This window comes from Alligator mississippiensis, chromosome 1 (genome assembly GCF_030867095.1).
Source record: "Alligator mississippiensis isolate rAllMis1 chromosome 1, rAllMis1, whole genome shotgun sequence".
Taxonomy (NCBI): domain Eukaryota; kingdom Metazoa; phylum Chordata; order Crocodylia; family Alligatoridae; genus Alligator; species Alligator mississippiensis.
Window position 1 is genome coordinate 271,632,749 of NC_081824.1, and position 144,179 is coordinate 271,776,927.

The window sequence follows — 144,179 nt, forward strand, 5'->3', positions numbered from 1 at the left end:
TGGTGCCCAGTTGCAGGTCCAGCAACTCTGGCATGAAGCACCCACTCTTTACCAAGCCTGGCAGTCTGGAGTTCCAAAACATGGGCTTAGTGGGCACTGCCTGGTCAGCTGGTGTTCACATGCATGAATGTGCCATAGTAGTCCATGATGACCTGCAGAACCATAGAATGAAATCCCCTGTGGCTGTAATAGGGCTGGTCTTTGTGGGGTGGGCAGGTGATGGGGATGTGGGTCCCGTCCAGGGGCCTGATGAACTAGGGGATTCCCAGTCATGGAACCTTGCCACCACCACCAGAGGGTCACTGACACAGAACACAGTGTCCCCCAGCACATCCTGCAGGGTGATCCACACCACCCAGATGGCCTTCCCATGGTGGCCTTGCCCACACTGAACAGGTGTCTGATATACCACGAGCTGGTGGGCATAACCAGCTTTACTACCATTCTTGGCTGGTTTGGCAAGCCCAGAGGCTGTGGTGCTGGAGGCTCAGGAGGGCTATTGGGGCTCCAGAAATTATATTCTGGATCCTCTCATCAGTGTCCCTTGCCAGTGACAGCTGCATGGTGGCAGCAGCAGCCCTGGGTTAGTATGCTGTGGCCAGGCAGGTGGTTGCCATGTATGGGGGAGCCAGACAAAGTAAGATGGTATACACCAGGCAGTGGTCAGCATGGTGGGCCTGCAACACCAGCACAGCAGCTAGCAGGAGTGTGGGGTGCTGCTTGTCACTGCCAGGAGCAGGGCCTTAGCAGCCAGAGTGCATGGAGGCAGGGTAGCCAAAGAGGGAGCTGCTCTATGCTGCCTCTGCACTGGGCATGCTGCTTCTGGGCAAGGAAGGGGCTGGCCAGAGAGTGAGTCTGGCTTTTAAAGATGACTGCCAACTGCTGGCAGCTCCAGATGGAGCCTAGAGCTTCCTCCTGGTGGTGGAGGGGGCCCATTTCAGGGCTGCAGGAAACTTGGTGCAAACAGTAACTAATCTTTTCCCTGATCCTCACATGTGTAGATGCCGGCCCAAAGGGGTTTATACCAGAGTAGTTTATACCAGAGTTAATTTAGGATACATTAAATGCATGTGTAGACATGCCCGGTAAATTACAGTTGCCCTGGGAATGCACCATTTAATCCAGGCAACCTCTTTTAAAAAAAATACGTGTGTCATTTCTACTGAAGGTATTTCTATCCCTTATTTGTTCACATATCACACTAACATTCAAAGTTAAAATCTGGGGTGTATGTCTTGAATGAGGAAACTGATTCTGAAAAGTTTGGTTAAAAGGAAAAAAATCTTTTATTTCTTTGGTCTGCCTTCCTAAAAGAAAGTGCATATTTTATCTGGGGGCACATGATATGCAAATAAATAAAGTATTCTATGTTATAGGTTCTTTGGATTACAAATCTAGTCTGGAGGTATCTCAAGATGAGCACCCAGTGATTGGTGAAATTCAAATGAAAAGCTTCTTTTAAAATTTGCCCATTAATATCTATAGTAGGAGTTCCCAACCCCTGGGCTGTGGCCTGGTACTGGGCTGTGAAAGGCTGGCTGCAGGTCCACAGGTGGACTGGCTGCCAGACCAGAAGTGAACACAGACTGGCAAACTGTGGACTTGCAAATGGCGGACTGGAAGTGACTAGCATACTGCGGACTGACAGCCAACACTTTTTTATGCTGAAGATAAAAAAGGGTTGGCTACTTACCCACAGTATGTTGGTTACTGATGGTCTGAAGTTTGCCAGTCTATGGTCACTTACAGTCCACGGCTTTCCAGTCCGCGGTCACTTCTGGTCCGTGGTTTGCCAGTCCTCAGCCTAAAAAGTTTGGGAACCCCTGATTTATAGGACACTATAAACTCTTGCCATCCATTAATGAGCTATACTGACTTTTGCTTGTTGGTTTTCACCGAAGATTAAAATTTCATAAAAATGATTACCCAAGTTGATTAAACATTGCACGTTCTTTACTATCAAAATGAACTTTCTTATGTGGAGTTACGAAACTGGGCCAAGACTGATTGAAAGCTGTAGAAAAGGAGACGCACGAGTGAGAAATCATTTAATTAAAAACAGGCTAGTTTTCTATAAGAAACCATTCTCCAGGTTATACGTCACTTGCAAATTCTATTACACTTCAGCAAAACTGAAATAAATCTATTGTTAGTAGTGTCATAGTATAGAAATTACAGCTTCGGTATTCTTTTGTTTAAAGGCGCCTTTTAATAAAAGTCACCGCATTGTCTTCTGTTAAAATCAGAGTTCTGATTCTATTCTGTGGTACCTTTTAGCAAGTGTTTACACATGCTAATTAATGATGTACCACAGCCCCATTATTAGATGGATTTTATTTTTCACTGTTTCTGGAAGCACCAATGCTATTTAAATTATATCTTGATGTATTTTTACTTTGGAGGCAGGAAATGTAGAGAAGGGTGATAGAAACTCAGGTTTTCTTACATGGCTGCAGCTGTAACTGAGATGCTGAATAAAGTAAGTATCAGTCAAGCATCTTGTATCAAAATGATACAGAGAACCACGTGGTTGCAGGAGTAAAAAGAAATCAGGGGGAAAAAGTGCTAAGTGGAAGAATGGAGCAGTTAAAAGCTCCAGCAGTGCTGACTCTTTGGAAATGTGGAAGACAACTGGAGGAAGTTCAAACAGTACTTCACTCTATATCTGCAAGCACTAGGTACCAGCAAAAAGGAATGACAGTCAGAAGATAACTTTATTTTTGACAGTAGCTGGTTCTGATGCACTTGATATGATTAATAGTTTTCAGTTAAGTCAGGCAGGGGAGGCTAACTATGAAATTTTAGTATAGGTACTTGCAGAGTACTGCACTTCTGTGTAAAAATGAAACACATGGCAGGTATTATTTTAATCAGGTGGTGCAACAGAAAGGTGACATTATAGAACATTTTGTAATTGCTCTCATGATGAAGATCCTATTTAGCCATTGTGGAAGGCTACCTGAGTATATGATAGGAGACTAGATTATGACTGGATCTTTAAACAATTTATCAATTTAAGAGAGAATTTTCAATAATAGTTATGTTTAAAAAGGTACATGAAGGTTGGTGAAAGAGAGGAAAATCTTTTAGAAAGGCCAGAAACATTTTATAGTGGTCTCAAATCACCCCTGACAAAGCAAAGTTTGTCAAAGCAGTGTTATAGTTAACCAAAGGAGACCACAAGTTTAACTGACAAGTGTAAAGCTGAGAGACTAATTGCACTTTTAAAATTACTAAGTTGGTTAAAAGTGCTTAAAAACATGTTTAATTTGTTATTTGTTAATTGTTATTATTTGGTTTGGCTGGAAGAGGCAGATGCAGTCCTTTGAGTCCTTAGCTTCAGAAATGGTTTCTGAGGAAGGATGGCTCTTTTGTTAAGCAACCAACAGTTGGAATTATAAACAAAAGTTGTGTTTCTCCTGGGAGAAGGCCTTTTGTTCTGGGATCTTGTAGACATACGAGTCCATTGTCTCACTTCAAGTCCCTCTGAATTATGTGGGATAAAATGTACTACTATTTTTTCTCCCGGGACATAGTGGTGTTCATCCATACAATTATTGAGATCACTCAAGTGACAAACTGGCTAAACCATGTGCTCTTATTTAGCACCTGCTGGCAGAGGAGCAACCATGCAAGTTGGAAAGGCAAGTTTTGAAGGGCTATGTACAAGCAGTCTTTTTTTCGCAGAGGAAATTTCCAACAGTAGAAATTGTTCTGGGAGAGGGAGCAATACAGACAATCAGCCTTGGCACCTGCTCTCTCTGCCTTCTCCAGGGATCAGTCTGGGGAATGTGTGGGGAGTAGAGGCTGCTCTACTCTTCTCAGTCCTAGGGGACTAGAGGAAAAAGAGGAATATATATATAATTTCTGGGTGTATTTTGATTTAACAAGTGAGATTTAAATGACTCTCTATTTGGCACCTTGGTATATCTTAAACTAAAGCAAGTTTTAAAGAGGTATCTAGACTAAACTATTCATGCTAAAAACCGCATGTCAAATCCCTATTCTCAAGTGAATGACTTAAGAAATTAGCATAACATCATATCCAAGAAGATAAGTTTTATAGTATGACTGTTCCATTTGGTTTTATAATATCTGAGAGAATATTGTCTCTTTGAGGAACCAGAATAAATATTTTGAAACATTTTTATTCAAAAGATGAAAGCCAAAATAATAGTAATCACCAAAAACTTTCCATTTTAAGGAGTGACTTGCTAATTTACAATGTAAACAAGCTCCTAACTCACAACTTAATACATAACCTATCTTTCTGTCTGTTCCCTTGTTAAGTCTACTAGGGCCTAAATTCTTCTATAAATTCTTCTCTCTTGGCTATTCCATTTAATCCTCTTTAGAAGAGGAGATTATCTGCAATTGTCCACCAAAAAGAATTAAGATTCCATTCCATTAATAAAACTTCTTCCTCTACAATTAATTCACATTTGATGCAGACAGACCAGGCAAATCATTGGCATTTGATAGAAAAATCCCCTTATTAAACCACATTCTTTAATTCAGTGATTTTTCAGCAATTATTTTAGCCAAGCTTCCAATATATTTTCCCCATAGGCAATGATAATCCTCTACAAGGGCTATATGTAGACAGGAGATATGTTTAGACTTATGGAATGTATTCATTAACTACACTGAAAAAGAAAGAGAAATATTAACAGAAATACAAGGCCAGATCCTCCACTCTTATAAACCTAAATGTACCTATGCCAGTCAATACTGGGTGAGAATATAGACCATAGATTTAAAAACAGAAAAGAAAAAAAAGAAACTTTTTAGCACCTCTAGTGGCTTTCAGTGGCATAATTGACTTTGGGTGGCTTCAAAAGGCCATGAACACAGCTAATAGTTTTCAGCAGCTCCAGAGGCATTAATCACAATCAATGTGCAATATTAAATAAGGCTCCTTCAAAATGAATATAAATTAAGGCTGTAATTCCACCTCAGACTTCTGGTGACATGAGGAAACTGCTCAAGTATCACTCTTATGGTTTACGATGTCCCCAGAAGCACTTGATGGAATTATAACCTTATTAAGTACAGTTGGGGTACATTATTCCTTAAATTATTGCAGGTTTCTACAGCTACAAGTCATTATTCCCATTGGAAATTAGAATTTGCCATATTTTCATCAACCATGTAGTCTTATAGGAAGTTGTGAGGGAGTTCATAGTGGGATAGTGTTTAGTTCTTAATTTCTGTCACTAGTTTAATATAGCTTAGTGATGCTGTTAATGTCAAATAAAAAGGTCTATATGCTTGGTTTGCAGGGAAATTTTATTCATAAAAAAGAAACTGAAACACTGCCTGACCTTTATGTAATATTTTTCATATTAAGATTCCAAACTCAGTTTTCTTTTTAAAATGTATTTTATTTTCTGTAGGAAGAGGTTATTCAGCCACCAATGAAATGCAATGAGTCTTCATCCATATAAGGAATACCAGGAAGGCAAAACATAACTGCCTAACCGGTAGGGCTGTTTGAAGCTTCAGGTGCTGATTCAATTCAGAGGAGATTTGGCCCAATTCAGTGGCTAAATCTTTGAATCAAATCAGGAGACCAATAAAAAGTTCTGAATTAACTCAAAGCTGTCCAAATCGATTTGGAAAAGATTTGGAGAGCTTTGGAGATACGGGCAGTCCCTGCTTGCCGCAGGGAGTTGGACCCAGGCTCCATGCTGCTAAGTAGGGGGTGGGAGAGCGGGGCCTGGAAGAGGAGGGAGGGGACCATGTGGGGACCCCCACCAGGCCCCATCTCCTGCCTGCTCCCCCAGGCTCCCTGACCCCCACCCACTCTCTCAGGCCCACCTCCATGGCTGCCCCACCCAGCCCCAGCTCCTGGCTCTTAAAAAAAAAAAATCCCCCACTCATGGGTGCTGCCAGGTGCGGGGGGGATCCCTGCTTCTCCCTGCTGCATGGGGGGCTCTGCCATGAGCCCTCATCCTCCGCCTACTCTCCCAGTCCACCCCCATGACTGCCCCGCTTGGCCCCAGCTCCCAGTTCTTAAAAAAAAAAAAAAAATGCCCCCATTCAATGGCTGCTGCAGTGGCCATTGGGACTTCTGGGGACTCATGGCAGAGCCCCCCCATGCAGCAGGGGGTAGCAGGGGGCAGTGAGGATTGCTCCTCTGCCTGGCAGGAGCTGGTGAGCCTGGGGCTTTTTTTTCCCCCAAAAGCCGAGAGCTGGGCCAGATAGGGTAGACATTGATGGGGCTGGGAAAGCAGGCAGGATCAGGAAGCTCATGGCACAGCCTCCTCATGCAGTGTGGGGCAGTGGGGATTGCCCTCACCCCACGCCTGGCAGAAGCCAGTGAGTTGGGGCTTTAAAAAAAGAAAATTAAGAGCTGGGAGCTGGGGCTGGGACAGTGAGCGGAGGATGGGGGCTAATGGCAGAGCCCCCAATATTGTCCCCACCCCACCTGGCAGGAGCCAGTGAGATAGGACTTTTTCTTTTTTTCTTTTTTCTTTTTTTTAAAGAGCTGAGAGCTGGGGCTGGGTGGGGCAGACATTGATGGGGCTGGGACAGCGGGCGGGGGATGGATTCATGTCTGATTCAGAGATTTGGCCGATTCAGCAGTGGCCAAATCTCCAAATCAGATTCATATCACTGTCCTCCGAATCGGCTGAATACTAATCCAAATCCAAATCCAACTAAGTGGCATTTGGTTGGGGCACCATGTATTAATATATTGCGTGGTATAGGATCTGAACTTCAAAATAGTAGGCTTGTGCTTCCTGCCCAACTTAATTGTGATCCCTGCCCCACTTAATTCTGTAGACCATGTTTACAGGCCTTCTGAGTAAGTATTTCTACTAAAGCAGGACATATCTCTATATTAGCACAGGCAGAATAATTTTAGTGTGTGTAGGCAGGAAGGAAGAAGGGAAAGTTGTCAGTCTACAGATAAGATATGCATTTTCTTGTAATAGTTCTAAGCTAATAAGAATATAAGCATTTCAGATATATTTTTAAAAAGCAGAGAAGTTTGAGAGAAGCATCATCTTGCTGTATGATGAAATTCTTCCTGATTTGTTTAGTTGGCTTTGCACGAGTACTTTTTAAGCTTGGAAATAATTTAAAAGTGTATAAAAATAGTGTAAAGTATTATTCAGTGCCACACAGCAAAATATCTGCAATAAACAGCAAACCTAAATATATCAGATGTTTGATGAAGACAGAAGGAGTTCTGTTTCTTTCTGTATTTTTATATAATCTATTCTAAGATTGCACTAACCAAAAATGTATTTTTAATAAGTTTTGTGTTCCCCAAAATATTTGCAGAATTAAGAAGAGTGTAAAACTTGCTGCTAATTAGCTTAATTCATGTGACGCTTGATCTACTTCTGGAAAGGTAGACTCTTTTTAATAAAAAAAAAATAATAATAAAAAAAACAAATAAAGGTTGTTTAAAGGATAAAAAATATGGCCTTTCAAGAGAATTCCATAAACTAACAACTGTATGCATGTATGCGGGTGTGCGCATGCACGTGCACACACACACACAAACACAGAGGACATGTCTACATCTGAATTTATGACAGCTGAAATTTACCGTGCAGTAAGTTACTGCACAATAAGCGGGAATGGGCTAGCATCTACATGCTGCCAGCACTTGAGACTAATTTCAGTCCCAAATTGAAGCCAGAGACAGCTGTCAGCACTTGGGACTAACTTCAGTCCCAAGTTGAATCCAGGAGGGGTGGCTAGCCAGGAGCCCTGGGGCTGGCAGACCCAGCAGGGAGGCCCCCTGAGTTACTGTACAGTAAGGCATCTACACATGTGTTACTGCACAGTAACGAATTGGGTGTAAATTTGGTACCTGCATGATGCAGGTATCAAATTTATGCTCAAGTCTGTGTAAGTCACCATATTTACTGCACAGTATAGGTGTGCACATATAGATGCACACCTATACTGTGCAGTGATTTTGGTTGCTCCACAGTAAATGCACACATGTAGATGTGCCCACAGAGTATTTTTTTCATAGGTTTATCTTCTTATGTTCTGTTTTGGTATTTTGTGATCTTACTATTTCTGTGTGCTAATCAAGGCCCTGATCTTGCAAGATGTATGCAGGTGCTTTATATTTGCTTATGTGAATACCTCTATTAATTCTAATGAAACTGTTTATATATACAAAGTTAAGCATGGGCGTAAATCTGTTTAGGGTCGCAGACCAAATATGCAACTCAAATACAGTGTTAATATTTACCAGATATAATATCAAAGAGATAGAGAAGATTAGTTTAAAATAATCTATTTAGAATGCAAAAATTCATTAATAATGTCCTGTTGTGTAAGTTTGCTTTTTCCCCCCTAATGAATATGGGCTATTACAGAAAGAGGGAAATTTCCTATCTGAAATGATACAACATAAGGACATTATTTAACAGATTACAAAGATAGCTGGCTGTCCTACTATAAGGAGGTAGTTTGCTTTGTGAATACTTTTAGAAAATATTAATTCCTCTTAATTTCATTTGGCTGGCTTTTTAGCTTGTATTTATGAAAAATAATAACTTTTATGTGCATGTGCAGGAGTGGGTTTAAACAAATTGGGGTGTGAAATCTTATACATTTTTTAATGTAACACACACAAATGCCCTGCTTTTTCACATGCATAATTTGCAGATGTTTACAGATTAGGGTTGCTTAGTTTTTAATAAAAATGTGCAATTACAGAGAGTGTTGGCAACATATTGCAAGACAAAAAAGTATAACACTAATTCACACAACATTTTGGTTTTTTAGGATATTGTGTTTTCCATTAAGATAAATAAAATATATTGTGGAGAACTTAATTTGCCTACTATGTACAAGTTGAAAATACCTTACATCTAAACAAGACATAATAGGAAGGTATTGGGATAATGTAATGACTGTAGCTAATGTGTAAAAGTTTGGGAAAGTAATGATCCATATTAAATTCCATGCTCCAGTTATAAATATCAACAATGACAGATAAAGTAGCCATGTTATATTGGATGCATTATTTTTATCTAATTATGTACTGCTTAGTATTATGAATGCACATAAATTTGCCTTTCAAGGCTCATACATTTTAGATGTAATGCCCACTGTAAAAATATATAGAAAAATCACTGGAAAAGATAATGAGTACCAAAAAGAAAAGTTGAATTAACTATTTTTTTTCTTTTACAGAATTACTCATTTCCAAATGTAATATGTATGTTAAATAATTAAACATATAAACAAAGCCAAAAGATGAAAAGGTTCAGCAAATACCATTTAACAACTAAGGTATAACTGCACAGGCAAGGAAAGAATTGTCTAAAGCTATTACTCACATGAGTAACCTGCTGATTTTCAGTAGCATGACTTTTATGGACTGATTCATAGGGCCCTGGTTCTGCATATTCTTTCTTGCATTCTTAGCTTAAACCCTTGTGTAAATCCATCAAATTCATTGACATTGTTAAGTGGGAAATGATTTTCTGGTCTTGTGAAGTATTCTAGATTTTAGAATCATTTCCTGTTTCTCACTGGAATGAAATAAAGAACTTACAAAGAATTTTTGTGAAAACAAAAGTGAAAATGTGACAGAGAGAAAAAAGGCTTTTAAAAAATCTTTATTATAAAAAAGTTCTTAAAAAGTTTTAAAAAAGAACAGTTAAAAGCCACCCAACATAGGGATAGATATGAAAACAAACAACCAAAGAAGAACAATTTAATAAAATGACAAATCACTTTTGTCCTGCCATGTTCTCACACACCCATGATTACACTTCAAAGACCAACCAGCCCTCTTCAACAGTGTATAGAGCTCCCTCAATGGCCCAATGGGATTCAGTCTGGTCCATGTGTTGCTTTAGGGAAAAGTGCTCAAACTGAAAGGACTGATTCATCTGAAACAGGAGCTGATAGGGTTGGAAAGTGTCATTAGGACTCAACTCAGTGAGATGGTTCTTGGGGTCTTCAGTATCACTATCCTAGCCTGGGCCAGAAAATAGTTGGCCAGACAGATTACATCTCCCTCAGCTTTCTGGTACAGGAAAAAAAAAAGATGTGTGCCATCTCAATGACGTCTAAGTCCAGTGCGTCAAAAAGCGTACTTGATGGTATGTGACTGGATGAAGGAGGTGACACTGATTTGGAGGCAAGGCTTGGCAATCTTCACTGCAAGGCCATGCAGCACCTCAGGGAAACTCAGGCACATGGCTTGGTGTCTTAGGCAGAAAGAGGCCTGGGCAAGACTGCAGTAGAAGGGCTGGATAGCATCCTGGCTGAGGTTCTCAGGATCTAAGAGGAACAGCTTTTGGTTGTAGCTGAGGCTACCCCACCCAGCACAGAAACGTGAAGGCCACCTGGCACCAGGCAAATGGTTTGCCAGAAAAGAGTAGTTGCTGAAAGGCCTATAGGCAGAAAGCAGCCACCCTGCTTGCCAGGTCAGTTAGGGCCTGACCTGCCTTGTCAGTGGGTAGGTAGAGGACAGCCCACTGTAGGCAATGGGGCCTGTCTGAGAAAAAGTTTGAGTTGCTTCTCGAGGTTCTCCATCAGGGATCAGGGTGGGTTCAGGACCTGTGCCACAGTGCAGCAGACATCAAATTAGTAATCAGGACTCACCCATGGTTAGAGTCTTCACATGATTATAGCTGTACTTTGACCTGTTCAACAAGGCTTTCCCAGTTCTGGGATGAGTATAGTGGTGAGCTCAGGAAGACCTTCAGCACCTTGAAACCACCACAGCTCCAGGATAGCACCCCTCCCCATTCCAGCAGGTGTAGGGACTGTGCATCAACCCAGGTGCACAGTAGATGGGTGTTACTTTTGGACCAATTAACATGCATGAAAGAGGTGTGTCCAGACCCAGATGTCCTTGCTGCTCACAAAGACAATCACATTATTGGCATAGACTTTCACCTTGACTGGGGAGCTGGGGGTTGACGCTGAGGCTGATGTCTGTAAGGTGATGGCATAGTGTTGTTGTTCATCTTTCAAATTTAAAAATGACCATGACATCACTGGTTGGTTTGGTTTCTGCAAGCATGTGAGTGGCTGATAAAACCAATTTGTGCTTTAAATTGTCTGTGGCACACTGAGCAAAAGATGCCACTTTGCCACCTTGTTGCTTGATCAACAGTGAACATGCTGCTGTTGCGAGATTTACTCTTTGCACTTCTGCTCTGCCTCAGCAATTCTCTTCCACATGTAGATTGGAGCTCCAGAATAGATGAGGCTTCATCAGGCGGAATGATCATGAGCGATGGTCAATGTTGAAATGTTTCAAGGATCACTTGAGCAAATCTTTGAAACATTTCTTCTGGTTTCCCTGCAACACTTTTCCTCCTTTAGCTCACCAGAGAAGATCTTCTTTGGCAGTTGCTCATCTGACATCCTGGTGACATAACCTGCCCATCTCACCTGTGATTTCATCAACAGTGTGGATACTTGGAATGCCTGCCTGTGTGAGAACCTCAGTGTCTGGGACCTTGTCTTACTATTTTATCCTCATCATGTTTCTTAGACAGCCTATGTGAAAGTGGTTCAGCTTCATAGCATGGTGTCTGTACACCATCCATAATCCTAAAACTTCATCTTCACCTATAGTCTCCTCAAACCGAAGAGCTTGCCATCAGTCTGGTATGTGATGTCAATCCCAGGATCACAGTCATGAAAGGCATCTGTAAGGATGACAGGGCACATCATACTGAAGAAGGTTGGGGCAAACACACAGCCCTGTTTGAGTCCATTGGTGACTGGGAATGGTTCAGATGTCTCACTGCATCCACAATGTGAGCAAGTATGCCATCATGAAATTGATGAACCACTGCAATGAATTGTGCCATGATCTTTCAAAGACCCTCCCAACTGATTGACATAGTACAAGGAACAGTGACTCTATGGTAAGATCTAAAGCATTATGGAAAGAAAACAGCCCTGCCAGATGCCTCTACACACCAGGAATAGGGAATATAGTATCCTCACTTTTAGGAGGCTTAAGCTGTCCTGGAAAATGAGTTGGATGGAAGAGGTGAGGATGGACTCAAGGACAAAGGCCTCTAGAGTCCAGAACAGGAAGTCATGATAAACCTAATCAAAGGTTTTTTTTCTGTTCTAGTAAGACAAAGCTGATATACAGGCCACAGTTCTCTGTGGCTGCCACCAGGTCATGTAACAGGAGAAGTGGATGCTTGTATCTTTTGTTGCAGTTAAATTTACAAATAGAGGACCAGCTATGGCTGTTAGGGGTGGTTAGGAGGCCATTCCGGGGTGCCAGAGGGACATGATAGATTTGGATCCTGCCAAGGGCAGGGGCTCAATATAGGGAGACAGAGACAAGTAGAAGCTAAAAGTGGGGTTCACGGCTTAACCTGGGGAGTGGGTACAGGCCACCTCACGCCAAAGAAAGCTAGGGCATAAGACCTGATGGGCAACAAAGACCAGGTGGTAGCTAAGGATAAGACTGGGACTGAGAAGCCAGGCCAGTGCAAGTAGGCCCAGGTTTTGGAGTCTTTAGTTAGAGTAATTGGGCAGCCAAGGCCAAAAAGGCCGAAGTATGTTCAAGCTGATGTGAAAATATCTGAAGTGCCATCTGCAAGGCATGGACATGGCTATAGGGGTGGACAGACAAACGTAGTGTCCTAGGACACCAATAGGACCAGAAGGGTCACAACTGACTGCCTGAGTGGCAAGTCTGCAATGGACTGGACCCACTTTGGGTCTTTGGAGTAGCTTCCCCAAATCCGTTGACCAACATCAAGGTGAGGCAGGAGAAATAAGAGTTCCCAAGGGTCACCTTGAGGGGTTGGAGTGAGCAGGAGCTGCATGTCTGCCAGGGGGCATCGTGGCACCTCTGAGGCATGAATCCTATCACAGTGTATAGGAGTGATAGTTGTCACCAGTTTTTAATGTCATTGAGCACCTCGTTTTTGAGCAGCAGATGAGCTGCTCATCAGCAGCTGACTGGCAAGATTTCATCCTTGAGGCTCTTTTGAAAGGAAGATGGGTCAGAAAGTTTTATAGAATTTGATGGGCAGCCTGTTGAGGCCCAACCAGAGCATTCCCAATAGCAAGGCCCTCATAGCAGTGGTCATCTCTTCTGAGGACCATTTCTGCTCAAGCCCTTCTGCTGCCAATGTTAAGATTTAGAGGAAGCTCATGTACAACTATTGGGTGGCTTTGGCAAAGGCAGGCATAATTTATATGTGCAGTTCTGGATATAAACTGACAACGTACTGCACTGATAAAGGCATCCCAAACCATGATGTCCTGCTCCATCACCCTAATCACAAGGCTCAGGGCACTGAGGAAAACAATGGGCACCCCATTGACTTGGGAGGCATATTTGAGTTCTTGTGGTCAATCTGTCTCCTGACTGTTAGGGCATGCTCCTCCATCCCAGTGGAGTCAGGCGGGAGGAGATACATGCTATGTGCCCTGGAGAGGCTTGCAGATCTCTATGGAGATGGGGTCTGGGACCCAGGGCTGGCAATGCTGGTTAACAGGAGTGGCAGTTGCAGCTACTGCTTCTTCTGTTTCTGTACAGAAGGTGGGAGGAGGGGTCGGCTGGGTCAGGCTGAGTGGGAAAGAACCCCCCCCCCCCCCAAAAAAAAAAAAATAGTTTAAACAGATGCTTTGGTAACAGAAAAGTCAGAAGAAGGAAGGGGGCAAGAGCCATACATAATCCTAACTTAAGAAGCATAGGGGTAAATGAGGGCAGGGAGGAGAGGCTGACAGAGATGCAGCCCTGGTCCAGAAGAGCGAAGGAAGGGTGGGGTAGAATGGGGGGAAGCCTTTAGTCCAAAAGGGCAGGGGGAACCCAGGAAATAGAGGGGAAAAAAACAAAAAAAACCAAGGACTGTGTTTCACACAGGATGAGGTCAGACAGGCAGAAAGGGAGAAGTGTAGAAGGAGTGAAAGTAAAATATGTCAGACCTGCAAAAGCCAGGAGAGAAGCACAGAAGTTGCTGCCACCTGAGAGAGAGGAGAGAGAGAGGAGAAAGAGTTGTCTTACTCAGAATAGCTGATAAGCTATTCATTAAGACACTCCTGTACAATATGGGAGACAGGTTTAAGTCTCTGTCACAATTAGACTGCCCTAATCATTGGGCTCTTGGTCACTCTCTCTGTCATTTTGACAAATTAGAATTTTCCATTGAAGATATTTAATCAGAAAATCCTTACTGGCTATGTTTAGTGATCTGTGCAGTTGCCTAATTCTTAGCTCACAAGCTTTTTTTAGAATCCAAAGTGTTAGAGCGATAGTTACTTTTTAAAAATTCCAGTACAGTTATATTAGGCCATCAAGTCACTTCTATTGCATTAAGGTAGAATTTATTTAATTATTCTTTAAATAATCCCTATGGGGGAGCAGTACTGAATTATTTCTATGAATGCAATTTCACAGGGCTACCTTGACAACTATCTATTTGTTAATCTTTCCATAACACCTAATCTATCTCTAAAGATGCATATTCTGTTTTACCTATCTAGACTTAGTAACAGCCAAGTAGAACTTTATCTACTTCAACAAGTTAAAGTTAGCAAAGAAAAAGTTCTAAGTGATAATTTACTCACCGCCTCCTTAGTCCTGGTGTGCCTATATTTGATTTTATACTATTGTTTTTAACTGTAGACAGAACCGTGTATTTTGATGAAATGTGGGAAGATGTCATAGAGTACTAGAGCTGGAAGGGACCTCAAAAGGTCATTTAATCCAACACACTGTTCAAATCAGGTTCAGCCCCTATCTAAACCCCAGCCAACTGTTTGTCTAGCCTGGGCATACACTCTTTCTTGATATCAGGATTCCTAAACATTTTTTAAATTTCTCAGAATAATATATCTAAGTAATATATCTAAGGTTATTATTTTTATATTTATGAAAAAGTAAGGCTATCAAAATAATTATTACCAAGTAGTTTTTTGCATTATTAAGACTTCATATTAACCTTGTGTTCCTACACTATCTCTTTGCAACTCTCACATTCATGATGCAGTTGTTTAGTCTCTTTCAAAATCATGAAGGTATAATAGGGCTTTAGGTGAATTATATCATTATTCCTTAATTCTATCTATCTATCTATCTATCTATCTATCTATCTATCTATCTATCTAACACACATACACACCCCTTCACCTTCATATATATATTTCAATAGCTGAACTATATGTTTCGTTATGGAGAAGGGGTTAATGAGCAGATTTCAGGGACAGCCATACACTTTCTCTCTCCCCCCCGCCCCACTTTGAAATAGAGAGGTATGGCTTAGCAGGAATTGTTAGACGGTGTGGGACAGGATGAGAAGCAATATGTGGGGGTGAATTTTTTTATTTGTATGGAAGTATTGAATGTGGATTGGGAAGTGAGGTTGGGGAGCAGTGGGGAGAAGTCCCTTAGTCAGAGATAAGGGAGCAGAAAGGAGAAGGTATGGTTTTGAATTTTGGAGAATTTTAGTGGGGGCAGTTTGTTTTATGGTACCTTGTTATTTTAATATTTTATTCCATTTCCATAATTTTTCTCTTTTTTTTCTGTTTTTCACTTTTTCTCTTTTTCTTTGAGGTTTTATCTTTTACTTTAAGCCACTCAGCTTTTTGGGGGCATCCTACAAGTCCAATAAATAAATAAAACTACCATCACTGCTCTGTTATTAGCATCCATGCATTGCCTACTATTGGAGGTAAAGTACTTTGAGTAACTCTTTAACAAATCTTAATGAGGTGCAAACAGCTGAGCAGATACTAAACACAAACTCTGCCTCATAAATATAATAAGCATTAATTGATGTGAAAAGCCAAAAACTGGCTTCTACCAAGAAAAATGAGCAAGCATACTTAAATTGGTTTAAATGATACCTTTAATATTGAAATCAGTAGGATGACTATTGCCATTTAGTCAGTTTAAATATCTGTCTGCCTTACCCACAGGCATCTTAAGTGTCTTATAGAAGACCATATATATTTATATGGAGTGAAATTGTCATACTCAAATTAACATTTTACGTAAATGCTCTTTGTAGGGTTTTTTTTTTGCCTCTGATCTAAAGGCTGAATACAAATAAGCTATTTAGTATGACCACATCCAAATTTGTGCATCCTCTTCCTTTTAGAAATGTGCAAATGATACCTGGAAATAACAATCATAACAATCATTAACAACAGCTTGTTATATATTCAAAAAGCAAAATGTAGTTGTGCATCTATGTTTACAATATATGACTATTTAGTATATTCACATTTTTCTCATCAGTAGAAATGCAAAACCAAAATTAAGATAAAGAACAGAGAGGGGAGAAGGTTAGCAGTTTGTTGGAAGCCAGGCAGAAATCTCTGTATAATAGCTATCTACATAACTCCTGAGAATTTGTTCTTTTACAATACCTGCCTCACATGTAACTAATATCAGAGCAGTGGACTAAAACATTTGGAAGGTAAACAAGGGCAAAAGTGGAAAATACATTTATTGCTCTCTAAAACTGTCCATTGATGCTGAAAAGAAAGAATAGAAGTGGTAAATCCAAGCTAGCAAGGGAAATTCAATAACTGCCATTGTTGCCACCTTTTTCCATGAAGCAAGGAAACCTACGCACAAAATGCCTGAGTTAATGAATTAATAATATAGCCTCAGTTTAAGAGATCTAACATGGCTGAAAACTAAAGTAGAAGCTATTTCTCCCAAAATAGCACCCCTTGGGAAACTAGATGAAACATGGCAGTTGAAATAGTATAATATATGTATATTCTATATATCTATGTATCCTGATGAAGCATTGCATTGAAAAGCTTGTCTAACTTCATTCCAACCATGTAATTGGTCCCAGAAAAATATCATCCCCCCAAAAAATACTTGCCTCTCATATATCTGTATAGCAAGTTCTATCCAAACACCTGAAGGAAAACTGATGGTGAGATGCAAGAGATTTAAACAATCAAATAACATCAATGAACCACATTGATCACATTGAGCTGTTTTCTTATCTGAACATAATGGGCACATTTGCACATGCTCTGGGGGTAGGAGGAATAATGCTTTAATGAGAATGGCCTGCTCTAATTAAAGTGCTACAGGATCTCATGTATCAGCATCCCTGCACTTCAAAATGGCAGTGGGGACACTTGAACTAAAGCTTGTTTAATAAACTTTTGTTAAAGCACACCCACTACCATTTTGAAACATCGGGACATTGATACACAAGACTCAGGAGGCTTCTGGTGTGTGGTAATTACCACACTGCAGCAGACTCAATTAATTGAGTCTGCTTCAATGTGCTAATAATTACAGCACTTCGGAACAGCCTCTGCACTCGTGTACAGGTACCCAAGGATGCCTATAACCTTGCCATTAAATTCTCTGCTAACTTAGGTTTGTCAACTTCAGTGGACTTAATCCAACAGAAAATGTAGCCCATGGAATATATGTTTACAAGATTTGAAAAGGAATTAGGGACCCATATCTGGAAGAGTCACTCAAAAGATAGAGCTGGAGGGCCTATAACCCTTTAAATACTATGACACTAGTGCTATTTAATAATTTATATGTCATCATGTAGAATAGCTAGACACTTGCACAAATATTTAAAAAAATAACAATGAAGGGCACAAAACTAAAATTTTTCCAGATGGGTTTCTATTTGCAAAACTAGTGATGGCTTCCATTTATTCTATTGTTAAACCGAGGAGTCCACATGAGACAGAAAAAAATTCTTATAGGCCTGAACCAAAGCTAACCAAAGTCTCCAATTACAAAAAAGTCCAGTTGACTTAGGTTGTGAAAGGATCCAGTTGACTCCAAAGATTCCTTACATTTAAGAACAGGCTCTAGGTGATCAGGGACAACATTTAGCAAAGTCATCATATAAGAACTGGGCCAGTTAGGGATCTGAATCTGAACATTGTGAATGACATTGTATATGTTTTTGGGATATCTCTAAATATAGCCACATCATTATGTAGTCAGTACCAGAATATGTTTAGGTCATAACTCAACAAAGCACTAAAGCATGACTGCAATGACACTTAAGTGCATACTTAAGATTCAACACAAGCCTTAATGCATTGATACATTGGAATTAAATTTTATATCTATATTATCTCCTTATGTAGTATGGTAGAGAACAGGTTAAATGCCAACTGTCTGGACCCTTTAAATGAAGAGAATGAGCGGACATCTAGAAGCACTAGAGTGATCTTTTATACCTATGATGTATAGAATGGAATTGCTAGGCAACACCATTTTTTTTCTTTAGGAAAATTACTCAGTGAGCATAATCTTCTCACATTCTTAACCCTGTAGTAGTAGGAGGAGAAATAAAAAAAATAAATACTTGTGAGTATGAACACATCCACCCATGCACCCACACTAAGTGACCCATAATCCAATAATTGTGCAACCAGTAATTGCAGACTCTCCTGACAATATGCATTAAAAAGATCTTGTATACTATTAGAGCAATTTAAATGTGCAAAAGTGAATTTTATCTGAATAGAATTATATGATTTTAACAGTTATAGAAAAGCCTGGATTGAATTGCTTAATCTGAATATGTCATATATATTTGATACTTTACTTTGAAAATGTAAACTTTTATTTTATGAAATCCTACCAGCAGGAGTTCTAATATTCAGCAATGCATTTAAATAGGGTTACTGTTTTTCTGCATTAACATGAAAATTATAAAATTACAAGTACTATGAGCACACCTCAGTTAAAATAAAAAAAAGCTTCCATTTTCTTCAGTGGGAGCAGTATCAGGTTCAGAGTAATAAGAAGCTAGAAAAAAAAGTTGATATTTACATTTTCCTACTAACTAGTGTGGGCCTAAATTAATGAAAAAGATTATTTGGCATGGGTTAATAGAGGCATTCTAACATGATGTCCTCATGCATCAAGGTTAAAAACAGAATGCAATGAAGGAGTGTGGCTGTATCATTTTTTCTCAGACTCTGCAGCATCTTCTTGGCATCTTCCTGGTATATTTTTCAAAAAATATACTTTATCTTGCCAGAGTCAGCAAAATATTTCTGAAAAATATAATAAATTAGGTTTGATGCTTCTGAATAATAATCAAAAGAGGGTAAGAGACATTATTGATTATTACAGCAGTGCTGCTGACCCTCCCTCTGAAGTTAATATTTTATTCAGAAACCTCTATTTTGGGGAGGTTAAAAGTGATGTCAGAGCTTGGTATGGAAGACAGGATCCCTGGGGCTCACCCTAGTGAGTCCTGAGGCAGAAGGACCCCTCTCCCAAGACCCCAAGACAGGCACTGATGCCACTGGTGCCTGATGGGTGTCCTCCCAGAAAAAAAATCTCACTACCAGCCTGTCCCATGGTTCCAAAGCAGAGGGGGTCAAGGTGGGTCCCCTGATCAACAAGCTGATCTTGTCAGGGGCCCCATGCAGACCCCCTGCAGCTCCAGCTCTACCCTGCCATCTCGTGAGGGAGCCCTACCCCTATCCTTACCCCCACCCCTGTCCTGAGGTGCTACAGAGCTCTCCCACTTCCAACCAGAGTCTGGGGTCTTAGCGGACTGGGGGATTCAGACAGTGCCTAAGGAGCCTGCTCAGCCCTAGGACCAGGAGGAGGACACCCAAGAACTGGCAAACTCCGTAGAGCCTGTGGACCTCTTGGTCCCGGTGGTTTCCAGGGGCAAACTACTTGTATTTCTTGACCGCAAGTACACCTGGCGGTCTGCCATAAGGTGTATCTCACCTTGGACTGCTGGAGAGATTTTGACAGCATGCTCACCACTGCAAGGAAGGCAAGGGGCCCCAGAGATGCAATGTCCAGATTTATAAGCAGGCCTGCAGTTTTGTAGACACCCTCTGTGCTTATAGGAGTGTCCTGCATGAGCCAGTGGACCCCACACTGGCTGGTGAGGCATGCAAGGCCTATGCTGAACCGTCTAGTTCACCCCCCAGCCATACGATTATTTAAAATTACAACCCTCAATGTCCACAGCTGCAGGAAGGGTCTACAGAGAAGCCGGGTACTCTCCTTCCTTCTGCATGCTGGGTACCCTGTGGTATTTTTGCAGCAGACCCTGACAACCCCTGTTAATGAGCCTACTTGGCATCTGGAGTGGGGAGGCAGGGTCTTTTTTAGTCACCTCTCAGCCACCACTTGTGGTGTGGCCACGCTGTTCTCCCCAGGCCCAGAGCCAGAGATTCTCCAGGACACTGAGGTGGTCCCAGGCCACCTGCTGCACCTCCAAGTCCAAGCACAGGGTCTGGTCCTGAACCTTCTGAATGTGCACACCCCTGCAAAGTCCCCAGAGTTGAAAGACTTTTCTGCCAGGCAGCCACTTACATTGGCACTCTCAGCTGGCAGCTCCTCCATGGAGCCATCACCATGGGTGTATATGTGGCAGGCTTTACCAACACCCCAGTCTCCTGCCCCTTCTGCAGGCAGAGTGAGACCCTGGTGCACATGACACTCAAGTGTGCCAGGCTGTAGCCCCTCCACTTCCAGAACCTCCTTCCAATGTTGTGGTTGATCTTTACCCCCCTACCTTTTATTTTTGGACACCCCATCCACAGCCCCACCAAGTCCTGGGACATCCTAGTTAACCTACTTCTAGCCCTGGCCAAGTGGGCCCTGTATGAGAGCAGGAAGGAGGGTCTGGCTGGGAAGGTGTCCGGGAACTGCAGGGCTGCTTTCCTCTCACAGGTCCACACATGCCCCCAAGTGAAGCACCACTGGGTGGCATCCATCAGTTCTGTGGATGCCTTTGAGGAATGGTGGGGGTGGCCCTGGGGGTTCTGCATGGTGTCCTCCTCAGGAGCACTCATTTTGTATTTTGACCCCTTGGCCCACACAACACTCCAGTCCTGTTTTTTGCCTGCATTGTCCCAAGAATTATGTTGTTTCATTCATTCATGATCCCCTGTACAGTAGGGGCTACTAGTTAGCCCATGGTAATTGAATGAGAAAAATAGACAGGAGCTTCTGGGACCTGGCCAATTGGCATATGGGGACACTAGCCCCTTGTGCCAGCTGAGCTACTGAAGCATCCCTAACCTAGAGTTCCCTGCACCCTTTATCCACTCCAGCAGTCTGGCAGTGGGGGCTGCTGCCTGGCTATGACCTGCTGCCACCTGCAACAGCATGCGGCCCCCAAGGCTGCACCTTGGCTTGACCTGGACAAGGACTGCATGGCCACCTCAGCTCTGGCATGAACACTGCAGTAGAGGCATCTGCACCTGGGTCCTGCCACCTGCCTTACTAGCAGGAATTCTGGTGGTCCCTATTTAAAACCTGCAAAATATCTGATAAAAAAATCCCAAATTCACTCTTTAAAATACCCCCAAATCTAGGTTCTTCCACCATTAAATAAAAGACCAGTAGAGAGAGAGAGAGAGAGAGAGAGAGAGAGAGAGAGAGAGATCAGTTGGACAATGTTTTATTTATATATTTACAATTTTAAAGCAATTTTGCAACCTACCAGTGTCTCTATCATCATAATAAAATAAATTCTAAATAACTATATGCTTTGATGTTTGCTTTTGGTTTTCTTATCATACAAAAGTTAGGGCTTCCCATGATCCCTTCACTAACCTGGATATGGGGACAGCTTCCCATGCAGCCACAGCTCCTGACAGCAGGTCTCATTCTGCCTGGCAGCTAGGCATGCTGGGTGTGTGATAGGGGGATGTGGGAGGTGTGGAGGATGTGGGGGTGCTGTGGGGTGTGTGGGCAGGCATTTGATGCAGGGTGTGTGTGGGGGGTTTGAGGAGGGGCTGTCACATGACCCCCCCACACATCCCCTGTGGCACACAGCCCCTGGCACTGGCAGCAGCAGCCAGCCAGGCCATCAGGGCCATAGCCCACTTGTAGGCATAGCCCTATGGCTGCTTATTGCCACCTGACCCCATGGAGAACGGGTCCAGCCCGCCCTAGCTCACCCCACCCAACAAATGCATGCCTTTGGAGAGGAACCATGGGTGGTGGCAGGAGCCATCTCAGTCCTGTCCAAAGGTGTGCTAGTGGGGTGGGCCAGTGCTGCAGCAGGCACAGCATGGCTGGATGCTGCCCAGATCTGGGTGTGGGGGGGATATGGGGTGTGTGGGGAGTGGTGGGGGGTGTCGGGGATGTGGGGTTTGTTAGTGGGTTTGTGGGGGGGCTTGAGCAGGGGCCACCACATGCCTGCCTCTCCCACCCGCCCCCTGCGGTGCTGGCAACAGCAGCCAGCTGAGCCATCATGCTGCCTGAATGGACCCAACCCAGCCAGGCCTGGCCTACCCTGCTAGTGCATGGATTTGGACAGGACCAGAAAAGCTGTGCACTTGTGGGGCAGGCCAGGCTTGGGAACATTTTTCAGTTCCTAGCATGCCTCTTGCGGCATCTCAAGCTGCTTTGAGAAGCCACAAGAGGCATGTGTGAGCTCATCTGGATGTGCCCTATGAGTCCAAACTACGACAAAATTTCAATGTCTTTCATCTACTTCTGGTTCCATAGTCCAAGACAGTGTTTTGCAAAGACTATTTAGTTGACAACTAAGCTGGAGATGCCTTAAACCTCCAGGCTATTCACTATTTGTCATCAAAATTCCCTGGGTCTACTTTTGGGCATGCTAAAATTTGCTTCTATCTTGATAGTGGCAAGCAACTAATTGCCAAGTTCATGCCTAGGTGCTGTCACAATTCACAACTGGTGTGTTCCTTCAGCTATTTTGTTTTCAGCGTTGGCATACTCAGAACACACCTAATAGATTTGGATCCACACAAAAAGAGGCTTCCCCCTTAACATACTTTTAATGCCATGTGTCAGTGGCTAAAGCAGTTGCTAGCATGTGGGATGAGTGGTTTCCATTCGCTACTTTCCCTGATATTCTAACCCACATGTCTATCAGTTGCTAAGCATTAAATTGTGCCTGCACCTTTAAGGGCAGAAACAGGCTAGCAAAGGAGCCTAGCAGGCTATGCAGAACTCCACAGCTGCAGTTTGCCCAAGCAACAGGCAAACAAGGTAATTAGCTGGTACCTGCATGTGGTCAGCTGACTGAAATGAGTCAGAACCCAGGGAGCACATATGCCCAGGCTGGGGGCTAGCTGGGCTCATTCTGTCTGTTAGCTGCCAGGAAAAAGAGTTCTTGCACCAGAGCATTGCCCAGTGCATCTGGCTACATGCTGTCTTCAGGTACAGTAAGACTTTAGGAGCTTCTAAGGTGCTCAGGGGTAAGGGGCATGATATCCTAAGGGTGGTAGTTTGCCCTTTTAAAGGGACTGAGTGCTGCCTTTATTGTTAGTATTATGTTACAGCTCAGGGGATTAGGTTTCTGTTATGGTTTGATCCCGTGGACCAGGATGAGGCTAATAGGGGAGGAGGTGGCCTCCTTGGGGCACACTATTGTGTAGTGCCGCAGTGCTAGAGGGGCACAGTGCCAGAGATGCACAAGCTGCAAGGCACCAGAGAGCCCAGTGTCAGAGGGGCACAGTGACAGGGGCCAAAGAGCCTAGCACCAAAGGGTTGCAGTAGACAAGGGCCAGGGGTCCAGTAATAAGAGGAGATTGTGGCCTAGTGCCTCAAAGCCAGGCCCAACACAGTGGGTCTAGTCTAGAAGGCCTAGCTATATCAAAGGGGCAGAGGATGAGTAGGCTAAGGCCCCAACAGAGAGCATAACAACAATGCAACACCTGTGAGGCATGGGGCAGGGTAAAGGGTAGGTTGGAGCCACGCAATTGGCCCATAAGGTCTGAGGTGCCTCATGTGGCACTGTACTGAAGAGAGGCTCGGCAAAGGGCCCACAGGTCAGGGAGTTCAAGCAAGGTTCAGTGGACCAGAACTAAGTGAAGGCCCATGGGCAAGATCCTGAGTTATTTCTCCAACAAAGATTTGGCAGGCAAGATAAGAGGGTGCCCCTTGGCAGAGCTTGCATGGTCACAAAGCCACTAGAGGCATCACGGCCACCCCTGGAGAGCCGCTCCATAACAGTACCTCTAAAGAGAGTTCCTTAAACACCAGGCTATACACTTTCCTGGGGAGAAGGAGCACTCAATCAATCCTGTTTAATTATCCCATGTTAGTGGAAGAGCTTCAAGGTATGTTGGCTAAAAGAATGGGAACAACCAAGACTGAGCATGACTCTAATTAGTAGTTAGAATTCCTGTCTTGGAGAGGATGTATCTGAGCTTTAGTCCTTTCTCCAATGAATATTTATATTTATATGTTAAGATAGATTAATCTAAAATATATGCACATTCACTGCACCTGGGTCTCCCCAATTCTAGGTATGTATTTTAATTTCTAGGATAGAAAGTACACCTACTGTCTCTTTAACTTATTAGAATTATGGAACAACTTCAATAGGAAGCAATGTGAGAGTCCTTACATGGGAGACAATCATAAAAATCCTCTATTTTCACATATTTTTAATTTTCTCAGAAAAAAAGTCTTATATTGATGAAATAGCCCATGCTTTTCTCAACCCAGAGGGGAGGGTTGATTTTTTGTTTGGTTTTTTTTTTCAGTAGAAACATACAGTCTCTGTTTCTGAGTTAAGAAAGGGTGGAAAACCCTTCCAATGGAAAACAAGATTAGGACTTTATTTTTGCATATATAAATGAAGTGTATGTATTGAAACCTCCCATGGGGTCTGGCTCAATGAAGATGAGTTTCTAGGCAAATTTTCAAGACAGGATGAAAAATTGACACCCCCCTCCCTCTGCCCCCCTGCACCAATGGTTTAAAAATAATTTTGGTGCATTATAAAATTATATTTCAGTAAGAGTTGATTCTATTTATTGGACTGAAATCTTTTATAATAGATTATGCTAATGCTAGATATTGATCCATCCATCTTTTCCAAAAATGTCCTGGAGGTCAATAGATTCATGTGTCACTCAGAGTTGTAGTGATGCCAAAGAGAGTCAAATTAAAAAGGGCTGGAAAAAGACAGCACTGGAATCAATGTAGAAGAACTTTGTGCCTTCAGGGATCCACCAAAACAGATCAGATATATTAACAAGAGAACGAGCACCTTAGCGGGCTCAGTTCTTTCTTTCCCCACCCCTCCCAGTTTTTGTAGGGCTCCACTTGAAAAGATCAAATAGCAAAATTAGGACCTTAAGGGCAAATGTTCCCTTTTTATCTTCACTGATTTCAGTGGAGAGATGGAAGCAGAAAATACAGCCATACATTTTAAATGAATGTTTTTCAGTCTTGCACAAATTTAAATTTGTTCTTAAACTGAATTTAACTGTTTTAAACAATTTAACTGTTGAATTGTGTTCGGTCAGTTGCTATCTTTATTCCAAGATAAAATCATTGAGCTACTTTTAAAAATTATCGAATAAACTTATTTTTTTTCTCCAAACAACCAGTGGCTACATGACTAGATTAAAATGACAATTAATTACCTAAATAAACTAATGCAACTGATTCTGGGGCCACTATAATTTCCAAAGGATTGAATGTACATTCTTCTTAGCTAATTCAAATAGAAATTATTTGTGATAATTTCAAATAGTTGTGATAGAGCGTGACTATGTTGCATTAAGCTTTGCTGAATTACCCCTCTAAATTCTTTTTCTAAAATAATACATTTTATACTGTCCATATGGGGAACTTCAGATTATTATATGTACCATATACATAGTGCATATTTTGATAGATACATGAAAATGCATATTTTTGTTGAATCTATTTCTTCATAATCCATGAACAGGCATGATTACTGTTCCATAGATTCCTTTCATTTTATCAGCCATAGAATAAATATTGAGAACATGAAATAAAAGCCCTTCATTTGTCTTTTAATCTAATGCTACCCATTTTTTCATCATTCCCAATAGTTAATATCCCAAAAGTCTGACTAGCTTTAAAATAGCTGCTAGCTGCTGAACAAACAAGAAAAAGTTACAACTGAAAGCATATATCTTTAAGCCATACTCTCAAGATAGTTCTTATGTGTGTGCTTTCTATCCATGTATACTAGTGACTGTCTATACCGTACAACTGCTTTAATTAGTTCCGTTTGGGCGCCTGTCCACGTAATGAGTTATCTAGATACACCTCATGAAATGGCGAAAAAAATCACCATTTCACTAGATTAATCATGTCTGAAGATACACATTAACCTGGTTTTATCATTGTAGATTTCCAGTTCTCATGGTAAATGAAACCACCTCTGACATGTTATATTTTTAGCATGGAAAATTATGCCAACAGGATTATTTTTACCATAACAGGTTTTAAACATGTACTCAAGATACAGCCAAAAACAGCATTTTCCCTGTTCTGCCAGAGTTTGTCCACCAGGTGCTGTTTGGCTTCACTTAGGAATCCATGGAATTTCTATTGCAATGCAGCTACTAGACACCAGGTGTGATTCTTGCAAATCTTTACTGGTCACTCAGTTCAAGGTTCAGGTTAATAAAATATACTATTTGTTTAAACGGAACATTGTTCCAGGTGTTTGCATTAGGTGCTCCCCTGGACTCCCCGCCAAGGTTTCTCACATCACACCCCTGCCTGCAGTGCACCCCTTCCTTCACACAGTATGGTCAAGCCATACACACAGTACTGTGGTTGGCTGGCCCAGCCATGAATTTGGGGCTGGCAGTGCATGTTTTCCCAGTTGCTGCTTATAAAACCCCCCAAACCTTGCCCAGCACCTGAACATTTCTCCTGGTGTTTGTATTAAGTGCTCCCCTGGACCCCACAAAAGGTGGCTCACACTGCACCCCTGCAGTGCACCCCTTCCTTCACAACATGGTTCGGCCATGACTTTGGGGCTTCCCCGCCTCCCCAGGGCAATGCACATTTTCCCACTTGCCACTTATAAAACCCAAAAAATCTCATCCAGTGCCTGAACATTTTTTTTGGTGTTCACATTACTTTTTTGCAGCACACAAACACTGTATTGTACAGATACAAAACTTTTAATAACATAATTTAAGGTCATAACCATCAATTAATAATTCAATCAATGAAACAATTGAAAAAATAAACAAACAAACAACAATGGTCCTCAGATAATAGACCAGTAAACAGTACTGGCCCTTGGAATACTTAACACCCATCTCATTTTCACTCCTGTCAAAAGACAAATTTGAAATCTTTACAATGTGTCCTTAGTATTAGTGTGTAGGTAGTAAATGTGAAAGTAAGAAAGCATCTAAGTAACTGGGCTTTCTTCTCACCCTACATAATTGCATTACTTCAATTTTTACAAGTCTTTCAGATTAAATACCTACATAATCAGTGTCCTGTCTGATGGTATTGCTCCTCTGTCTGGGTCACAGTATCGCTTCTGATGGGGTGAGGAACACATGGCAGAGGAGATGACATTGAGCAGTTAGCCTCTCCTTCATCCCTGAACCACAGTGGCACTTCTCTTGTGGAGGAGGCACAGCTCTCTTTTGGAAGAGAATAAACAGTTGGTTGGAGTGGCCTATTGTCAATGCTGCTCTAAGTGTTGCCATCCAGAAAGTGTGTTAAAAGCTGCTGTCTAAACCTTGCCTCCAGACACCGTCTATGATAAGCATTCTTACTGAAATACTGAACAACTTCTAAGATTTGATTGGTCCTGCTCTCCATGAGATCGAAATTGGCTTCCTCCCTCCTCAATAGCCTATTAAAGATATCATTAATGTCATCTGCCATTTATTCACTGGTCATAGAAATGTTTTGGGACACTTCTGCCAGTAGCTGAAGAGCATCTTCCTTAGTTGTTCATTGCTTTGTTCTCTAATTTTCTTGATGTTGAGCATTATCAACTGCTGTTGATGATCTAGGAAGCACGCTGCAATAGTAGGGGTAGCTGTGGCAAAGAGAAAAATAAATCTCTCCTAAGGTGTTTGGCTACTTTTAAACATCTTAAGAAGACTTTATTTTAAAATATTTTAAGAGGACACCCTCCACAAGAATTACCAAGCGGAACTCCACTGTCACCCACCCATGTTATCAAGGCTGCTCCCAAACCTTTCTAACCAGTCTCAACACATCCTCCTCCTCACCAGGCTGTACCTGGTGCCCTTCCACCAGGAATAACATGAATCATCAACCACCCAGCAGAGAGTAGCTTAAATTTGGTTAAGGCGACCAGTCTCTCCCACCCCAGCAGACTAAAGACATGCATGACCTGATGTACAATACCACTGCTATAACTTTCAAGTCACTGGTCATGAAGCTTGTGGGGTCTCTGGCATAGAAATGAATGATTTCTCTTGGGAACTTGAAGACTCCTGCAAGAGAATATTGGTGGAGTCAGAGTCATCTTCATCATCGTGAACAGAAAAGTTTTTTCTGGTCCCCTGCTGCTGATTATCTTGTGTGTCTGGTACCAAAATGTGGCGGTCAACCAGAATAGAGTGCAAGATATCCTTTGTGCAGTCCCAAATGAAGTAATTCATCTGTGACTGATTCTGTGATTGAGGAGGCTGATTGCATGCAGTTTTACAGTGCCTGCCAATGGATAATTGCTGATGCAGCTAACCTGCTCCAGTCTTGGCTCATGAAGCCCTACTGGAGGCAAGTGACTGATCCACAAAAAATTATTGTTCAACCACCACCTAAGCAAGTGCTGCACAAGTGCAGAGTGTGCCTTTGTGTGCCTGAAAGTCCATTGGAGGTCACTGATCTATAGGCTAGAGGTTGATTTGGAGAACATCACCTCTTTCATAGTGGCAGCATGTGTGCTGCATAATATCGGTGAAACAAGGGGGGAGGTCTTCAGTCAGTCTTGTAATGAGCACTTAAGGGAAGCGAGAGAAGTTGCAAGACATAGATGAAGAGTAGCAGGACAGAGGTGGGAGGAGGGTTAGAGATTCAGACAAACAGCAGAAGGGTAGCTGACATCAGAAATTGCCTGATGGCACACATCACGGCTGCTGAGGCAGGGGAATGTGCTCTGTAATTGTGTAACTGGATGGTTATTATATTTCATTTTGTATTACCTATTAGTTTGTAATTGAATACAGTCTTTCTGAGAGAACGTTTTGGATACTTGGTTGATAACAGGCTCTGGGGGTATGGGATGGAAAGAGGACATCCTCCCTGCAGAAGGGATGGGGTGCTGTGGGTGCAGGCCATGGGGGATGGGTCTGGGGTGGGTTGGGATGTTGAGTGAGGCAGGCAACTTCAAAAGAAAGAAGTCTTTAGAGAAAACCAAGTTGGGGTGGGCAGGGAGTTGGTTTGGAGTGGGTACATGACTGTGGGTCCTGAAAAAGGAAAAATGTGTGAAGGCAGAGGTTGTTAGGTAAAAGCTGTAAAATAAAAAGAAAGAAAGAAAAGGGGTTAATGCTGTAATATGAGAGGCAACAACAAACCATAGGCACACCTGGATCGTAGTGATCAGCAATGCAGGAAGTCGGAATTGACATGTAAATAGGGTTACTGATAAGACAATGCCTCTGCCTGAGTAAAAAATGCTTACAAGCTGCCTCCAATCCCCCCCACCCTCCCACCTCATGCCTTCCCCAACAGCTACCTCTCCTTTGGCTTATGTTGACTGCCTGGGCTCCACTGAAAGCTGCAGGTGAAGCCTAAAAATTGGGTTCACTCTTTGGGTGCCAGAATCGGGGTGCAGTGCTCATGCTGCCCTGCAGTGGAGGGAGAGTGCTTGCCAAAAAGAACACCCCTGCCCCTCCCAACATTGGTGCCTGGCCCAAAGTGGATTCACCTAGTGGGGAAGAATATCTTCCGGGCTGCAAATTAGAGGCTCCACTGGAAACCTTGAGAGTTGCCCCCATGATGGGAGGGGGAAAAGGTGAGACCATGCACATTTGTTGGGGAGAGGACCAGTAGAGAGCACCTGACAGTGAAGAGGTGGCTGAAAGGGAGGCTGCTTATTGAACTCCAAACCTGCAAAAAAACCCATGTCTCTCTCAAGCCAAGCTGCCGAGAATCTCCCCAATGAAAGAAACCCAATCCGACCAAAAACAATAAACCAATCACTAAACTGCCCCCTGTTGTAATTTAGTATTGGGAGGTCAAGAGGGTAAAATTGTTATGAGGTACCCCTTACAATCTTTTACTAGTAATAGCATATTAACCCATAATGAGACTTAAACATGCTACATAATGTATGCGTTACGTCATTAGTTGTGGTATATTATGACAGTGAAAAAAACCTAGGAACATCTTTAGCTAGAAAAAGCCAATACCATGGAAAAGTGCCCTTTAGGGTTAGTTGCATTTATAGCATGTAACTGTTATAGTTAGTTGTATTTGAAAATTAAAACTTTTTCAAATAATTTAGTGAATATTGTCTTACGTGTTCTGAGCAGCTATACTCGTCAAAATGCTAATTAATGACATTTTGGGGTCATATCAGGGAAATGTGAAACATTTTGGATACACTAATAGCGTAACAAACATGTGACCTTGAAGTAAGATATAAACTGAACCTTAAGCTTTTCCTGGCCTAAGAAAAATTTTGGTAACTATAAATGTAAATGTACATTCTTCTGTCATTCAGCTGCATTTTAAATGCAGGGAAAGTTATTTTTTTTTTCTTTCATTATTTCTGACCTAGCATCAGCGAGGAAGCACTAGAAATTTTGAGAGTGTCTTCCATTAAATTAATCTCCCTTTTGTATTATAACCCAAAGGTTTGCTTTTCAGATCTGGCACCTAATATCATTTATTTTGAAAATGATGAGCATTGTCCAATTACCTATTCTTCCACTTGAATAGTAATTGAGTTCTGCTTAAGCACTCTTATGTATTGTTTGAATAAGCCTGGTGGGGCTCTGCAATGTGTCTCAAGGACAGCAGCAAGATATTGTGTTTATGGGATATTATACATCATGAACAGATTTAAGAGTTAAAATTGTCAGTTGTCACAAACAGCTAGAGGGTTAGGGTCTGATTCCCCTCAGACATAATCAGATACCAGCATAACCTCAGTAGAGTGATGATAAAAGTGTGTACTGATGAAGAAACTCCTATAGGTACTTACATATTAAATTACATAGCTTACCAAAACACCGTGTCAAAGAAAAGTCAAATAAAGAAAGCAGTAATAGAGTCCTGTGCACCACTAGAAGTCATGTGAACTGCTTACATGCAATGATTTCCCTTCTTTAGTGTTTATAGGCCCATATTTTCTTTTCATCTATGCCTTTGCAAATCAGCAGTGACTTCAATGAAAATTAGAGACTTACAGTGGTGTAAAACTTGTATGAGAGAGAAATCACATGCAGGGCTGACCCAAAATCTTTGGGGACTCCCTGTAGGATGTAGTTTTGGGGCCTCCTGATCCCTCCCCAGAGCCAGGACTGGGGCAGGAGCGGAGTCGACAGCTCCTCCTTTGCTTGGCCAGGAACTAAATGAATGTCTTAGCACACTGGATGCAGCAGAAGGGGAGGCGGCCAGAATTTTTGGCCACAACAAGGTAAAGAAACATCAAACCCACCGGGCAGGCAAGTGGTCTCCACCACAAATGTGGGAGGAACCGTGGCCTCTCCACCCGGCTCTGCAGGGTCCCCTCCAGTCAAAGGGTCCACAGAATAGTATGGGACAGCCCTGATCACGTGCATACCCGTAGTCAGGGCTGTTAGTATTGCATATTATTACAACTCAATATGGATCTAATGCCATTATTCATGAAAATTGTGTGTAGGTTTATTTTGCTTTTGGCTGCAAAATAAGAGTGGAAAAGTGGTTTGAATTTCCACTGGTCTTTTGACACCAGACATCATGTCCAACAGCATATGTGCTGTCAGTCAGTCTTATATAAAAATTGTCAGCTTTCTTCCACAGTGGGATCAGTGACCCTTCCCTGCATGAAACAGCCTGACATGACAATACACCTTCAATAATACCTCACAATACATCCTTTTTGTGGCTATAGCCATATTGACCTTCAGTCAGAGACCTGAAAGTGCTTGCAACATAACCTCCTTACTATTGTAGTTCTCTGTTGCTGTTTATTAAATATTGTGTAATTCAAGTTCCTTGTAGATGCTCATGCTAATTATTTCTTAAAGGAAATATATATGAATAGTATATCAATATTAATTTAAAGTACATCAAGAATAGCTCAGTATGTTGAGCAAATAGGACTGCTTAAAGAAATTGTTACTATTATTAACTATTTCTAATCTCTAATATCTCTTTTCATTTCTAGACAAGAGACACTGATCCTTTAAGATCTTAAGCAGTTCAAGTCTAACTTATTCAGGGAAGTGCTCCAATTTGGGCACCTACCTTTTATTGATTTCATAGACATTAGGGCTGCAAGGGACCTCGGAAGATCATCGAGTCCAGCCCCCTGCCCGAGGGGCAGGAAGTCAGCTGGGGTCATAGGATCCCAGAGAGATAAGCATCCAAATTTCTCTTGAAGGTGTTCAATGTAGGTGCTTGAACCACCTCCAATGACAGGCTATTCCAGACCTTGGGGGCTCAGACAGTAAAGAAATTCTTCCTTATGTCTAGCCTGAAACAGTCTTGCAGGAGTTTATAACCATTCAACCTCATCTTCCCTTGGGGTGCTCTGGTGAACAAACATTCCCCCAGATACTGGTGGTCACCCCTGATAAACTTATAGGTGGCCATTAGATCACCCCTGAGCCTGCGCTTTTCCAGGCTAAAGAGCCCCATAGCTCTCAGCCTGTCATCATAAGGTCTGTTTTCCTGACCTTTCATCATGCGTGTGGCTCTTCTCTGGACTCTCTCAAGCTTCTCTACATCCTTTTTGCATTGTGGGGCCCAAAACTGGATGCAGTACTCCAGCTGCGGCCTCACCAAGGCTGAGAACCAGGGGAAAATGATATCCTGGGATTGGCTTGAGAAGCATCTATGGATGCAAGCCAGCATTTTGCTCGCTTTACTAGCCACAGAATTGTATTGAAGGTTCATGTTCATTTTGTAGTCAGTCATGACCCCCAAGTCTCTTTCTTCCATAGTGTTATCCAGTGTAGCACTGCCAAGCCTATAAGGATGCTGCAAGTTTTTCCTCCCAAGGTGGAGAACCTTGCATTCTGATGGTTAAACACCATCAGGTTCTCGTCTGCCCCTTTGCTGAGCCTGTTCAGGTCAGCCTGGATCGCCCTCCTGTCTTCAGGTGTGGATGCTTTGCCCCAGAGTTTGGTGTCATTGGCAAACTTGGCCAGTCCGCTTCTGACTCCAATTTCCACATCATTAATAAAGTTGTTGAACAATATGGGTCCAAGGACAGAGCCTTGGGGAGCCCCACTGGTCACAGGGCACCATGACGATTGACTTTAGTCAATTATCACCCTCTGGACCCGACCACAGTGCCAGTTTCTCAGCCAGTGAATCGTGGTGGACCCAAGGCCATAGTTGGCTAGTTTCACCAAGAGGTGATCATGGGATACCAGATTGAAGGCTTTTTTGTAGTCAAGATATATGACACCAATCTCTTCTCCCTTGTCCAGGTGATAGGTCACCTGGTTGTAAAAGGCAATGAGATTTCAATGAGAGTTCTGGGTCTGAATAAGTGTTCAGCACTTACATGACATGAAGACGTGGGTTTTTTCTTCAATCAGCATGTTCATTGAACCCCTTTAAGTCGCCAGTTCTGGAAGGTGTTCTGTGAAGCCACATCTGTGTGCTCACAACACATCAAGGATTTCAAAGGGCCACTGTGTGTATAATGCTGTGGTTTGTAGCATAGTTTGGACTATGGCTGACAAGATGTGGAACTAGCAAGGCCTGGGCAGTAGTCTTACTTGCTCCAGGATCTCATAAAAGTCCCTGGCTGCTGCTGCTGCAGGGTGGACTGACTGCCTTGATGGTGTCCCTATATCTGGCTGTTGCTGTTGCCAGGGCACAGATCGGGACGGGGGGGAAAGGAGGAGGGAATTCTTTTCTAGTGTCCTTACTAAGCTGGCACTCAGGGTTGATACCTGTTTGCTTCCCCACCAAGTTATAATTCTCATGGTTGGGTTAGGTTTTGATTAGATTTGTACAATGTATAAAGCCAGTCTTAGTGAATAGGCACAGAGATATATAAAAAAAGGCTCTATCCTTGTACAAAGCACCATGAATTAAATTCAAAATAACCTTCCTACAATCCTTAAGTAGCCTACAGAACCTAACAGAGAAGTATGGCCCTGCTATAGAATACAATAAGTTGGTAAAAAACCCAGTCTTACAGAAAGTTTCTCATTTGCTATTATACTATAAAGGCTTTTCACAGCGAGTTCTGCAGGAGTCCATTGGTTTCATCCCTATTAAATTCTATAGATCTTTTCTAGAAGGGTAGGCAGTGATTCTCAGGAGGAAAATGAAGCAAGAGTAATCTCCTGTAGAGGGCTATTTGACAAATATGTATTATTAACTTATTTTGATGCAGCCATTGACATTTTCTAGTTTCATATCTGCTGGTTACTTATACTGGATAACTCAGCTGCCTGAGAAATACCCTATGAACTGTCTTGGAATCTCTTTCTCAGACTCATTTATTGATATGGTAACAAGAATGATCATTATCATTTTTTTTGTTTTCATGTAACTTCATATTTGGTGTTAGCCAGACAATCATTACCTGGTGTGGTTGTGTGTAACTGAGCACGCATCTGCATTTTCAGTTGCTGTTATTTCATATACATCTGTGGTATCTGTGGCATTACATGCACAGGTTTACCTAGATGCATAAGAATAACTTGCATAAGCAGATATGACTGCTATCACAAGCTGGGTGCATTAATGTGCAAAAAAAATGCATGAAAAAAGTTCAGTGACTAGACTCATTGAGGAAGTAGGTGAGTGATGAGTAAACCTGTTTTTTCTGAGTTTTTAGATAGATAAATGACACTTGTAAAACCTCTTAATCAGGACAGCAGATTATTCATAGGGCTGTCCCAATTAAATGATTTCTCATTATTCATTTTTTTAAAAGCTGCAACTAACATTTAGGTTTTGCTGACTGATCAGTTGTCTGCCTTTTTGTATGCAGTCACATTTAGATACAGTTTAGAATGTAAATATTTCTGAAAACCTGTAGGCAAAATGTCTGACAACACAATAGGTTAAGTCGAGGACTGAAGAAATGGGAAAAATGAGCTGTCCCATACTTTTAGTGACATTTTTGTGACTGTTTTTTCTTGTGACCTGTGTCTTTGGCTGCCTAAGTAATTTATTGTTATATACAGTTGACCAAGTTTTCCACTCCCCACTTCTATAAACATTTTAAATCCTAATATATCCAGCTCTTGTCATTGGCAACAAGCCTATGGCTTGGGGGGGAGAGGGGATTTGGCCCCGAGAGCCATTGGATCCAGTTTGTGGAGCTGAACAGCATTGGCAACATTTTGCAGCAGGGGGTTTTACCCACGCTGCACTCAAGTAGGAAGATGGGAGTTTTGTCTGTGCCACTCTGCACCTGGGCAGTGAAGTGGTGGCAGCAGCAATTGGGTCCTAGTAGTGCTCCAGTTTGGACCTTAGCAGGTTAATTCCAGCTTACTACCAAAAACAAATAGTTGATTGCTGATGTCAAAGCTTGATACAGCTTTCCCTACCTCTTTCTGGGACCAACAATGTTTTTAAATGCTTCTATTCTTTTAGAAACTTTTTTGTCCCCCTGTGGAGCACTGACAGAAATTATTAAGACATAGTGGGGGGGGGGGTCTTTTATACTTGAATAACACATTATTTTCCAAGGTGTAAATATCCTTTATTAAACTTCATATTTCCCTGGGGATAATATAATGTAATCCACTATATTCATTCATGCACTCATTCATTGGCACCCCTCATTCTCAGGAGAACATGGAGATTGTGCCTTTGGTGGTTTACTGGGTACCATGACAGTTTCTTGAGTGGCTGGGGAGTGTGATGTGCTACAAGCAGACCCTCCAGCAAGTTGCACATACAAACTCAGTTGAGCTTGCTTTGGCATGCTGAATACCATCTTTTCTTGACTGTCTCTGAAGCCTCTTTTCTAACTTATCATTGACCCACTCCATCCAAAGCAATGTAGCCTCTGCTTCGTGGCTTTCCACTCTCAGTGGTTCAAAGCGATTGATTTCAAGCACTAGCCATTGATGCACAGCTTGTGAAGGTTTTTCTTGTAGGTATCAACAAAACAGAGTTTTGGCCATCCAAATTGACAGTTGCCAGTTCACCACAGAGTATATCCTTGAGGATTCAGCCATTGCTCATATGATTCATATGCCCTAACCAACAGAGGCGTCTGTGTTTCAGGGGTATGAACATAATGGGTATCTTGGCCTGTTCCAGACCAGTGAAGTTGGAGATTTTGTCATGCCATGTTATGCCCAGGATGTGGCAGAGACAATGAAGATGGAAACTATTCAATTTTCTTCTTTGGCTTAGGGTGTCCATGTTCCGATGATGTATAATAGAGAGCTAAGTACACAAGTGCTGTAGACAGACGTCTTTGCTGATAGAGTGAGTGCTCCATTTTTCCAAACTCTCTTTTGAACTTTAGCTATGGCATTGCTTGCCTTTCCAATGTGAGTGTTACTTTCAGCTTCCAAGCCAAGATTTTTCAAGATGGGGAGCCCAAGTAAGTGAGTTTACCAGGCAACAACTTCCAGGCTTTCATCATTTATTCTCACTTTAAGAGGGCCGTTGACTTCTTGACCCATAATCACCCTCTTCTTTAAGCTAATTGTCAGACTGAAATTATTTCAAGCACAAGAAAAGTGATCCATGAAACTTGAAAATCCTGTTTCTGAATGCAAAGAGCATTTCATGGAAAAGAACTTCTCAAGTTTTCATTTTTGCCTTGAGATGAGTTGGTTTAAAGAGTTTTCCATTGGATCTGGCCTGAAGGTGTACTTCTTCTGAAGAGCCACTGAGTGTATATTTGAGAAAGATATTGAAGAAAATCACAAAAAGTGTCAGAGATAGGATACAGCCCTTTCTGACACCACTCTTGATTTCAAATTTTTCCGAACATAACCCATTGAACTGCACTGTTCCATGCATACTGATTTGGAAGGACTCGATGATGCTCAGGAGCTTAGGAGGGCAGCCAGTCTTCAGGATTTTAAAAAAATACCATCTCTGCTGACAAGATCAAAAACTTTGATGAGCTCAACAAATGCTATGTACAGCCATTTCCTTTGTTCACAACACTTTTTTTGTAGCTGTCTCAAAGAGAATATCATATGCACTGTGGATCTACCAGATCTGGAACCACATGGAGACTCAGGGTAGATTCTGTCCACAAAGGTCTTCAGTCTTAGCAGGATGACTGGTGAATAGCTTCCCAATGAAGCAAAGTAAAGATATACAGCAATAGTTATTGCAATCACTCTATGACCTTTGTTTTTGTACAGAGTGACTATGCTTGTACCCTTAATGTCTTGAGGAACTTCACCTTCTCTCCAACACATACGTATTAATTTGTCAGACTGGGGAGAAGGACATATTTCTTGCACTTAATAACTTCAGTCTGTATGCAATCCACACCTGGAGTTTTACCACAAGCAAACTGATCAGTGACTTTTTCTACTTTGTCAATGATAGGTTCATGGTCAATCACTGCCAGGGTTCAAAGGTCTTCAAGTGCATTGAGAGCGGAGTCATGGACTACATTTTCACAAGAGTAGAGTTCTGAGTAATGTTCAACCCATCAATACTTCTGCTTATTGCAGTCATTGTTGACTTCACCTGCAGAAGATTCACAATTCACATGTCCTAACCAATGAAGGTGTCTCTGTCTCAGGAGTATGAACATAACGAGTATCTTGGTTTATTCCTGAACAGCAAAGTTGGAGATTTTGTCATGCCATGTTATACCCAGGATACGGCAGAGACAAAGTAGATGGAAACTGTTCAATTTGCTCAGAAGGGGCAGTCTTCTGCAGAACAGGCCTAAGAGCTTTCCTGATGCTCCTATACATAGCTTATGTGTCACCTCAGTCAGTAGCTTTTGGACACTTTTGCACAGTTGTAGCCAGTAATCGATTGCACAGTCTCGCTGTACATTTTGACTTTTTGCTGGATCTCTTGAAGCACCTGCAAGTTGGAGTGGCTAGAGGTTGCACTTATAGATATTTAAGGAGAGCTGACCATTGCTTTTTTTTGAGTGGGATTATTTCAGATGAGTTCTCATCGAACCAATCATTTGAGCTGCAATGCAACATACCAAAAGAGTCCAAGGCAGTTTGATAGATGGCTCCATTTCTCCTCAGCAGTATTACATAGCTTAAGAAATGATAGAGCCCCAGAGAGAGTTTTGATTAATTGAAACAGTGCGTCTTCTGATTTCAGTAGCATGGCATTTATTCATAGTAAGGAGAGTTTCTTGCTCTTGTACAGTTTCCTGGGACACAGTTATACTTTAGTGCATACCAATGAATGATTGGAATCACAGTCATCACTCTGATGGGATCATGTGATGATTATATCATGAAAGTCTCATGAGCAGGTGATAATCAGGCCAAATTGATGCCAGTGTCCAGATTGTGGGTGATACCAAGATACTTTGTGCTGAGGTTTCATGTCAAAGAAAGAATTCATTAGACATAGCTCATTGCAAGAACATAGCTCGAGCAAACTTTGTTCATTTTTGTTTATTTTGACAACAGCATTCGCACCTAAACAGCTAGGCTGACTCCCTGCCCCCTCACCCCCCAATCTAATGCTGGGGATGGGAAGTCAGCCCAGCTGGACTGACTTCCCATCTCCTGGGCGATGGTCACACTGGGGAAACGAACTCAGCCCAGCTGGGATGAGTTTCTTCAGCCTGATCGTGGGGCTAGGGTTGGGAACTCAGCCCAGCTGGGCTTAGTTCCTTTCCCCAGCATGATGGTCGGGCGACACATCGAAACAGCGTCAAAACAGCCTCACTGTTTCGATGACGCGAAACAATGAGACTGTTTCAACACGAAATGAAATTCGATACAAAATGCTGTTCCATCCAGACCTCAAAACTGAAGTCAGAATGGAACAGTGCTATTTTGCACAGCCCTAGTTACTGTCATCTGCCAGCTTTACTGTTGGGAAATATGTCCCAACTCTCCTGTTCTGCCACAGCTGCCATTGTGATGGCAGTTCTTAATGATGAGAACTGTCCCTGCTTACTAAATTTAGCATGCTGGCAAAAGTGGTTGCCCAAGGTGTGGCATGTGGAGCCATTAATAAGAGCTGGATATGAGTGAGGACCAGTGACCCCAAAGAACCTTAACAAGGTGATGCCATTTGAGAAATAAATGTTTTACAACTCCTCAAACATCCCACGCACCTCAATCCACTATGCCAAGAGTTGTCAATTGGGGGTATGCATACCTCTAGTTGTGCTTGGGAGTATGCATGGGTGGGTGGGGACAGAGCACTACCACCCACCACCCTGCATTGTTGCCTCTCAGGAGACGGGCCGAGTGGGTGTGAGGGCAGTGGAGCCACTCTGCGGGCCGCATAGGTGCCACCCAGCTGGCCAGACACGGGGGCGGGGGAGGGGGTGACTCACACACGGCGGCTGTCACCACCATCTATCACCCCATGCTGCTGCCCACTGACCTGCACTGCCACAGTGTGCTGCTTTCCCATGGCTGGTTACATGTGTGGCTCCATTGGCTGCTGAGGGGCAGCACGCAATTGGCCAGGTGCGAGGCCTGTCAGCAGCCGGCAAAGTTGCACATGTGACTGGCTATGGGAAAGCAGGGTGTGGTGGGGGCTGTGGTGGGGGCAGTGGGCGGCGGTGGCAGTGTGCTAGTCCCCGCACTCTGTCTAGCCGCCACCACCACAAAGGTTACACGTCTTTAAAAAAGTTGAAAACCTCTGAACTATGCTATGCTATGCTTTTGAGAGGAAAAGGAGCGCAACTTACAATTTCCATATCCAGCAATTTTTCATGGGGGGCCATCTGGTCATTCACACTAAAGCTACATTACAGGAGTAGGATAACGTGAAGGGGGTGTCACTATAAGTGAGAAGCATACTTTTTATTTTTAATATTCTTAGCTCTTTCACAATTTGTACCTTCTGCTTTTAGTGCCTTACCCATTTTATACTTTTTTCTTGAATATAAATCCATTTTTACTTTTAAGGCTCAGATTCATCAAATATATAAATTTGTGAACAACTTTAAGTAAAGGTATAAGGGCATTGTTGAATTTGCACCTAATACCTATATTAAAATAGTGTAATTAAAGAAGATAAGCGAGACTGAAATTTCTTTTAGTCTCACTTGTCTTTTTTATTACACTATTTGAAGGGTGTGTTCACATTTGGGGGGGTTAGGGAGTGATATTTGTATGGTTGTTTTTCATTTACCCCTTTAAAAAGGTTGGATTCCAGTATAGGACTTCATGTAAGTTTTTTTGGTTTTTTTTACTTGTAGATAAGTTCTTAACTCCAGTAAGTTGTAATTGTATCCACATGTATAAACAAATTTCTTCAAATGAAGATATAAAGATGTTTCCTTGAATTTAGCCTATGATTTCTGGCTATCATATTTCCTGGTTCTTTTTCAATTTCTTATAATTTCTTAACCAGCAATAAGTACAGAGTCCATGTTTGGTTGCCATGTATTCTTTTGTGTTTTGAATCTAATCTTTTTTTGCAATCAAGTGTTCTTTAAGGAAATTGGGTTTAGTGCTTATTTTTCCTAACAAATACCTAGCATAATGATTGGTTTAAGGTCCAAGATACAATATTAGAATTTGTTAATCTCTCTTCAGGAAATACAAGCTGAAGCATCTTATTCAGTGCTAGAATGTCTGTTCATTGCGATTATAAAGAATCTCTTGTGCTTTGAGTTTATAATCTTTTTTAACTATTTAAAGAGCTCTGTTTTAGAAGATAAACTGTGGAATTGAAAGCTTTGAGCTATATCTGATGTATCCATTTATATTTTCCTTCAATAGGCTAATTATAGAGCTATGATTCATCTATTTCATGGCATGTTAATAGAGAGATCTGTCATATTAAAAGAGTATATCTTGTTTGGTCATGTTTAATGTAGATATAGTTTTGCTGCAAATGATCTGCCTTAGAACCTGAGGTTTGATAGATAATTATAAAAGTGGTTGCTTTGCAATATAAAAATGCTTAGAATTTTCTACCTTTAGGGGAAGAAATATAATGTTGCTTCTAAAATATATACATACCTGGTAATTTATGGAAATAAGTAACAAGTGATATTAAGGCATTCATTTAGACTATTGGTTAGTTTCTAGACTTTAAAAAAATATGTAATGATATATATTACATGATAAAACCTTATGGAGGCATTTTCTAATTTATTTCTTGGTCTCTCAAAATATTGGAATGATGATAAAAAACAGCAGTTACAAAATACTGTAGAGTTATGAAGCCAGTTTAGACATCTGAGATAATGCCACTTCAGCTGCACAAGTGAAACTTTTTCCTTTTTATGAAATCTGTAGATGATATTCTGATACAGTTATATTTTGGGATATTCATAACCTTGCTTTTCTTTTTTGGGAATGTATGTCCCATGATTTGCATTCATACAATTTATTGTTGCTTACAGAAAAGAAGATTTTTGTGTGGGTAGTGCTGTCATGGGACCTTTATCTGTGTGAGTGTAGAAGGAAGCCTTTCCCAAAACTCTTCTAAAGCCTGCAGACCTGTAGTCCATGTGGCCAGGAGAACACAGGGACTTCTCCATCCCCATCTGGATGGGGATGTCCAGCAACCATAAAGCAGGTAGGGAGCTGCAGATAGGGGAGTTGTGGCTCAGGAATGCACATAAATAAGAAGAATTGTGCAGCAGCATGGATAGAAGAAATCTTTCCTATGCAAAGAGTTGTTGTACTGGGCATAATTCTTTAGAAGAATGGGATGTTCTGGAAAGCAGTATGTTTCTCCTTCTCCCAGAACTGGAATATACCTTACTGGAATGACTTAACCCAAAGGCAACATCTGCAACTCGACTATCAGTAAGTTAAGTATTATCTATAGTTTGTTCTTGGATTTCTCTCATATTTTCCTGATCTGCTGGTACCTATAAATAAAAAGTCAAGGAAGTGGCAAACATCCACAGAAACACTCGACAAAATTGGGATGTCATGCCAGTTAGTTATTCCAATAACCTGTTTGTAACACAACCAGTATGAGGCATGCCCTGAAAAAGAGCATAAAGTGCTATGCATCAAGAAAATGCCATTGGGAGAGACCTACAGCTGTGAGCAGTAATTGGCAAAGTGCTATCATCAAACCCCACATGGCCACATATGCAGAGGGAGGCTCATAGCACATCAAGTGTAAAATGAAAGCTTGTGATACAGGCAAACAGCAAGTAAGAGGAATGTTGGTCAATATGTTAAAGCTGTTGAACAAAGGTAGATCAATTCCACAAACTCCAAACTTTTGAAAACAGATGGAGCTCAAAGAAAAAAAGTTTGTTGCTTGAGTTATTGGGACAAACATTCCCCATAAGAAGTGGAGACAAATTATTATTAATGAGCAATGCCACACTGCCAGGGCCAGAATGCTAGAAGTAGGAACATAACATATATCATTGCTAAGCCCTGGAAGTGTATGTATCACAGGCCTGCTGTACATATGTTTTTTTTTTATCTCAGTGAAATGAGAGATGTGGAGCTCAGTGGAGAGAACTGATGTGGTTAATGGAAATCATAATAAATGGATAAATGGGGAACACAGATCAGTAATATCACAGAGAGGTGCATTATTTGGGAGACTGAGGTATACAAAACACGGTGGGAAAAAATAATGAAATGATGATGAAGCATGGTTGTGCATGACTAGTACCAAATGCTTTTCTCTGAGGACCCTGAATTACAGGGTTGCAGTAGAGGTAAATGTAAACCTAAGCACTGGCAACATGACAAATATATTAAAAAAAACCTCCCTGTGGTAATTTGGCAAGGTATTTCTGGAATTTCTCATACTGTCTTTCTTAGTATTGATTAGTCTAAATAATATGTTGTGATCTGCAAACTTTTCCAACTCAGTTTTATTTTTCCCTCTGCTCATGCACAAACCTGTTGAACAATACAGACTCTCTGTCTGGAAAAGTAGGAAAAAGTTTTTTTTAATTGCAGCTCCTAGAGCTGGGTAGGAGAGGAGGAAAATAATCTATGGATTCATGTGATTTCCAGAAGAAAGTGCTTCTGGGATGTTTCATCTATCATCCCTATTTCCAATGAGACAGGTTACTAAGGCCTAGAAGGGGTATGTTGTACTTCATTGTATCCCAGGAGTCATCAAAATGTTCATACTAGTGCTACTATTCTTGCATATCTCCCCCTTCCACACTGGTTCAAACAAAAATGCAGATGGTCTGTGGGACTTCTAAATCTTTGGTTTAACAAAGATATAGTTTCCTTAGGCAGTAAAGTACATGGGAACAAGGGCTGTATTTTACCGTGTGTCTGGACAGACCCCAGCAAAATGGAGCCCTTGGGCACTGCTTTTATACAAATAGTAAATATAAAGTTGCTTCAGTCTACTTGACAAAGCAAATGTTCAGCTCTATCTTGACTATAACTAATAGCAATATCATGTGGGACATGCAAGGTACCTGCTGTGCTTTAAGTTCAAAACAGAGAGATTTGAAACCCTGTATTTTGAGGGACATATAGGTAAAAGAGTGAGATTTCAAAAACACCTAAAAGAATTTTAGGAGCACAACTTTCTGCCAGACAGTGATAGCTGGGCAGCTATCTCCCTTGGGTGATTTTGAAATGTCCACTTCTAATTCCCAGAACATTCACCATTTACATTTTGACTCAGTTACTCAGCTCTCCACTGAACAAAGAAAATGGATGCAGACACAAATTATAATTATCACAGAGAAATTAATCCACTTGTCTCTTCATAATATATTTACTCTGTAGTAAGGAGAAGCCTCACAATCTGCTACCTGTCATCCCTAGGTACCTTTACAGCACCAGGTCATTAGGTCATGGAGGAGTCAATTTGCATCAATTGAAGGCTAAACTCATATGAAATAGACAAAAGGAGTAGACAAACAACAGGTCCCATGAAGTAACTTTCCCACATAGTAAAGTTACTACATATTTTTAAGAGTATTTTTTTACTAAATTTTCCTGGGTAATCTTACTTTGGATTTGAGCAATTTGCTATGTAGCAGGGTCATGAATAGTGCGTCTGCACCACTTTCATTGTGTTGTCAAGTGAATTTACTACATTGTAAATGTGTTGTACCCACACCCTAAAAAGAATCATTCCAACACCAATTTTTCGTTCTTAGGACACGCCACAATAGGTGATCACAGATATAATCAAAAGGTTCCCATAAAGGCATTGTATCTGAACAAATGAGGTCTGCCTGAGGAGACTTCAGCCACTTACTCATGCATGTGTATTAGTATTACACCCTGCAGAAACATAACATGTAATATCTAAGATGCTGGACAAGTCATATAGTTATTACTTGCATTGCAACAAGGAGACGTCATTTGATACCATGGTCTTCTTCTGTGCTCTTCCTTGTCTTTTCTGTTGATTTTTGTCTTTGCTTATGCATCACATGCTTGCTTTATTTTCTGCTTCTGGATAAATATACATTTGTGTGCAACAAGTTTATTGTTCTGCATGAATCTGTTACTTGACTGACAATTTTCCACTCTACACTGCTATTAACACTTTGAATCTTTTTTTGTCTAACTCCTGTCATTACTTGGTGATCTGCTTAGGTCTATATTCTGAACTGTTGTTCTTATTTGATTTCAGCAATGTTTCCTTTTGGGCATCTTTCCCATTCTCACATCCTTATTTTTCTCACCTACTGTAGTACACATAACTGCTGGGCAGTCAATTTGAATCATGCCTTTCTGGCTGTCATATGAGATATCTCAAATAGTGCTGGGTATTATATAGCATATTGGATTCATACTTGTGAAGGTGAACAGAACAGGGTTGATATTTCCTATTTTGAGGATTTACTTGGGACTCAAAAAAGTAGATGAGCTTTGTGTTGAGGTGAATTTCAACCTTCTGCAATATATTCAATTTTTTCTTGACTGCATAGTGTGTGACCAATAGAAATAAAGGAACATCACCTGAAGAGGTTCTACCCATCTGGGAAAAGTAATTGAACCAAAAAAAATGAACTTTCTGATTCTGATTCAGAGCATTCACTCTCCCAATTCCCTGCAATCCAATTACGAAAGACATTTAGGACTTTATATGTTGGTGGAATTAAGTCTAGCTTCTGATTAAATGTTCTGAGTAAGCAAAGTATACAAGTGCAGGGTGTATGGAAACTGGAAAGCATCTTTTCTTGTTGATTAATCAAGTAAAAGTTTCATGGTTCAACAACTCTGTTGTTGTTTTCTTTGATTTGCAACAAAGGAACCATGGAAGAAGAGGAAGAAGTTATTTTTACTTTATAAAATTGCCTATTAGCGTACATTTAGATTTTTTTTCATACCGTTCATCATTTACACTACAGATGCGCCACTGAAACAATGTTCTCCCAATATTCTCCTTTGTATTTACTATGCTATAGTGATAAGGTCTTTCTTTGTATTGGTTTTTGCATCTGTGCAGTGCTTATCATAATTTCAAAGGTGAACCCCTTTTCAGCATTTCAGATTGATTACAAAACCATAGACACATTAGATTTTCACAAGTAAAATCTCTGTTTAATGTAGACTCTGTTATTATGTCTCTACTCTCCATTCATTTTTATTCTTTTCACCTTCAGATTTCTGATGATTCAAACTTTTATTGATTTATTTGTTTTGCTTGCTCTTAAGTGCTGATAATATAATTGTGTGGTGATGACTTCAAACACATTGTTTGATATTCTTCAGGACACATAGTAAAAAAACTTGAGGAAGTTTCATACCTAGGAAAACTTCCCCTAGTATTTTTCTCCCCTTTGGATGCATCTACATGTCCCATTAAAGCAATGTGATAACTCTGGTGTAAGTTGTGCCACAGTCAGCTGCTCCTGGGTGCAGCATCGACACATGTGCCTAGGATCAATGGCAGTTTGAGTTGGGGCAGAGCAGCCCTGGGCTGGCAGGAGGTCTGGGTGGGTTCAGCACTGGGCTTCAGGTGGCGGTGTTGGGTGGCGGAGGAGCTGGCTGGGGCACAGGAATGCTAAACTGTAGGGTTATAAGTCATATTCTGAATATTCTGCAATGCCAAAGACTCAAAAGCTTCCACATTTGTGCAACCTAAATTCATACCTTTGCATATAACTTATGATACAGTTTTTAACTACAGTGGGTGTGTCTACACATGCATTGACTGTGCAGTAATTTACTCTGCAGTAACCAGTTTTTTAGCCAGTGTCTATATGTGCAGACATTAGAGCTCAGTAACAGTGTGTGGACTGACTTAGGAGTGAAGTTAATCCCAAGTCAGTCCACACACTCAGTGTTGCTGTGCAGCAATGAATCTAGACGTGCATTACTGTGTAGTAACTACTCGGGCATGATGCAGGTAGCAAATTTATGGCCAAGTCAGGTAAGTTGCCATAGTTACTGTGTGGTGCATGTGTGTACATGTAGATGCACACCAGTAACCTAAGTTACTGAGCAGTGTGTACATATAGAAATGCCCAGGGTGTCTTAACAGACACCTTCATGATCCATACTAGGCTTTTTAACTAATCTTTCCTTAGGTTTGTATTGTTACATGGTTCTCAATGTGTTACAGCTTGAATACTTGAACCTCAAATATGTATATTAAAACAAAACAAAATGTATCCCAGAATATCATTTTGGGTATTCTCTGCCACCACCCTATGTTGTGTAAAATAGTTTTTTGTGTGACATTGTTAGTATCACAAATTATACATAAAAGAACATATTTAAATGAGATCGAAATGTTTAAATGCCTAAAATCATAGGAGTAATACAACTCAAAATGTTGACTGCACTATTTGAGTCTAATAACCTTTCTCCATTGGATTCTTAGTTAATTATCTTCAAAACAGACATTTTAAAACATTATGCTGTGTCTAAAAATTGATATTTAACTTTTTTTCTATTAATCATATTCAGTTTAAAATTTTTGAAAGGTAGTCCTCTAAGGTTCAGCTGACATTTAAACAATTATGTTGAGATTTAACATTGATATATTTTGGTTGCTTAACCCTTCTGTCAGCATTTTTTGTATTTTATGCAGACCTTGCTGGTGTGACACTGACATTTATAACAGAATGCATTTATTTTAATGGAACATTTCTTGTCCTTGTGGTTATAACAGTTATGATTATTATCCTAAAACAAAGCAGTTTGAATGTGTAATCAATCTGAAGGGCTCACTCATTCTCTCTCTCTCTCTCTCACACACACACACACACATACACACACACACACATGTGCGCGCACACACGCACACACACAACTGATGTGGAAATAGATACCACATATAGTCAATTCCAAAGTTTTTTTTAAAGCCAGAAAGATATTTTTAATTCAATTAATTCAGTTCAATTACACTGTTAAATGTAAACAAGGAACTTGAAAATAAATTTAACAATTACATTTAATAAATTAATCACTTTTAAAAAATGTATTATTTTAAATGTTAAATTCTTAATTTCTTATTTCTTAGAAACTTTAACGTGATAGCATAGAGCATCAGCTGCATTTAAAAAAATAGTTATTGTTTATCAATGATACTGGCTGTAGCGCCTTGATTCTCAGAGCAAATGGTCCTGGCACATATTAAAGCAGTTTGGGATTCTCTCTAACCTACAGTATTTGGCATTAGTTCTTGATCAGCCATATGCTAACTGGGCATTTCTTATACACAGAGTGCTTCAGCAGTTCTTTTCATACCCTGCTTCTTCCAGGAATGTGTGGGGTATATCCTGGCTTTGTACCAGCAAATTATTCCTTGATGATAATTTTCTACTCATCAGACGCAACTGCTTTACAACTCTTTATGCAACCAGCACAGCTCTTAAGGGATGTTACACAGTAGAGAATCTGGCCCATATAACTAAACTAATAATTGTTTCTAATTTTGTTATTTTTAAAAGAGTTCAGGGGGAATTTAAGCAAAAAAAATGTATCTTTAAAATGAACTAACATTTGAACATCCTTGAAGTTCAGCAAGTAATCACTAGTGAATAATTTATTCAATACAGTTCAGTGTCTTTTTCCATTCATCAATTTTCTCTGAGCAGCTTATTTTCTTATCCTTTGAAATCTCTCTGTGAATAAGACCTGGTTTATAGGTCATTTGATTCTACGTGTGTGGATATCCAAAACGACCATTTTGGTAGTATATATATATTGTTTCTTCTCCCTGTTTGGAAGACAGAAAATTGTAGAATCTTGACTCTGACATGAATATTGAAATCTGAGTTCAAAGTTCTGTTTTATACGGTTATAATAAAATAATTGCTTATAATTTATGGTTTTCATGGATATTTCTGCCAGCAAACTACCTTTCTGCGACAGGTATAAACACAGATAATTACCTCACTTAAGTTTACAAGAAAAGAAATCTAGAAAAAAGGGAGCATGTGCTCCGTGTTCAGAAGTAGTAAATATTCATGACATGAGGCCTATTTGACTTGAAAGCTGATACTTCGTAGAATTTATATATGTAATGGGGTCACAGTGTACACCAGGGGGAAACAATGACAAGGCAGGCATTTTTCCATACCAGTGGGCACGTCTACATTTTTCCATACCAGTGGGCACGTCTACATTTTTCCATACCAGTGGGCACGTCTACATGTGCTCCCCACAGCACAGTTGTTACTGAGGTATCATTTAGGACTTGCTTAAGAAGTACTAAACGATGGTGTGGTAAACGATGTACTAATTTAGGACTTGCTTAAGAAGTACTAAACGATGGTGTAGTAACAGTAACACTGTTACTGTGCTGTCCCAATGGCACATTTATTTTTAGCAGCCTTGTCACCATAGTGATGCGCTATAGCAAGGTAGCTTGTCACTACGGCGATGTAGCATCACAATTTGTTCCCATCATCGCTACATCTCTGTAGTGTATCGCTACAGTGATGTGACATCACATGTAGATGCGCCCAGTTTCTCACTCATTCAGGAAGTGTTGCTCTGCTCTGCACTCAAGCAGGCTCTGCTTAACCATGAGTGCTTTGCATGTGCCAGTCCCCAAACAAGGTTGGCCACCCTGAGGGCACCAGCTGCCAGTGATCTCAAATGTCCTGGAGACAGAGGCATACTGGAGAATGGTGGCAGGATGGAGTGGGGGGTAGGGGCAATGAAGGGAGCATGGGAAGTGCACAACCAAAGCAGCCTCATCATTTCATTCTGGGTTTGATGCATGGAGTGTGTAAGTAGGCTGGGGGAGATTGAACATGAGAGCGGTGCTCACTGGGAATGTTGCAGATCCAGTGATGTCATGCTCTGTTGCTATGTGACAGCACAGTAGGTGGTTTTCACTGTTGGAAATATCAAGCAAATTTTTAATTTATGTGACAGCTAAGCAAGCAAGAAAGGATGTTCGGGTTGAAATTGAGAGGAGGTACTGAGGTACTGATATTACTCATCCTCCTACTGCACTAAATGTTGGTGATAGTTCACTTTATGTATTTTAAAGATAATTTTTCCCTGTCAAAATCTGACTTTTAGATGTATGTATAGAAGACAGTAAAAATAATTTGGATAGTTTTAGTGCTTATGGAAACTTCCTAGTTAAGGAAGATAGTCACTAACCAGAGGAATAAAAGCCTCAGTTTGTGACTGAATCAAGTAGGACATGGTGCACACAACATCTAATGATACGTCAACACCTGGCCTTTGAAGGGCCTCAGGTAGAAGGGAACCTGACCTATCATGTGGCTCTTATGCTCAAGATATCAGTACAAGTATAGTGGTCATGGTTTCATGGTGGATATTTGAGAACTCAACAAAGACCACTGATGCATTTTTGTGTAGGACTCAGAACACAGTGAAATGTGAGTTTTTTCAGGCACAACTGGATTTTTGAGGTAGACTGGCTCTTTTTACAGTAAATAAAGCTGAGAGCCATTTGGTCCTTCAGAGTTCAAAGTTATCATTTTTCACAGTGAGTAGGAGTGTACACGCATAGCTTTTATTTGATTTATTTGGAAGAAAGGGTTCCGCAAACAGCTAATTGGTATAATGATGTTTGGTATTTCTGAGATTATACATTCAGCAAGTTAACTGGTCACATGTGTTTCTCCTGCTATGGGAAATCAGGAGGTGAGTGTTTCTGTGGTATGGTTCAATACATCATGTTGCCAAATTTTAGTAGTTCACCAGGTTAAACACGAAGGCTGCTAGTTATTCCTGGCCATTTTTAAAATCTAAATTTATATTAAAACAAAAATGGCTCTTAGATTAAATGGGAGCATGGAAATATTTCCATTTTCTCTTACGCATTGGGGAAGGAGCTTGCTTTAAAAAACAAAATAGAAAATAATGATTTCTATGAAAATATGTTAAATTTGTTAATACATATAATAAAATATTTGTATTGAATATCATAAATAACATTTTGGACCAGCTGTTCTGCTGGTGCTTACAGTGATCCTTCTAATTTCTAATAGTTGGGTCAATTGAACATTTGTAGAAAAATATAAAAAAATTGGTTTTATTTCAATACAACAGTAGACATCAGGATGTCTTTGTGCTATGTTCTGTAGAACAACACGAGAAGATAACAGTTCATGGCAGTGAGCTCTTGCTATTTAAGACAACATTAACGTATATGGATGGAAGACCAGGATAAGGGTATAAATCTGTGCTCCTGCAGGCTAATCTTGAAGATTCTGAATCATTTGAAAATATTGGTCTAAATTGTTTGTGTGTCCTTGTGGTAGTAAATGTAAAGTGCTAACATTTCTAAAAATAGTCCCCCTTCCTCCTACAAAAGTATCTTGGCTTTCTTTCTGAAGAGTATGTATTAGCCATATATAATTCCAGAGAGTACATTGTTTGATCCAGAGCCTGAGTCAGACTTCTGGCACTGAGGACCTATCTACTATTCAGAAAGCACAGAAGAAGAGGCAGGAAGCCAGATGTCATATATTAAAGACCTTGTCTCATTTCAGATGACAACTCTAAAATGCAGCATTTGGCACATTTCTTGCAAGAGGATATGAGAACAGACTGATCTTCTGATACTTCTTATTGCATCCTGAACTGAGGGAGGACAAACACTTCCCAAGCATGTCAAGGTGTTAACAGCCTTGCATTTTTTGACAAGTGGTTTATTTCAAAGTGTTAAAGGACACACTAAAAGCATCACTTATTCTTCTTTTTAACAAGTGCCTGAATCAGTTTTTGGTACCTGTAAATGATATATCTCTTGAAGAACAGCTGAAATCATTCCACTGAGGTACAGAATACCTGCTACATAGAGGATCTTCCAAATGTAACTTCATGTCTATACTTCGTATATATTACAATAGTGGCTCCTTGTGACCATAATGAGAAGAGATTGCCCATCAAGAGCAAGAACCAGTGCTAGGCTAAGCACATACACAAAAATCCTGAGGAGGACTCAATCTTACAATTTTCTGTAAGTGGCCTAGGTTAGATTGGTAGAAAATAGTACTCACATTCATCCTTTGGTAGGAGCAGCATACAGGCTGCCTGCACTAGCCAAGTAGGATGGGGACATTCCTGCATGCCTCCCAGCATGCCCCACAGGCTCCCTATGCTGCCAGAGACTGCTATGAACCCAAGCCACCCCTGATAAGCTTCCCGGCATGGACGAGCATGCCCATACCCCTCTGCCACGTCACTATGGAACTTCCCCCATGCCCAGCCCCAGGCTTCCCAAAAAGCCCTTGAGTGAGCGCCCTCTGTTGTGAGTTGTACATGCTTCCATGTCTCAGCCTGCCCACACCCTACCACGGCATGCCACTGGCCATGCCCAAGTAAGGAGACCAATGATGTGTGGCGTGTCCTGCTTGTTGCCCTGCGTGACTCTTGCAGAGTCTGCAGGACATCATGCACACCAACCTGGACATGATGCAGCAGCTGTTCACCATGGCATGTGGCTTTTTGCCCCTGAGCCAGCAGCCAGACAGCATGTTTGGGGCCACCCACTGTGCACCTTGTACCCACTAATCATCCAGCACTAGGTCACTGACTCTCACATGGCCAAGAAAGACAAGGCCACCCATGATGCAATGGACATCAGGGTGCTCTGGCACCACCTCCAGACCATGAAAATCCAATTCAGGGCCCACACCACCAGCATTGACTGGTGGGAGCAGATCATCCTGGGCACCTAGGATGATGAACAATAGGTTCAAACCTTCTGTATTCTCTGGGCCACCTTCATGGACCTTATTACCCAGCTGGCACCCAGATCACATGCCAGGACATCAGCATGCAGCCACCCCTCACTCTGGAGAGGCAGGTAGCCATTGTCATCTTGAAATCTGGTCACTCCCAGAAGTTACCGTTATGTCACCAATCAGTTCAGCATGGTTAAGACCAGGGCCAGAGAGGCCATCTGGGAAGTGTGTCTGGTCATCCAGAAAGTCCTGGCCAACTGCTTTATCTGCCTCATCAATCAACCCACAGCAGGAAGCCAGCAGTCACTACATGGGCTTCTCTAACTATGTGAGGGCCGTGGATGGCACCCACATCCTCATCCTCTGCCCAGCCCATGCTGCCCAGGCATTCATCAACTGTAAGGGCTACTTCTCCGTCATCCTGATCGGCATCATCAACCACCATAGCCACTTCATTCACATCTTTACTAGCTGGGTGGGCAGCACCTATGAAGTTAACATCATCTGCAACTCTCTGCTCCCTGTGCTGATGGAAGATAGGTGCTATACTCCTGGGGTCCCCAACTTTATCATTGGTGATGCTATGATTCTTCCTTCTTTCATCGAAGATCCTTCTTACCCCTTCCTGTCGTGGTGGATGAAGTCCTATGGTTTGCAGCTGGACAGACAGAAGGAGCACTTCAAATACTACCTGAGAAGGTGCCACATGAAGATACAGTGCATCTTCAGCTGCCTCAGGGTATGCTGATGGGCTTTCACTGTATGCCTTGAAGTGAATAAAGAGAACCTGCCATGACTCATAACTTCTGTATGTGTCTTCCACAACATCTGTGGAGACCAGCGGAGAGGTATTTCATGAAGCCTGGGCAGAAGAGGAATAGAAGATGAACTGGGCATGGCAGGTCATGTATTTATGTGGCACAGGCATGTGGGAGAGAGTGAGCCCCCTAGTAATGTTGGAGACCCCAGTCCCACATGGTAGGAGGCAGTCCAAATCCACAAGGCCCTGGCTTACTACTTCTTTATCCTTGAGGACCAGGAGTCTTCCCCACATGAGCAGGGCTCCAAGCCATGGGTCTCCTATCCCAGACTCCTCTGGCTTTTTGTCCCAGGCTACTTGGACACCATTCTTCTTTCCCTCTCCACCTTCCTCACTACCCCCAGGTGAACACACTGGGATGTGGGGGAATGTTGTGCAAGGAAGAGATATGCCTCAGTTTACAAGGTTGCAGTTGCCAAACTTTTCTCATTTTTAATAAAGAAAACCTGTTTAACATTATCTGTGGCAGAACATGGTCCCTTTTCCCATTGAAGTATATGAGAAAACCTTTGGAGAGGGTGGGAGCAAAGTGGGGGTACAGGAAGTTAGTGAAATGGTCTAAGTAATCTGGAAGGGGTGATTAGAGTGGGGAACTGGAGGGGGTTGGGATCAGAGGGAAGGCCACAGGGGATGAACTAAACAAACACAAAACTTTGGAGGAGAGGCACAGGGTAGGGGGCTTTTGACCTGGCACACTAATTCTCAGGCTTGGGAGTGAACACCAGGGACTGCTTCATGTGGGAGTGGACAGGTGGGTGATCCCAGACCCACTGTTCATTTGAGAGAACTGTGGGATGGGGGCAAGGGTGGGAGCTGTGGTGGGAATGGGAAGTGGCTGCTGGGTTGGGGTGGGAGGAGGCTATAGGACAGGAGACATGCCTAGAGTGGGGGCCATGGACTCCTGTCTCTCTCTCATAGGACCCCAAGCCACTTGGCCCCCACCCCCAGGACCCAGTTTCCTCACTTAGGGACCCATGCCCCAAAACCCTTAGCCACACCTGGGGCTCGTGTAACCTAGCAGGACGGAGTCAGGGGGATGCCTATCCTTGCCAAGGCTGTGCTGCTTCTTCACAGCAGGACCTGGGACAGGAGGGGGGAGCAAAGGTAATGTAAGAGCTCTCCTCTAGCCCCCTACCTGGCAGTTTGATGAGCTGGGGTCAGTGGGCTCTGTTGCCAGATGTCGTCCTAGCAATAGCTACGCCCACCACTCCCAACCAGGAGGGGTACAGGCTCTCCATGGGAGGCAGCACTGGTGTTAGTTTGTGGTGTTGTAGTTGGATGAAAAGTGGTCCAGGACCCTGTCCATAAATTCCCTCTCCTGGTGCTGCCAACTCTGCCAGCTCCATAGAGGCACAACAGAGATTGACTCCTCAAAACAGTGGGTGGCCATCATGACCCCCCATCCCTGCACCTCAGCAGCCTGGGTGTAGGTATCCCCCAACCTGACCATATTGCCACTCCACATCTGGAATCTTTCCTTGTGCCAGTCCCACAGGTCCTGGTGCCAAAAGTCAGCTGTGCATGCTTGGAACTTGGAAGTGGTGACCAAAGCCTTCAGCATCTCCTCCTTGCTTCTTTGATGCCTCCTACAGACATCTCTCATAAACTCTATAGCTGTGCAAGCCCCAGCCAGGCATGATGCCCTCTGCATGCTGTCCTCCCCACACAGCTGATATCTTTGCAGTTAGGCAGAGGAGACAGAGACTTTGTATGAAGTTGCAACTTTTGCTGATAAAAATGAACTATAAGGGTAGGCATTTGGGACCCTCCCAACACTCACCTGGGCACTCCAGTGGGGACAGCAAGGTACATATGGTAAGTACCCTGTTTAAACCCTTCCCCCTCCTGGAGCTGGGAGCTGCACTGCTTCTCTCCACCCAGCACAATAGAGACCAGGGTCCTGGCTATGCTGTGAATGGGCAGCAGGCCCTGCAGTGCTGCTGGCATGCATTGCTGGGGAGGGAGGGCCTGGGTTCCTCTGTAGGCATTGCAGTCTGCTCCTGCTCCATTCCCTCAGATGGTCCAGAGGCCCTGGGTCCTGCAGGAACTAAGACCATTCTCAGACTAGGCAGGGACTGACCACTCTGGGGAATCCTGGCAAAGCTTTCCACTGCTCTCTCCCCTCCTATCCTTCCCTTACAGGAGAGGCATTTTGGTGTGGTGTCCTGCAGGAGTGGCATGTAGGTCCCAATATTTCACTGCTGAGAATCAACCAGGATGGTGAAACTCTTGCACCATCCCCTACCCCTGCCTTTCCCTTATGGGGGAGACATTTTACTGACATTTCCCTAGAGATAGTCTCCTAGGACCAGAAGGATGAACTGTTCCACTACTCCCAGGGGAATGCCAGCCAATACACCACACTCCTGGTGGTCTGCATGGTGCTCCAGGAGATGGTGGAGAGCTTAAGGGGGGCTTTTGTTTTGATAGCAAGTTGGGGCAGCCTAGGTTGCCCTTCAACCTGCAAATCATCACATGCTACCTGGGGCTCTGCTATAATGTGCTGACACTCATAAGTAGTTTGCAATCACCACCACTATTGATACACTGCTGAACCCATGGCCTGACCATGGTAGAGGTTCCCCAGATCCCAGCTGCCTATGAAGAGTTCTGCTGTGAGCCACCCTTGGATTTCCAGCACCATTCTTCTACTTTGAATATTCTTGGAGGGAGTGTGTGTGTGTGTGTGGGGGGGGGGGGGGGGTTAAGGGTTGTTTTGCTTTCAGGTATTGGGATGGGAGAATGGTCCTTGCCTGGGATGAGGGTAAGATTGCAAGGAGGGGAGGTAGGGGTTGTCCTAAGGGCAGTGACTGCCTGTGCCATGAGATTTGGCATCACCTGGGAATCATGGATTTTCCCCAGGGATTAGATCAGAGGGGAGGAGGAAAAATGCTGCAGTGCCATTTGCAAGCCTCTCCAGGTCCACCACTTGGGAAGCACCCTGGCGATGGGAGCAGAGCAGCTGAGATAATGGTTTCCATGCAGAACTGCTGCCATCACATTAGTACCTTTTGTGGAACAGGAAGGAGATGGGGGAGGCATGTTTGGCAAGGGGGGATTTTTCTCATTCTTGCTGTACTGCAACTCCAGTGGTTCGCATAGATAGACGTGTGTTTTCTCCTGTCACTGACTTCAGTGTCCTCTCTGCCACCATGGCCCAAGGTGCTGCGAGCTGGGGCAGGGCACTGAGCACTGACATTTGTACCTATTTTTTACACTGTGTCTGCTGAGCAAAATAAACTCTTTTAGTGACTTTCCATAAGTGCAAAGGAGTGAGGGACCTTTTCTGGCATTACTGCTCTGGCCATCTGACAGGAGGCTCCACTTCTTCCCAGAGCTGAGCGTGATTCAGAGAAATAAGGAAGATTTATATTTCCATAGAATGGGGGATGGGTTGCTAACCATCCAGGCCCAGGATATGAGGGGCCTGGCACTTTGGCTATGAATCAGGATGGGAATGGGGAGGGTTGGATGGGGGATGGTCTACCCATTGCTGAAAGACAGAAAAATCTTTAGCATTTAGCAGCTTGAGGCCCTACACTTTGAGCAGCCAGGGCCAGCTCTATCCCTGCACCTCCCCAACCTCTTCCTGGACTTTTCAGCCACAGCAGCCTGAGAAAGGACTGTGACCATGGGAATGGCTTGAAGCAGCTGTGGGTCCCCCCTGCTCCACCTTCCTTCTCCACTTCCTCTTCACCCCAGGGGCTCCATGTTTCCCCCAGTGCCTGGGTCCCCATGGAGTGGGGGTGAACTGTACCATCCCAGGCTGCATGTGTCCTTGCTCAGTGCATGTGTCATCACCAAAAGTAGGGTGAGGACTGGGCCTGGGTCCTGTGGGTTGTGCTGCAGCAGCAGCCACTGTGTGAGCAGCGGGGCAGCTAGGGGGCACTCTGGATCTGAAAGTGAGCCAGCTGGAGTTGAAGAAGTGGATCCAGAATACCTATAGCAGCAATGTGAGGAAGAGTGTCCTGGGGCCTATGTACTCAGCCATAGCCTCCAGAGTTAAGAACCACAGTGGGGGTATGCTCCAATGATGTGAAAGGCATGGGCTTAGGTTCCAGGTCCAGGATCTCAACTTTTGTGGTACTAGAGCATTCCCGCATTTAACAGGGCTCTGGCCACGGGCCCTGTTACAGTCCAGAGCATCCCACCAGACCCAGATGCACAGTAGGACTTACTAGGGGACATGGTAGATGGAGCAGCTGAAAGCCATGCCAATGATATCTGGGATGAACATGGTGCCTTGCCCACCCAGCGTAGGGTGAAGCAAGGCCATGGGACTCCAGAGCCAGCTCCTATTGTCCAGAAGGAGTCTCATGGGCTCAGTTTCAGGTCTGTGTATACATTGTAGGGTGCCTTGTGATGACCCACCCAGGGATGTGGGTGTCCAGGCCTCAGTGCTTTTGCTGGGGACACAGACACCTCCCTTTCCCCCAGTGCCATCCTGCAGCTGACAGATGGCCAAAGGCAGGAGACGGTTGGGGTGAGGGGCTGTGCTGGCTTGGCTCTGGGAGAGCTTGGGGGCAGGGTCTGCTGGACACTCAGCTGGAGCATCTAAACATGGGCTGAGTGTGAGCACTCTCTGCAAGGCAGGGTAGTGGGAGTGGGGGGGGGGGTGTTCAAAGAAGGCTGGGCTACCACAGGACGGTGATCTAACTTGAATTGATAGGGGAACTGGTACAGCAGTTCAATGAACTGGTTTAACCTCAATCAATCCGATTTGAGTGTACCTCAAATCAGGTCTATCTTATACCTGGCTCTGTCATTTTTAGACTGGTCTGTGCACCAAACTTCTGTATGGTTATGGGTTTAGATTGATTCCTGATTATTTAGACCTGTCTAAGTGTAATGTCTATACCTACCACAACAGGCAAAAATGAACATTTTCAGTGTCCCCTTTCATATATTATCATTGAGCAGAATCTATGAGAGCTTCAAATGTAGTACAAACTCTTGGCTAAAAGTTTACATCAGGAGGATGCATGCCCCACTTATTAGAGTTTTAGCACATTTCATGCTTCAGAACAACAATTTGGTAAATATTGCAATCTGCTGGGGAAAAAAAAAACACACACACATTTTGGACTAACTTCAAGAGAAAATTGATCAACCTTTTTTTCCCTTCCCCATTTGGAGCTAGATTTATTATTCACTTATTTGTATTACTACAACAATAAAATTAGATATCTTTTCAGAGTTTTTAGTGCTAATACAGTATTTCTGAAATAGTGTGAATAATAAGAAACAGCATTTTCTCATATAAGGGAACATTGTTGAGGTTTTAGCTTTTAGCTACCTTTAGTTTAAAATATTGGTTTATAATAGTCTCTCCAAATCAGCTCCATTATAAATTATATTGCTATGAGATGCCATGCCATGCAATAGCACTTTCCAAAGGAGACTGAAAAAAACTTCTTCCACAAATGGCTAAATACAGAAAGCCATTTATGTGTCCCTCTTGCTCACAGTAACTTTTTAAAGATCTCTATATATGTAGGAGGTACCTGGAGAAAACATCTGTAGGAGCTTGGTCTTTCTAAATGACTCTAAACTATTTTAGTCATAATTGGAATGATTTATGCTTAAGATACTGTAAAAGTTAATGAATTTCTACAGCTGAATTTCAGAAAGGTTTAAAAGATTCTAATGATTTTCTATAAATGATTACTAATTAGTATCCTTTAGTTTCCAGCCAAAATATCTCTTCTAATCAACCCAGCTCTCTTGTTGTTTTTATTTCTATCATAATTTAACCACATGTTCCAGTCAAAGTAAAGAGATCTTCTATGCTGATTTCTTTTTGGTCACGATTACAATTCTACAAATACTGTATTGAAGAAAAGGTCAGATTGAATATGTTTATTTCTTGGATTATACATACTTGTAAATACTTAGAAACATCCCAGAATATGAATTGATGCACTTGCTTGTAGGTTATTATCCATTAACTTCTAGTTCAAAGGAGATGCAGTGTCTATTTAAATTAACACCAAACCCACATCCATTCTGTTATCAGGTTATCAAGTGACAACTTCATGTAAAAGATCCACCTACCAAAAACCTTTGCTTCTCCTCAAATTAAGCAGCAATATCACTAATTTGTTTATCACACACTGATGAAGTGCTATCACCTTAGTATTCAGGCTTTGGTTTTTTTTAAATTACTTTAATTAATGTTTAATAAATTATAATATCTTCATAAAAAGGGACAACTACTTATTTTTGGTTATAACCAGTCCACCAAAACCAAGGCAACTGCACTTACAGAACTTACCAGGGAGTGTTGTTCATAGAATGTGGTATGCTGGTCCATATCCCAGTGATATAATCAAGAGGAGATGACCTAGGCAGCAGCAATGTGAGGATTTGTGCAAAAATAGATGCAGCAACAATTGGCATTGTCCTATACATTGCTGCTGCCTAGGGAATGGAGAGGCCTCTATCATACCCACAGGGCTTCATGATATTGCCTTCAGTTACTTGAATAACCCAGTCAGATTATAACAACTGAGGTTTGCAGTTTCATCTGAAGAACATTTGAAGTAAGTTACAAAACTTTTCATTAAATGTTAATATTATTAACAACTGGCGGCTTCGGCAATGGTGTCTCGAGGCAGGCTTCGGCTTCCTGGACAATGACCCGCACGTCATGATGAGGGACATGCTCAGTTGGGATGGGCTTCACCTGTCCCCCAAAGGTAAGCGTGTGTTCTCTTCTAGATTGGTGGATCTCCTCCGGCGGGCTTTAAACTAGGCTCATCGGGGGGAGGGGAAGATGAAGGCGGGGGAAGCTGTGGACCACCAAACCATGTGGCACCCACAAGGACAGCCCAGCCTGAAGAAGGAGAACATTAGGAACCTGAAAGCCATGGGGCGGCCAGCAGTACAGAACATGTAAGCAATAAGCAGGGAAGAAATAAGGGGCCCCTTGGGATTCGGAGCTGGGGGGCAGCAAAGGCACCAGTCACAGGGCTCAAGTGCCTATATACTAATGCTAGGAGCATGGGGAACAAGCAGGATGAACTAGCGCTCCTGCTTGCACAAAACACCTATGACTTAGTAGGGCTAACGGAAACCTGGTGGGATTCATCCCACGACTGGGCGGTACATATTGAGGGTTATAGGCTGTACAGAAAGGACAGGATGGGAAAGAAAGGGGGAGGGGTTGTGCTCTATGTCAATGAGCAATATACATCGACCCTCATCAAGACGGAATCGAAGGATGATGAAATAGAAGGATTCTGGGTTAGGTTACATGGGGGGCAAGGAGAAAGGGATTTGGTGGTAGGGGCCTACTACAGACCCCCACACCAATGGGAAGAACTAGATTTGGGGCTCCTGAGGCAGCTCTCAGAGACCATAAAAGCTAAGGAGGTGGTAGTCATAGGGAACCTAAACTACCCAGACATCTGCTGGGAGACGCAGACAGCAAAGTCCCACCATTCATACAGGTTTCTATCCTGTGTACAGGACCTCCACCTGACACAGGAGGTACACGGTCCCACTAGGGGGAATGCCTTACTGGATCTGGTATTGGCAATGGGGGATGATATGGTAGGGGACCTACGGATCAGTGGCCATCTGGGGGACAGTGATCACCTAATAATAGAATTCTTCATAAGACGTCGAGTGGGTAAGGTAACTAGTAGGGTGAAAGTGCTAGACTTTAGGAAAGCTGATTTCAATGAACTCAGGTGATTAGTCAAGGACACACTGCAGAGTAGGAGTTTTGAAGTGATGGGAGCCCAAGAAGGGTGGCTGTGCCTTAAGGGAATGATCCTTCGGGCACAAAGGGAGACGATCCTGATGCAAGGAAAAAGAGGGAAAGGGGCCAGGAGGCTTCCATGGCTGACCAGAGAAATCCAGGGCAGCCTACAGGCCAAAAGGGGGGCACATAAAAAGTGGAAACAGGGAGAGATCACCAAAGAGGAGTATATTTCCTCTGCTTGTGCTTGTAGGGAGGTAGTTAGACGGGCCAAAGCTACCATGGAGCTGAGGATGGCAACCCAAGTAAAAGACAACAAGAAATTGTTTTTTAGATATATAGGGAGTAAAAGGAAGGCCCAGGGAGGAATAGGACCCCTACTAAATGGGCAGAAGCAATTGGTGACGGACAGGGGGGACAAGGCTGAACTCCTCAACGAGTTCTTTGCCTCAGTGTTCCTAAGAGAGGGACAAGACAAGTCTCTCACTGGGATTGTAGAGAGGCAGCAGCAGGGCACCAGACTACCATGCGTAGACCCTGAGATGGTGCAGAGTCACTTGGAAGAACTGGATGCCTTTAAGTCGGCAGGCCCGGATGAGCTCCATCCGAGGGTGCTGAAGGCACTGGCCGACGTCATTGCACAGCCACTGGCGGGAATATTTAAACGCTCGTGGCACACGGGCCAAGTCCCAGAGGACTGGAAAAGGGCCAATGTGGTCCCCATTTTCAAGAAGGGGAGGAAGGAGGACCCGGGCAACTATAGGCCAGTCAGTCTCACCTCCATCTTTGGCAAAGTCTTTGAAAAAATTATCAAGGCTCACATTTGCGAGAGCCCGGCAAAACAAATCATGCTGAGGGGAAACCAGCACGGGTTCGTAGCAGGTAGATCATGCCTGACTAATCTAGTCTCTTTTTATGACCAGGTTACAAAACACCTAGATGCAGGAGTAGGGGTAGATATCATTTACTTAGACTTCAGGAAGGCCTTTGATATGGTATCCCACCCCATACTTTTGAACAAGTTAAGAGGCTGTGACTTGGATGACTACACAGTCTGGTGGGTGGCGAATTGGCTAGAGGGTCGCACCCTGAGAGTTGTGGTGGATGGGTCGGTATCGACCTGGAAGGGTGTGGGCAGTGGGGTCCCGCAGGGCTCAGTCCTTGGACTGATACTCTTTAATGTCTTCATCAGAGACTTGGACGAGGGAGTGAAGTGTACTCTGTCCAAGTTTGTAGATGACACAAAGCTGTGGGGAGAAGTGGACACACCGGAGGGCAGGGAACAGCTGCAAGCAGACCTAGACAGGTTGGACAAGTGGGCAGAAAACAACAGAATGCAGTTCAACAAGGAGAAATGCAAAGTGCTGCACCTAGGGAGGAAAAATGTCCAGCATACCTACTGCCTAGGAAATGACCTGCTTGGTGGCATGGAAGTGGAAAGGGATCTTGGAGTCCTAGTGGACTCCAAGATGAACATGAGTCGGCAGTGTGATGAAGCCATCAGAAAAGCTAATGGCACTTTATCGTGCATCAGCAGATGCATGACGAATAAATCCAAGGAGGTGATACTTCCCCTCTATCAGGCGCTGGTCAGACCGCAGTTGGAGTACTGCGTGCAATTCTGGGCATCGCACTTCAAGAGGGATGCGGATAACCTGGAGAGGGTCCAGAGAAGGACACTTGCAGACCAAGCCCTACGAGGAGAGACAAGAGAACCTGGACCTTTTCAGCCTCCGCAAGAGAAGGTTGAGAGGCGACCTTTTGGCTGCCTATAAGTTCATCACGGGGGCACAGAAGGGAATTGGTGAGGTTTTATTCACCAAGGCGCCCCTGGGGGTTACAAGAAATAATGGTCACAAGCTAGCAGAGAGCAGATTTAGATTGGACATTAGGAAGAACTTCTTCACAGTTCGAGTGGCCAAGGTCTGGAACGGGCTCCCAAGGGAGGTGGTGCTCTCCCCTACCCTGGGGGTCTTCAAGAGGAGGTTAGATGAGTATCTAGCTGGGGTCATCTAGACCCAGCACTCTTTCCTGCCTATGCAGGGAGTCGGACTCGATGATCTATTGAGGTCCCTTCTGACCCTAACATCTATGAATCTATGAATCTATTTAATTGGATCATTTTATTTTATAATTACAGTCAATTTTCTGATTACCTTATTTATACATTGTGAATATATTTCTCTTTCCTTGCTTGTTACTATTTCATATGAGTATCACATGGATGAATTCCCTTTTCAGGTCTTTTCCATTTCTCCTCCGCATATCTTCTGAAACTTGAGAACTGGTTGACTTCATTCTTATGGGAGGCTTCAATTATCAGGACATCTGCTAGTAGGTAATCACAGCAGTACACAAGCAATTTAGCAAGTTCTTGGGAAATGCTGGGGATAACTTTTTGATACAGACGGTAGACAGGCCAACTAAGGGGAAGTTCGTCTTGACTAACTGCTCACAAACAGGGAAGAATTGGTTGAGAATGTGAATGTAAAAGGTAATTTATATAACAGGGGATGTGTCAACGTGAGGCACTGCTAAGTTGTTAGTGTACAGTCATTTAGTACTTGCATACCTAAGTACAAATGACTGTGAAGTAACCAGAGTTAATGCATAGTAATGTCTCTGAATGGCTTTTAGGTGATGCTGACTTCACAGTAGCTCATTACTACTGAGCAGTAGTGTTGTGTCATGCTTTGTGCCCCATGATGCTACTGCATAGTCAGTATCTTGTACAGACATGGCTAGAAACCATGAACTGACAGAGTTCAAGATCCTAAGAGGCAGAAGATAGGAGAGCAGTAGATGGGACTTCAAAAAAGCAGACTTTAACAAACACACAGAACTGATGGTCAGGATCGCCTGGTAAGACAGTCTAAAGGGAAAAGGAGTCCAGGAGAGCTGGTTGTACTTAAAAGAAGTTATTTTAAGGGTGCAAAAATAAGCTATCCTAATACAACAAAATAATAGGAAGTGCAACGGGAGATCAGCCTAGTTAGACAGCAATCTTTTCAATGAGTTGACAGTCTGAAAAGAATCCTATAAAGAATGAGAACTTGATCATAGGAAAGAGTATAAGAACAAAATATGGGTATGCAGGGAGAAAATTAAGAATGACAAGGAACATAAAGCAATAAAAATGGATTCTACAAGTAAACCAAGAGTTAGAGAAAGACCAGAGTAACCATAGGTTCCTTTCTGAATGCAGAAGGCAATCTAGTTACAGATGATGCAGAGAAGGCTGAAGTATTTTTATGATTTTTTACTTCAATCTTCACCAATAGGAGCAGCTACCAAATGACAGGTGCAGCTGGCAAAAAAGATAGGGAAGGAGGCTGTAACAGGGAGCCAAAGGCTCCTGTTAGTTTATGGGGAAGCTACAGCAGGCTAAGCTTGTTTTGTGGGAGTGGTAGCTGAACAAAGGTTAGCTTCTAGGAAGCAATCAGGCCAGTAACAACAGGAATAGGAGCTACCACTGTAGGAGTGATTTTCCTGGGAGCTAGCTGTACTGCAGCAAGCAGCTAAGGGCGCAGATATCTAGGCATTGCAGATCAAAGAATGAAAGCAGCTGAGCTAAACCACAGCAAGGAATGGGCAGGCTGGTCATCAGGCCAAAATGAAAACACCTGTGTTTGGCTAGAGAGCCACCTGATAGGACAGGGTCAGGCTTTGGGGCACATAAACCCAGTACCTGAGAGCAGCAGGAAGAAGAGCTTCTGAAGGAGATAGCTGTAGGGGTTGGGCTGGCAAGCTGCTCCTGAAAACTACAAGGAAAGAGTTAAGGGGAACTTGCAGCTTGTGGGGTAGTAATGAGAAGAAGGGAGGATTTTTGTTGTACAGCCATTTTGCTTGTGTTTGTTCTGATTAGGCTAACTGGAGGCCTTAACTGTAGTTGAGAAGGAAGTCACTTAGCAGGATACCAGAGGTACTCAGGGTTCAAAGCCCTTCAAAAAGGTAGGCAGTGTTAGCCGGACTAAGGTTGAGAGAGGGCCTAGGTTCAGCCATGACCTCAGTAAGGCCTAGAGGGGTAGGTACCCCAATGGATCTAGGCCAGGTAGCAGGACAGTGCCTAAAGGGGTCTAAGCCTGAAGGCCAGAGGGCTGATGTACAGGTGGGGCTGAGGCCAAGGGGCTGATGCCCAAGGCCTAGAAGGACCTGTGCCAAGGGTCAGTCTCCACGCACAGGTGGTACCTGAATGGGGGGTGGGAATCCAAGGTAGGAGGGGGCATATAGAGAAGGTCCCTGGAGACACTACAGGTTGTGAGGGGCTAAGGCCTGGACACAGCCCTGCCAGGATTGAGAACTGGGGGAGCAGCTAAGGCTGAAGCCCTGGGAGTGACACCAAGGCCTGGATGAGCCAGTGAGCCCAGATAAGTGGGAGAAAGTAGGGTTCTCTCCTCTGAATAAGCCTCTACAGTTGGGGATGAACTGACTAGTAGCCTAATGATAAGTAGGGTGGGGAAAGGCACTGAACTCCAGACACCTGAAGGCAGCCTCCCCAAGTTTATTAAACTTTTGACATTATGGTGTAGCATGTGAGAGTGGAGTGGGCCCAGAAGTGGGAACTGGAGTTGGAGAATGGGTTTGGGTGTCACAAAGTGGGCTTTGCAACCTTCCTGAAGCAAGTGCCCATCACCATGACAAACAGCCTAGAGTAGCAGCAGAACAGCTAAGGAAACACTAAGGGAATCTAAATGCTTTGAAGTCAGCAGGCCCAGATCAATGCACACTAAGGCAGTAGTTCTTGGCCTTCTTGTACCTTACGTTGCACTAACCATTTTGTCAAAAAAACCCTGGTCCTACCATGATAAAAACAAAGCCCCACTTTTTCTAAGATTTTTACATTTATATGCATTTTAGTATTATTTCCATTAATGATTAATATAAGTTGAAGTCTCACCTACATGACCTTTGTTTCTCACCAGCGGGATGCATCCCACTGGTTGAGAAACACTGTCCTAGGGTACTGAAGGAATGTTAAGGGTATTTCAGAGCCTTTGGCTTTTCTCCTTGAGAATGCACAGAGGTCAGTTGCAGTCCTGGATGACTGGAAAAGGGACCAATAGAATGCCCATCTTTAAGAAAGGGAAGGAGGAGGATCTGGAGAACTACAGACCAGCCTGACATTGTTACATAGAAAGATCAGAGAGCTGGTCCTTAAGGAGTTTATTGTGAAGCAATTAGAGGAGAACAAGGTGATTGGGAACAGCCGGAATGGATTCCCCAGGAACAAGTCACACCTGATGAAACTGATTTTCTTCTATTATGGTGTAACAGGCTGTGTGGATAGCAGTGGCTGTGATATACCTTAACTTTAGCAAAGCTTTTGACACTGACTCTCATGACATTCTCTTTAAGCTATGGAAATACAGGCTAGATGAAAGTATTGTCAGGTGGATACATAACTCATTGATTCATCATCCTCAACGAGAAGTAATCAATAGTTCAATGTGTAGTTAGGAGGAGGTGTCAAGTGGGGTTCCCCAGGGGTCTATCCTGGGTCAGGTATCCATTAATATTTTCATTAATTATTTGGACAGTGGGATTGAGTATGTGCTCTTCAAATTTGCAGATGACACCAAGTTGGGTGGAACTAGGGATACTCCAGATGGTAGGGCTACAATCCAGAATGACTTGGATAGACTGGAAAGCACAAGAACATGCACTGCATGCACAAGAACATGATTAGGGAATGAACGGCCATTAGTATCCTTTAGTTTCTGGACAAAATATCTCTTTTAATCAACACAGCTCTCTTCTTGTTTCTATTTCTATCCTAATTTAACCACATTTTCCAGTCAAAGTAAAGAGATCTTCTATGCTAATTTCTTTTTGGTCAGGATTACAATTTTAAAAATACTGTATTGAAGAAAAGGTAAGATTGAATATGTTTATTTCTTGGATTATAGCTCACATGCTTATACTTATTGCAGAGAAGGACTTGAGGGTTACACTGGACTATAAACTGAATATGAGCCACAGGGACTCTTGTTGCACAAAAAAAAGCAATAGAATATTGGGTTGTATTAGCAGGAATGTTGCTTGCAAATCATAGGACATGAGTCTTCTGCTGTATTCAGCACTGGTGTGGCTTCACCTGGAGTATTGTGTCCAGTTCTTTGTCCCACATGTTCAGAAGGACATGGACGGTTTGAAAAGTGCAGCTCAAAGGAACAAAAATGATTAGGGGTCTCAGAGGAAAGACTTATGCAGAAGGCTGAAAGAACCAGTCTGGGGGAGAGAAGCCTGAGGTGGGATCTGAATAAGTCTTCAAATACCTGAAGGGAATTACAGAGAAGATGCAGATGGGCTTTTCTCTGTGAATCTATGACCTTCCTGGTCTAGAAGCAATGGCCTCACACTGCAACAGGGGAAATCTAGGTTGGAAATTAGGAAGAACTTTTTGATTATGAGGGTGGTGAAGCATTAGAGTAGGCTACCTGGAGAAAATATGGACTTTCTGTTGTTGAAAGCTTTCAAGAACAGGTTAGACAGACACTTGGCCAGGACAGTTTAGTCAGGAATGATCCTGTCTTGAGGAGAGGGCTGGACTTGATGAACTCCTGAGGTCCCTTCGAGCCCTACGCTCATATAATCCTATCATAGGACTCTGGGGTGTCATTCTTTTACGAAGACATTGTTATATTTTTCTCTTCCTTAAGCCTCTCTGGATTTGCAAGGGTTCTATTCAAATTTTTTTTTCTATTTGGAAAGTACCAATTTAGAAATAAAAATATAGAGAGATTATTTCCAAAGAGAATACATTGTAAATTGCATAATAAAATTAATACTTGCATTTAAACACCTTTTCATTAGAGTGATATACAGTGTGTATCCTATATATGAAATTAATTTAAAGATACAGAAGATTGACTATAATGCTAGTCTGTATAGATGCTGTATCATGGAGCTTTTTATAACATTCAAACTCTTTCATCCATATATCTTATTACATACAGTGCACTTTATTTATATGAAAGCTCAGTCACTTCCAAGACCCTAACAAATACAGAAATCTAGTAATAGTCATAAATATATAAACCTCATAGTTTTATAAACCCATTTTTAACCAAGAACTGGAAATACTGTATTTACGCAAATATAAGATAAACCTGAATATAAGACTGTTTGGATTCTATATATGGAAAAATTATAAATTTGTTTATAATTTTCCAGGTATAGAACTGAAGTACTGGAGGGTTGTCCTGAAGCACCCCTCCCACTCTTACAGCGTGGAAAGCTGTGGCTGGGAGGGGGGTGGGGTGGAAAGAGAGGGCCAGGTGGCTCCCTTGCCTTCTGGTTCACCTACTTTTGCCCCCTGAAGACTTCCTGCCCCTCTGCCTCCTGTATCCCCCACCATTGACAGCTCCCTGCAGTTTCTGTCTGTTTTGTTGCCCCACTCCCCAGTCTCTGTCCCATCCCCACACAGCTCCCCAGTCTCTGACTCTTCCCCTACCTGCCCTTACTTTCAGACACTGCTTGGAGTGCTCCATCCTGGAGAACAGCACCTGGAAGCTCATCCCTTGCCTGACCATACAGCAGTGTCAGTGTTTGTGATTGGCAGGGCAGAGGAAGGAGTTTCCATGAGCTCTGTGCCCAGGAGAGACCCTAGTCCCAAGAGGAGCTGAGCTGTGCCTGACAGTAAGGGAAAGAGAAGAGGTGGCAGAGGGGAAATGAAGGGGGCAGGCAGGAAGCTATTGTGGATCTGACCCACCTGCTCCCCCTCTGCTTCATATGTGAATATAAGATGAGGGTCCTTTCCCCCCCACCCCCTTTAGCTTGAGGGAAGGGTGTGGGGGGAGAGGAGATCATCTTATAATTGAGTAAATACAGTAATTAGGATTATTTTTAACATGGTGTCTTTAAAGCAGTGACTTCTGGTTGGGAGCTCATGAATGTGCATATAGTCAAATGCACATGATTATGTACCCAACAGTGCTTTGTCTCAGCATGATGTTGTCTTTCTTTTTTTGTTGTTGTTTTGCTGTATCTTCTAGTGTTAATATAGTGCTACAAGGAAATCTTGTGTTAAGGGAAAAAAAGATATACAACTGATTTTCTCAACCCTCTCCTATCTGCTATCGAATAAGTGTATAAATATCATAAAGGAAAGACATGTATTGCACATTTTTCTGTTAATTGTAAAAATTGACAAAATTGTAAAAATGATGCATCTTTTTGTTAATTGTAAAACTAGGGTCCTTAACACATGTTAGCGATAAAATTAACTGGTTAATTGTGCAAGAAATTTAGACTGGCTATACATGTAAAGTTGTTATCGCATGATAAAAATAGCCATCCAGCTGTAAAAATGGGTAATCAGCTACAAAGATATTACTTTAAAAATGTAGAACATTTTTGTAGATGTCTTCTATGAAGCTTTAATTTGAATATGTGGTATGCTAGGTCTTTGCTGGGTCCTATGGCATCCCAAGATGCATCAATCCCCCACCCCCACCTCATTGGCTACCTATGTCAAACAGCAACATGGGCTGCCAATACAGTCCTAGGCTGTCAAACACCCACAACTCGGGTGGTGAGGGATTCTCTCACTTTCACTTTTCCCTTCCACAACCCTGATCAGGGCTGGAAAAAAAATCCCTCTCTAAGCATGGAGTAAGATACAGGAGATTCCTTCCCCTCAGATAGGGGAGGGGCAGGATTGTAAGGAATAACTCCAGAGCACAGAGCCAGGATTGTGAGGAAACCCCTTCCCTTGAACACACCAGGGGTTCCCTCCCTCTCCCTGCTCAATGCAAAACTCAAGAAGAGGAAGGGACCTCCCAGTCTGTGCTCTGTGATGAGGAGGGTGTTTCTCCAGTCACCTGGCTGTGTGCAAAGAGAATAATTCTCACCCTGCACACCATGCAATTTCCCCCACTCTGTTCAGCACCAGGAGAGGGAAATGACTAATCTTCCTGGCCCTGTGTGGGACAGGGATTTCCTTCTCTCAGCTACCTTCCTTGTCTGGCTCCAATTCTTTGGGTGGGGGGTGAGGAGGGGTTACAGGGTAAGAGATATTTCTTTAGTGCAGTCCTGTCACTCCTACAGTTTTGCCGCTGACCAGTGTTTAGCTTAGATAACTTTCCCCAGCTTGTCAGCAGCAGCAAAACCTGGCATGCCACTTTCTCCCCTCTTGACAGCCTTACCTTTTGCACTGTGCCATGCACATGGCACAAAAAACCCCCCAAATAAAATAAACCCATGGCATGATTGACATCACATCTGCCAGAGGCCTTGGTAAAACTCCAACTTGGTTTCCCTTGAGTCACTTAGAATGGATGTATGTCACAGATTTCTGTGTCAAAAAATCTGTTGTCCAGCAATTGATGGACAAGACATAGATTTACCCTCTGGAGAGCTAAAAATCTTAATACCTGTAAATAGCATTTGTATTCGTATAATCAATGTTCAACAGTTAGATTCAGCTGACAGTTGCTGAAACTGAAATGTCATGTCTTGTGATCGTTGTGCAGAGTGGTATTCTATATTGTCTCTTAGAATTAGTAATGGCCACCAAGACGCATTTCAGTATTGTTTATTCAGTAAAACTGGAAAAAAATTGCTACCTGAATGCGTTTCTGTAGAAAATGGCAATTTGTTGAAGCCAAAAAAATTCATGGGAAAACAGTGACTTAGTAAAAAACAAAAACAAAAAAACCAAATTGTTTCATAATATTTTAAATAAACATTCCCATAGGGTCAGAACAACCTTTTTAAAGCTTTTTCAGAATAGGCTATGTCAATTTTTCCCCAAGAAAACTTTTAGTTTTTTTCTTTTCTCTTCTGTGGTAAAAACAACAACAACAAATTATTAATACAAAAATCAAGAATCTGATAATTTGGGATCCATTATAAAGCAGAATGACAAATTGGAATATTTCTTGAAAAAGAAAGATTTGGTTTCAACCCAATGCTAGCTTTCACTTTATAAAGGTAACTTTTGTGTACAGTTCATTGAAAGAAAATTCAGATAAAGTTTTTTTTCTTTTCTTTTTTTCCCTAATTTATCAGGTTTTTTAAATGAAAATGTGCTTAAAGGGTCTGACTTTTGTCTATGTTATTAGAGAAGTAAAGCAAAGTGCACTGTGACTGGACAGCCAAGTATTTCCAGAGTTTGAAGCTCTGAAGTAGCTTGCCATTTGGACTGCCTTGGAGACGGCTCTCTCCGTTTTTGCTCAGAATTTTGAAATGTATAATTATTTAAGAATTGGAACATTTAAAAATATCTCTGTCCTCCATTAAATTACCTCTTCCTTGTCCTATTAGACAGTTGTTAGTTTGGATGGGTAGTAGGTGAGAAGGTTAAAAGGGTATCTTCGTGTTGTAATAAATTGCAGGATCCTATGTGCAGACAAGTATTTCAATGATTACACGTGTCAAAACATTTGTCTGAGCTGACTAGAGCTAGATTTCTACATGCAGCATTTTGGGCACAGAAAAGCTGAATATAGCGTAAGGCTTTTTGCACTGCCAAGGTCAAATTCTAAGCACAGATATAAACATTCAGCTTTTCTTGAAACCTGTTATGGGAGAGGTTTCAGTGGGAGTTGTTTGCTTGTTTCTGAGGAGGACGTATTCTGGCTCTGAGGGTGCAAGGATTTGTCAGGTTTAAGCTGATTTCTTTTGTTTGTTTTAAAAGATGCATTTTTCCCTTCAGTTGTGACAGATAAGAATTCCCCATTTGGGGCTCTATTCTGCTGGTGTGTAGATAATGTCTGTGAGAAGACAGTGCTGATCTTACCGTAAAGCCACTAAGCATGTCACTTTGTTATGATCCGATATGATGAATTAAGTGAGAGCTGTGGGTTGATGACTGGGGAAAAAAAGGTGCCTAGAGTTCATCCTGTGGCATTCAGTGTACTTCTGTGAGGCATTTTGCTTTATTGCCATTGGAAGCATCTCTGTCACTTTCCTATGACTGTCTAGCTCTAAATTCTATCTTCGGTAAAACATGCACTTAACATCTACTGCAATCTGAAGCAGAGCTGTTCAACTTCAAAGTGGCCAGAGGCTGCTTGCCACACACCGCAGGGCCTGCATGTGACAGGGTCTGTGCACTGTGCAAACTCTCAGGATGCCTACTACGTCCACCCACTGCCATGGGGATCTCCCTGCTGCTGCACGGACATTGCAAGCCCTCCTGCTCCCACCAGAGCAGCATGAGCCAGCCCATTTATTGCTGCTGCCACCAGGTATCCAAGTCCCCCTCCAGCATTTCTACTATCATGGGCAGTGCAAGCCCACTTCCCCCCACCCTCGTTGCCAACTCACTGACCCCTTCCTACCACAGCTGGTAATGTGTGAGCAGCAAAAGTCCTCCCTCCCCACCAAGTTACCCTCCTTCCCTGTCAGCACTGTTGTGTGCACATCCTCCTAGCCACCAAGGCAATGAGCTTACCAGGCCATCTCTAACACTGGTGCCCTGCCCCAAAGACCTGAGCCACCCCACAGCAGTAGGAGCTGTAGGAGAATGATGGCCAGGCAGGAGCCCATGGGCCAAATATTAACACCTCTCAGGCTGGATGCAGCTTGTGGGCTGTCAGTTACACAGCCCTGATTTAAAGAACAGATGAAAATCATTAAAATGGTGTTAGTCTCATCACTGCACTTATGGAGTGCCTATCTTTCAGCCACACCTTATCCCAAAATTAGTCACCCCAGTGTTCATCCTGGTCAGCATTGCTTAGTTCAGCAGAGACAGCGATTTGTTCACACAACAGAGCACCATACACAGTCCTCCACTTCAGGCCCACTTCTGTGAAGAGCTCAATTGCTAAAAGTTGGCAAGAGCCCCAAATTCCTTGTGACCTCACTTTGAGTAGAGAGTACTCAGCATTTTGCTGGACCAAGGCATTTATAATCAAACTTATCAGTGGTGGTGCTATGGTCCACATTTCTTTCAGCAGACTCTAGAATCAAGCGAAGGGAAGCTGCACCTTTTGGAATATTTTGGTTTCTAAGTTATTTTGAGTATAAAAGTTCCTTTCCTTTTCAGAAAGAAAAGTGCATAATAGCTAATTAGGCCCTTAGGGATCAATTTTCAAAACTGTGCAGGAGGTATGAGCACAGACCTTATTTGTTAATGGGTATTGTGAACTACCTCCTGCGATGTTTTTTTATTCCCCCCTCCCCAATTTTGCCCAACAAAACAGCACCATAATTGGAGAAATACATTTAAATATATGGAATAAGGTCTCTCTCTCTCTCTCTCTCTGGACATAATATACATCAGCTATGTAATATGGTGTGTGCGTGAGAGAGAAGGTTTCTGTGCCATTATGATTCACTTCCTCAGAGGAAAAAATATAGTAAAATGATGGAATATTTTTTTAAGACCTGTTGAAAGGGCTCAATCCTATAGCCTTTCCTTATATTTACTAGAGTAGTTTCATAGTCTTCAATAGGATTAGTCAAGGGAGGAGGATGGGAGGGAGAGGGAGGGGGTAAAAGCAACAGGGTTTGTTTCTAATTTTGCTGAAGCAAGAAATGATGAGGCAGAAAATAAGGTTACTACTATATCTTTTTGCAATACAACACACCCAAAAATAATGTGAACCTTGCTCTTGAACAGCAGAATGACTTGAAAAAAATTCTTTTCTTCATTATTCGCTATCAGACACAGCTGGGTTTGAAAAGCAACTGGGATCCAAATATTGGGTCTGGTTATTACTGCCCAGTAACTATCCACGAGGGGGGCGCTCATTCAAGGCTTTAACAGCTCATTGCTGCTGGCCCTTCTCCCTTCCTGCAACTCCTGCTCTAGTCATCTAGCCCAATGATCTACACTTAGATCATCCATGACCATTGGCTATCTAACCTCTTCTTGAACACCAGCGATGGTGAGTCTACAACTTCCCTAGGTAGTTCATTCCACTACTTCACTGTTCTAACAGTGAAGAAGTTTTTCTTGTTACCAAATCTAAATTTACTTTGCTGTAACTTCAAGCCATTGGTCCATGTCCTCCTCTCTGTAGCAAGGGAGAAAAGGTGTTTTCCCTCCTCTTTATTCAAGTATTTAAAGACTACTATCACATCCCTTCTTAAAAGCCTTTTCTGCATTCTGAACATGCAGAACTGCTTCAGCCTCATCTTCTATGACTTGCTTTTCAAGCCTTTTACTCTCTCTCCCTTCTTGCTGTCACTTTCCCTTCCCAGAGAGTGAAAAAATATTTTTTTAGGATTTGCGTGTAACACTCATGTTAATACATCCTAGAATGCTTTTCTTTAATGCTACACTTGACACAAATTAAGCTTGCAATCCACTATAACCCCCAGGTTCAGGTACATCTGAGTAGTTATATGTTCCCTAATCTGTATTTGTACATCTGATTATTTCTTCCAAACTGCAATACTTTGCGCTTGTCCTTTTTTAATTTAATCTTACAAATTGGGAAATTCTGATTCTACCCAAGTCAGGACAGTTCTAACTTTAAGGGTAAAATCCTGATTTTATTAATGTTTTTCAGTAAAATCAGTGATTTTTACCCTGAAGAGCTCAAAGGAAATCTTGAGAATAGTTTAGAAAATCATCCATATCTCCAGAATACCAGGCTAGTATATAGATCACAAAACATGCTTCTCTAACTTTGCTGAATCAATTTGTTAATTTTACAAAATTTAAAGAAAAAGTATTCTATGATTTTCAGACTTCAAATAAATCAGTATTAAATTTACAAGAAAGGAACAATAGAGACAATTCCAACCTGCGCTGACTAAAATTAAGCATTTAATTTCAAATGATTGAAAATGATTTTTTTTTTATCCTAACTAGAAATGGGTTTGTTGGCTTCAATATTTTTTTTTTTAATAAACACGCATAACACGCATAAGCACGACCTGTTGTAGAATAGAAAATCAACTTTAAATTAATTCCTATTCACAGGACAAGGCTTAAAAAAAGGATTGATTTGGATTTGGGAGTTCTACGTTCAGAATCCATCACTATCATAGGCTTACTATTCAGATTGTTTCCTAGTTCAAGTACTGGGAAGTGGTTCCAGTTCAGCAAATCATATAAGTACTTCCTTAAATATTGTTGAAATCAGAGAAATGTAAGTGCTTTCAGAGTAGAGATGGACTAGTGACTGGTGGCATCTTTTCCAGTTCTGTAGCTGTAAAATGCAGGTAATTACGCCTTTCTTCTTCACACCCATTTAGCTTGTAAGCTCTCTAGGACAATCTGAAAGTCTTTATGCAAAAACAATGCCTAGCACAATGGGACTCTCATCTTGTTATAAATAATAATACATTTTATTTATAATAATGGCATGAATGGAAAGAATTCTTGTGGGTGATATATTTTATTGGACCAACTGCATAGTTAGGATAGACATAAACAAGCTTTCAGATATCACAGTACTGTTCCTCAGGTCTCCAGGAAGGGAAATAATAGTAAAGACATTCAATAGAGATGAAACACAACTTTTGGTTATTCTTCCTAAATTCCCCACTCCCTGATGTTTTGGTGTTAGTAATATTACCAACATGTTTTCTGACTCCTTGACAGCCATCCTCAACTTCTCTGTGTCCCAATCTCACGTATCCAGACTGTGATCTTTCTTCTTTGTCCTCAACACTCAAAACTCTTTTCAGGATCCTTATTGGTTCCCATATAACAAATATTGCAAACTCTTCCTTTCCTTTTTCCCCTGGACCAATTCCTGATGATCACCAGCTCTTATTCTGGCTAATCCATAAAGCAGATGCTAAATATTTTTTCTTTACCTTTCACACTGAGATTAGTCTTCTCACTGAATATTTCCATCATCTCCCTCACTACTATACTAATATCATGCTTATTTTCTTAAAATTCAAAACCTTTCATCACTCAGACCTATAATTATTCATTTCTATCGCTTATCACTTTATCCCATTTTCAGTCTGCCTGCAGGTCCCACCACAACCACTCAGTTGTATTCTCCACCCACAAATGTATTTGTACTTTTTTCCCCTCATTCCTTCTGCCTGTAATGTCCTTAAGCAGAAATCATCCATTCCCACACATTGTCAGCTGTCAGAGGCAAGCAGCCCCTTGCATTGTGCTTGTTAAGAAGTAAATAATTTATTAGAATGATCTAGTATAGCCCAGTTTTTAAAGACTTCTGTTAAGTTCAGTTTTTTCTTATGACACCTGTCTCCTGAAGGGATCACAAACTCTTAATGTGACAATCAGGCTTCCTGTACCTATTTGGAGCACGCTTTATAATTTTTAAAGTTTCTGCATTGTATCCCCAATGAAAGTGCATTAGAAAAATGTTTCTAAGTGCACTGAGATACTAGGCAGACCAGTGCCAATATATATGTATTCTGCGTTCAGAGTCCAAGTAGCCTACTTTTGCTACTGAAATGTCAAGATCTTTTACAGGAGTGCCAGTATTAAAATAAGCAATAGAATGTACCATGGTGGTTGAATAATTGTAGTGTGACATCTTAAAGCTATATACTGTAATGATGCCCTTAGAAAATGCAGCATATTTCATCTAATGGTTATTACTATGCTTGGGCCAAGTGAGTCCCAGAAATAGTTAATTTATGATGAATTATAGTGACTGTACCACCTTGGTGATGGTGGATATTGATTAATTTGCCCTTTTAAGAAGACATCTTACATCAATTAATCTCCTAGCTAAGAATTTACTTCATTAATTACAATCACATTTGAATTAAGCTTAGTTATTAGCATGGGTGAAAAGCACATTTTTGTCTTGGCATCTTGGATATCAAACCTATAGATATAGCTTCTAGAAACTGTATCTATCTATATAGTTTTTATGATGGATAAAAATATGGTAGTAAAGTAAGATCAATATGCAGTATAGCAAGAAGTGAGAACGAGATGAAAAATCTTCCTGCCTTGACTCCTTGAATTAAGTAGATGACTAAGTGTTTGTTTATCCTGAGTTTAAATAAATGTGCAAACCTCAATTATACTTGCCACTGGTGAAACAAATATCTTGTGTAGAGAAAAGTATTTCATATCATTAAATGTAATATTATTTTGGATATCTTCAGTGTGAACTGGTTGTTTCCTCTCTCTGTTGAAATGCCCCTTTTCCTTTGTAGAAACCAAGCTGTCTTCCTCAATATTTCTATGATAGAATATGTACAACAGAGAAATCTGTACATTGTGTATCTGCATTTGAAAGGTGTTTTGAAAGTAGTTTGGTTTAAAGATAACAATACTGAATGTACCTGGTAAAAGAATTTAGTTTAAAAAAAAAAAGTATATGGAGGGAAAAGGAGAATTTCAGGAGAGACCAATAGCTAGGGCCTGGTTTAAATTGTGATTTCACATTTTTTCAAGGAAATCACAAAATTAAGAGATTTGGGGGAAAATAAAGCTTGGGGATGGGTAAGGGAGGGGCTGTTTTCTGCTCCAGGGAGGAAAACTGGGACACTGGGGGCAGGGGAAGAGAATACATGAGAGAAGCAAACAGGCCTCCCCTACCCAGCACCAGGGCTGTTTGCCAAGGCATCCCCCAGGTATCCCCAACCCAATATGCCCCAGTTTTCTGATTCAGAGGAGCAAACATCCCCTCTCCTAACCATCCCCAAACTCTTTTCTCTCCTGTCCTTCTTGCAACCCCATTCCCCCTTCTCCTTGGCTGCTTGGGCGGGGGGGAGAGGGAGAATGGGGGTCAGCAGCAATCGGAGGCCTTGGGAGCAAGGCCTTTGTTTCTTAAATTTAAACCTTGGCCTCAACCTGCCCCCTCAGCCAATCGGGGGGGGGGGGGGCACCACTATCTGGGCATGAACATGGCAACTCCCACCATGATCAGGCTATGATATCAGTGAGATGGGCCTGGGTTTTAAACCAGGTCCTATCAATGACTAACTTAGAAGTGACCATATAGGGATATTAAAGCTGTGTGAACATGTACAAATGACCTGGGAGAATTTTATAGGATTCTGTACAACCACTGTACAACTAAGGGGACCGTGTGCACTAGGGGTGTGCAAAACAGACCATATTAGATTCAGCCTCAGCCTGAATTGGGGGTCAGTGATTCAATTAGTTGATTTGGATCACTGTCCCAATTCAATTTGGCCAAATCTGAAGATTTGATGCCAATTTGGAGAATCAATGATTCGGCCATAGACACAGCTTTAAATGTTTTTTCTAAATACCTTGAGGTACCAGCCATGGTTCATGAATGATGAGATGGTGAGGTGGATGGAGTGTTCCACGGGAGTGTGGGAGGCCCCCCACGTACTCAGAGGTGGACCCAAAAGTAGACCAGAAGTAGTTCTGGTGCATTTCTGGTTCCATCACCAAGCACTTCGGGAATCCCCCTGCATCTCTTCCAGCTTGGCAACCAGCCATGGAGGGACCCCAAGTGTACCCCCAGACCTGGGAGGCACCAGGCATTGACACTCCATCTGCCCCACCATCACAGTATTCATGAGCTGCCTGATACCTTGAGATATGTAGAAAAAACATTTAAAGCTGTGTCTAAGTCTGAATCATTGGATCTTTCTGAATCTATTCAGAGGATTCCAATTTGATTCGGAGAGATTAAAGAGTCTCCTGATTGGATTCGGCTGCTGAATCAGGCTGTATCTCTGCCAAATTGAATCGGTGACCAAAGCTTTGCACAGCCCTACTGTGCACTTCCTAGCATATTTTGCAGGTTTCCTAAGTCTTCCTGGTGACAAATGGCAGCAGTGCACAGGGTTTGGCTGACCCAGATAGCAGCATAATGTGGGATTGTGAAAGGGGCATGTTCTGCTCACTGCTGGGCTGGAGAAAAAGTGTCCAGCCCAAGAGAGACAGTATTTCTAGGGAAAGAGTGGGAGCAAAGCATCCTGAGATGCTGGAGGACTGTGCTGTAGCTGCTCTCAAAAGGTTAAGTTATACAGATGTACATTCTCCCAGGACAAAGTCTCTTGGGAGTGATTTAACCCTGGTTGCTCCCAGGTTATTTTTCCTCTGGATCAGCCATTTTTGCTTTGGAATTCTCCCAGCAGTAACTAAATGTCTGCATATGGCCCAAATTTCTAAAAATAAATGCCTCTCAACAGTTTCCTTTAAATCACCTATAAAGAGAAAATGCAGCTGGTACATTTTTACACCTGAATCTGTGTAAGCATATAGTTTGCTCAGAAGCTATTTACAATGTAAGGTAGCTCAACTGTGTTCCCTTACTATGAGAATGAAAAATACAATGTGGGTAGGGTCTCTATACCTTCTTTTCTGAAAGAACACCCCTATGTGCATTTATTATTAATATACTTAGCATAGATTCATATTAATAACTTATTAGTGGATACAGGCTTTTAATGGTCCTAATTTTCATTCAGTTTGAATAACGTGGAAGGCAATGGGAGCTACAGCTGCTGAGTACTTCTGGAAATCAAACCACTCTAGCTCAATTCTTTTAATCTTGATTTAGCCCTGGAATATGACAGCTTCTGTCAGTATATCCCAGGACTCTGGGCCCTGGTGGCAGCAAGATTGCCTGGAGGAAATTTGTCATGGTATAAGGCACCCTTTCTCTTCCAATGATTAATTTGCACCTGGTAAATACAACTCTAAAAGCAATTTTGTGTATCCCTTGGTAGCCTCTTTCAGCACAGCTCCTATGGGGTCTTAGCTGTGGTATAAAGCTGCCCTCCCCTGGCAGAAATTCTTTCTTCTTTATAGCAGCCCTTGAGAAGGAAAGACTGTGCATAACTTGCATGTCTCTGAGCCACTGTGTGTGAATCAAATCCTTAAGCTGTACTTTATGCTGTCACTTGGTGACAGTTTTGATACACAAATATCATCAGTTAATTCTTCTTCATAGGTTAAACTTACTGAGAATGTCAGAAAAAATACTTACTTTTGACCATCCTTCAATAAAGATCTGATGATTTGATCACCAGAGAGTTTATAAGTTTAACTGACCTTTTAAAAATTTAACTTTTATATGGTACCAGGACAATGCTGAGTTCAGAGGAAGTAAAATAATACACAGGGTATGAGCTGTTTGATGTCTGCATTCAAATGCCAGGAAGAATACAGATAACTATGTTGGAAGGAAGTGCTGGAGTTCAGTGGTGCAGGGCTTCCCACAAAAAAAGAAAGGAGAAGAAAATGGATACAGTCTTTGAAAGATGTATATTCTGACAAAATGGTGCTGCCCTCATATAGTATAGTGAAAGCAATGCAGGACTTTAGAAGAGGCTCATAAAGGAGCAAGAGATGCATTATAATTGACAAATTATTAAAACAATATAGGAATAACACAAGGAATGAAATGAAAGAAATATGTATGTTTGGCAAACCTGATGCAAGTTGATACAGATGAAATGGAAGAAATCCCATGTAATGATAATGCGTCCCATGTACAACAGCAATTGATAAACAAAAGTGTGGAACCTGGCCTACAAAATCAAACTAAACACAGAAAAAGAACTAGAGGCAATTGTCAAAAACCTGGCAAAGTTTGAAAAAGGATTAACTGAGGCCGACATGCTGTAAAGAAAAGATTGGAATGGGCAAGGGATGAAAAAATGCAATGGACATTCAGTAGAATCAAGGAGCTGATGACCCAGCAGCCTGGAACAGCCCTCAACTATCTCAGTGTCAACAAAAGTAAAATCTTTCATATCAACATTTTACAGGGTAGACTCAAAGCTGTTCTCCAACAAGACAATAACCCTACAACATGTGCTCCTTGATCTCCTTTTTATCTTCACAAGGCAACTATGCACAGATGGAAAAAGGAAAGTTGACTGCACAGTGTCATGTTACAGGGTCAGTTTACTGTGGCAGGATCCACTTTTAGAAAGATGTCTTTATTCATGCTGCCAGCATCCAGACAGCCATCAGACTCTCTACTCTAGCTCTAAGCCCACCTCTCTTAAAGACACATAATCAACACACCTCCTCTTCCCAAATAGACAGCACAACCCACTTCAACCAACACTCGCACGCTCACACGGAGAAAGAAAGAAATTCTAAGTTTAATAAACTAACAACACTCAATAAGTTTTCGCAGATCTGCAAGGCATCACATTAGTCCTCCTGTCCTTTCTTGATCAGCTGTGTTTCCTAGTCCATCTGTAGCTGTTTCCTTTACTTTATTCCTAGATCTTATGAAGTGTAGCTGAGTGACAAGTGCCTCCTGCATCCATTCTATACCACTGTGAATGTGTACTGTATCTTGGGGTAATAAAGGTTCTATTGCTCATGACCCTTTGTCATAATAAAGCTTTTGTTTATATTTATCATGGATCCTGTAAAAACAAAAATAAACAAACAAAAAGTCGTTTTGTTGTTACTTATCAATGATTGTCAAGTTAGATAGTCTGGATCTAAGCTTACTGTTAAATAGGAACTCAGCTGGCAAAAGCACGTTTCAAAGGAGACGGTGTATCATTTAATAATACCAGATAAGTATTTGTGTGAGACTCCTTTGCTTTGTCAGCATTTTTAATATTTTGACACCATTCAATGTAGAGGAAAGACGCACACAAGTCCATTAGACTGAGCATATCTTGGACTAGAGGTAATTTGTGTAAACCGATATTCCTTTCCAATGCACTTGAATTCATACCCATCAAATTATGATCCAGCATCAGACCTGACTACAACTGGTATGCCATGTTTGGCAAAGATAGATTTTATGTGGGTTATTACATGTTGTACATTAGTATACTCATAGGTTGCCATTTCTGGATAGTGAAAGTAATAGTCTAAATCCAACGCGTAGTTTGTTTTCCAGCATGAGTGACCAGATCTATGGCTACTTTGAACCATGGGGCCAATATTTCCTTGGCTCTTTTCTTGACCTTGCAGGCTGTCATGCATTAATGGCTGCCATTACTGTATGTAAAGTCTGATCTTGTGCCATAGCATCTATAAGTACAGTCCACACTTTATCAGAAACTGGTCACATTGTGCATGTCTATTTGTTGAAAAACATATTGAACAGGTTTAGTTCTATTTCTGTTCTGTCAAAAGGTCTATATGGAGTATATACCACCAAAACTCCTTTCCTGGTCTATATTCTAATCTTAAATAATATAACTGCAATTGAAAGAATAGTCTCTGTAATCTCAGAGGTGTGTCAGTAAGCTCTTTTTTTTGCTGTTGCCACCAGTGGCTTGTTATCTGTTTCACCTAACTCTGGTTTCCCATACAGAAAGATATGAAACTGTTTAAGTCCATGCACCAGAGCTAAAGCCTCTTTTTTGACTTGTGCAAACTGACACTCGAGCCTCATACAGATATTGTATGGGAGAGTCGCTGCTCTCCCAGGAGGTACCATGAGTCTACAGATGTTCAGACTTTTTGTCACAGAGTAAAAATAGGTTATTTTTCTCTTGAAGTATCTGAGAACAACCTGGGAAAGAGAATGTACATGCAGTGGCTTCTCCCAGAAAAGAACATAGTCCTCCAGCATTCCCCCTGTCACCTGCCCCAGGAGATAGTATGTAGCTTACTGTATTATGCTGCTACAGCAGGGAGAAGAATACACCCCCTTCACAATACTCACATTGTACTGTAAGGAAACACAAGCTAGCCATGGGCATTCTTGGTCAGCCAACCAGAGGTGCCCTATGCATTGCTGCCATTTGTCTCCACGCATGACTAAGGGAGCCTGTAGAGCACACTGGGATGTCTTCACTAGTTCCTTCTTTCTCCCCTCTAGCTGCACAGTGTCAACATTGCAAAGTCTCCTTTCTTCAGGGTCTTAGAATTCAAATGTCTGTATATAAAGGTCTGGGTATGTTTTCCTACCAGGAGAAAAACTTGGGAGAATTCTCTCAGATTATTTGAATATGTGTATGCAGCTTCAGTTTTGGTTAAAACTCTGGAAGCATAAGCTATGGGTCTCCAATGCTCACTTGTGTTCTGCCCCAAGACTCTTTAGAGGCATCTGTAGACAATTTTGTCTGATGTTTTTGCCGTAGACTCTAAGCATGGGATCCTTTTGTAATAACTATATTAGGTTCCTGCACTGCTCATTGTGATGTGCTTCCCATCTCTCTTGTTTCTTGTTCTGCAGTAAAACTCCTAGGTTGCTGCAATTTTGCACCAGATTATGTACAAACTTCCCCACAAAGTTTACCATGCTGAGAAACATTTGCACTCTTCCTTATCTGTCAGAGAAGGAATATTAGTAATTGATTATATGCTGCTGGGTTCTATATGTATGCCATGATTATTATTTTTTTTTTTTTTATAATTCTCTGGGTGTATGTTTCATCTTTTGGCTACTGAGTTTTAAACCCTGCTGATCAAGCCCTTTCCAGAGCCCCTGATCATGTCCCTCCAGTGTACATCTTCATATTATAATATAATGCACTATGACACCTTTAATGCCATCAAATATTTATTGTGTATATTTATTAAATGCTTCTGGTGCTGAACCTAACTCAAATGGTAAACTTTTTAAAATGCACTCTATTGGGGGTTGAAGGTGCACTAATGTCTGCTATTTTTCTTTAAGGGAACCTGCCAAAACCCTACCAGTGTATTTAAAGTAGAGAAATATGTTGCTTTGGCCATATCTTCAAAGATTTTTTTCCCTGACGGGAATGTGAAAATGTTTTCTTTTTACATATTTATTAAGTTATTTTGGGGTCTAGGCAATGGTGAAGGGTTTGGCATTTTTCACCATTCCTCCCCTCCACCCCCACGCACAATTCCTCTACTGGTTTCTCTACCTTCTTCTGAGCATGCAGTTTCTGTTGTTCTGCTTTCAGCTTTGTCTTTTGAGCTAAAGGAATTTTATTGGGAGCATGTATTGTAGGAGTGTAGGGTTCAGGCAGCTCACTCATATTCTTTTTCAGCTTCTCAAGCCCCTCAAATATATCCAGAAACTTCTCTTATATTTTACCATGTCCCTCTACAGTACATATTCTCTGGATTGCAAAATCATAAAGAAATAGAGTTGGAAGTGACTTCCATAGGTAATCTAATACAAACCCTTGCCTAAGGCAAGATGATACCTATGCAACCTTCCAATATGTATCCATAATATAACCTCTTAGCAAAATAACACAGTCAACCCTGACACAAAAGCCAATAAATAACACCCTAAACTGCCACAGGAAAAGCAGGGGGACTAAGGCAGCTGAAGTCCTGACACCGCAAAGGTTGTTAATATGTTTGAGAGATCCAAGGAAGAGCCCCCCCCCCCTCCCCCCCCGCCCCCTACTACAAAGGAAGGCAAACATCCTTACAGTCCACAGTAGTCTGACCATGAGGCAAAATTCCTTCCTGACCCCAAATATGGTAATCTGTCTTACCCTGAGCAGAGGGGCAAGACTTTCTAGGCAGAAACCTCTGGAAACTGAAAACATAGCTATGAAGGTAGTATCAGTGAGAGGGCTTTGATTTCTTCAACAGAAGGTTTATTTTTTTGATGAAAGAGGGCTAGTGTGTTGGACACTAGCCCTCTTTCATCCATCTAATAAAGATTAGAAAGAGCAGCTTTGGACACTGTTTATCTGTTCAGTTGTAGAGGCACTTAAACTAAGTCCTTTTTTTTTTAAGAGACTTAATTGGCAAACAGATTTGATGCGATAAATGACAATTGGAATATCAGCTATGAGGTTATACTTTGTTCTAGAAAGATTGTTATGGGAAAACTTCAAGGGCGTATATGCTTCTTCCAAGATCCAATAGGTAGGGATCTTCAGAAACCATGCTGGAAATGCATGGTATGGCAGCTCCTTTAATCTTGGAGTTTTCCCTGTGCATCCCCCTGGCACTGATTGGTGGAGGGGCCCTTGCTGCTTGCTGCCTGCACTTCATGACCAGGATGTGAAAACTACGGGTTTAAAGGTGCCTACCTCCAAAATTTAAGCCACCATTGCAAATTCCAGAGATCCCTACCAATAGGAAGTGAGCAACATATAAGATGGAGTGAAGATAATGGCAGGAAATATCAGTAGTGATGTTATGATAGGGATCTACTGAATACAATCGAGAAACAGGAGGTTGATGGGGCGTTCTTCAAGATGTAACAAGAGTATCTAAAATTCATGAGCTAGCAATAATAGGGGTATTATTTTTCCTGTTATTATTGGAAGAAAAAATAGCCTAACACAAAATGTACAGCAAGTTCTTAAGGTGTCCAGAAGACATTTTTTTAGATCATTAAAAATAATAATAATAATAAAAATTCACTAGTCATGTATTTGGTTCAGACCAATAAGAATGAACTGACTGAAAATGAAAAGGTAGTACAAAAGTTGTGAGGAGATGATAATGTTATGATGGAATTCATGATTCTAAGAACAGGAAGGAATGAAAACAGCCAGAGATGCTACACTTCAAAAAGTGAAATTTTAAGTAGCGCAGAGTAATATTAAATAATGTACCAGGGATATACAAATTACAAAAAAAAAAAAAAAAAAAAAAAAAAAAAAGTAGTTGGCAGTTCCTAAAGGATATACTATCTGGAAGCTCAACATAAAGTTAATTCAATGCAGAGGAAAGATAAGAACCACAAGAGGCTTATGTGGCATACACAAGGAGATTCCGAAAACCTGAGAGAGAGATATTCAGGCAGAGGAAGGCAGGGCATAAGGAAATAAGGAAAGCAAGGCAAACAAAGCAAAAAAAAAAATACAAAAACAAAACAAGTGCTCCCCCCCACTCCCAATCCAACCTAAAACAGGCACAAACATGTTAAAGGCAAAAAGGAAGATATTTACACACATATCAGAGGGCAAACTAAAATCAGGGAAACCATGGGACACTGCCTAACAAAGAACATAAGCTATTAAAAGAAAATGCAAAGGTGGTCAGTTAAGATAAATGCATAAATATATTTTCAAAATGAATGTAAAATACAAGGAAAACTGATGCAGATCATGATAAGTTAAAAAACACATTAGAGAACTTTGGACTAATTTAAATGAATTTAAATCATTGTCCAATATCTTCATCATCAACCTGGAAGATGGGATGGAGTGTACTCTCAGCAAGTTTGAGGATGAAACTAAACTGGGGGGAGTAGTAGATATTGTGGAGGGTAGGGCTAAGAGAGACTTCAACAAATTGGAGGAATGGATTAAAAGAAATCTCGTGAGGTTCAATAAAGACAACTGAAAAGGCTTGCCCTGGAGATGAAACAATTCTATACACTCGTACAGACTGGGGACTGACTGACTAAGCAGCAGCTGTGCAGAAAAGGACCTGGGGGTTACACTGGACAATAAGCTGAAGATGTTACCCTTGCTGTGAAGAAGGCTAATGGTATACTGGGCTGCATTAGTAGGATCATTGCCAGTAGACTGAGGGAAGTGATTTGTCCCCTCTATTCGGCACTGGGAAGGCCACATCTGGAGCATTGTGTCCAGTTTTGGTCACTCACTACAAAAACAATCTAGACAAATTGGAGTGAGTCCAATGGAGGGCAACAAAAATGGTTAGGGGGCTGGGACACATGACTTATGAGGAGAGGCTGAGGGAACTGAGCTTATTTAGTCTGAAGAGAAGACTGAGCAGCCTTCAACTACCTGAAGGGTGGTCCAAAGAGATGGATCTAGGCTGTTCCCAGTGGTGGCAGATAAAAAGACAATGAGTAATAGTCTCAGGTTGCAGCAGGGGAAGTTGAGGTTAGATATTAGGAAAAACTTTCTCACTAGGAAGTTAGTAAAGCACTGGAACAGGTTACCTAGAGAAGGTGTGGCATCTTCATCCTTGGAGGTTTTTAAGACCTGGCTATACAAAACCTTGTCTGGGATGATCTAGTTGGGGATGGTCCTTCTTTGAGTAGGCGTTTGGACTATATGACCTTCTGAGGTCCCTTCCAACCTAATTTGTTATGAGTCTATAAGAAGTCAGGAAGGTCCAAAGACATGGGAAATTTTAGATTACTCAGCCTGACATCAATACCTGGTAAGTTACTAGAGCCAGTTATAAAATATTTAATTTATGAATATCTGAAGGATGAAAGGATGATCACTGGACCCAGTATGGATTTGTTAAGAAAAAAAACGTGATACCAACCAGATTTCGTGTTCTCACAGGATAACTTGTTTGGTGGATAAGGGGACCATTGTGAACATAATATACTTCAACTTCAGTAAGACTTTTCACAAAGTTCCACATGCCATTGTCATAAGTAAGGTTGATAAATCTATACTAGATAGGTATATAATTGATTGAAAATATTCGCACAAACTAAGAGTTAGTAGCAATGGATCAGTGTCAGACTGGCCGGTGGTTTCTAGTGGGTTCCATAGGACTCTTATAGCTCTCATATTGTTGAATATTTTTATTAATGAATAGGATTCAGTGATAGAAAATATACTGATCCTATTTATAGATGCAAAAATAGGAAGAATTGCTAGAATAAAATTCAAATTCAAAGGGATCTTTGTAAATTAGAGAACTGTTCTAGAGATGACAACATAAAATTCAACAAAGATGCTACTAAGGTGCTACTAAGAGGAAAAAATGTAGATGCATAAAATGGAGAAAACTCTTAACAGAGGTATTTCTAAGAAGGATTTGAGAATTATGATGTATCATAAACTCAATACAACTCCAGCAATATAATGCTGCCTCAAGAAACCATGCAATTTGGGGTTGTAGTAACAGAGACATGATATATAAGATGAAGGAGGAAGTACTACTCTACTCCATCTTGGTTAAGCCTCAACAGGGGTGCTGTACTCACCTTTTTGGTATCCTGTGTTACGAATGATGTATAGAAACTGGAGAAAATCCAATTGCAAATTAAGAAAGTGAAGATGTTGGAATGAAAGCCATATGAGGAATTGTTTTCTGTTGCAACAAAAGGCATATCAAGAGACAATGGGTTTAAATAACAGAAAAAACAAATTTAGATGAATGATAAAAAATATTTAATAATAATTATGAAAATATTCTTAACTGTAAGTGCAGTGGGGCAATGGAACAAGCTACCTGGGGAACTTATTCAGTATCAACTCTCTTTCATTGGAGGTTTACAAAAAGGTTACAGGCATATATCTGGGATGGTTTAGGAGTAGCAAATTGTGTATTTGTACTTGGCATGAGATGACTTTTTAGCAACTGAACTTTGAATAACTGAAGGGAGGTGACCAGGGGAGAAACCCTGGTCACTACCTTTGTGTTGCGGGGGTGGGGTGCAAAAATAGCTGCAACTGCAGTAGCAGCTGAACTCTCTTCAGCAGTACAAAAGCCAGAGCTGCCTTGTCCATCATGCAGATACCCTTGGTGTAGAACTTCCCAGCTATGCCTCTGCCCTAGAGGTCCATTTCAGTCCCTGTAATTCAGATGAAAGATCTAGCCAAGATAAGTCACAGATGTGTTTCACAGAATCCCTCAGTAACCTGGGATCCTTCAGTAACTTGAAATAACCTAATACATGCCATTGTTAATTTTTCAAATTTTAAGGTATTTGCATCACTTATTGGTAGTAATAACTGTTTTTAAGCCAACAGACGGTTGAGCAAAATATCTGGAGAATATATTTAATAGTGTGACATTACAACATATCAGAGTTCTCCTTCTACCGTGCAGCAAGTAAAATGGCTAAAATCGGAATGTTATGGAAGTAATGTAGACATTATTAAGTGCATAAGCCTTGACATCTTAACTTAGCCTTCTGGAGAAGATTATAAAGAAATGCACTGGGCTTTGATATCTACTTTCAGAATACTGCCGGCCCTGCTTGTGTCTAGCTAGAGTTACTCAGAGAAACTTTGCAAATGTACAAGTATATACAAATCCTTAAGCAGTGCCATAAGCATGCGGGACTTAGAATATTCAAGAGTAGTAGTATGTGAGTGATGCTAATGCCTGGAATAGTGTACAAATACATAGTAAGGAACTACTCTTTCCCCAGAAAAACAAAATGAATAGAAAAGGGAGATGGTTGGATCAAAGAAAACTGAAAGCAGCGACAAACAGCAGATCAATGGCAGAGCTAGCCACACCTCTTTACTGGTATGTTATGTGATGAACCACAGAACCTGGCAGAACAAACAAGTTAGCTGGTATTTTGTATGGGTATAGCAGCCCTCGGTAGTAGCAAAGATGTTGGTAAATCTGTTTTAGATAGTAATATGTTGTGTGAGGGGCTGTCTTTTTGTTGTATGTTCATACAGTGCTCTGCATAAATGGATTCTAGACCCATGAATGGCATCACAAGGTACTACTGCAATCTTCTTCTCATGTCTCTACACCACATTTGACCATTTTATTACACATGCTTGTGCTTGTTTATTGTACTTTGCAAGATCTTTCATTGTTTGTGTGCCTTTGAACAGCAGACATTGCAGTTGCATAGTCCAAGGCTTTGTACCACAGTTGCAGGTGGTTGAATCAATGGCATAGGCCCATTTCTTCATTAGTTCCTTGGAATGTCCAATCCTGGTATGTAGGTACTTGAGACATCACCATTGTTGCCATGGTTTGTCATCTCCTGGTGTTAGGACTTAGATGCTAGAATGTACATGTTTCGCTGTCAGGTATTTTTTTCATCCTCTCATCCCACGTCTGTAGTTGTGCCTCCTTAAATGTGGCATCAGGAGGTTGGGTGCTGGTGATGAGGCTTCTGTGTGACTTCGGACAATTATGTGCCGCAGGATCATTGTACAGTGAGTGTCTCACACTGTCAGTTTTTCTCAGTCATTCTGTCTTGCTGGCCACTGTTCTTCTGATGTTAGGTGGAATGATGTCAGCCAGCAGGTACACGTTTAGGTTTCAAGCATCCTGTGATGCATCAGCAGTTATCATTTAGAATGGGGTCAAGGCACCTAGTGTCTATGGATCTCCCCCATGCAGGGCATGCCTACTTGGCACAGGAGATGCTGAGAGACAGAGCAGTGGTTTAGATGGTTGAGGGGCTAGCCTCACATTTTGAGTTGATGAGCTTATATAGAATGTCATTCCAAGTGCTCACCTTTACTTTTGTCTTCATGATGTATTTGTTGTATGAGAGGTTTCGATAAAGGGTGACTCCAGGTTAGACTTATTGGGACAGTGGGATAGTCAGGTTCCAGACCATGTAAGGTTGAGTTGGCAGCTGGCCTCATAGTTTTCAGATGGAAGGTACATACTTGTGTTTTTGCTGGTTTGGCATGTGAATCTTTTTTTAACATAATATGAGGCTAAGTCAATTAATGCCTCGCTTATGGATTTTTCAACATGGTCAAAGCTAGTGTGAGCTGTTGTGCACAGGTCATCTGTATAAATAAAATGCTTTGTTTCCAAATTGATTGGCTGGCCATTTGTATAGAGGTATTCTAATGCAAAGATCATCATCACAGGTGAAGTAATACAGGACTGATCAGCTATACAGGGTGATAGAGTATTATGAAATGGATAATAGCCTTTCATCTAAGGGCCTCACATAAATCTAAATTAATATTTTATATATAACAGGAAAAGAAACAATTCATTCAAAGGAAAATCAAATAGCTGGTATTGTATATGGGCCCTGTTTCTGGTGAAATCACTAGTAACTGTACTAAAAACTGGTGGACCTGTAACAGCCTCTGAGTGACATGAAATCAGAATTATTTCCAGCTGTCGTTTGTAAATCTTGCTGCTTGAATAAAATGAAAGACTAAGATATTTTTCTATTATTGTAAGGAAAAGTAAAGTATAATTACTAGAATACTGTACTTGTCAATAAGTGTAAGTACTGTACAAGTATGATTGATTAATCTTTAGCTAAAGACTTGCAGAATAGTTAAATAAGTCTCTCTCTTCTCACATTTGAATCAGGGATGCATTGTTGAACGCCTTCACACTGTGTAGGGGATAAAAGGCAATGATAGTTTGAAGCTATGTCACACTAAGTAAACACCCACACGGTTATGTATTAGGAATATCATACACACGGTTCTGGAAATCTCTAGAAGATTTCATTTGAACTTCCTCAGCCCTGCAACAAAATCAAGGAAACCTGTCACAAGGTATGGCTATAATGCAGCATCTTCAGTTTTAAAGCGGATACATCAGTTATTGGGAAGCAATCTGTTGGGTACCAAGGTAGCATTAGACTTAGCACAAGCTAGTTTTTGCCCTGACTTTTAGGGGGACGTTCTGTATTGATTTGATTAGTCTGCTACAGGACCTGAAATAAAACAAGCATGGATAAAGTATTATGGACATCTCTATGTTTTTCTTCACATTTGTGTAAAAGTAGAAAGAAGGTGTATGCTGTCAATCCCTCTCTAAAAAAAAAAAAAAAAAAAGCAGGTTCATTTACTGCTGTAGACACTGTTGGTTATAAATCAGATGAGAATCTGGCCTTTTCTTTCAAGCTAAATTTGATAGAAAACAGATATTAAATGAAGTGGAGGGCCTGAGAGTAGGGGTTGTATCACTGCTACATCACTGGCACCTGGAAAAAAAATACAAATGAGGAAACTACTCTTATTTTGTATTTACTGTTTTATGTGATGTTTTTATCAGAAATCATTGCATAGAAAAAAAAAATCCTTTATAAATATTTTCTATATGACTCAAACTCACTATAAAATTAATCTTTCTGTCTATATCACTTTGTGTTTCAGTCACTAGTATGTAGTGGCAAGGTAGTTGTCTGACCTAGAAATTTCTGAGTAAGACTGCCAGCAAATAAATGCAGTGCCTTACTTGGTAAAGCTCCATGGGTTCAAAAAACAAAGAAAAAAAAAGGACAATAATTTTGCATTGATCGTAAGATATAGTAAAACTAATGGTCAGGTTTGATTTTGATTTAAAATTTACAGTGCCAGAGTATACAATTGTTCTTTGTTATCCCAAAAAAGAAAAATATAGACTTTTTAAAGAATATGCCTACCATCAGTACTAATATACAATTAAGTTAAGTGGTTTTGGATTAAGAAATTAGATTATAACGAACTCAGAATGATCTCATTGAGGAAAAAGAAATTTAAATTCTTGATAACTACTCACAAGTATACTTAGTGTTCTGTTTCCCTGGAGCTGAGGTGAGACTTGGCAGGGCTATATCACTCATTAAAAAGCTGACATGACTTTGTCCTATAGGATTAGCTGATTTCACTGAAAAATTTGCAGCCAAATGACACACGTGTTTCTGTATTCCTAATGGATGAACAAATCTAATTTGGCGCACGTGTGCGCGCGCGCACTCACACACACACACACACACACACAAATATCTTTATGACTCTGTTGGAGTGAGAGGTTCCTAAATAGTTTTTAAAACAGATTTAGATCATAAGTATTGGAGATATGGACTTATCATTCAAAATGCCTGCTATTAGAAAAAAAAAAAATCTTATCTTGCTACCTGCTTAATTTGGAAAAAAAAGAGTTATTCTATGATTATTACACACACTGGGCCAGATCTGAATAAGCTTTCATTCTCTCAAGTTCCTTTATTATTAAAGGGGTTCTACTGAGTCCCAGATGCAGCTGTTGCAAAAAAAGCCACATCAGGACTTGGTGGTTCAAAAAGTTTTAATTGTATTTTATTTTTTTCCTGTCATTTTAATAATATTGATTTTCAAAATTGGAGATGTCAAAAAGTCAAACGGATTTGTACATAGATGTATGGACAACTGTTTCTGAATATGACAATATTTGTTTTTTTGGAAATGACCCATAAAGTGCATGCTGTAGTTAGACTTAATTACAGGGAGGGTTTGTTTTAAAATTGTATCTTTGAGGAAAATCCTGTCAACCTGAAGGTCACGTGCTAACAGTCAATATTTGTTGAGATGAGAAAGTAGAATAATTTTCTTGCTGAGGCACATTTTTATGCTCCCATTTATGACCTTTCCACTGCTTAGATGCAATTTAAGAGGATATGGTTTGGGGCATGCAAAAATGCCCTTCAAATTGTTGTCTGAAATAATATTTGACAGAATTTTTCCCTGAATTTTTTGGTGGAAAAATTATAGAAAAAAATTAAAGGAAAAATTATTGTCAGAGGGCTTGGGGCTTTTACTAAACACTTTATAATTTGTAAATGTGTAACTTTTATGTAGTTATATAAATATAAATATTCAATCACTGCCACAAGTTTCTAGTTATTCAGTATCTACCCAAACTCCAAGATTATTCTGGGAGGCATTTTTGGCATCTTTATGCAAGATGCAGCTTACTTCGGTCACTATTTTTGGTACTTTTTTCATCTGTGTTCCCAGGATGACAGCCTTCTTACTCACCCCGGTGTGGAATTCATAAGGAGCAGGGCAAAGCTGGCACCATTTGATGCAGATATTGGCACGTGAGAAAATGTTAGACCCAAATTCAACTCTGGTATCCACACAGTGCATTCATACAAAATCTGTAGCAGATTTTGGCCCTCGGTGATTTGGGATGAATCCTACATTTGATTGTACTTTGAAATTCTCTTTCCACAGATATACAGTAAATGGAACACCATATGTTACCCAGCTTATATAATGACATTACCCAAGACACTGAGGGGGAGTTGTAATCTGCACAAACACTAATGCTCATATCTGAGGTTTAAGATACAATAGCATTTGGGGGTGGCAAACACTTAGCAAAGCTGTAGGGAAGCAAAACATGTTTTTAAGAAGTTGTTTAAGGACTGTTGTTATTTTTTCCTTTGTTTTGTTATTCCTCCCTCCTCTCCCTCTTCTCTTTTATGTTAATATCGCATAGAATTTCTATAGCAAGTTACATCTTCTAAGCACTGTCAGATATCCAGCCTTCTAGCCCTCCCTTTTCCCTGTTTCTTCTTTCATTCTCATTGTCTTCTCCTTATTCCCATTTAAATTGTAGAGGCAGTTTACGAGCTAGACCTGCATGCATCAGCTAATAAAGATGATAACCCGCAAAGACTTCTTATGATGCCTTGAATTTCAGAAACCCATGGATTAAATCTGGGGAATTGGAGGCAGCCCCATTGTGATCTGAGAAGCCTTGAGAGTTTGGGCTCAAGCCAGGGCACTCATGGAGTCCCTATACACATGCACTGGTGCATCCTAATTAGAACACTGTAGCCTGCTGCAGCATCATGTGTATTCAGGGTCCCATGTTTCAAAATGGCTTTGGGGTGCTTTAACTAAAACCTGTTGAACAATGAGCTTTAGTTAAAGTGCCCCTGCAGCCATTTTAACATGTGGGACACTGAATACACATGATGCTGTTGTGTTTTAATTAAGTGGCTGTCTGGAGCCAAAGGAGCCAAGTCAGTTATATCAGCTGTGTTAAAAAAATACAAATAACCTTTAGGTACCTAACTCCCTCTAAAAGCCAATGGTTCTTATGTATTTGAAGAACCCATTGCTTTTGAGACTGTATCCTGTAACAAATGCAATCAGAACTCATGGTAGAAGTGATATATTTTATTAGACCAACTAGATTTTTGCAAAAAAAAAAAATATATATATATATATATTGCAAGCTTTCAGGCACAAGCGCCCTTCTTCAGACATAGGAGAAAAGATTGTAGAAGTTCTCCCAGGTAGAAATGGAAGTCTGTATTTCATAGGACAGCTAAAGGTGTGGTAAAATCTCCTGTTTGGGAACAGCTCATTTTATGCAGGTTAGGCTCAGAAAAAAGTTGGAATAGTCTGTTTACCTCTAAGTTGTTTAGTGGCAAGCAGGATGTTGTCATATTTCCTTCTGATTATGATGTTTCATAGTTCACAGAAGAGTAAAAGGATGGCATGCTTTTCTGGGCAGGAATTTCTTATTCAGTGAGGTATCTCTGGGCTCTGTGATGATGCAAATTATCTTGAACAAAGGCAGGAGTAGGGTCTCAGGTTTCAGGTGGTAAAGCTTGCTTCCTCCTTGTAACATTTATGAAGATTTCATTTTAAAAATCAGCTAAAATTTGATATCTTCATACCTCCCATAACAATTAAATTGAGGCCTATCAGACATAACTCCCACCCCACAAAAGGCAGCAAAAGTAATGCCAATTATATATTTATCCCTTGCCTGTCTATCATTGGCTCCATGCCCTATACCTACATTTGGAGCAAGATTAATCCATATAAGATGCCTGTGCACTGGACCATGGATAAGTAGGAGGAAAACAAACATTTAGGATGGCTTACACAGCATGCAGATTCTTGTCAGAGCAAGAATAATCTGCTTCTGTGGTGGTGTGTGTGTCCCACTGCCAGTTCAAAGGATGGTACAAGTCCAAGTATATAAGTCTCCTGAGGGCTAGGTCTTACCATGGAACACTTTTCTTTGCTGTTTGTTATGTTAGGCTTGAAGAGTAGCATCTCAGTAGGCTAGGAACTGGAGTCAAAATAAAAATGGAAATTTTCTATTCTCTGTTCCCACCAGGACTATTGTCTTTCTAGTAAGTGCACAGCTATAAGCATGCAGCAGAATTTAACTGATGTACCTGGCACTGTGAAATTATGATCTTTTCAATTCCTGCACTATATAAAACAATCATGTTTGCCATTGCAGGATTTTATTGCCAGAGTTTCATTTTAAAACACATCAATATCTTATGGGAAATATGCAAAATATTATTTTGCCTCTGCTAAAAGAGAGTATTTAATTACTTAGAAATTAAATTAGACATGTGGATAAACACGGGATTCTTCAATCTTTGTTTCACTTAATAAAAGGTTAATTCATTTATTGAATTCAATTTTTTTTAGCATCTACCTGATTTTTTTTTCTTTATCATCAGGACTTGAGTTCTTATATATTTTTAAAATGGAAAGGATGATTTTGTGCAATAACATGGAGGCCAAATTGGTACTCAAATCTATGGCTTTTTCCACTGGGGCTCTGATGTCAAACTTCAAATAGGACTGAATAAGAGAATCAATTAAAACAAGTTAGAACACAATAATTTAGAAGCTAAGCTCATATTTTTTTATATATTTTTTTAAAAATAAAACTTACTCTTTTGATGTCTTTCCAAACTAGACCTCAGAGGCCCCTAGTAGCAGTAGAATCATGTTCTCCTCATTAACATTCATTAAGCATCGGTTATCTAAGAAAACCCAGAGTTGCTAATAATACCTTACAGTTGAATATACTAGTATAAAATTCTCTTGCATTTCCTAAGCTTCAGTGTGGCAGACTCAGCTTCCTAGAATATAATGTATTACCTTATTATCCCTATTGAGATTTCTAAAAGAAAGTGTTCAATTTATTTTTGTAGAAACCCTATGCAACATTTTCTTCAATATAAATGATAGTGTTAGAGCCTATAAAATCCTATAAGGTGCTATGTTCTGCCTGCATTTTACTGGGCATACTGGGTGCTTAGAACCTTGCAAAATTCAGTGTGTGCAACACCTTTAATTTATAGCACTTATTTCCTGCCTATATAATCTATTGCATTCTGATACTATTAGGGCTATTTATTATCATTAGCACAATTAGAAAGACATATTCCATTCATGTGCAATCCTTGACCAAACAGGAAGTGTTAACTGAATTCAATAGGTTTTGGATCATGTTCTGAATTTTAAGAAATGTCCTGGATGATCACAGGAGCTACCACAGAATTTTTTTCATGTTTGTACTCAATATATATCCCTAGACATTAAAAGGGAAATAGGTGGGGGTACAGCTCATAACAAATCACCTCTCTTGCCAGTTTATGCTGTGGTGTGCTACTCTGCATTTGTTAGTGTAGCATCAGGGCTGCAATAGCCCTGAAAGGGGTGGCCAATCATATTTACAACTTTGTGTCCAGGAGCCCTGACTTGGTTAGATCTGTGCTTGTTTTCATTCCCAAATCCTAGCTTGCCTTGTCAGTTCATTCATGGCACCAAAGAGCCGGTCCAACTTCTTAAGTCTTAACTTCAGCAGTAGCTGACTTGGGATAGGTCTTTGCATCAGTTCTGGGCATCCTGCCCTTTCCCTCTGCATCTACACTGGTCTTCTGTGGATATTGTCCTCTGCATGAATGAAAGAAGCAGTGAGATGTGCCTGAAAGAGAGGTTTCAGTAGCTTAGGATAAAGGTGTTAGGGTAGATATGAATTTGTTAAGAACATTTGCAGTTCTCTAGCTGGAATGTGGAAACAACATGTAGATATGCTATACTGTTAGTTGTAACATTTAAAATGAACCAAACAAAAAACTGATTATTTATTTTAAAAAATGCAAAAAAACCCCCACAACAACAAAAAAAGGGGGGGAAATGGGATCTATTTCCAGAAACGTTTTCAGCATAATTAGCATAGTGGAATCTTTCAAGCAGACACATTATCCATTTAATTATCATATTTAGTTATGCCAACTTCTTTTATTATGGTGACTATGATTTTCGAAATATTATAATGAAACACTGTACTGCTTTCTTCACTACATGATTATAACTGAAGTAAACTTACATAAAATATTTTTGAATACCCGTCCATCTCTGGGACTTAGGATAAAAATCTCTGATAGGCAAAAGTGATTTTGCAGTTTTGTGATACTGTTGGCAAAACAAACTGGCAGCAAAATTCATCACAAGGTGACACTTTCCCTTAAGTGAGTGTAATGTTTTTTGTTTCTTGGTTTGTTTTGTTTTAAAATGATTTGTCCCTTTTAAGACGAATTATGTAATCAATGTTCAGATGCTGTATGGCACAATGACAAGGGCTATATTAAACATGGAGATGGACAGATGTAAACCATCTTGTGTAGCACGATAAGTGAAAGAAGACAACATAGAAAAATATGTCTCTACATACTTACATGCATGGTGTATTCTAAATATTGGATGTAACACCTTACAACATGAACTAATACAAGAGTAGTCCTATTTCAAATATTACAGTTCCCAAATTAGTAATACGTGGAAAATAAAAACTGTGCAACTTATCTTATGACTTTTCATTTTTTGAATATTTTTTTCCACAGAAAACCAAAAAAGAAATACTCTTTTGAATACTTTTAACACAGAAATTATGTGAAAAAAATGATTAAACTGCTAATGGTGTCTTTAATATATACAAAGTATGAAGGTTTTTTGAAGAACAGAAATACCTTGTATTTAATAAGTGAGTCAGCTAATAGTTATGCAGTATAATGTGTAGCTTTCTCTTCATTAAAAAGGTTAATCAGTTGAGAAGATAAGGACAGAAAACCATTATGAATGAGATATTATTAATTCTCTTTTGCCTGAGTCTTCTCTCTCTGTTTCTACAACCTGGATTTGGGAAAGGTGAAGGTGCCTGTGTAACTGGACTTTCCATAATGCTCTGCACTACCCTGGTTCACACCAAGTTGGAAATGAATGTATGCTACAGTTAAATGTTTTCCTTCTCTAAAGTTCTTGGGTGAGAGCATAGGGGTATAAATCATAGACTTTTCTGTCTGTTCCTTAGTACACTTAATTGGGAAAGAATATCTCCCTCTACTACTAAACCCATGTCATCCAAGGTGATTTGGTGTTTGGAGGTATTTTGTTTTATTGCATCAAAAATCTGATATGCAATGACTACACTGCCATGTAGTCTCTGGTATTTCCTATGTAGTCTTTTTGGACATACACAGACATTACACTTAGACCTGCGTAAGGGAATATAAATCGATGTAAACCCATGACTGTACAGAAGTTTGGTCTAAAAATGGTGCAAGCAATCTAAGATAGACCGGTGTGTGATACACTCAGTACATATTGATTTAGGTTAGACCAGTGTATTGAACTGCTGTACTGTTTTCCTATGGTTTCAAGTTAGATCAGTGTCCTCCAGTATCCCAGCCTGCTTTGCACCCCTCCACCTCTCCCTCACAGGGAGGCATGCTGGCACTTGCTCAGCTGCTCCAGCCAAGTGCCCATCAAGCTCTGCCCCTGGACTCTCCCAGGACTCAGCAAGCACAGCCCCTCTTCCAGCCCTGTCTCCTGTCTCCACTCATCTGTCAGCTGTAGGCAGGCAGTGGATGGAAGTGAGGCATCTGTATCCCCCATATAAGGCCAAGGATCTGGGCACCTGAGTCCATAGGTTATGCCCCCCATACTTCCAATACCCTGGGGGTTAGTGGTGATTCCCAGGTTAAGCATCTGGAGAGGCTTACAAATGGTATTCCATCTCTCTCCTCTCCACAGTCTGATCCAATCCCTGGGGAAGTCCATGGGTGCCAGGTGAACTCTGAGTCTCATAGCATAGGCTGTCACTATACTGACCCCTCTCAAGCATCCCCTATTTCCCTCTCTACAGCAATCACAGCCTGGTCCCAGACAATGCCTCCTCACCCCAACCCTTGAAAATGAAGCAACTCCCCCATTCCCACCTCCTCCCAGTGTATTGAAAGCAGAACAGTGCTGGAAATTGAAGGGCAGCACACAGTAGGACTCTTAGGTAGCAGGGGTGTGAGGGACCTCTGCGGGTTCAGCATTGCATCAATAGTTGAGGCAATTGTGAACTCATCTGCAGATGCTGGCTTATCATAGCAGAGCCACAATTAGCTTGGGAGCTAGACTGTCATATTTAATGGCAACCCAGGCTTCCCCTGCATGCCCCCAAAATGATGACCTGCCTCCGGCTGCTGAACACCTCCTGGGGGACCATGTCCAGTGGCAGGAGCAGAGCAAATGGCTTAATGTTCCCTTGGGACTAGTGGCAAAGCTTGTCCCTCTGGTCCCAGCCATCTTACACCAGGGTCATTTTGGGAGCAAAATACTGCTTCTGCAAGGACCCAGTGCTGAAATGTCTCTCTTGTAAGAGGGATGGGAGGGGAGGGGATGATGTAAGAGCTCTGCTGGTATTCCCCAGAGTGCTCAATCCCTGCCTGCTTTGTCTAGCAGGGTCTTAAAAACCTCCAAGGATAATGAGTCCACAACCTCTCTAGGTAACCTGTTCCAGTATTTTACTACTCTTTTAGTGAGAAAATTATTCCTAATATCTAACCTAAACTTCCCTTGCTGTAACTTGAGACCATTGCTCTTTGTTCTGTCATCTGCCACCGCTGAGAACAATCTAGTTCCACCTTCCTTCAAACCACTCTTCCGGTAGTTGAAGGCTTCTATTAAGTCCCTGTTTGGTCTCCTCTTCCCTAGACTAAATAAGCCTAGTTCCCTGAGCGTCTCTTTATAAGTCATATCACCCAGCTCCTTCACCATTTTTGTTCCCCTCCTCTGGACTCTCTCCAATTGGTCCACATCCTTTCTGTAGTGGGGGAGCCAAAACTGAACACAGTACCCCAGATGGGGCCACACCAGTGCTGAATAGAGGGAAAGAATCACTTCCCTTGACCTAGTGGCAACACTCCTACCAATGCAGCCCAATAAACTACTACCCTTCTTGGCAAGAAGGGCACATTGCTGGCTCATACTCACCTTATTGTCCACTGTAACCCCCCAGGTCCTTTTCTGTATAGACGCTGCTTAGCCAGTCAGCCTCCAGCCTGTACCAGTGCATGGGACTGTTCTGTCCTAAGTTCAGGACCTTGCACTTGTCCTTGTTGAAGCTCATGAGTTTTCTTTTGCCCTAAACTTCCAATTTGTCTAGGTCACTCTGAATCCTAGCTCTTCCCCCCAGCATATCTATTACTCCCTCCCAGCTTGGGGCCATCTACAAACTTGCTGAGGGTGCAGTCTAGGCCATATTCCAGTTTGTTGATGGAAATATTGAAAAAAATGGCCCCAGAACTGACCACTGGGGCACTCCACTTGATACCAGTTGCCAAGTAGATATCACATCATTCATTACTACTCTCTGAGCCCGAAGTTCTAGCCATTTTTCTATCCACATTACAGTCCATTCATCCAGTCCATACTTCCTTGCCTGCAAGAATGTCGTGGGAGACTGTATGAAAATCCATGTGGTATACCTTGTTAAATTCAAGGTATACCACATCCACAGGTCCCCGCATCTACAGAGCCAATCATCTCATCATAGAAGGCAATCAGGTTGGTCAGGCATGACTTGCTCTTGGTGGAGTCATACTAGTGGTTCCCAGTTACCTTCCTCTTTTCCAAGTGCTTAGAAATTGATTCCTTGAGGATCTGCTTCATGATTTTTCAAGGGACTGAGGTGACACTGTCCAGTCTGTAGTTCCCTGGATCCTTCTTTTTCCCTTTCTTAAATATGGGTACTATGTTTGCCCTTTTCCAATCACCCAGGACATCTCCCAATCACCATGACTTTTCAAAGATGATGACCAGTAGCCCTGAAATCACATCAGCCAATTCCTTCATCACCCTTGGGTGCATCCCATCTGACTCCATGGACTTGTATATGGCCAGCTTTCCTAAATAGTTACTAACCTGTTAAAGTGCCTGCTGGAGTTCCTGCAGACACAAACCCCCTTCCTCCCTAGCAACCCATCCCAGAACTGCTACAGGGCCTGCTGCCCACACACAGCACAGCTGGGACCCTGATCTCAGTAGCACGCCTCACAGCTCTGGGGTGTGGGGGAAAGGGCCAAGATAGGAGACTTACTATAACTATCTTGCCATCTCCATCTGAGCTCTCAGGTGAGTGCTGGGAGGGTCCAAAATGCTTGACCTTATACTTCTTTTTATCAGCAAAAGTTGCATATTCACACAAAGACTCTGTGTTTCCCCTGCAAACTGCAGAAACCTCATCTGTGTGAGGGAGGACAGTGCACAAAGGATTGTAATGGTCAAGGACAGGGGGTGGCACAGCTGTAGATTTCATGAGGGTTATCCATAGGAAGTATTGAAGAAGCAAGGAGGAGATGCTGCAGGCCTTGATTGCTGCCTCTGAGCACTGGGTGTGCACAGCTGACTCCTAGCACCAGAAGCTGCTGAACTGGCACAGTGAATAACTCCAGAAATGGAGGGAGGATATCTTCCAGCTGGGGATTCCTATATCCAGGCTACCAAGGCACAGAAACAGGGACTCAAGGTAGCCACCAACTGTTTTGAGGAGCTCTGCAGAGTCCCAATACCAGGAGAGAGAGAGTTTATGGACAGGTCCAGGACTGTTTTGTGTCCACTTATGACACTCCTGACTGTTGCCAGCACTGCCTCCCACAAAAAGCCTGTAGCCCTCTAGACCCCTGGGAGCTGGGAGAAGCTGATGCTCAGCCCTGGATGGCATGCTATGCCTTGCTCTGAGGAATCTTCCTAGGAGTGGCAGAAACAAGGGTCCTGTGGTAGGGACCAGTGAATAACAGGCTGAGGGGAACGGTCCCCATTGTGTCTTGACTGGGAGCTAGGGGAGTGGGAGGAGGACCCTGGACAGGATGAGTGGCATGAGGGAGCCAGTGACCCATGGTCCAGAGAAGCAGAAAGGCCCCTGGTGAGGCCTGATCTGGTAGACAGAAGAGTATTGAAGGCAAATCACAAGGGAGAGCACACTCTGGGGCTCTTCTTGAAGCCTCAGGGTGATTTGTGCAGGACCTGTGGCACGGCAGTGGGGAATTGGGAGCATGGTTGCTTGTGCCCTGCAGCCAATCAGGAGTGGCCTGTGAACTCAGCTGTGCTCTGCAGTCTCCAGCAACCCAGGGAATCTGAAGCGCACTCTGTGGGGTGTGCAGGAGTGCCCCCACCTGCAAGTCTGGCCAGCGCAAGACCTGCAAGGATGAATGTGTATACTGCTAACTCCCGATCTGAACTAGGCCACTTAGAGAAAGCCACATATCTTAGTTTAATTCCTCCCCCAGTTTTGGAACATGGGTAGGTGGCTTTTGTTTGGGTGTCCCATATAAGCATATACTGTGTAATATTACTGTACATGATGTGAAATATTATGATACTCACTGTATTTAGTGAAATTTCATCTTCTTAGCCTATTGCCATATGCTACATGCCAGGAAAAAACCTCCCTCAGACATAATGAAAAAAGGAGCAGCATAATGAAAAAGCAGTCTTATAGCCATTCAAAAGACTTGGTTAAAATTGGCATTGCTAAATATCTGGTCAAGATAAGAGTGAATGGAGAAATGGACAATAAGATGCATAGTGTAAATAGCGCTTATTCCGGTTTCTTTGTTCAGCTAATCCCAGTCATTTTGCCCATCACTCTCACCCTTCATTCTACCCAGTATCAGTTTCTTTTCCTTTGAAATGGCCCAAATCTTTACCAACTTCTAAGCCCAGTCTTCACCCTATAATTACTTTTCCAATTGCTTTTTCTTCCTCATCTCCCAGTCCAGGTCAGCTCATGAATTCATGTCAAATTCTTTCCTATTTATTATTATTTGGAAATACTGATGATTATTGAAAGATTATTTGAGAGCACAGTAGGGCCAGTTCTGGTATATGCCACCACTGTGACAGGAACCTATGGCCCCTGACAGATGCTAAAATAAAGGCACAATGGGATCTGATGTAGGATCCTAACAATCATGATTCCTGATGTGCCATACATGCATGACAAGAGGCACAATTGTCGGATTCTGCATTACATCTCAGCAGGCCATATTGTTCGTCCAGGGGGAGCCTGATCCTGGGAGCTTGGCTTCCAGCTGGGGAGCCAATCATGCTCTCCTGTGGCTGGGAACCTTGTTAGCTTATCAGACTTCCTGATGGAGAAGCACACCATGCATTCCCCCAGCTGGGACCCCGGCTAGCTGTTGCTGCTGGGTTCTTCAATCAACTGAGTGTCGCTCACAGCCCCTAGAGCACATGGGATTCTTGAAAGGCTCTCACATGTTCCAGAGGCTGGGCACATCCAATTAAAGGTGTAAAAGGAACCAGCTACAAAGTTATTACATGTTTTGTAACATTTTGGGACATTTTATCATGCCATTAACTGAAAGGATGTGTGGTTAGGTCACTACCTAAGACAATTAACAAGTTAATCATGTCTTAAGTGTAATGTCTATATGTCAGAAACAAGAGAAAAATCCAGTACAGTGCCTTCAGCTGTGGGTGAAAGCTTGCTTATTCCAGATGGAATCTTTGGATAATTTAGGGATCAACAGGCAAATTGAGCTGTGGCAAACTTAGATATTTTAAGGTATCCAGGTTGTAGCCATATTAGTCTAGAGGAAAGGTTAATCAGGACTCATAGTAGAGATTATATCTTTTATTAAACCAACAAGATTTTTGCAAAAAAAAAATAAAAAATCTTTAATTGCAAGCTTTTGGGCACAAACACTCTTCATCAGGCATTAAAGAAAAGATTGTAAAAGTTCTCCTGGGTAAAAATGAAAGTTCATATTTCGTAGGATTTCACAGAGGAGTCAATAGGTGGAAAACTCCTCTGGGCAGTCAGTTCATAGGTGGTATGAAGCCTCTAACCTCCTGTGAGGATCTGTGATGATGTAAATTACCTTGAAACAAAGGCAGGAGCAGGATCTCAGATTTCAGGTGGTCACATTTGCTTCCTGCTTGGGAAAATATGAAGACTTCATTTAAAAAAAATGGCTAAAATTCAATATCTTCCATGTGTCATGTATTCAGGTTGTAGCCATATGGGTCTAGCGGAAAAGGCAATCAGGACTCATAGTAGAGATATCGTTTATTAGACTGTGGCAGGGCACTGTTGGTGCCTGCCACTTTAAGAGTGGAACCAAGCAGCCAGCAGGTGCTTGATTGCGGTGGCCCTTTTAGATCTCTGACTGCCTATATCAACAGGACAGTTCACTGCTGGCAGGCCAGACAATAACATTGCCTGACTGCAAGGCTCCATGCAACAGCCTGAAGTAAGGGCAGGAGCTGTAGGAGATAGCTAGGAAGCTCCTGGTCCTGGGCATGACCTAAAACTGTACTCTGATGGGAGTGGGTGGCCTGGTGGGACTCACAGTGGCGTGGGAGCCCCCAGGAAATGCCAGGCCAGTTATCACCCCGGTGAAAGGCAGGTAGGGGTGCCTTAACCCTAGCACTCACCTTCAGGTGGGTTACATAACATCGAAGGTAGTGGGGCAAGGCACAACTGCAGCCACCTGAGCCCTGTGGGGTGCAAGACCCTGAGGAGTGAGAGTTGGGGCCAGGCACAGCTGTGGCCACCTGAGCCCTGTCAGGTGTAGGACTTCGAGGAAAGGTAGCTGGGGCCAGGTATGGCTACGGCCACCTGAGCCCACCAGGGCAGGAAGCCCTGTAGCCCCAGTGAAGGGGGTGTAGTGGAGCCCCAGTGAAGGGGGCAGTGTGGAGTCCCAGTGCAGGGACTAGGCCTCGGTATGTCTCCAGATGCCTGAGGCTGTAGTTTGGGCCAGAGGCCAAGTAAGGGGCCTTCACCACTGGGAGGCCAAGTGTGGGTCATAAGCAAGACCTGTAGTTGAGCACAATGACCTACTGCTCTAGGGGGGGGAGTGAGAGTCCCTGTGAGACCCCGGAACACTAACCGTGGTGTGAGTTAAGAACACCCTGGTGAGGGGTGGCCCTAGAAAGGGGGCAGAGAGGAGGGACCCCAGTGGGAGAGAAGAACCAGAGGGCTGGGAGCCCAATATGTTGGAGTGTACAGAGTTGGCCCAGGAAGGGGCCAGGGCAAGCTTAGACCTGGTACGGTAATTGGCTGGCCACTACCCCAGTGAGGATCATAGGAGAGGCCCAAAAGGTGGTATGTCTGCCACCCAAGGTATGAACTAGGTAAAGCCTATGGCCTAAGGGGCCCGCTCCAAGAGGGAGCAAGGCAGTATGAGTTGTCGACATGTGAAAGAGACCCTGTAAGAGAGGGTGGAGTGTGAGCAGCCTTAGTGAGAGGACGGCAGTATGAATGTGTGTGTGACTGAGGCCTGACAACAAGGCCTAAGCTTGGTCTGGCTGTAGGCTGGGAGCACTGTCATCTGGATGCCATCTGCGAGGCTTGGGCTGTGGTGTAGGGGAGGAACAGAACCTCAGACAGTGCCCCCTGGCATCGGGGCAAGAATGGGCAGCCTCCCGTCTTAATTAATATCCTAATTAATTAACAACAAGGCATGGCAGACAAGAAAGGTGGGTGGCATGCCCAAAGGCAAATGGGGAAACTAGCACTGTGGCTAGTTGGGGAGCCCCACTTTGTCACATAGACCAACAAGATTTTTGCAAAAAAAGGTCTTTAGTTTTAGATATTTTAAAGCTTCTAGCTTGGCTAAATTGGTTGCATGTTAACAGTAACTGCAAAAGGTGCATTCCTGACATTAAAGTTAGCTCCTTGACAAATTTTAAAGTTTTTTCCCCCAAATTATGGTAGTATTAGAAAGAAGGAGTGCTTGGGGAAATGGTAGTAAGATTGTTTTTTATAAAGGATGACACACAGACAGTGAACAAAATAAGGTATTTCAGCACAAGATATTTTTTGAAAATGGCAAGAATAATTTAACAAAAAGCAATTATTTCAGCTAAAAAAAATGAAGATTGGAAAGGTATAACCAATCAAATCAGGTTGTCTGATGGGAAGAACTGGGCAACTTTAGCTGCAGGTAGTTCTTCCAGTTCATTCTATAACATATAGAAATACGTATTAGAACAAAGCAAACACTGCAAACATTTTTGAGTAAATGTTTTCCAAAACAGACACAGAATTTGAACTCACTTAATGTAAGTTGGTGCCTATTTTCAGTATATAATTTAGGAAATGAAATTTCTGTCAGGGAATATTCATAGAAATTCTGAATTTTCAGTAAAATCTATGCTTCCACACTATTTTTTGTAACACAGCTTTGAACTCTCTAAGATAAGCATTCTGAACACTAATAAAACCTCATTCTAGGAAGTATTCTAGTTAATCTAGGGAATAAAAACAGGTTTGTGTGTTTAGTCAAAACTAAACAATACATCTTGAATTTTGAAAATTGCATAGTCAGTTAATTGATTTTACACATTTACAGACCAAGAATTAATTGTAGGGATTATTTTAAATATATTTAAAAATGAGAAAATGATTACTTAGTTAATTTTTCATAAATTATTAAGTAGCTTATCTGCTATGATTTACTTATTTTGAATATGTTACTGCTGATACACACACAGTGCATATGTCAGTAAGTTAACCTAGGTCATTTAGGCATAGTTAGTCATCATGAAGTCACTATTAAATAGGTTCCTATTTTGCAGGAGGCATGTCTTATCAAACACTATTTATCACCCATTATGTCTTTGACTACACTTTAACATCCTAGGGGTATTCTATTACCATTAAAAAAAGAAAAACCTTCTGTTTCCTTTGTTGGCTTCCTCTTAGTAAATCCAAGATAGCAATGGACCCCTCTTCTCCCCTTGCACCAACCCAGTTTCTAATCATTGCCATATAAAACATTTTCAGTACCCATCAGATTGCTCTTGTCCCACAAGGCAATTGTCCTTGACCAAGTGTTTTTTGGAGGCAAAAATAACTGACCCAGAATTAAAGGCTGACTGGTAGGATTGCCAGTTGGGTGCACCATCAATTTGTTCAAATGTTGGTACAATGCCTATTTTCAGCTATTCCTATTTGCACTGAGAATTTTTTTATACCCTGCAGTTTTTAGTGCATCCAGCCCCTTGCTTTTCTTCAAGTTATATCATTATAGCTGAATTCTATCCCAAAGGTTTTCTATCTTTTACATGCTATAAAATATTCTAGAATTTCTAGCTGTCTCCTAACATAATCTCTAGAGTAACAAGTCATTTTTAGTTGCTTTATATGTTTGTGACACTAATAATGAGATTTGTGGGAAATCATTCTGTGTGTTAGTAGACAATAGATAGAGGTAAAAAAGGAGCCTTTTCTCTTACCTCTATCATTTTTGTAACAAAGTAAAATTTCAGTTTAACAGCAGTCTTGAAGAGTGAGTTTTTTATTAATTTGGTGTTCACTTTAATTTCAGGACCCTGAGGAGATGTACTGTGCAGAGTTATAGTGACACCCCTAAGGGTTACATATATGATGTGGGGTATTGTATATAGTAATCCAGGTACTTGGGTCTTCCTTTTAGCACATTAGGAAATATCATCATTAACCAGTAATTCTACAAATAATTGTATTAAAATGTCATCTCATGAAGGATTCATAAGCTTTAATTTGACATCATTTCTCTTTGTTTTTCAAATAGAGTCCTTTCATTCTAGAATATAATGAATTTGCAAAATAGAAACACATTCATTCCAGTTCTCTACTGGGTGCTTTTTTGGGGGTGTCTATGTGTATGGCAAAGCAGGAAATTCCATTGCACTTGCTATCAAGTAAGACAAGGTTAATTAGTGACTAGAATAACTTGAGGTTTTTCTTTCACTTTGTTATAGTTTGCCACTTGTTCTTTTACCTCCAATAAAAATATATACAGTTTAAGATGAGAAATTAAATTATTTTGTCACAAATAGTTACTATGATTTAATTAAAAAATTATCCATATTTTCAATAGTTATATTTTTCCATATTCTCTATATTTAGCATTCAATTCTTATAGCTGTGGATAATTTATATATTTATGAATATATTTTTAAAATATTTTAGGAATAGATTTTTTTAATACCGGGGGCCCAGAATTGCAAAAGGATTCTCTTCCCATTTAGACATCTAAAAAGGGCCAGGTTTTTAAACTGTTCTACATGCAGCAGCTATAAAAGGGATGTCTAACTTTTCAAAAGAACAGTGCCCTTCGTTTTGCAGAACCAGCTACTTATTTACTTAATGGGAGTTGAGACATTTTGACAATCTATGCCCTGTTGTATCTACCAGTTATTCTGAAATCTAGACCTGTATAAGGACTTCACTGGTGATACATTGTACTAAGCCTCTCACATCATTCATGTTTCATTAAAATTGACTATGTAAAAATAGTGCTTTCTTATTTTAAAGATCTGAATTGGTTAACCACATTCCAGTTTAAGAGCAATATTCTATCCTTAGTTATACCTATTCATTGTCATGAAAACAATGAACAAGTTTCTCCTCTTACATGTTGAGACACTGGTGTTTTGGGCTTGGTATTTTGGATTTCCTGTTCTCAAGATCTACAGTTCCCTGGTGAGTTACAAATGTAGTGAAAAAAGGACAAGTTGAAGGAGACTGCTCAACTTGATCAGGTGCAAGACCCTGAGGAGTGAGAGTTGGGGCCAGGCACAGCTGTGGCCACCTGAGCCCTGTCAGGTGTAGGACTTCGAGGAAAGGTAGCTGGGGCCAGGTATGGCTACGGCCACCTGAGCCCACCAGGGCAGGAAGCCCTGTAGCCCCAGTGAAGGGGGTGTAGTGGAGCCCCAGTGAAGGGGGCAGTGTGGAGTCCCAGTGCAGGGACTAGGCCTCGGTATGTCTCCAGATGCCTGAGGCTGTAGTTTGGGCCAGAGGCCAAGTAAGGGGCCTTCACCACTGGGAGGCCAAGTGTGGGTCATAAGCAAGACCTGTAGTTGAGCACAATGACCTACTGCTCTAGGGGGGGGAGTGAGAGTCCCTGTGAGACCCCGGAACACTAACCGTGGTGTGAGTTAAGAACACCCTGGTGAGGGGTGGCCCTAGAAAGGGGGCAGAGAGGAGGGACCCCAGTGGGAGAGAAGAACCAGAGGGCTGGGAGCCCAATATGTTGGAGTGTACAGAGTTGGCCCAGGAAGGGGCCAGGGCAAGCTTAGACCTGGTACGGTAATTGGCTGGCCACTACCCCAGTGAGGATCATAGGAGAGGCCCAAAAGGTGGTATGTCTGCCACCCAAGGTATGAACTAGGTAAAGCCTATGGCCTAAGGGGCCCGCTCCAAGAGGGAGCAAGGCAGTATGAGTTGTCGACATGTGAAAGAGACCCTGTAAGAGAGGGTGGAGTGTGAGCAGCCTTAGTGAGAGGACGGCAGTATGAATGTGTGTGTGACTGAGGCCTGACAACAAGGCCTAAGCTTGGTCTGGCTGTAGGCTGGGAGCACTGTCATCTGGATGCCATCTGCGAGGCTTGGGCTGTGGTGTAGGGGAGGAACAGAACCTCAGACAGTGCCCCCTGGCATCGGGGCAAGAATGGGCAGCCTCCCGTCTTAATTAATATCCTAATTAATTAACAACAAGGCATGGCAGACAAGAAAGGTGGGTGGCATGCCCAAAGGCAAATGGGGAAACTAGCACTGTGGCTAGTTGGGGAGCCCCACTTTGTCACATAGACCAACAAGATTTTTGCAAAAAAAGGTCTTTAGTTTTAGATATTTTAAAGCTTCTAGCTTGGCTAAATTGGTTGCATGTTAACAGTAACTGCAAAAGGTGCATTCCTGACATTAAAGTTAGCTCCTTGACAAATTTTAAAGTTTTTTCCCCCAAATTATGGTAGTATTAGAAAGAAGGAGTGCTTGGGGAAATGGTAGTAAGATTGTTTTTTATAAAGGATGACACACAGACAGTGAACAAAATAAGGTATTTCAGCACAAGATATTTTTTGAAAATGGCAAGAATAATTTAACAAAAAGCAATTATTTCAGCTAAAAAAAATGAAGATTGGAAAGGTATAACCAATCAAATCAGGTTGTCTGATGGGAAGAACTGGGCAACTTTAGCTGCAGGTAGTTCTTCCAGTTCATTCTATAACATATAGAAATACGTATTAGAACAAAGCAAACACTGCAAACATTTTTGAGTAAATGTTTTCCAAAACAGACACAGAATTTGAACTCACTTAATGTAAGTTGGTGCCTATTTTCAGTATATAATTTAGGAAATGAAATTTCTGTCAGGGAATATTCATAGAAATTCTGAATTTTCAGTAAAATCTATGCTTCCACACTATTTTTTGTAACACAGCTTTGAACTCTCTAAGATAAGCATTCTGAACACTAATAAAACCTCATTCTAGGAAGTATTCTAGTTAATCTAGGGAATAAAAACAGGTTTGTGTGTTTAGTCAAAACTAAACAATACATCTTGAATTTTGAAAATTGCATAGTCAGTTAATTGATTTTACACATTTACAGACCAAGAATTAATTGTAGGGATTATTTTAAATATATTTAAAAATGAGAAAATGATTACTTAGTTAATTTTTCATAAATTATTAAGTAGCTTATCTGCTATGATTTACTTATTTTGAATATGTTACTGCTGATACACACACAGTGCATATGTCAGTAAGTTAACCTAGGTCATTTAGGCATAGTTAGTCATCATGAAGTCACTATTAAATAGGTTCCTATTTTGCAGGAGGCATGTCTTATCAAACACTATTTATCACCCATTATGTCTTTGACTACACTTTAACATCCTAGGGGTATTCTATTACCATTAAAAAAAGAAAAACCTTCTGTTTCCTTTGTTGGCTTCCTCTTAGTAAATCCAAGATAGCAATGGACCCCTCTTCTCCCCTTGCACCAACCCAGTTTCTAATCATTGCCATATAAAACATTTTCAGTACCCATCAGATTGCTCTTGTCCCACAAGGCAATTGTCCTTGACCAAGTGTTTTTTGGAGGCAAAAATAACTGACCCAGAATTAAAGGCTGACTGGTAGGATTGCCAGTTGGGTGCACCATCAATTTGTTCAAATGTTGGTACAATGCCTATTTTCAGCTATTCCTATTTGCACTGAGAATTTTTTTATACCCTGCAGTTTTTAGTGCATCCAGCCCCTTGCTTTTCTTCAAGTTATATCATTATAGCTGAATTCTATCCCAAAGGTTTTCTATCTTTTACATGCTATAAAATATTCTAGAATTTCTAGCTGTCTCCTAACATAATCTCTAGAGTAACAAGTCATTTTTAGTTGCTTTATATGTTTGTGACACTAATAATGAGATTTGTGGGAAATCATTCTGTGTGTTAGTAGACAATAGATAGAGGTAAAAAAGGAGCCTTTTCTCTTACCTCTATCATTTTTGTAACAAAGTAAAATTTCAGTTTAACAGCAGTCTTGAAGAGTGAGTTTTTTATTAATTTGGTGTTCACTTTAATTTCAGGACCCTGAGGAGATGTACTGTGCAGAGTTATAGTGACACCCCTAAGGGTTACATATATGATGTGGGGTATTGTATATAGTAATCCAGGTACTTGGGTCTTCCTTTTAGCACATTAGGAAATATCATCATTAACCAGTAATTCTACAAATAATTGTATTAAAATGTCATCTCATGAAGGATTCATAAGCTTTAATTTGACATCATTTCTCTTTGTTTTTCAAATAGAGTCCTTTCATTCTAGAATATAATGAATTTGCAAAATAGAAACACATTCATTCCAGTTCTCTACTGGGTGCTTTTTTGGGGGTGTCTATGTGTATGGCAAAGCAGGAAATTCCATTGCACTTGCTATCAAGTAAGACAAGGTTAATTAGTGACTAGAATAACTTGAGGTTTTTCTTTCACTTTGTTATAGTTTGCCACTTGTTCTTTTACCTCCAATAAAAATATATACAGTTTAAGATGAGAAATTAAATTATTTTGTCACAAATAGTTACTATGATTTAATTAAAAAATTATCCATATTTTCAATAGTTATATTTTTCCATATTCTCTATATTTAGCATTCAATTCTTATAGCTGTGGATAATTTATATATTTATGAATATATTTTTAAAATATTTTAGGAATAGATTTTTTTAATACCGGGGGCCCAGAATTGCAAAAGGATTCTCTTCCCATTTAGACATCTAAAAAGGGCCAGGTTTTTAAACTGTTCTACATGCAGCAGCTATAAAAGGGATGTCTAACTTTTCAAAAGAACAGTGCCCTTCGTTTTGCAGAACCAGCTACTTATTTACTTAATGGGAGTTGAGACATTTTGACAATCTATGCCCTGTTGTATCTACCAGTTATTCTGAAATCTAGACCTGTATAAGGACTTCACTGGTGATACATTGTACTAAGCCTCTCACATCATTCATGTTTCATTAAAATTGACTATGTAAAAATAGTGCTTTCTTATTTTAAAGATCTGAATTGGTTAACCACATTCCAGTTTAAGAGCAATATTCTATCCTTAGTTATACCTATTCATTGTCATGAAAACAATGAACAAGTTTCTCCTCTTACATGTTGAGACACTGGTGTTTTGGGCTTGGTATTTTGGATTTCCTGTTCTCAAGATCTACAGTTCCCTGGTGAGTTACAAATGTAGTGAAAAAAGGACAAGTTGAAGGAGACTGCTCAACTTGATCTTAGATCTGGAAAGTCAGCAGAACTTCTACACTTTGGCTGGACTGCCAACAGGAACAGAGCACTGGGGTTTACATTGTAGATGGTAGAAGGTATAGGCTAATGGTTAACTTTAAGGTTGACCTTAACTATCATTATAGATATAACCTTAGTGACTTAGGCTTTATTATTGATTTCTGTTGGAGAAAGAGGGATGAAAATTCAGAAATATACAATGAAGGAAGTTAATTTTCTACTCTACATTGTTATGCATTCTGCCTCAGTATATTTGCAGATACCATGCTTTTTCACCTCTTTTGAAATCATACGTATATTCCATCAAAAAGAAAAAAAAATGAACACCAATTACGTTGGGAAGTCTTCAGATATGAAGGTGATGACAGTGGTATAAACTTTAAGAGAAAGAGACAGATAGACACAGGGTGTGATTGCCCCCTCCTGTGGATAAAACCTTGTAAAGAAAAGTCATCTCAATGAATTGAGCTTAATTCCTTTTCTTCCTTTAAAAGGTGAGAGCTTTCACATTTCCTTTGGCAGTCAGTGGTTTTGCCTTTCTGTAAACCCCACAGAGCTAGAGGTTCCAGAAGGAAACCAGACTGCAAGCCCAGGGATGGAATTGCTGATGCTATCTAGGATCTTTTGGTTTGTAAATGACTTTTGCCATCATTAGCTTTCTTGCCCCACAGCCTCTCTCCTAAAGCACATTCACCATCTCTAGTGACCTAGATAGTTTATTCTGCCTCTTCATCATGTCATTTTCTAACCAACTTTAACTCTTCCCATTCAGTGCAAAGGAGGGAAGTTTTTAAAAAGCAGCACACATATACACATATATATAGGGATCATATGGGGGGTGTGTGCGTGCGTATGTTTGTATGTATGTGTATATATACTGTGTGTATATAGAGAAAGAGCAAGACCGAGTTTATCATCATACAAACAGCCGGCACATGTATTTTTTTCAATCTTTGATTGTGACAATATACCTCTTCCAGCACAATATAACCAGATGACTTAAATATAACACAATTGGGTTTGTAAGCTCTGATTTAAAGTTATTCCCACAGGTTCTTTTTACTTTCACTAATGTTGTTTTTCTTTTCTGTTACTTGATTATTTTGAAATCTTTCTGACAACCATTCATCAACTGGCTTTGCTGTGAGTAGAAAAAAACAATTGTTTTATGAGATCTTTTCTAAGTTATCACCATTTTTCTTTTTTAGGGGAGGGCATGTTGTTTTGGTTTTTGTTATTTTTTTTTTAAATGGAGAAATACCCATTTCCCTGACTTCTCCAAAAGTTCAAAATAACTAAGGGCAGTTTTATATGTGCTTCAATATATTTGGATTAGAATATGTCAGAGCAGACTCGATATTAAACCTGCTGGAGTATTCTAATCAGAATCCTCCAACATATTGCAGCATTACATGTATTCAATGTCCCCATGTTTCAAAATGTTGGGGGTGCCTTAATAAAGCTCATCAAATGATTTGCAGTGGTAAATAAAGCTCATCAAATGATTACAGGTCATCACCCTGCTGCCATTTTGAAATGTAGGACACTGAACATGTGAGATGCTCCAGGTGTTTTAATTAGAGCATCTCTCAAGTGCTGCTCTAATTAAGAAGCACCACCCCCACTCTGGAGCATGTGTATAGGTGCCCTGTGGGCTTCCAAATGGAATGCCTGTATGAGGAGAGTAGGAACTAAAACCGACTGTAGGATCACAGGCCCAAAACTCTTAACCACATATTCAACTTAAATTCAGTGGCGTAATCCTAGTCGAGTCAGACGTACTAGAAATCCTCATGAAGAATTCTACTAGAGCAAAACCCCTGCAATGTTGGTCACAATCTTGATCATACTCCCCTCACCTGTCCTATTTCATTATATGATCTCATTTGGATAAATCCCCTCTTTCTTTTCTCTCCCTACCATCTACACCCCAGAAGCTTCCAAAATGATTCAGGAGTCTGATTTGCCTTAGCCTGTTTCTAAGGGCACATGCACACATTACATATTGAATGACCTACATAGAGTTAGTTCATGTGGAAAACTATACATGTGTTCAGGGAGTTTAGCTCAGGCAAATCATGGCCAACTCACTCTAACTTAGTGAACTTGAGAAGGTGCACTAGGCAGACTGGGCTAACCCATGCCCAACCTAATTGAATGTGCATATACATTCAAAGTGCAGCCCCAGGACTGGACAAGCCCATCCCTGGGGATGAACTTCTCGTACTCCCCCCAACCCTAACAGCTACTTTTAGCCCTCTGATCCCTTGCCAGACCCTGGCTGGAGAACTCCCCTGTGTATCCAATACCCTTACCCATGGACCCACCAGCCCCTCCTCCCCCCCCCCCCCGATCCTACCAAACCTCCTACAGAACCACTAGCTCTCCATCTGCCCCTGCCCTGACCCTGACTTAGTTAGATTGCATTCCTAGCACTGGTGAATGTGTACACACGTGAGATCTGATTAATGAAGTAAGCCACATTGATCAGGTCCTGGGAACATCTGCATGTGCCTTAAGTCTCCTTTCGTATAGCTTTCTACATGTCCTTCCTCTAGCTTATTATCAAAATTGTTTAGAAGTAGAAGAGCCCTTTTGCCTTATTTCCTTGATCAAGTAATTTTAAAAGGACTGTTACATTTTTATTTTAAACTATAATTAAAACAAAGAGCTACAAATTTTGCTTTCTGATATCTAGGGTCATGTCTCATAATGCAAATTGCTTCTCATTAAGCAGATGAATGTATGTGTACTTGCAACTCAGGTTAATTTGGCTGAGGAGAAAGGAAAAAAAAACAGAAAATGTGTGATAGGAGACGAATGAAATACAGTAAATCCTCTAGCTTTGTAAAATTCACTAGTTGAAAAATTACAGCTTTCAATTCTAAAAATGTTTATTTTGCTTCCCAAATTAGATCTTGCTGCTAGAAAATGTGGGCTGAGTATTCTGTAAAAAAAAAAATGTAAGTACTGTACTTTATGTTCTACGTACATGAATCTGAAATATTGAAAAATTGAAGGTAAAACACATGTTCAAAAGCACATTCAGTTTGTGGAAATCTTGTTGAAAGACATCCTTGAACCCAAAATGACTTAAAATATAAAATAGGTAAAGGACTTTTGCAGTGAAAGCACTAGAAATCTTAGAAGCTTGATTATTGGATTTAAGCACTCTGGGTCAGATGCAAGAAAGACTTTGATGCCTAAAGTGGAATATATGCAAAATTTAGATATCTAAGTTCAAATCTTTAGCCCTGAAAACCCCACTATATTGCTGCCTATCTCTGGAGGCACCTAAATTCTTCATTCTTTAGCACAAAAGTGGCTCAGGTACTTAAAGACTGATGAATGTCTGAGAAACTGAACACCATGGATTGTGCACTATGTCTCGTGGATCCCCTAAATTAACCATGCTGATGCCCCTACACTGTGCCATGTGGCCTCTCCTCATACAATGCTTTGTAGCAGGCACCTGCCAGTACCCCAGGTCCAAACTTTGTTTGGATGTGGGATCACTTGGCCACACATGCCATGCCACGCCACCCCACCTCTTGGGACAGGCAGCAGGGACTGGAGGAGGAAGGGGGAGCCCAGAGTAATGGAGTCACAATGACCAGATGAGGGACCAGGGGCTACAGTTTAACCCCATGGGGGCCCCATGCAACCAACAGGCCACCAGTCCTTATCTATGAAATACACCTTTCTCTATCTCTCTTAAGGAGCTTTATATTGTAAATACTGTTTTATATAATTTTACAGTATAAACCAAACCATTTTATGCAATTACTCAGTGATTCCAGCAATTTTCCGGCCAGGAAAAGGGAAAAAAAAACAAGGTTCAATTCCTTCCTCTACCTGCAGGTATTCAATCCCATATATCCTATTTCTTAGAATCTGTAATGAGGCTCCTTACCCCATCATTGAAGAAGAGAGGGAACCAGGGAGAAGGTGATTGGCTTCATCCCACTGGAGGAATGGATAGGAGCAGAGGGACCTTTAATAAAATGGCCACCCTCCCCAAGTGTGTGGCCAGCACAGTACAGCTGGTGATTGACATACTTGGGGCAGAAGTAGTAGCTTAGATGTCCCAGAGAAGAGATGAGAAGCATATAGGCCCAGGGCCTGAGGCAAGGGGGGCAGCCTGGCCCTGCATGATGCAAGAAATGGAGTACTCGGAAGGAGAGAGGCAAAGTGGCCAAGAAGGAAGGACTCCAGCCTGCAGGGAAGTTGCAATGAAGCCCCTGCATTGCTAGGCAGCAAATATAACTGTTTTAGGCTTTGTGTTGTAGCATGTTGACCCAGAGTATAGGGAATTTTTTGTTTGGGAGTGGATGCTCATATTTTTTGGTTTGTGTTGAAGTGGAACTGGAGAACCAGGTTGGGATGGTAGAAGAGAAGGGTGCCACTGAAAAGGGTGCCAGGGCACCCCACGTCCTAAACCCTTCAAAAGGGGGAAGCCCTGCTTTCAATGGAAGAACTGTAGTGTGAGACAGAAAAGACAAGTCCAGAGTCCACAAAGGCAAGACTGGGGCTGAGGCCCAGGACCATAGTGTCCTGGGACTATAGACCTTGTTTGGAAGGCCCCAGTCAGAGTACAGTGGGCCAAGACCTGGGGGCCTCAGCCCAAACAAGAACCTAAAACCTGAAACAAAATCTCCTTACCTTCAAGGGGCAGTTTCCCAGTCCAATTATTACACCAAAGTGTGGCAGCAAGATAACAGTGTGGGACCCTGAAAGGCCAGAGGGGACAATCAAGGTGGGATCCAGGCAGCCGCTAGGAGACTTTGCTGCCCCAGTGCCAGCTGTTAGAGAAAGAGAATCATGCATAAAGAAATAGGGCTGGAAGGTTCTTTCATAAGTTATCAATTCCAATACCCTGCCTGAGGCAGGACCATCCCTATCCAAACCGTCCTATGCACATCCAATGTCTAACCTTTTAGCAAAACTTCACACTCAATGCTGACACAAATACCAAGACAAAACACCCTAACCTACCACAGGTAAAGCAGGGGGACCAAAAACTCCTCAGTCTATACTAATCTAAGCATGAGGTAAAATTCCTTCCTGACCCCAGATATGGATATCAGTCTGACCCAGAGTGGAGGGGCAAGACCCTCTTGCCAGGAACATCTGGCTTCAGTCCCAGCAGGAATACTAGGCACACCCTAGTCAAAATCTCCAGCCATGACTTCAGTCAACACGCAATGCCTCTGAAAAAAACTTTAAGAAAACAAATGGGGAAGGGAAGAGAATTCCATCCCAGCCCCATGCAACTACCAGCAAAGCCCAGAAGCATAGGAAATACCCATAGTAAGACACAGGCATATCTACACCTAGATTATTTCCAATTAGTGGCTGTCCAACCTTTTTTTAACATCTCCAGTGATGAAGAGCCCGTAGTCAGTCTATACCACTGCCTCACTGTTCTAACAGTAAAGAAGTTTTTTTTTTCCGATATTAAATCTAAATCTACTTCACTGCACTTCAAGCTGCTGGTTTGCATCTTACGCTCTGCAGCAAGAGTAAAAAGGTGCTGTCTCTTTTTTATGGCAGCCCTTCAAGTATTTGAAGACTGCTATTGTCTCCCCTCTTAAACACCTTTTCGACAAGTGGAGCATGACTTGCTTCTTCAGTCTCTCCTTGTATGCCGTACTTTCCAAGCTCTTTACCATGTGTTTGGCCACCTCTGGACCTTCCCTAACTTTTCCAGATTCTTTTTAAAATGTGTACCCCTGAACTGGAGACAATACTCCAGATGATAGTACCTCTCTATTGGATACTGGTTAGGTCTCATCTTCCATGTCTTGCAACTAATGTTTTTTATTTTTGCATCCCAAAACCACATCTTCCTTTTGTGCAGTTGTATCATGATCCAGACTCGTATTGAGTCTGTGATCTACCAAGATTCCCAGATCTTTCTCTGCAGTGCTGTCATCCAGCTATGTCTCACCCATTTTGTATACATGCTTTTGAATATTCTTCCCAACGTTAGCATCTTGGATTTGTCAGCACTGAACTTGTTCCTGTTTGCCTCAGCCCTGATTTCCAATCTGTCAAGATTCTTTTGAATTGTACTCACATCTTTCAACAAAACCTTCTCAGGTTTATGCCATCTGCAAAATTGTTCAAGAAGTTTTCTCTGCCAGCATCCAAATAATCAATAAACATTTTGAACAGCACTGGGTCCAGGACAGATCCCTGTGGTTCTCCACTTGAAACCTCCTGCCATGGACCCATTTATAATTACTCTTTGCTTGGAGCTATTGCACCAGTTGTCTACCCACCTTATAGTAGTTTTGTCTAGCCCAGATTTCTCTAATTTGCTTATGCAGAGGTCTTGCAGAAACTTTTTAAAACCTTTCCTGAAGTCCAGATAGACTATATCCATAGCATTCCCTTGATCCACCCAAGTAGTCACTTTATCAAAGGAGAGCAAATGTGTTTGACACCATCTTTTATTAGGAAATCCAAGCTAGCTGCTCCTTATCAACCTTTCTGCCTCCAGTTGCTTATAAATGGCCTCCTTAGGATATGCTCCAGTACGTTTCTGGCTATTGAGGTAAGGGTAACTGTTCTGTTGTTCTCCAGGTCTTCCTTTTTTGCCTTTTATTAAAGAGGGGCACCATACTGGTCCTTTGCCAGTCCTCTGGCATCTCACCTATCTCCCATAACTTCATGAAGATCATTGCCAATCACTCTGAGATCTCCTTTGCCAATTCCTTCAGTATTCTGGGATGAAGTTCATCAGGTCCTGCAGACCCATCCAGACCTATCAAAAGTCTGACTGTCACTTTTGTTATCTCATCCCTCAGCTTGTCCCCTTTCTTATCCAAATGATCCTTTATTAAGTGTCTGGCTGCAGCTTAATTATTTTGTTCACGACTAAGGCAAGCAGGGTGTCAAAGCTGTCAAGATCTTGGGTATTCTGTAGTGGAGGGACAAACTTTATTTTTTCCTTTGTGGCTTTCTATACTTTCATTAAAAGATGTAAAGATTTATTAGCTAGAGAGAGAGGGTATGAGTGTGAGCTTGATTTTCTAAACCAGAATTTGGGCACTCATCAAGGTCTGAGGTAGTGCTGGGATGCAGTATTTGCTCCAAGGATGGTTTATGCCTTCAACATTAACTAGTCCATTGGATAAAAAATGCATAAGCATTTTATGCATTGGAGTGGGTACTGGAAGCTGTCCTACTAACACTACTTTTTATGAGTGTTTTCTAGTGTCTGGTATTAAAGAGAGAACAGTTGGTCCAAACTCACAGAATCACTTTTGGTTAATTATTACAACCCATTTTTAAGAGTGGTTAACAGTTTGCTTTCACTGTGAACACTGGCAGTAGATAGGCATGTTGACTCTGATCCATGTCTCTAGTGAGGTGCGTCAGCAGTATTACTGATGTGCTTTGCTTGTCTGTGCTTTTCCAAGCTGCTTAGCTCAGGGACTTGTGCTAGCCCAGGAAAGGCTATTGTTTGACTATTTAAAAGAGGTAGTTATTCCTGGGTTGATTTCCATACTGTTTTCTCCTTTATTGTTATATTAGGAAATTACATTTGTGTTCTGTCATGATTAAATGTTGTGTAGAAGACCACTTATTCAGGTAGGGAAAAAAAAGCCTATAATAAATCTAAATATATGTATTTATTTTATACTTTGAAAGCTCATTTGCATTGCTAAAATGGTTTAAAGTGGCCTAAATGAAAGTAAGAACCAGTTCATGTATCTTTCTGATTTACATCCTTTTTCCAAATGTGTGTGTACTATGCATGCAAATGTAGTTTTCTGTGGGCCCAAATGTGTAGCCAGAAGAGATTTTAAAATAAACATGACCCACTGTGTTGTAATCTTAACATTCATCATTTCAAGATGTAAAGTGAATAACTCCATAACCATTGTGCACTGGAGCGAGCAAAAGGAATATAGTCCAGCTAAAGCAAAAATATCTCTTAATTGCACTCCTTTTTCCCATAGAAAACATTTAAAATTAAAATTACTCAGTTATTTCTCCCCCCCCCCCCCCTCCATTGCTTTGTAGAGATTCAAAAAATGCAGTGATAGCCAAGAGAACATTACACTTTGTAGGACAGGACTTCTCACCAAAGATGATATGCAATTGCTTTAGCTCAGTTTGGAATAATTCCTATTCCACAGAAGTTTACAGCCATTGTTATTCTACAGACTCTTATATTTTTCTTTTTTTCTTTTGTTTAATACATTTAAACCAAGATGTATGTGAATTCTTGATATAGATATTTTTAATATAAAGATTGACTCTAAACTGCTGATGTGGTTACTTCATTTATGTGAGATTTTACGACTAAGCTTTTTCTTTCCTACTTATCTGTTTCTCTTAGGGTGCACTCTAAATAAATACTACTTATTCTAGTTTTAAATTAGCTACATTGCCTGTAAAAGTAAATAAAGAAAGAATTGTAGAATTATATCCTTTATTGGTTGCAATGTGCTGCTTCTGAGTGTCCATATAAGGCCACTGATCAACAAATGGCATGGAAGTGATGACCTTAATTACTTCTTGCCTTTCCTTGCCAACTTTTTCCAATAAGGAGCATTACTAGCATGTAACCAGGACATTAAATTTAATCAGAAAGAGTGTTATATTCTGAAAAATAAATTCCACACAGGTTGCTACTGCAAAATAATTCACTCTGCAGTGACTATTGCATTCAATTTCTATGTTTCAAGCCACAGGTGTAATGCCATAGAGATGCCTCAGGGTATGTACAAGCACTATATATAGATTGATCTAACCAATATTAGGTAGATCTAAATGCTTGTTTGCATGGGCTTAAATCAGCCAAAAAATGGTGTGCCCAATCTAAGCTAGTTTGCCTCAGGAGGTGAACTCAGATCACTAAAGGGTTAACACAATCTATGAAGGGGTGAACTGGATCTAGAAAACACCTATATATATTCACAGAACAGTCTCTGGGACTGAGAAGGCCCAGCCATTCACCCCAGCCCCAGAGCTGTGCTGTTCTTGTACTTCCAATCCTGGTCAGTCTATTTTTAGTTCCCTGACTACCCTGTCTAGACCAAGTAGTAGGGGTGTGTGAAGCTTCAGTCTGTGATTCAATTCAGAGAAGATTCGTCCCAATTTGGAGGCTGAATCACTCAATTCAAATCAAATCAGGAGGAAAAAAAAAACAACCCTCCAAATTGATCCAGAAAAGATTCAGAGATTCGGAAAGCAGCCTTTCAAGAGAACAGAAACTGCAAAGGAGGAGGAGGAATGGGGGGTGGGGGGAGTAAGACTGACATCTGTAGCTGGCCAGTGACTGTGATCTTTCCCTGAATCCCCTTCCAATCACAGTGCCTCTGTCTTCAGCACATGAGCCTCTGTCTGTGGGCTTTCTGTGCTTTTTGTGAGCTGTTTCTGGCAGAGCAACAGTGTCTGAAAGGTACTGGACTAGCTTGGTTTCCTACCTAGTAAGTCTCCTGCTACTTTTTGTTCTTGGAAAGGATTGGATATAGCTTACTAACTAGAGTCCCTCTACTTATCCCTATCCAATCCATTTCTTTCAATTTATATCTGTTCTTGTTTTTTTCCCCCCACACTTCTTAAAAAGAAAGCTGTGTTTTCCCTGGCAGTGAAACCCCTGTACTTATCTCCTTGAAACTTTCCAGGCCTCATGCCCTTAGAAGGGGCTACCATCCCTGCTGTTTTCACCTAAATTTGCCATAATGCATAAGCATGACACAAGTTTAGCTTTCAGTCATTTGAGGTACAGTTTCCCAGAAACCTCTGCATTTATCTCCTTGAAACTTGGCATACTTCATGCCCTCAGAAGGGGTTACCATCTCTGCAATTTTTATCCAAATCAATCAAAAAATGACAAAGTTATAGGTATTGTAGTGATTCTCCATTATAATCTATGGCCAAATCTCTCTGAATCGGCGCCGCATCTTCCAAAGCCGATTCGGCTAAATGGATTTGGGACAGTGATCTGAATCTCTGAATTGAATTTCTGTTCTCTGAATCTGAATTGAATACTTCCGTACTTGCACAGGCCTACCAGGTAACCCCTGACCCTGGACCTGGCATTCCCTCTGGGCCTGCCAGCTCTCCCTTCAGGCTGTCTGCCACCCCTGGCAGCAGGAAACTCCTGCATGTATTGCTTTCAGGCTAGGTTTAGGCATCTTGAAGTAAAATGTGTAAACCTAAATCAGGTGCTCCAAATGCTTAGATGTACCCTATACAAAATTTTGGAGAGTTTAGAATAAGAGCTTTCAGAGGTGTAAACTAATCCATTCATTTCTGTGCAGTGTTAATCCAACAATCATTTTATTAGTGGCATGTTATTTTAATCCTAAAGTCAGAAAGGTGAGAATAGGTTACAGTTCTGCACAGTCAGCTGAAAGAGATCTTTTTTTGGCACTGTAAGCAAGATATCCACGTTCTTTTCCTCAGCCATTTATAGATCTTCTATTATTTTTTCCCTTTTACTTCCAGTCAAGTAAGAGTCAACCCTAGAAGAACACAATAGCATATTATAGTCCTGCTGAGACATGCTTAGAGATTATATGCAAACATATTTTTGACATCTGTATGAAACCCTGTAAACAGAATCTCATCTGGTTAATTTGACAGAATTTGGGAGAATGCTATTATCCACTTTCTTTTTTTCCCTCAACTTGATTTTATTTATGCTAAATAGTTTATTCAGTGAGTTAATATTCAATAAAGAGTGTTAAGCAAAGATAGAGAGTTCAAAGCATTATAAATGGTATTGGAGATTTGGAAAACACGTGTCATAAAATTAAGAATTTCAGTCTATCTTGTTTACCACAGAAAAAGTTAAAGCAACTTGATTATGGGTTATTTATACCTACAAAGAAAGAAGATATCTGTTAATGGAGGCTCTTTATTCTATCATGCAAAAGAAAAAAAGATCCAGAGGCTGGAAATGAAACTGAGAAAATAATCAAATTGGAAATAAGACTCTGTCCTTATAAAAATTGAGGTTAATTAACCATTTCATTAGATTACTAAAGGAAGTAATTAATTCAACATTATTTGTAGTCTTTAATACTAGATGTCTTCCTGAAAATGTTTTCTAATATATCCAGAAGTTAGTGTTCACTTATATGGTAGTTTAAAAAAAAATCCTTTTTGAAGGAATTATTGGTAAAAAATTATAGCCTTTATTCCTGCAGAGATCAGATTAGATAATCATATGTATGTCATTAGGATAGTCCCTTGTCTCGGTAAATAAAAAATAAGTGGGAGCGGGGGAGATCACAAATCATATAGATCAGTAGTCTCCAACTTTATCCACAATGGGACAGTCTTAAATATGCTCCTAATGAGTAAAAATGGCCCATAACAATTTATTGAGTAATAGGTAGTGCCATATTCATGACTGAGAAGTTGTAATTTCAGGCTTAGAACCCATATGTAGCTAACAGGACCACGGAGGGAAGATCATGAATTAGTACAGTATTCCCTTCTCATCAAATAATCTCTTTATGTATTATTTATTTATTATTGTTATTAGTTATTAGTTATGGTAGCAGGGCACTAAGATGTGCCTGCTCTTTTAAGTGCAGAAGCAGCCTTGACAGAGAGCCCTGCAGACTAAGCAAAGCTCCACAGCTGCAGGTTGTTTGAGCAACCACCTAAGGAGGTGATTGGCAAGCACCTGCAGGTAGTTGGATGACTGGAAGGAGGCAGGGACCTGGGGATATATAAGCTTAGGGCTGGAGCTAGCAGGGTTCACTTTCTCTGTAGGATCTAATGGGGTTTAGTGGGACTGAGAGATGTGCAAAGGCTTGTGGGAAGCCTCCCTATTTATCATTTTACCAACAAGGCGTGGTGGGTAAAATAAGGAGGAACCCTTGGGGCAAAACTGGCCCAGTCACGGGGCACCAGGGAACATCATGGCCAACTCTGGGACCCCCACCTGCCACAGTTGTTTAATATATTTATTAGTTATTTATTTTTAATAAAGACATAAACATAATAATGAAATATTGGAAAATTATCCCCGGGTTTCTGAATGTAGTTTCAATTATATTTTGAATTGGGTCTGTATTTCGTTATTACAGGTACTTATTTCATTGTATTGTATTATCTATGTAGTGTAATGAAAACCATTAATTCTTTTAAAGAACCATTGAGTATAAACAAAGCGGAAAAAAGCTATATCTTGCCACTCAAACTTGATTGCTTTTTTTTGATAGACTTGCAAAATTAGTGGATATGGAACAGATATATTAGTAGAGTATGATCATGTCTGTTAAAATTTTACACTACTAATCTAGACTCACTTGAATATGTGAGTCTAGATTAGAATATCTCTCACTCTTTAGTCTGGAAAAGTGCAGGCTCAGGGGTGATCTGATGGCCACCTACAAGTTTATCAGGGGTGATCACCAGTATCTAGGGGAACTTTTGTTCACCAGAGCGCCCCAAGGGATGACGAGGACGAATGGTCACAAACTACTACAAGATCGTTTCAGGCTGGACATAAAGAAGAATTTCTTTACTGTCCGAGCCCCCAAGGTCTGGAACAGCCTGCCGCCGGAGGTTGTTCAAGCGCCTTCATTGAACACCTTCAAGATGAAACTGGATGCTTATCTTGCTGGGATCCTATGACCCCAGCTGACGTCCTGCCCTTTGTGCGGGGGACTGGACTCGATGATCTTCCGAGGTCCCTTCCAGCCCTAATGTCTATGAAATCTATGAAATCTATGTACAGTATTTCATGAATTGAAAATTAGCAAGAAAAACCATCCAGAAAAATGTTTCTAAGGGAGAGGATGGGTTCATATGGGTACCAAAATGCTTATATTAACTCCCATTTTACATCATTAATTATTTTATGAAATGAGTAAATAATACAAAAATATATTTGCTCATGACGTGGTAAATGTTTTTCAGCGCAAGGGAGAAAGAAAATACTGGTGTGTGCCTTTTGGCAGTTTTCCATAAGGAACATCACATCATGGTGGCATCCAAAGAAGAACTTAGCAAATAAATTGTGACTGAGCTAGACTCTCCAAATAAAAGAGGTGGACAGTTAGACTGGATAAAGTATTAGAAAATTATACTGCAGAGAATAGATGTGTATTGTTTGAACATGGAATAGATGGTTTAATAGGTGTTTTCCTCTTGCTTTTTCTTATGATTTTACAATAGTGTATTATCAGATGTGTCTTAGCGCATCTACTCACATCCTCGCTGTTACTGTGCTTTCATTTAGTACTAGTGGCTCACGGTTATTTTTAGCAGCTACATCGTGGTAGCAATACACTGTAAGGAGATAGCTTATTGCATCAGCATTATGGTTTGCGCCTGCCAATGCTACATCATTGTAGTGATGTGCTACAGCAATGTAGCGTCTCATGTCAATGCACCCAATATATCTAATAGCATGGGTCTCTAATAGTATGCTACATGTAATCAAAGTTGACTTCTAGGCTGCTTCACTTGGAACTGGAAATATAAGTGATGTTTGCATGTCTCTTATAAGAACATATGTTTGCAGTGATAGTTTTTAAGATGTGGAGAGAGAACTGGAAAAAAAAATAAAGCCTTGAATTTGTCAACAACTACATGCAGAATAACTGGTAAAGCACATGGGAGAGAATAAACTGCCTCTGTGAAGGGGCGGTATACTTTTGTCTTGATTCATAGTAGTAGGAAAAATAACAGAGGAAGCACATTCTGTCCTAGAGGTTCTTCTGGACTGGTTCAGCTTTATTCTATCCCTTTTGAACTCTGTGAAATAGCACATTCAGCATTCAGTAATTATGCTAAAAGCAGTGTTTGTTATGCTTTAATGCAGTTATAAACTGGAGTTGATGCATGCAAGAGGGAAAAAAATGTCTAATATGAATTAGGTCAATGTTAGACATGATGACATTGATCAAAAACATCTTTTATGAACAGATAAAGCACTGTACACATTCAAGTAATAAGGAATAATTATATCTGGTGAAATCCATGCACTTAGCATGCATGAGATACAGATGTGTCCTTACTGATAGAAAGGTAAAAAGTACCAATATTACCTGAGATACTGGGATCATTTGAAAAATAGTTACATTCCTTGGTAGGCTTCCAGCCCAAAACAAACATATGATCTAACAATGATAAATCACTTGTCTTTTCAATTTCTAAGGGCTTTATGTTATGGCATTTCAAAACCAGAAGGTATTAGTTGTGATAATCTCCTAAGAAACAAAAAGATTCTGGAAACAGATTATATGTATGATTTGATTTATTCAACAGGTGGTTGGAGGTGTCTCTTCAATATTTCCAGTACTGGAAACTGAACAGTACTTCATATGTATGGTCATGTTATCTGTTACTGAATTTTTGGCTTAAAATAATTATAAACCTATCATGGCTTAGTTTATACTATGGGACTGTTGTCACTGTGGAGGCCAGATGCAGCTTTGCCAGCAGGAATTTTTTCTGCTGCCAGAGAAAAAACCAATTTCTCTGTGCTAGCTGACACTTTATTCTGTTGTTAAAACTTCATCTATACTGGGGATTTTGCTGAAAAAAACCTGTTACCTACAGGGTTGAATCTCATCACACTCCTAGCCAACACAGCACTTCCAGAAGAACTTTATAATGTAGACAAAGGCTTATAATCATACACAGTTAGGATTGGAAGGGACCTTAGGAGGCCATCTATTCCAAACCCCCTGTTTAAAGCAGGGCCATCCCCAACTAGATCATGCCAACTAAAGCTTTCTCTAGCCAGGTTTTGAAAACCTCCAAGGATGGAGTTTTCACCACCTCTCTAGGTAACCCATCTCAGTGTTTTACTACACGCCTAATGATAAAATTCTTTCTAATATCTAACCTAAACTTCCCTTGCTTCAACTTGAGACCTTTGCTCCTTATTCTGTCATCTACCACCACTGAGAACAGTCTAGCTCCATCCTCTTTTGAAGCCCCCTTCAGTTAGTTCAAGGCTGCTATTAAATCCCCTCTTTCTTCTCTTCTCTCTACTAAATAAGCCCAGTTCCCTCACTCTTTCCCCATAAGTCATGTACCCCAGCCCCCCCATCATTTTTGGCACCCTCTGCTGGGCTCTGTCCAATTTGTCAACATCCGTTCTGTAGTGGGGGGATGCAAAACTGAACACAGTTCAGTTCAAAACTGAACTGAAACTTGCTAATGATGAACTCTATGCCATCTTCCAGGTCATTGATAAAGACATTGAACAAAATTTGCCTCAGGCCCAACCCCTGGGGCACTCCACTTGATACCAACTAGACACTGAGCCATTGATTTACTACTCTCTGAGCCCGGTGCTCCAGCCAGTTTTCTATCTACCTTACAGTCCAATCATCCAGCCCACACTTTCTTAGCTTCCCTGTGAGAATGCTGTGGGAGAACATATCAAAAGCCTTGCTAAAATTAAGGTACACCATAATCACTGGTCTCTCTGCATCCACAGAGCCAGTCACCTCATCATAGAAGTCATACACACTTTTAAATAATCTGGAGGAATTCTTCTAGGTTTTGTTCTCCTGGTAGAAAAATCTTACCTGGTGATGCCTGAACAGATATTTGAATTATGAACCTTGAAGAGCAGAAAGCTTGCAGTGCTGATGCTGAATATCCAGGGAGCAATTCTGTACACATCTTAGTGTGCTCTATAGGCTCTCTCAGTCTGCTTGGCAACAGATGTCAGCAGTTCACAGAGCAGCCTCAGTTGGCTGATCCAGACTGCTTATATCTCCCTGAAGCACAATGCAGGAATTGTGAAAGGGGAATGTTCTCTTTCCTTTTTGGCTGGAGCAGCAGAGTCCAGTGGCTGACATAGTGGGTGTGTCTACACATGTGCCAGACTGTGCAGTTCTTACTGCATAGTCATTTAGTCATTGCTTAAGCAAGAACTAAATGACTGTGCAGTAACCAGCATTACTGCACAGTACCATGACTGCAAGGTTATTTTTAGCTGCTGCTGCGCAGTAGCATTGCCATTATAGTTCATGCCTGGCAATGCTATGTCACCATAGCAATGAGCTATGGCAAAGTAGCTTGTTGCTATGGTGACATAGCATTTCTTGTAGATGCATCTATCATCTCCTTGTTGGGGGAGAGGGGCATTGGGGGCCAAGCACTTGATGCTGGAAGACTGTGTTGTAGCTTCTCTCAAAAGAGAACATGTACAGACATTCATTTTCCAAAGAGAAACTTTCCTGTGAGTGATTTAATCTTTGTTGTTTCCAGGTTATTTTTCTCCTGAAGCAGCCACTTTTGCTTTGTGAGAAAAATCCTAATGACTCCCCCAGAAGAAAATTAATGTCTATACATGACCAAGACCTTAGTCTCTTGTGAAGAGTACAAGGGTCCACAAGTAGCCCAAGTGAAGGCTACAGAGCTACTTGTAGAGAAAGTAAGGATGATTAAAAGGTGATAGGATCTTGTTCTAGCTGATCTTTCCTTTGATATCTTAGCTCCATGTTAGTTAAAATAAGTTACAATTGAGTGATAATTAGATGTTTTCATATCCTGACTTTCTTTAGGCCATGTTGCTGCTCTTATTTGATTATTTACAACCATATAATTTCTGGACGTAAAGAAGGCTTGCCAAATATATCCCTCTTAGTATTTCTTTAAAAAGAATTGTTCAAGAAAGGCAATGATGGTATGTCTGTAATATAGATGCATTAATAGAAATGATCCATTCTCTCTAGCTCATTTCTTTTGAAGTGCTAGTTATATGCCATGCTATAGTATTGCCTCTGACTAGTTACTGCCTCTGTGCTCCAAGAAGTGCCTCAAGAAGTTCAGGTTTTCTTCTCTGGTATTTACCAGATGGCTCTCTCAAAGTAACAATTATTATCCTAGACTCACAAATGGCTATCAGGGAACAGGCTAATTCATCTTTCTGAAGTGGGACCCATTAGTTCTACCATCTTGCAATGACTTTTGTCTTTCATCCAAAGCACTTTAAAATATGCTTATTTTTTTTCCTGCCATCCCCAATCTTTAACACTGCTCATTTTGAAATGTGCAGTTCTGGAACTGCCAATAAAACAAATAGGCTTTTTTTCCTAGTGCCTTGCATTGTCAAGGGAAATGTCAATATGATATAGAGATCTATTTTTAATGAAAATGAAGAGTCAGCATAGGTAGAACATATAGTCCCTATATGTTCAGCTTTATTTTGCAAATGTAACCTTGGAACAGCTTTTGCTAAATTAATGCTATGAGAAATATTCTGACTTGAAGAAAAAAAAAACCATCATCTCTTCACAAAGGAATAAAATACCTTTTTACACAACTAAGGGCACATCTACATGTTACTAAATGGTGACGCTGCTGTGGCGACATAGCCATGATCACTACGTCGCTGTAGCACACCATATGGTGACATAGCATGTTACTACATCACTGTAGGGCATTGTGTAGACCTGCCCTAATTTTGCTTGCAGCCTCAGAATTCTAATTGCACCTCTTCATCCCTTTCCCAGAAGCCATGTCTGTTTGTCTGGCTGTCTCTCTCTTAGCTCCCCTTTATGTGTATTAATTGAAGAATGTTAAGACAGCTGTCAGGAAATATAAAATACATTACTTAGCCAGAGAGAGGAGGATGTAATTAGCCAGGGGGTTACAGAAACTTCTACTGCTGTGTATGTTGCATATTTGTATTGACAAAAACAAAACAAAAATCCTGTATACCTCGGTTCAATATCATAGTTGTACCTAATGATGTAACTCATCTCCTTCAGATTTTTATTAAGTCAAATGCTAACCAAATCTCTAATGATGCTCCAGTGCTCCCAAGCCTGCTTCCTTTCTTTAGCAGACAGATGCATTAGTTTAGCTGTTTATCACCTTTTCAGATGTGGTTTGCATTTAGGTTCCAAGAGTTCACTTAAAAGTGCTTTGATGGTTAGGATCATAGCTATCATGTTGGAAAACAAATTCCAAAATTGCTTCCTTCTGTGCTTTTACTTTGTTTCTATCTTGGACAGGCAGGGTGCATCTACACGTGTGCTTTACTGAGGAGTAGACTATATAGCTCTGCAATCAAGTGTTACCATCTACACGTGAACCAGTATTATGGCACAGTAAATTAATTAACTCCACCATAAGATTGTACTGTCAGGAATAGTACTACCTTACAGTGGGGAAACTTATTGGACCAAAACACACATGTAGACAGTGACAAGCTCGGCACCAGACTCCTGCATACTGCCTAGCCACACAGTTCTTCCGGGTCAGTACCCTTGTGCCCCAGTTGGCCCCTTTCCCAGCAGACACTGCCACCCAGAACCCAAGGCTGACCCCCCCCTTGCCCTCTGCCAACTCTGGTCTGTTCTTCCGTGGCTCAAATTCCTGCTGTCCTGAGCATATGTGTAGATGTTGCACCTGGGAGCAGTTTACTCTGGCTCAAACTGCTCCAGAGCTTATTGCTTAGCTTTAGTTTCACATGTAGATGGACCTGCAGGGAGCATATAAAACTTGAAAGATTATGTTCCCAATAGGAGGCTGTAACAGGGGGCCTTCTTGGGGCTGATTTCACTGTGGCCTGCCCACCTGTTTTTGGGCTAACTACCTGCCTTCTTGCTTGCCATACCTTGTTGGTAATTGATTAATAGATGTTGATTGAGCAGGAGGCTGCCCATTTCTTGCCCCGATGCCAGGGGGCACTATCTGTGGCTCTGTTCCTCCCCTACACCACAGCTCAAGCCTCACAGATGGCATCCATAGTTCTCACAATCACAGGCCCCTCTCACGGCCCCAGAATCCTACGATCCCTCCATTCCAGCAGCCTAATCCGCCTTCATTCTTGGCAACATGGCTCACTGAGCTGCTTCCCCCTCATGGGTGTGGTCCTCCCCCGGGACCTTGGGCTACTAGCCCTGGCCCACATCCAGACCAGTCAGAACCCTCAGTTCTTGGGCATTCCTCATGATGGACCCCTGGCCCTTTGACCCTTCCGGTCCTGGCCCCAGCATTGACCAGTCAGGGGAATGTTCAGACAGGTTTGTGAGTCCATGGCCTCATACTCTTTCTCTGGGGTCCACCTTCCAGACCCTACAAAAAGGGATAACCCACCTGGTTGTGGGGGCTAGGGGTTAAGGCGCCCCTACCCGCCTTTCACCAGGGTGGTAACTGGCCTGGCATTTCCTGGGGGCTCCCACACCACCAATAGCCCCACCAGGCCACCCACTGCAGGGTGCAGTTTTAGTTCATGGCCAGGACCAGGAGCCTCCTGATCATCCCCTACAGCTCCTTCCTTACCTCCGGATGATATTTGTAGCCAGGCAATATTGTTGCCTGGCCTCCCAGCAGCAAAATGCCCTGTTTATATGGGCAGCCTTGAATCTAAAATGGCTGCCCTAATCAGGCACCTGCCGGCTGCTGTCTTCTGACCCCTTAAAGTGGCAGGCACAAACAGTGCCCTGCCACAGAGGCTAATAAGTTTGACTTCTTTATTTTCAAAAATCCAAGGAAGGGCAGTATTTCTGTTGACAGAGATGGCTGCAAGTTCTCCCAAAAAAATGTTAGTCAAAGCCAAAACATTTCATGTGGCTGTACATGCCCAGAGAAAGATTCATATAGCCCAATACAGACACTAGCCCAGCACTTATAGCCCTTATGGAAAAGCACAATTGAGTTCTTGGTCTCTACCAGGCAGTGCAAGGCCTAAAATTGGGTATTTCATACTTCGGTTGCCAGTTTTTCCTAACTGTACTATCATCAATGTTTCATATATGACTTGCAATATTTTCTGGTCTATACTGAATACATTTGAGACATCATTTACAAAGTTTTCTGCAGAAAAAGAACTAGATAATTACTTCTGTATTATTACAGATCTTTATTCATTCCAGCAGCTCTATGTTATGAATATTGTAAACCTTTTTTCTATGCATATACCTCAGCAAATATAGACCACAGTCAGTCTTTTTCTAATGTGTATGCATTTATATTTTGATTTTTTTCTGTCTGAAGGTATTTTGGTGCTTTTCTTTGTAACTATTGCCTATCATTTGTCCTTCATCTATGTAATGGTTTAACCATTGATTTCTTATTTTCTCAGCTGAAGCTGTATTGTAAATGCAATTTGGAGCCAGACTGGTGACATAAAGGGAGTGCTTTTGTATGAAACAGAAAATAATGATACAGAAACACATTTACAAAGTTATGTTGTAATCTTTCCTCTTTTAGAAAAATAACTAAATGATAGTTAGTAGTGTTAAGGTATTTTATTAAAAGTCTCCATTCCTTATATGGGAGTGTAGCGTGTACAAGGAACACAGGATTGTGTCCTAAGTAGGGCTGTGCAAAACAGCATTGTTTCATTTCAACTTACGTTTCACCATTTCAAATGGACAGTGTTTCATTTCATTGTTTCATTTTGAAGCACTGTTCCATTTAATCAAAACTGTTTGGCTCTTCCAACACATTTCAATGTTTTGCCCATTGGCTACAATGGGGGATCATGACAATGCCTATAACTTTGTCATTTCTTGCCTGATTAGGATGAAAATTGCAGGGATGGTATCCCCTTCTGAGAGCATGAAGCTGGCCAAGGTTCAAGGAGATAGGTGCAGGTGTTTCTGGGAAACTTCATCTCAAGTTGCTGACAAGCAAAATTGGTGTCACTTGCCGGCAGCAGGAGCGTCCTGTCATCCTGCATGCAGATCTGGGAGTCTGCACCCCTGGGAGGACTGTGAGACCATGCTGGACTCCTCCTGGGGGTGTGGGCCCCTGGAACTGTGCTCAGGATGACAGGAGGCTGCCACTACCACCTGGGATCAGTGCTGGGCTCAGCCCATGCCCAGCGCTGGGAAGACTGGTGCTGCTGCTTTCCCCAGACAGCAGCAGCAGCATCCTATCATCCCATGCACAAATCTGGGTCCCCATGCCCCTGGGAGGAGTCTGGCAGCACTGGGAGGACAGGTTGGGCTCCATGGGGCTTTTGAAGCTGCTTGGACTGCAGCCCCAGCCAATATCTTTCCCTTGTCTCCTGTGACAAGGCTCAGCTCCATGGGGCTGGTGGAGCTACTCAGAGTGCAGCCCGCTGGTGGGAGGTGGGGAAGACCCAGGGCTGTGCTCCACCTCCCGTGGCTGGACTGAGCTCTGGGGGCTGGCAGAGCTGCTTGGAACACATCCAGGGCTGTGCTCCAAACAGCTCTGCCAGCCCCATGGAGCTCAGCCTGATGGTGGGAGGTGAAGCACAGCCCTGGCTCTCCCTCACCTCTTGCCACCAGGCTGAGTTCTTTGGGGCTGGCAGAGCTGGTTGGAGCACAGCCCTGGCTCTCCCCTGCCTCCCACCACTGGGCTGCTTCAAAACTTGAAACGTTTTCAAATTTTCAAAATGTTTTGAGTGCCCTCATTTTGTTTTGAAGCTGTTTTGAAGCCTCTTGTTTTGTTTTTATTTCACTGTTTTGAGCTCGAAATGCATCAAAACAACTTTGAAATGAAACACTCGTCGAAATTTTACTGAGCCCTAGTCCAAAGAGAGTAAGTTTTTTAGATATAGGAGATCTTGGTCTCTCTCAAAAATAGACATATTTTGCCCCAAAACAAAACTGTTGATTTTCTCCAGTGACTGGTCCATACAACTGAGGCCAAAGTCCTGATTAGTCCCTGTTTGTCTTTCAAAATGATACTCATGAAAGGTGGCTGTGGTTTCTAAACTGGATATATAAAGTTAGGCACATATTTTTCTAGATGTTTAAAGTACTACCCTGATTTTCAAAATTGCTGAGAAGCTACATTCCCCACTGAATTCTGAGGGGTGTTCATGCTATTAGGAAATTAGCAGGTCCACAAGTGTTTTCTACTAGTATAGGCATGCTGGTTAAGATTCTTGTTGATTCTCATTATTGTAGTAGTAGGGCCCCTAAAATGGATGCAGTCATATTAATATTAGGTTGACTTTTACTGGTATTTCCATGTAGCAATAAATATACTGGCCAAGTGCCTTTATAGAAGTATAACTACAGACCACACTAGGGACTACTGATTTTTAACTATACTAATTAAATTACAGCAGTAATGTTTTTCCAGTGTAGACCAGGCCTGGGTTAAAACCCAGTCAATTTACAGTTTTATTTAGGGATTTAAGGGCTTAATTTAAATATGCTGTTTCAGAACAATCTTGCCTACATGTTGTTATTGTTGTTGGAATTTGGAAGGTGAAATAGTGATTTAAATGCATTGTATAAATGAGTAAAACTGTGGTGAAAGAAGTTTTAAAAAGTAACTAATGGTTATGCTGAAAAAATAACCCCATATTGAGAGGGATTTCTACATTGTAATTCAAAGAAAAAAAACACTTAAGAATGACTTGATATTGTTATATTTAGTTTACCAAACTTTATAATACTGATTCTGTATGATTCAAATGAGAATGAAAGAATATTTTTGATTGGTTTACAGTTAATTTAATATTTTTCATTAACATTCCAAAAGGAAAAAAAAACAGATGAACATGCTATGAAACATGCTAATGATGATCCTAATGATAATTGATAATGTTCTTGGAATAGAAAATCTCATAATGAAGGCATCAAGACTTTTCCCTAGGTTTTGAAATGGGTATAAGAATCATCAGTTACTTCTTAAAAATTTTAATGGGATTTTAAATGATTTCAGATGTATGAAAAAAAGAATCCTCCAAATTCTAATTAAATTGGACATCTCTTAACTTGGATCTGATGCTGCAGTTGCTTTATTACATGCCTCATTTTGCATACGTGCCCTTTGCTGTCTCTCTCTTTATTCATAGTAAATCTTCCCTAACTGACTGTGCTCAGACTCCCCTAATCCCTCCATGTCAGTTCAAAATTTGGTTCCCTCCTTCACATTTTCCCTTTTCTAAATTTGAACACGTTTGAAGTTATACTTCAGAATTGTCTGAAAGTGAAAGCTATTAAGCAGATATTCTGCTTAGTAAAGGATTTGTTTTAGTGTGGAGTTCAGTTGATAAAAAAAAAAAGGAAAAATAAAGAAAAAAACCCACTTCCTGGAAAACCTTGGGATCTTAAACCGATTGGCAGGGAGCCTCATTGCTGGGTGCAGTTGCAAAAACAGTTCTGTAAAACAGATGGAAGAACACTGTATCTCTGATCTGTAGATGGTTGAGAGAGAGCAACTGTCTTAAAGAACTAATAGTGACCTACAGAAATCTTTCCTTTTTAGGTCATGGGCAGGAGTGCTGGATATAAAATGGATGTAGCCCTCCCCTTCCCCTCCCAAAAAAGAATAATTCATAATGAGGTCATAGCAACTGAGATAGCATATCTGGACCCAGTCAGTAAATGGTCAAAAGATTTGTGCTGGGATTTAGGAAGAAGCCTAAAAGAGTTACAGACTTAAGGATAGTTTTTAGGAGTATTTAGACTCCTGACTTTTGTTACATTCTGGGGGAGGAAAACACCTTTAACATCTAACTCCCATTTTACATTGAATTCCATTGGGAGTTGGGACATGCCAGGCTTTTTTGCAATCACAACCTTTAGTTTATTTATAACAATGACTTTTTTTGCATAAATCAAAATGGAATTTGAACAAGTAGTATTATACAGACAAAGTGGCCCCAAGAGGAGGTCTTAGTCCACGTGCAGATGTTGGCATATGTAGGCAACTGGGAGGGGGTGCATGGGGGTGCACGTGCCCCCCTTGACAGGGCCAGTGCCCCCTGATGGCTGACACTAATGTTGTCAGCAGGGCTGGTGCCCCCCCTGACTGGGCTGCCACTGTTGGCAGCTTCTGAGAGTGCCTCCCCAGATTCAGGAGGTACCAGTTACTTATGTTAACATGCACGCAGCTAGCTGCCAGTTGCTTTTCTCATGGCATACAGTATAGCACTATATTGATATTAGGAACCAAAATTGTGTCCCTTGAAATGAGTGACAGCTTTATACATGTACCCAAAGGCAAAGATCTAAGTTTCACTTGGCACTGTGTGGGTGACCTTTAATACAGACCAACTTAAACTGGTATATCAAGTTTAAATTAGTTTAGGGCAGTGATTCTCAACCAGGGTGTTGCACTATTCCTTTAGAATTTCATAGAATGTAGCAAAATAGCAGGTGTATGGCCACCAATGCATGATTTACAAGATAAACCCAGAGATTACAAATAGGAATCTACAAAGTCTAACTTTCTGTGGTCTTCTGAATTCTTTGAAACAGAAGAATTGCTCTCTCCCTCTTTTGTACTAAATAAATGAATGAAAGATAAGCGTTGGCATTTTCTGAGAGATGCTTTCAGCCTAGTGACAGGTGTCTAGAGCTGAAAGAGGTTAAGAAGCATTGGTTTAGGGGCACATTTAGAAGTTTTATTTTTACCTGATTAAATGATAACATCATTTCAGCTCTTCTACTATAAACAAGCCAATGCCCTAACATAGCTTTTAGCACCTTCAACTGTAATAATGTCTTGTCTCTTAAGCAGAATCATGTAGGGATATTTTTCTATAGCATTACAGTATAAACAAAACCAAGGGTTTTCTACTCCCCTATGTTCTGTTCAATTTTTAACTCCTTCTTTATGGAGAGGGACCTCACCATAGTGAACCTCAGGGCTAAATTTCCATGGAGTCCCTCCCTCATAATGCTTTTCGCATGAAAGGTCTCTCATTAACTCAACAGTTTCCATAGAAGCTTCTCTGTTCCTTTCAGCTTCTCAACCAAGCAATTCTGTCTGCAGTTAAAAAACACATCCTGCAGCTGTTTCCCTTTCCCTTGAACACTGACTTTTTAGAAGACAAGGTGCTCCCTATTAGTCCAGGTAGCCTCTGCTGGAAAGGAGATGATCAATTAAAGCTTGGCCTATATGTCTCTTCCCCCTTAAAGAAAAAAAAAAAAAGAAAAGAAAATCACCCTGGCTGCCTGTCAGTCACTTCTGGTTTTAATTATATTTCACAATACTGAATAGCTATGTTAATGTTTTGTTTAGCTTCTAGGGGCAGCTTCTAGGCTTTCCAAGTGGAACCCTGAATGCAGTGTTAGGTTCCTGGGCTCCCTACACATTATATGGGAAAATGCCTCAGAATGAGAATGAAATAATAGAGACTTGGTGGGATAGCTCATATGACTAGAGTACTATAATGATGGATACAAAATGTTCAGGAAGGAGAGGCAGGGGAGAAGAGGAGGAGGAGTTGCAATTTATGTAAAAGAGCTGCATGATTGCTCAGAGCTCCAGCATGAAACTGAAGATAAGCCTGCTGAAAGTCTCTGGGTTAGGGTCAGAGGGGAGAGTAACAAGGGTGATGTCATGGTGGGTGTCTGCTATAGACCACCAAACCAGGACAGTGAGGTGGATTAGGCTTTCTCTAAACAGGTAGTGTAAGTTCCCTTGATTACAGGCCCTGGTTCTCATGGGGGACTTCAATCACCCTGCCATCTGCTGGGAGTCCAATACAGAAGAGCACAGGCAGTTCAGGAAGCTTTTGGAGAGTGCTGGGGACAACTTCCTGGTGTAAGTGTTGGAGAGGCCAACTAGGGACCATGCTCATCTTGATGGGCTGTTCAAGGTTTTAACCACTTGGTCCTAGAGTAGGCTAGGAAAGGGGCACCCTCTACTCCACCTGTTAAACTGAGGGCCCGGTGCAGAAAGGAGTGAAAAAATGGTGGGATCAGAAGGACCTGAAGCAAGAGGGAGATTCACTCTAACTGTAACCATTTAGTGGTTGGGTACTCATCTGGGAATGGGGAGAATGAGTGTATGGTTTCTGATCCTAGGATTATTAATGCATTTTACATTAAAGTCAATGGTTATAAAACAAAAATAGTCAAGATTAGGGAGATCAGATCATTTTTATTTGATTATTAAATAAAGCCACAGCTTTTTGGGGGGTGGGGAGGGCAGCTGGAAAAAAATGTAAAAGGTTTGCTTTTCAGAAGGACTTACCTTCAGCACTCCCTGAAAATATGTTTCACATTTTTAGTCCCCCCCCCCCAATTACTAGTCTCTTTGAAAAGTCCTGGCTTGAAAAGAGCGTGTTTCTTATACTTCTGTCATTCATTTGCTTACTGTAGTTGGTGCTAGCTAGCCCAGCTCCACCCAGCTCAAATAAATTCTTGAGCCCTTCAATCTGGTCCCAGCAACAGGTTTTTTTTCTGGGTTCTGAAACACAAACTGTTCTTTTGGTTCCCAGGGCTGAGCTGAAAATAAAACAATCCAGATAAACACCCTTAACCAGGTCCCAGAAACACAAGCTTCAAAGCCCTGCACTTTGTTCATCATGGCAAGCCAAAATTAGTGGCATCATACTTATTATATGGCAAATCATATTTCATTGTAACTTAGATTCTCTCAGTACTAATACATTCAAAGATGCTCAAAGGGTTAATCTGCATTATAGGGTCAGTTGCATATATAAAACAATTCGAAAATAAACACTCCCAGCATGGGATAGTTCTTATCCTATAGTCTTCTTTCAAGGAGTACTCCCTCTTTGAGCAAACATTTTCCCCTCTAGGCCCTCGCTTCCTCTTCCTGTCCTTTTATATCTGGTCAGCCAGTCAGCTTTCTCTCATTATTGCTGAGTGTCTGATAGCTGAGGCCTCTTACACTGGTGTCTTGTTGTCAGCTGGCTAATTGATCCAGGCTGCCAGCCTGTAGCCTGTTACACTTACCTTGAACCAAAGTAATAAAATACAAATTGAATTCTAATAGTTTTCATAGCCTGGTCCAAAAAGGTGATTTGATGGCAATGTTCAGCCTAGCAAAGCCTTGGGATACAATATCATATCTATAGGTCTTTGAAAGGAAGCATGCATCTTTGAATGTATTAGTACTGAGAGAATCTAAGTTACAATGAAATATGATTTGCCATATAGTAAGTATGATGACACTGGTTTTGGCTTGCTATGATGACACTAGATTTGGCTCAGAAGAGGGATTCATGTACAGACTCAGACCTAATGCCAGTGTGCAGTTGGGACACTCAGTCACCACTTTGGGTGCATACAGGCACTCAATTGAACCAGTTGAAGTTCAGCCACTTAGAGTACTTTTTACATGTATTGTGGGATGCAGTGCCAGGTGCTTTAATTAATGAGCTGCACTGATTAAAAGTACCTGCGTGTCAAGTGTATCAGCACTACCGTGTATCTCCATGCTGAAAAAAATGGCGGTGGGGCACTCTGAACTAAAGTTTATCAAACTTGTTTTATTTCAAAGCGCACCACCACCAGTTTTTCAGTGCGATGACACATGGTGATGCTCATGCTTGTGACATGGACAGCTGCTGGAGTGCATCAGTTTCTGAGCTCCAGCAGACTCGATTAATCAAATCTGCTCTGATGTGCAAGATTTCCAGCACATTGGAGCAGGCTCTACACATGTGTAAGAGAGCTCCTAGTTTTAAGCTATTTGAAATTCAATCAGTTGAAAGCTGCATAAGCATGCAAAGAGTTGTCTGTATGTTCTGCAGATGCTGGCAGCACTCAGAAAGGGGGCCTCCAGACCATGCATCCCGGTATGCTTTGTAGGCTCCCATCATGGAAAGAGCTGGAAGAAGCCCAGGACACCAGTCAGAGCTGATTGGCTGGTGGTCCAAAGGAACCATCTCCTCTGACAATCTGCCCTGACAACAGTCAGATGGCAGACCTAGAGTGAGTTTGCTGTCTTTTGAAGTCAGGGTTCTAGCAATAGTTGAGGGGGACTTTGCCCACATGCAGCTGGGGATGCTGTACCACCACTATGGCCACAGCTGAGGCTCTGGCCATGGTGGGGGACGCAAAGAGCTTCCCTGCACATTATGCCCTGTACTTGCAGACCCATGCATGGTACTGCCAACACAAGGCTACCAAGTGATTTTTCCTTCACATACATTAAAGCCTGTGCTTGAAGCCCCACATTGTGGGTCAGGTTGAGGAGTGGGCTTTCCCAGCCCCTCAGCTATCAGGGGAAGTGGGTTGTGTAAATTAGGCTGCAGCAGTAAACTGTAGCTCCAGTCTTAGAGCATGTCCCCTGGAGGAAGCTGGGAGGCTGGGAGAAAGGCATGCTGGGTTGCTGGAGGGCACCACAGTAGCTCCAATTGATTGGGAATCTTTACCAGCATTCATTCAAATGCTTAGACCCCAATCAATTAGTTCTCCAGCCTAGTCTGATGCAGTGGAGATTTCCACCCCATCAACCATTTTTTACCTTTTTAAAGCCCTGTGAACTCGCATACAAAGAACATTTCAACCAGTGGAACTTGTTGAAATGTAATGCTTGTATGTACCCCTAGTGCTTAAAATAATTCTGTAGAGGTCTCGCTATCAAAGTCCAAGAGACTGGGGCATTTCACAGGCTGGCACTGACTGATATAATTTCCTCTCCCCACCCCCTCACTCTCCCAATGTCAGCCACTGCATGTTTTATTTATAGAGAGAAAGGTCTTTGATCCAGTCTCTCAAAGAAAAAAAAAGATACAAATTACTACATGTTGGAAACTAGTGTTCTCCTTTTTATGGACTACATCTCATGTAAAGGCTTGATTTCTCCTTCCCCCCCAGTGAAATGACATAAATAATGACCTAACATTTGACATTTGTGACTCCAGACCTTTGTAGCAAAAGTGCCATAATTATCTTATTTCTACTAGCAGAGCATTGTAAATATTAAATACAAAAAACAATGTTTCAATAGCTTTAAGGTTATGACACTAACTGAGAAAAGCCAAGGAGTTCAAAGTTAATGCTTATACTCTCTCTAATTCATGTCAGAGTGAATCTCTTCAATATTTTTAGCACATATCTGATTTATGTACGTAACTGCAGAATCCTATTATTACTACTTGGGCTGTCATCAGCTACTGTTAGTCCACCCCTCTCCTGCTGCTGTCAGGCTGCTTCCCATCATATCCTCCACCATGTCTTTGAACTCATTCAGAGAAGAAATCCTGTAAATTAACTAGACCATACACAGAAAAGATTAAATAGATTTTTGGGGGCATTGGATCATGACCGTACGTAGCATGTAGCGCAAGGGTGGCCATTTATTTTGGCTGGAGGGCTACTTAATCAGTTTTGGTTTTCTCTTGAGGGCCAGATGACTTTTGGTGTCCTCTCAAGGGCCACATCACTCTCTCTCTCGCCTCCCCCCCCGCCCACATACCTTCCCTCCATTCCCAGAACTGTAGCATGCCCTGATCCTCTCCCTCCCTCCCTCCCCAGAGCTGTAACATGCCCCAATCCTATTTCTCCCTCTTCCTCTCCCTACACCTGGAGTTGTAGCATGCCCCGATCCCCATCCCTGACCCAGAACCAGATGCTGGCATCAGCTATGGATTTATCTGGCAGGTTTTGGGTGAGGATCAGGGCACCCAGGTCCAGAGCTGACACTGCTGCATCAGTGCTGGGTAGAAACAGTCCTGCCTGCCCAGGCAGTATCTACATGGTGGCCAAAGCTGGAGTCACTGGCTGCCCCTGGGCCAAATCCCATGAGTTGGTGGCTACCAGCCTACAGGCTGAATAGGATCAGTTGGCAGGCCATATTTTGCCCACCCTTGCTCCATCCTGGTTTGTCCATTAACTGTATAACTGCAAGGGATTGCTCCACAGAGACTGCTCTGTATCATGTGCACTGCAAAATGGGGCTCCAGACAGACCCCCTCCCTCCTAGCCCAGTAACAGAGAGGCAAGTAAGTACCTTATTTCACAACCACTTGGGCTTAAGTGTTTTGTCAAATTGGGGCTTTCCTTCTGAACACAATGCAAAATAATAAACAATGGGCATGTCTACATGAGATGTTTACTGTGGAGTAGACTAATTAGCTCTGCAGCAAATGTCTAGGCATTTACATGTGCTGGGCTATTAGTTTGGAGTAAACTAATAAACTCCACAGCAGGACACATGTAGATGCTGACCCAGCTGGCTGGGGCACAAGGGCACTTCAGTGTGGGGGCTGCCAGCCCGTTATCTCCAAACTGTAGCACCCTTGTTCCACAGCCAGGCCCTCTGCAGTACATTAAGTCAGGTTGGAGTAGCTACAGGCTGGTAGGCTGACCCCCCAGGCCCCATCCCAGCTGGGACTTCTCTGACCCAGCTCAATATGCTGCAGTCCCGGGCACATGTGTAAATGTGTCACCTGGAGCAATACACTCCAGCACAAAATGGTCCACAGTTTATTGTGTCTCATTAATATGCACGTGTAGATGTGCCCACAGTTTGACAGTATTTGAACAGTTGGGCCTTGTGCAGGGGTGTTTAAAGACACATAATTACAATATTTTCATAAATGTTCATCAGCCACTGAGTCATTAAAGCTATTTAATTTTTTTGCAATGATAATATTGGTAGGGAGGAGCAAGCTTTTACCAAATGTTTTCTTAATCATACAAATAAAAGACTTTCTATGGGTGAATATTTTATGCAAGATACATCCTGTATGTGTGTTTATTTTGGCATGCATGTTTTTGTAAAGAAAAAGAAATAAAAGAAAAATGAAAAACAGAGATGGGGATATCTGATAAGTAATACAGTAGGTACCACTGCATGAGCAAGTTACCACTACTCAGTCTATCTATAATTTTACACTTACTGTGTGATAAATCTGTAAGAAAAATTTTAAACATTCAAACTACCTACCGATGTGTACAGATCAAAATGAAGAGCCTGCAGCTTCTTTTAAGATTTTTTTTTATACAGGCCAAAACATCAGGTTATCTGTTTGTTTTAGATCTGCAGGCCTCTGGCAAAACAGAAAACCTCCAATTGACTGAACCATTGAAAAATAAACTTGTTTTATAAAAAGCTTTAAATTTTTGTGAAGTAAGAGCTGAAATCAAAATGCTAACAGTGCTTAAAATTTATACAGCAGTTCCTCCTTCTGCATTCTCCACAAACTAAGGAATCTTCAATGCAGTCACATTATGTTGGTGGTTATCACTTAAAAATGGAGTAATGAAGCAAAGAGGATAATTTACTTCTCCAAAAGTGTCGTTGCCAGTTTCAGAAAATAAAGGGCACTTGTTTACATTTAAAAAGCTTTACTAGTACAGCTGTACATGTATGGTTCTTTTAGCCAGATCCTCTAAGAGAAAATGAAACTGTTATCAGCAATATATATATATATATATATATATATATGTTTTACTCAATTTGCCAATTGCTCAAATCACGAGCAAGACTTTATAAAGAGGGATAAGGCAAGGTGCTGCATTTATTGATCACATGAGTTAGACATAGAGGTTCGGGTACACCATTCATGCAAACACACAGAAATCATCACACACATCATTACACACAGGCATACACATATACATAACAACCATTTCATCCACACATACACCAGATATAGGTACTAGCAATAGTTGCTCAATATCAGCCCAGGGTGGCCAACCCAGGCTTATTGAATAGATGAAGATGATTTGAAGATAGCAGATTTGTAGATAACAGCTAGAGTGGGGTGAACAGATGCATCTGTGCTCCAATGACACAGCAATAGAGAAAGAGAATCTCCCAACTTGGCATTTTCAAAGTGTTCTTTTATAGGGATTGGCATCCTTGGTTTCAGTGCTTTGAGGTTTTTCCATACCCAGCTTCTGTTTTTGTGGTTGTTCTTCTTTTGTCTTCAGCTTATCTTAGCCTTGGAGTGTTTTTGCTGCCCGTCGGGCAGAATGGGTGCATTCTTTCTCCTTGTTATCTTCTTTGTGCCCTCGGCTTAAAAGGGATTCTTCAGCCATTCATTAATTAGTTTACTGACTGGTAACTTACATTTGGCACCTTGTTGCTTACATAAACAGTTAAATCTTCTTCTCCCATCTCTATGCCATTCTCTCACAATTCACCCTTTTACACACACTCATACATAAAGGCTATGCAGAATTCATTCACTTATGTCAAGCAGAAGGATACAAAATGGCATTTTCAAGTTGCTTACAGGACAAGACTAACATGGTTATA